Source organism: Halichoeres trimaculatus, unplaced genomic scaffold (genome assembly GCF_033239565.1).
Source record: "Halichoeres trimaculatus isolate MK-OKI-2021-1 unplaced genomic scaffold, fHalTri1.1 fHalTri1_scaffold_21, whole genome shotgun sequence".
In the NCBI taxonomy this organism is placed as follows: Eukaryota; Metazoa; Chordata; class Actinopteri; order Labriformes; family Labridae; genus Halichoeres; species Halichoeres trimaculatus.
Window position 1 is genome coordinate 6,220,570 of NW_027437199.1, and position 138,237 is coordinate 6,358,806.

Sequence of the window (138,237 nt, forward strand, 5' to 3'; positions counted from 1 at the left end):
ACCCATGTTCGGGCTCCCCTGCACGTTTATTTTCTGCATGATTCTGTTCCTGAGGTTGCACGCTAAGCTCCCGGAGCAGAGAGGGGTTTAAAGTTGGTCTAAATTCAGCTCAGAGAAAGCAGACGGACTGCGGTATGATCTGAGCGCAGAGCAGGATGTTGATATTAACGTGTGCATCGAGCTTCAGCCCGTGACCTGCAGAGTCTACTTATATTTACAGCATCACTGTGGTTTGCTGAGACTCCGGTTCTGCAGATCTGGACTCAGACACACATCGGATAAATCCCAGAAAAATACTTTCCAGAGCATCTTTCAGTCATCACGTTCTTCCCTTCACGTGAAGAGACACTTAATCTTTCTTAAAAATTAAAAATGTTAAAAGTCTGTCTTTGCACAAACAACTAAAACTACGGTGGCCCTAAGGGCGCACAGTACTTCAAGTTAAGAAAACACAAGCAAAAAGACAAAGAAAGCGTGCTGCAAAGACCACAACAGAAGTGTTTCCAGAGGACACTTAAAAGTGATGCACATGTCCCAACACGCTTGTTATTGATGTGGATTTTCAGTCATCGCTATAGGCTAATGTCTGAATCATGCAATCATGTTAAAGGTCCCATATTCTGCTCCTTCTCTGCAGTTTAATATGGATCATTGATGTCTTCATGAAATGGTAGCAACATGTTTTGGTCCAAAAAGCCAATAAATCAAGCACAGCAGCATTGTTTCCAGGCTCTCATAGCCCCTCTGTTCAGAACGCTCTGATTTAGTGGGCGTGGCCTTCATATGTAAATGAGCCACCGCTGATACCGCCCCGCTCTTCCACGTCACTGAGAGCGGCGCCACGAGCTCCGAGTGCACAATGTTTAGAAAACAGCGAAGCTCGTTTACCGTCAAATTACAGGCTAAAACAACAGGCTAACCTAGCTAAAGTTAGCATCCTGAAGCTAACACTGAGACAGGGGGGGACACTGAGGAAAAGCTCTTCCATCTGCTCCACAGCACACAGCTTTTAAAATACTCACATTTCCAGGGTCCCAGGTTTGTTGGAGGATGGTTGGTAATGCGCCCGGATTCAGGACCAGTCTATTCGCTAGCCCTCTGTTGGACTGCCCAAAGTTGGAAAAGCAGTCGGCCGTGAAGTGATTAGCACACACATGCACAGTTTTACTGAGTATAGCTGGAACATTTCACTCATTAATGAACTCAAGCCACTTAGTCTTGTCTTCTTCTGAAGTGGGAAGCTTGTGCATGGAACTATGTGGCTGTTCACAGCCAAAAACAAAGCAGTGATGGCTCTTCAACTTTGGCATTTTCCTCTCAGGGAGGGGAATTGGCGGGGAGGATGTGCGGGGTATCTGCTTCGGTGGACCATTCAGGTCAGACTTGCTCCTGATTGGTCAAAAAAGGGAATTGCTGACGTCAGCAAATCCCCAAAATCCAAACAGCTCGTTTTAGGTCAGGATTTTACATTCACAAGCCCCTCCTAAGTACAGATTTGTCGTTGAATATCAAATTTTGTGGGCTGGGAGGAAAGACAAAGACCCACAAATTTCACTAAAAGACTTAATAAAGTGATTTTTGCATAATATGGGACCTTTAAAAAACATGTAGCAACAGAGAACTGCAAGGACACCAAGGGGCCACCCACAAGCCCACATCACAAGCATCAAAGTGAGGTTTTATGACCGATTTTTATCTCCTTATCAAACTATGAAAATGTTCAAACTTGAAAAGTGTTTAAAATAAATGAACTGAAGATAAAACATGTATCTTCTGGACGTTGAGCCCCTCAAACAGAGCTGCGTCTGTGCAGGGCCCTGGTGCCCTGGTGCAGGCTGTGCTGCTGTTGTGCAAGAGAAAAGCATTTGTTGGCTCCAAACCCTCGACATACTGACATGAACTCATCAGAATGACATCCAGAGCGCTGCTGTTTATAGTTCTGCATCAGATTTTATTCAAGGTGTTCTGAGTGAAAGTGCTCGATTAGGGAGAGGAGGAGGAGAGAGTCTGGACTGTAGACAAACTGACTGCTGCATAATGAATGAGGAGCAGCTCCAGCTCACTCACACACACACACACACACACACACACACACACACACACACACACACACACACACACACACACACACACACACACACACTCACTCACTCAGCTCTCCCTCCCAGCGTCACATCATTGGTTTGGGAGCAGAAGATAAAGTGACAAACTGGTCTGTTATCTGGACATCTAACTGACAAACAGAGCTGGACTCAGAGTGAAGGTGTGACTCACCTGAAACCTGAGGATGCTGGTTGATCTCACTCTGAGGAAAAAACGCCAGAGGTGGAAAAAACACTGTTAGCCCTTTAGTTTGAGTTTTATTTTGCACACAGGCTCCATCATGGGATAGAAAGGGAGACACTTCCTCGTTCCTGAGGTCATGTGACTGAATTGACCAATCAGAGGTACAGGTGAGTAGATACAGCTGCTTTGATGATAAAATCATTTAAAGAGAAATAGTTTGTTACACGTCATTAGTTTTTCAATCAGCTGTGAAGGTGTATGATACATATTTTTTTTTTTAAATTATACCAAAACTGACAACCAGTGTTAATAACAGGTAAGGATTTTCTGATGCTCAAATAAACTAATTATTAAATTAAGGTGTTTTTTTTTTTTTTAATAAATTTGAAAGGCCCCTTTCATTACTGTTGAAAATAAATTGTTTACAAATTTAATCAAGTTTTATAAAAATGTTAAGCAAAACAAACCTATCTTAATTTCAACATGTCTTGAATTGTTTGTTTTGTCTTGCTCTGCTTTTGTACAACAGAGGATTAGGGCCACTTCAAGAAAAATAGGTCCAATTTTTTTTATTTCATTTTCATTTTTTTATGATTTTTTCAGAGGAAAAAATCAAGATACTGAGGAAAAATCAGAATTTTGATTTTAATTACAGAATTCTGACTATTCCTATTTTTATTCATTTTATTTTTATTTATTTATTTATTTATTTATTTATTTATTTATTTATTTATTTATTTATTTTTATAAGTATTATTTTATTTATTTTTTTATTTTTTTATTTATCTATTTTTCAGAAAAAAGGCAAAAAAAAATACTTTTTTCCAGAGGCCCTAATCATATTCTTTAGCTTTGTGTATTTTCTTCCTTTCTTTTTCCTTAAAAACTATTGAATTAAAAGTAATGTTTAAAAAAAATCAACTTGATCATTATCTTTTATTTACAATTTTGATTTTTTTTTTTTTTTTTTCAAATCTTATTCCTGTACCTGGCTGCAGTTCCACACTCCCACCACACGGGGGCTGAAAAGTAGAGCTGTCCAAAGGATGCTGTTCCCCATCAGGGGGCGATATTGGCGAAATATATCAGGAGTTTTTTTTGTCAGGAACAGGATCTGGATTTAATCAGGATTGTTTTTCATATTCAGACCACTTTGACCTCAAACAACATTTTTAGACTCAAAAGTTATGATTTCTTCCTCTTCTTATCTACTGTTTTTCGTGTTTTTGGGTCCATTTCATATCTGTAATCCAGTCTTGTGTCCTCTGATTTGTTTTATGAACGCTCACATTTTCACATCATGATAAACTCATTCATTCAAAGACGCCATGCATGCAGTGAACAGATATGTTTCTGTGTATAATATGAACATTGACATAGTGAAATGGTCACCCTTGATTAAATCCATGTTAAGCATGCAGCGTCTGGATGCAGATCTGTTTACTCCAACACCCCAGCTTCTTTCTAAGGTCAGAGCTCCTGGCTGAACACTGTAACCTCTTTTCTCTCTTCTGTTAAAGCGCTCACTGAAACTCAGCCTTCATGTTGGAGTTTTTCTCGTTATTGCACAATGTTGAGCAACCAAAGCATGGCACAGGGACAGCTGATGGTCTGGATATGTGCTCCAAACTCTGCTGCAGCCGCCGCAGCGCTCTGAGGTTTCACTGATCCACTTGGAAGTGAGTCAAAAAACGGGATGTGTGTGTTTGACCCAGAGCTTGCAGCACAGAGTCGGGATGACAGCGATGAATGAGACCTTTGTTTAACAGACATGGCCAGCAGGGAGTGTGTGAGAGTGCGTGAGCCATGTCAGACATTAGTGAGGGCTGAAAGGTCAGAGCTGTTTCAGTGTCAGCGTGTCAGGATGTGAAAACATAATTTTATGTTTCCGGAAAACAATTCCTGAAAGATTAAATCGACAAATCCAGCATGTGAAAAAAAGTTCATTCCTCTGTGATTGTTCAGAGTTGTGTGTTTGTGTGAGTGTGTGTGAGTGTGTGAGTGTGTGTTGATGACTGTATAAAGAGATCCTCGTGATCATTAATCGATCCGGCTTCGGCCTCTGAGGCCTCGGAGGTGTTTTTGTGTCTCTGCTGAAGTCAGCAGGAAGTTCCCACAGACCCACGGATTGTAAACACAGCTGTCTGGATCTGTGTGAGTGTGTGTGTGTGTGTGTGTGTGTGTGTGTGTGTGTGTGTGTGTGTGTGTGTGTGTGTGTGTGTGTGTGTGTGTGTGTGTGTGTGTGCAGAGGTAATTAAAGGATTGTGGGGGGGGGGGGTTGTAAACTGAAGGGTGGTGAGGTCAGAGGTGGAGTTTAGATTCAGAGGCTGAAGGAGCTCTGAGGTGTGACTCTGCTTCCCAAGAACCAAACTGTGTTACTGTTACACCAAGATCTGCTCAACCAAACTCTCCCTCCTCCACTTTTTTAATATCTAACTTACCTCACAGGTAGATGTTCTTTTCTGCCATTTTTCCCCTTGTGATGAGCTTGGCTTTTGTTTTCCTCCACTTTTCAAAAAACTCCCAAAACGGTGACGTATGACTGAGCATCCTGCAAACATCAACAGAGCTTTGAATTTACACAATATAGTTATGTTGGTTTAATATAAAGTTGATATATGTACCTGAGATTAAAGAAACATTTTAAATTAAAATGAAAAAGTCATGTATTTTAAACAGTAAATACACAATTTTTAATACGTGAAACCAGTGTACACATGGTTTTGTTTGTAATACAAACTGACTTTTTTTCAATGTAGACTGTTTTATGTAAATTACTTAAAGAGACAGAGCGTATTAATGGATATTTCAGCGTCGATATGAATAGCCATCGAGCTAACTTGATCTTGAGTCTCTATCATGAAATTAGAAAAAAATAAAGACAAATAGAAACAAAATATCTCAACAGGATGAAAATAAAGTTTCCCAGTTTCAATTTGTGAGACTTTCTTCTCAGACGGACTCTCTGAGCACTGCAGGGTCTAACAGAAACCCTCGGTGGGAACCTCAGAGGGAGTCAGGGGTTAATGCTCAGAGCCGGGCGTAAACAGCAGGGCTGGGCCCAGCCTGGGGTTCAGGATCAGATAAGAGACAGATTAGAGGAGCGGACCAACCTACAGACAATACAGGAGCTCACAAACACACTAGTGGAGGAGGAGGAGGAGGAGGAGGAGGAGGAGGAGGAGGAGGAGGAGGAGGAGGAGGAGGGGCTTTACTGGAAACTTTAATGGAGACAAACAAACTAAACCAGAGGAGAGATTTCTGAGGATAAAGTCTTTACTGACAAAAACTAAAACAGAGTTTAAATCAGCTGGAAATGATCAAAATGACCAGGCAGATGTTGCAAACAGAAAGTGGGATCTGTAATGAGTGAGAGAATGTGCTTGGATTAAACTAAAAAGCTGCACAATGTATCGGAAAAAAAGCAATTTAAGAAGATATTAAGTCACACAATCATAAAAAGATTAGAATAATGCACCACAGTATGAAAAATAAGCAGATACAGGCCTGTTACCATGTATTATAACCACAATTTCGTACATTTTTCTCTCCAACCCCCTGATTCTTGATGCTCTGTTGCAGAAATGTCTGCAGATACTCTAAAATCATAAAAGCATGATGTAAAAACTGCATCTAATGAGCTAAATATGCAGATTTCACCTTTACAGTCTGTGCAATTAAAGCAAGAAAGCTGCAAGGTTTACGCTTCAGGAAGCAACTCAGTGCTGCCACCACTGGTCAAAGAGGGGTACTGCAAAAACACTCTGAAGGGCCCGGCCTGAGGATTACTACAGAATCCTGAAGATGAAATATTAGGGGGCAGGGACGGACTGGGGGAGGGTCTGGGTTCAGAGAAAGAACATGAGGCAGGTGTGTCAAAGGAATGTGTGTGTGTGTGTGTGTGTGTGTGTGTAGGTCAGCTGATTTCTTCATAGTCACCTCTGTGTGATCACGAGGTGAACGTCAGCAGGAAGGGAGGAGGAGCAGAGGAGGTCTGAAGCTTGTTTTGGTGCAAACAGAAGCTAAAGAGTCAGAGGGGGAGAGGTCAGAGGTCAGGGGTCAGAGGTCACACAGAATGAGGCTCTGTTGGAGGAGAGCAGCTTTTGTTCAGAGGGCAGATTTATTTTGGGAAGCAGAGAGGAGAGCTCGTCGTTTACAGAAAGAAAACACGGATCAAACCGACCCTCTGCTCCTGCTCCGTGAGAGACGTTATCCTTAAAGTCCTGGTGTGTTTGTGCAGCTCTGCCCCTCGGCTCCCACGTCTCCCACGTCTCATCATCCCAGGGTTAAGGGATGGAAGATCTCCTGCTTCATCCATAATGCATCATATAGCGTGTCTTATATAAGTGGAGCTGGAGACGATTCCCTCCCACACCTCAGCAGAACACACGACAGCTCACACCAACACACACCAACAGATCTGAAAACCCAGGCCCACACGCAGCAGGGTTGAACACAGACGTTATATACAGCAGCCAAACAAAGGCTTGCATAAACACGCGGGGGGTGAAGAGTCAGAGGATGTGGTGCATGAAGCTCAGATGAGATCAGAGCAAGAACACCACAACGGTGTTTCATTAAAGCGAAGAATAAGAAGAAGAGCTTTGTGAGGGTCGCTCTGCAGGTGAAGAGGAGGGTTCGATGCCTGCAGCCTGTAAGCATGCAGAGAAACACAGACTCAAAACTGAAGGATTAATAATTCAAATGACACCAGGAGGATAAAAACATCCATGATTGCATGTCAGGCTGACAGATTTAGATTGCTACACTGCAGCAAAACACACGAGAGGAACATTATGTGCACATGCAAAGTGTTTGCATGCAGGAGTTGAAGCAAATGCACACAAACACATATTTTATGCAAAACCTCCAAATCCCAAAGTGAGCACGTTGCAGTTTAGATTCACCAGATTTTAATCTCCTGATTGGGTTTAAATGTTGCACTAACTCCATCTGCATGCTCTGAACAGGTGGTTTATGATTCTGACTGCATTAACAGGTTTACACCTGAGATATCTGCATCACCACAGCAGAGCTCCAAACATGGCACACACTGTACATACTGTAAAACAAACCACAAGAAGGTTTGTGTGGGGCGATGGCGCCCTCTGCCTGTCGACTTAAGAACAGCAGATGCCACAAAAATCTCCTGCACTGAAGCAACTTTCTGCAAGATCTTAATTTTTCTCTCCTGCGGGTCAGTTTCATGTTTCCTGAGCTCCAGATGTTTCAGTCTTGCGCTCTTTGAAGATCAGAAACAGACTGAAACTTCTGGTTTTACATCTCTGCTTCCACAGAAAGTAGAGATTCTACTTTACACTGAGTTTCTGTTCCAGGTTCAGAAGCTGCTAACATCTGCTCATAAAACCTGATGAGGTATTTTAAACTCCAATGACTCTTACTGGAAACTCTTACATCCTGTGAGACTTGAGCACAAACCAACATGAGAGTCTAATCCAGCTGCATGAAACAAGGTCTGTTCATTCATGCAAAACCCCAAAAACCAGCACAGAAAGAATCAGAGGTAGTCCTCCTTTGCAAAAATCCACTCAGAATCTCCCATCCAAGACAAATACTGACCGAAAACATGCTGCACAAGATGCCCAAAAGATAGATCCCACAGAGTCTTCCTTTCACTTCTGGAGGAGGAAACATCTTAAAAAACAGCAAAATAAACTTTCCTTTTCCTCTTTTTACCCAGCATGCAGTTCACCAAACATTTCACCTGGAAGCTCCTCCCACAGCTGCACACACCAAAGAGGTTATGGGAGAGTTTGTCTGTGAACAACATAACTCAAAAAGTTACAAACAGATTTTGATGAAATTTTCAGGAAATGTTCAAAATGGAAAAAGGAAGAAGTGATTAAATTTTGGAGGTGAACCGGATCATTGACTGGGCCGTTTTCACCATATGTGAATATAACTTCACCATAAATGGTTGGATTGCTTTGCATAACAATACCAGACAAGGTCACCATCAATTCTGATAGATGTAAAATTACGATCCAGATCCTGGCTATATTCTGGATACTAAGATCCAGAATATAAAATATGTACTGGGTCATCATAATTTTCAACACTGTCAGGAAACAAATTATCGTACAAACCTGCAACTAACACCAAATTGTAGCAGACAGTCTGCTGAAAGGGAGTATAACATTAAAGTAGGACTAAAGTGTTGGTGACAATCTCTGAGTGCTTTTCTAGTTTCCATTACCTTTCCTCGCTACCCCTAAAGTGATGTCCCTAAGGAATGGGTACCTTTAACATTCGAAACGATACTGCACAATGTCCAGTACCTGGCAACTGGTGCTGGTACTCAACGGTATCCATTTTTGGTTTGGTGTGCTTATGGGGTAATAAATTAATAAATATTAATTTGTTTCATAATAAAATCTTAACGTTTTTCAATTACACATATTTATTTCGCCTTCTTTTCCACTCTCACACAATCGCAAGAATACATTTGGGCACCTAAACATGGTACCTTTTAATTTTCCATGACAGAATTTGATCGGCACCTAGCGGCAACCTCTGGTCTAAGAATGAGACAATGCGGAAGTGCTAAAATCTGCTGTTTCTCGAGTGTCTGCTTGAGGCTGGCTCCTGAAGTACAGAAAGTCACAAACACACCAAGCCCAAAAAAAAATAAAAAATAAAAAAAAAGTTTTCAAAGCAGAAATGAACCTATTTACAGCCTGGTTCAAAAAAGTCTCATGTCTGAATTGCTAATTTTACTCTTTTTTTTTTTTTTTTACCCGGCGGTTAAGAGGATATTTAGATCGCGAGCTTGCCCAATCAGAGGCACAGCTCAGGTCACGTGACCAACAGGCGTCCTATAGCTGAGCGCGAAACCCGTACCAATATGGCCGCTACAGCCGATTTATTTCATTATCCGTTACAGAAACAGACGGGTGACGTTAGGGAGACTACGTCCCTATTTTAGTCAGATTTTGGTCGGTACCTGTAAAAGTACCTAATTCTGTACGCGTTACTAATGTCAAACCAGACAGCATCAGCCTTTGGAGACCAGAGTGGCACTGATCCAGCTTTTTAGCTACTGATTCTGACACCTAGCTTTAGGATCTGCAAGTATCAATCTGACTCTGATTCACTATTACCCGGGACCAGGATCAGATCCATAAATAGAGACCACATCCTGGTGTCCTCTCTGACTTCAAACACCTGGCACCTGTAAAGAGCCAACAACCTGTTGGAGTTAAAGACTTTTCCACACACTCTAGATCCTGCTGAGTCATGTTAACAGATTTATACTCCTGATATTTCAACAAAGGGAAAAATTTCTGTAGATCTGAGACTCTCACTGCTGAAGCTCTTGCTCCACAAACTCGCATTATCAAGGAGGAAGTTGCAGTCTGATGCTTTCAAGGCCACGTTATGTTTGACTATTAAGATATTCAAGCACTTTACTGTGCTAAACATGAACCACACCTGATCAAATACTTAACAGTGGGTGTTTCATGGTGAATAACATGTTAAAGTTTAACTCTGGTGCAGCTCGTCAAAGAAATACAAACCTACACACACGACACTAGATCCATGTTTTTAGACATAAATAACTACACACACTTCATGTGATGTAACAAAACTCTTTTAATCCAGACACTCACACACACACATACACACTAAACACTAACATCTGTTTTTATTTTAAGAAATTATATTATTATCATTAATATGTTCATTAAATTAGGGTTTGTCTTTATTTGGACCCTCCTCTAAACAAGTATTTACAAATTTCACAGTGAATTTGGTTCTTTTGGTTATAATATCATGAAGATGTGCATATTCAGAATTCTTAAGCTGTTAATTTCTTAAAATAAACTCTGACAGGAGGAAACTGAATCACCACGCCTAAATATGACGACAGTTAATGAGATTAAGGCAGGGAGGAAGATATGGACGCTTGAGACGTCCATTTCAGCAACAAGTGCAGCGATCAGAGCGTGACAGCATGCGATAACCCAACACGAGTCCTTTCATCAGTGTGATCGACTCCTTTCAGTGACAGCACTGATAACACCATCGTCTGCTCGTGTCCCACAGAGAGAGACGTGTGAGAAAAGTCCCAGCTTCACAGTAACTGTCACACCAGCTCCTCTGTCCTTCTCTTCTCCTGGGGGACGATGTTCTGGAGGGTAAATGAAGATAAAAGGCCTACGGTTCAGAGCTGTAAGAGGTGCTGAAGAAGAAGAAGAAGAAAGTCTCACGGGGACGGGAATGTCAGAGGACAGGGACCAGGATCTGATCAGTCCTGCCTCTGAGGCACGCAGCCCTCCATCTCCAAAACCTCAGGCCAGCCCTCGAATTTGTTGGTGTCCGCGCTGTTCTTAATGTGCTGCAGACAGAAACAGAAAACACACTTAATGTTAGAAATCTGACGTCCTGCAGAGCCACGGGGATCAGAGTCAGACCAGATAGAGAAGAACATATACATGAAGGGATATATTTGTAGGTAGGCAATTATATATATAAAAAATGATACAATTCTTTCACCTTTTTCTCTTTTTTAAATTATTTTTTACACATTTATATAAGTATATGTATTAACATGCAACAAAGTGTATCTATAAAAAGATGTTTGTGTATATGTGGATGTATATACATATTTGTATGTGTGTGGGCAGGTGCGCGTGTGTATAAAAAAAATGTAGGTGTAAACAAAAATATAAATGTTAGTGTGAAAATACGTGTGTATGTACATATAAATATGTAGATACAAAATATTGATCATAATAATAATAAGTATTATTACCATTATTATTACTATTATTTTAATCATAATAATAACAATAATAAAACTATAATAATGATTCAAATAATAATAATAATTACTATTATTTGTATCTTTTTAGTTTGTTTTGCTTATCGCACTGATGTCAAAAATACAGGAGAGGAAAAAAGAAGAAGAAAACCCAAAATATTTAATAGTGATATATAACACATATTTACTGTATTGTATAATTGAATTTATGTATTGTAAACTTGCAACACTCAAAAAAAAAATGTAAAAAGAAAAAGTAACAGGAAGGAAAGGTGTGTGTGAGCTGACACTGGTAGTGCCGACTATTTTGGCTGAATTTCAGTCAGTAGTAGGTCGTACTCGAAAAACTTACAAAAAGCTGCAGTATACTAAAAATCCCTCAGTATATAGCAGACCAGTCTGCCTGGCATACTGTTTCCCACAATGCACAGCACTAACGCTGTTTGTCAATGCGGGTGGCAAGTTTTGGTGAATTACCGCCATCTACTGGAATGTGTCAACATTACAACTACAATACAACAACACTAAAGTTAGACAGTCTGTGAGATAGAAGTGAAGTGATGCAAAAGAAACACCAGTAAATCTTGTTACTTCCAGTTATAAAAGAGGCGTTTACTTCTACAAATTCATTAAGGTGCATATCAACCACTAGTTCACTCCTTAAACCATACACGGATTATTTAGAAGTGATTTTTCCATCAGCTGTGAAAATAAAAATCCCACTCAGATTTATTTTCAGTAAAGGATATATATCAAATATGATGATTCTGCTGTGATATGATTAACAGAACAACTAAAATGCAGAGATCTACCCAAAGTTTGTGTTGTAAATTTAAAGGCACCAAACAAAAAGCTCTAATATAGACCTCAATATTACACATCCATGAGGACGCCTCCACAGACTAAACCTAACATTTCCCGTTTTTGATAATGACACAAATTTCTGAGTGAGCAAAAACCCTGAACACCTCACATCAACATCGACCTGCTGCTGGAAGAAGAGGAAATATGCAAATCTAGGTTTCAGGAGAGGTTCAGGATGACTGCTTCAAACAAATACAGTTGTTGGAGCAGAAACAGAGAGCAGCGTAAGAGAACAGGAGTAACACAAGAAGTGTTTCTCCAATAAAGTGGGAAAACTGTAGGAATACTGTGGTAAAGTGGTGCCCAATAATAATCAATAGTTAATGATTAACTCCCTGTGTTTGGATCACCCTGCTGACTTCCTGTTCAACTCAGATTTAGTTCAATGATCCTATTTCCTGTTGGGAATAAGGAGCCATTCAGGATGTAAAAATTAGAAATAAAAATTAAAGGTATCAGAAATGTTTGATTCACACACGTGTGACCTGGAGGTGAAGGAGACGGGACTGTGAGACATGAAACTGAGATTCTGAAACTCCTGAAACTCCCCCTGGCCCTCCCAGCTCTAAAGGAGACCCAGGAAATGTTTGACCTGCAGCTCTCTAATGCTCCCTAAGACCCAAACACCTTTACTGAATCCTTTCTCTCTGGAGGTCCCCCACAGCAGCTCATGTGTCACATTTACACACAGCTTTCTATAGACTGAGCCCACTCACACACGCTGTCTTTGTTTGGACTCGCCAAACCGGTCTGGTGTAGAGGAAGCTGAGAAACACCTGGTATAAAGAAAACCACCCTCTGTAAATAAGACAGAGCTCTAAACTGGATTTATTTTCTTGACAGTGTGACATTTAATCCTTTCTCAACAACAGTGTGTGAAAGTTATCACCTGCTCAAACGGACTCTTGGTCTTGATTCCTTTCCCTCCCACAAAGATCCAGTTGTCCCTGAAGCCCAGGTTATTGATGGCCGAGCTGCCCAGGTCAGAGATCAGCTTCCTGGCTTCATCGTTGAGTCTGTGGAGCAGAGGACACAGGTGTTACTCGCAGACAGAGCCGACCTCGAGGTAACCAGAGTTCGGACTAAGTCGGAGCGTGAACAGACTTTGTAGCAGGATCATCAAACGAGGCCATCATCACCACCGTCCCGTCTTCGATTTCCTTCAGGAGCTTGATGAACGGCGCCACGTCTGCACAGAAAACACTCCATCAGCACGCACACACACACACACACAGCTCACGTTCTTAACGTGTGGGCACAAACACACACTCACCTCCAGCCCACATGTCATGATAGTCTGTCTTTATAACGTCTCCGGTTCTCCCTGCAGAGACACAAAGAAAGGTTAAACCCACTTCCTGTTCAGCCTCAGACACAGGTTTTGATTGGCTAACGGATAGTAGATACAAAAACCCTCTCAGAAGTCAGAGCACTTGGAGTGTGACAGCTATAATCTCACATCATAACTTTAAGTAGCAGCTCATTTATCCAATAAGTAGACTTAAAGTGGGGGTATTGTGCATCTTTTAGTCTTCATTTTGTCCCTCTGCTGCCTCTGTAGTATCTTTTCATGATTTATAGCTCATTAAAGTCTCAGTTTTTCTCTCCCTGGTGTTTAAAAAACCCTTATTTCAGCCTCTGCCTGAAACACTTAGCTTTAGCGGCTGTCACTTTAAGGCTCCCCACTCCACAAACCCCGTCACTCTGATTGGTCAGCCCTCTGGAGGCCTGTTTAAGGCAGACCTTGGTGTTTGAGGCCTCACCCTTGTTAGGTATCGTGAGCCAGTTAAGTCTGGCACACATTACAGGAGTCTTCGAGCCTTCACACATTTAGAGAGCACACACTTGATGATAACAAAAGACAGATTGCACAAGATCTCTCTCGATCTCTCAAAAAAAGAAAAACCGGTCCGGTGACAAAAATTATAATTATTATTTTCTTTCTGGAGTCTAATCACTTCTTGACTCTACCTACATTTCCACCAGGTGTATTAATTTTTCAAAGTTTGACCACAGCCCATCTGGAATGACTGGGGAGATGGATTTTTTGACCTACACTGCAGCCAGCCACCAGGGGGAGCAGTTTTTGTGGCAACCTCACTTTGAGCCGAGCAAAATGGCATCCGTTATTTTTGTTTTAAACTCTGGTTGAAGGTGAGTAAAGTCCTCACAAGTATTACAGATAGAGTTCTTACTTCCTATCTACAATCTGCCTTCCGAGCAGCACCAACCAAACAAAATCACACTTAACACACCCCACACCACTAGAAAATCACACACAATCTCATTTGTCGACTTCAGACATTCAGGCCTTTGCTGGCTTTGATCGTAAAAGGAGATCAGGACAAGAATAACATAGAATAGAAATTATTTGTATTTTTTTTTCTAATCAAATAAATCATATATTCAAAATAACTATAATAATAAAAATAATGATAATATTAAATTAAATCAAATCAAATTAAATCAATTAAATTATTAAATCAAATTTAATTTAATTTAATTTAATTTTTAAATTAAATTAAATTAAATTATTAAAATAAATTAAAATATTAAATTAAATTAAATTAAATTAAATTAAATTAAATTAAATTAAATTAAATTAAATTAAATATTAATACTTTATTTTAAATCAACTCAATTATCCTGTAGTGAGTACCTGCCTTTGAGAGATCCTCATTTCATGACCTAATTATCTCAGCAAGTCTGGAGAAGACCTTGTGCAAATATGTTTTAATGAGTTTACAGACAGATTCAGGGATTTCTACAACATGTGAATACGTAGCGATTTAAGATAAGGGAAGGCAGAACACACAGTCTTGAATACGATTCAATAAATTTACCGTTGATCAGTGCGATGTTGATCCCTCGGCCTACGTTGTTCTTCACACCACTCATCAACCTAAAAAACACAGAGGACAGAAAACGTTGAAGTATTTCCACACTTAGTTTGTGACATTTCCTCCAAAGCTTACAGAGAGAATTGAATAAACAGAAACTAAAACAGGGCAGGTGTTCAAATATAATCCAACACGCTGCAGACAAACAGCCTTTAATGACCGAGGAGATTAAACACACAGGAACATGTTGACAGCGCTCAATCCTGCTCTCATTAAGTCGCTTGGTTATATTTGCTGAGCTGTAACACACACATGGTTAACATTTCTGTGGAGCAATATTTGCTTCTGTGTCTCTGACAGATTGAAGTTTGACTTCACTCACAGCTTGTCCTCCAGGCACATCCTGGGCCCCACCACGCTCGCCGCTCCACTCGCCATCTTAAAGGCAAAGTGGCCAACTGGACACGCTTTGGACAGCCCGCATTTGTACCGGACCGGCTTTGATGCTGTGAGGAGACAGAGAGGAGCGTATGAGGGAGTATGTGATACCTTCATGGACTCCTGAAACAGCAAAGATCCGCTAACACTCCATCAGAGGGACTCAGTTTGTGCTCTAAATCACACGTCTACACAGACACTTTTTACTCTTTCTACACAGGTAGAAGATTACCGTTCTTGCGTTCACTGATGGATGTAAAAAAAAAAAAAAAAGGAGGATGAAAATAGATCAGCTGCTGAGAATTAAATAAAAGTTGAAAAGATTATAATTTAAGAATACTCACAGCCTTCGTTCATGGGCATACTTTTCGCTGAAACACAAAAAACATGTGTGTTAAAGGTCAGATAAGCGTTAAAATGAACTGAACACTATCAGTATCAAACATTACTGATGATGATTTCCTCTACAACACTCTGAAGCAACAGCTCCAGCTCTGTAACAGAGACTTCACAGAAAACATGTATGCTCACAGATGACACTGCTCAGCTTAAAATCCAAGTTGATCTCCAGGAGCTGAAAAGCCAGAAAGACTGCGAGGAGGAATGCAAAGATAAGCGCTGCCAACTTCAGAATACCTGCAGGAAAGAAAACAGACAAAAAAAGAGAGACATGTCAAGAAAATTACAGGCTGCAGGAGGAGTAACTTCTTTTTTTTTTCCATTACAGTTCACACTTAGACAGGGACAGGAAGTAAAGACACGTTCAGAGACTGAGTCGCAGAGTGAAGACTGGAGCTTCCAGCAATTTTTAAACGTTGAAATTACACAACTCAAAGGGAAGCAGGTTACAAACCAACTTTTAAATAAGAAAATATTGGTGAGTTTGACAACAGGTGAACACAAATTACAGTATTTAGGCTGATTTTTATTATACGAAATTCTTTGTGTATTTAAATGTATATAATGCTGCATTCACGTTGTGTTTGGATAATCGTAAAGATCAGTTTTGTGTTAAATTAGCATCCAAATTTGTTTCCTGTTTTATTTTTCATTTTAAGTTAGATAAATTATAATTAATAATTAATAATTACTCTTTTAATTGCAACAATATTGTCTATACATTAAGTTTTTTTACACACTGAAGTCTCTTTGAAAAGAAAATAAAAAAATAATACATAGTATAGAACAGTTCATTGAGTGTAATGGGAGTTTAGACAATCTCAGTATACCACTCTATAAAAAAGAGGCTGAATATCATTTATCAATTAATAAAAAGAAAGGATGGGATTTACTATGACTTTATTTCTTTAAATGTTATTCTTAAAATGAGTGAAATCTACGTTTTAACTTTTTTTTCAGACTTGTGTCTTTTTGTGTCGTTTGTAAAACTGTAGAGTTGTCCCTGTTTTGACTTACTGATGTCTGCAGGTTATTTTAGTCTATCATTTTTATTTATTTATTTATTTATTTATTTATTTAGTTAGTTAGTTAGTTAGTTAGTTAGTTAGTTAGTTAGTTAGTTAGTTTGAAATATGCAATATCATTTCACTTCAAAGACTTGAAACTCCGGAAACGCGACCACCGAGGATCCCCTGAATGCACCATCAGAGCAGCTAAAGAGGGGTTCACTTACCGCCAGCCCGGACCATCTCTGCTACCCTCCTGCCTCTTTTCCAGAGAGAAAAACCTGCGAGAGTAAAAACAGATGCTATTATCAGGTTGAACAAGTACAACGGGTCTCCTCCTCATTGGGTTTGTTGAGCCAAACAAGGTCCACAGCGGACAGACACCTCTCAGTGGGGTTACCTTCACGTTAGCAGACGTTGCATTAAGACCACCAGGGTGTTAAAATTAAGGTCTCTGTCTCTTTAAGAAGTGTGTTATCTCGAGGCAGTAGGCCGTTAAAATGTATCCCCCGTGTGTGTGTTAGGACAGGTAACAACACACACACATGTAAGCACGTTTTTAAGAAGCTAACGAGCCGCAGCTGCATTCTGTCGGTAACTTCCTCCTCTCTGAGCTAACGGACTCAGCCTTAGCGAGAACTCACCGATAGTTAAATAACACCAACGATCCTTTACAGGTGAAGTATGACCGCATTAGAAACACGTTACTTACCTGTACAATCGCCCCAGGAGCCTGTCCACCTGGAGAGGTTCAGATCTCACGCACAGGTAGGACTGATCCTGTAATGACAGCTGAGCTGGGCGGAGGAAGAATGTAAGAGTAAGATGACTCACTCTGATGGGAAAACCGGAGACGAAAATTCCTGAAAGTAGTTTTGAATTCAGATGTTTGTGTTTCAACCAAAAGAAATTATTAAAAGTCTTGTTAGCAGTTCTGTCATCCTAGTATTATAGGAAGGAATGCGACTCATAAAGTCAACTAAGGTAAGTTTTTTAAACATATTTAAATGTTAGTTAAATTTTTTATTTGCATGTTAGTTTAAATGTTGATTTAAATGTTGCAGCCCCAGTTCAGGGACGCTGGGACAAGGTTTATCCAGGACATGTTTAAGATACAAACACCTTTGGATACTTAATTTTTCTTACATTTTTTTCTCAGAAGATTAAAATGTCAGATAAAAGATAAACATAAATACTAGCATCATCATTGTTTTTATTACAGTTACTAATGATAGTACTACCACCCATATTATCCCTGTTTCAATATCAATTTTAAATGTAACTTTTTATTTTTTTAATAGTCCATTTGTGTGTAGATTCAGGATGAGTTTATTCCTGTATGTCTCTAATTATTGCATTTGAGATTTTGTTTGTGTATCTGTCTCTGCACATGGATGTGATAATGTGTATTAATGCGAATGTTTAATATTAATAATAATAAAGCAAAATATGTTGGACAAATATTTCGGCGCTGAGTCAATTCTGTATGAGATCTTTGATCTTGAATGTGTGGTTAAAAGTATAAATAAGCAGATGATGGTTTCAGGTTTCAGTGCGGAGTGAGATATCTGTTAATAAAACATCTTTGTTTCTGTTTCTTTGAACGTCAGGGTTTTTTCTTCTTCTCTGCTCGTTTTGTGACAGAGGAAACTCGCCGCAGCGCCCCCTGGTGGTCTGTGGCAGCAGCTGTAAGAACTTTATTGTGTATTTAAAAGTATAAAATCTTATTTTAACTTACAATAATCACACTTTGCAGGAGCAGGCTGTTTTTTAAAATGAAATGCATGTTTTCTGGTACAACACAGACAAGAGTTAGAATAAAAAAACACTGTACAAATCACAGAGCAAAGTAAAGCAATGACAAAAAGTTAGCTCAATAAATTAAAGTGATCTGTTGATTCAAAGTCTCAAGAAGACAGTTCCCAGAAAATATCTGGGTTCAGCTTAACAAATGTTTTGATCACTGCCGGTGTTGAATGATGATATTTGTCATGGGAGAAGATCCTGTGTAGACAAAAAGAGAGAAATTAAAAGAAAAAGTCAAACAGGCTGAAATATTTTGTAAACTCAAAGGAAAAATGTTTTAAAAACCTCTCACGTCATCTGAGTCAGGCTGGCAGGTGGTGCCGTTGCTGCTGGCGGCGCTTTGAAGATCTGTAGTGACGCTGTTTTCATCGTCCTGAATCTGCAGGTTGGAGAAACGGTACACAGGAGCCCTGCAGGTGGAGACATCACACCATAACTATCAGATATCTTCAGAGTGACTGTGTGAGCGTGCAGCAGCGTGGAGCTCACCCGTGTCTGTACACCACTCTCCTCACAGCGATGACAGCGGAGGCGATGGCGAGCAGGACGATGGCGCCTGCTCCTGAACACACCAGAATCAACACCAGCCGCTCACGCTAGGAAATAAATCAGATAAATTTTAAAAGTTGAACATTTAAGGTTCAAGAAAAAGCACAGGTCAGGTCGTTGATCTACCCACTGGTGTGTCAAAGTGTGAGACTGGAGACGAAGACCTTGCAGGTGGACCTGGGCTTGGTTTGACTCCACATGGTCTGATGACAGTCTGCACAGCGAGCTGAGGAGAAAACCCCCCCTCACACCTGTCACTGGGCACCTTTCGATACCTACAAACAGAAGACAGGTGTGAGTTTGACGTGCAGAAGCATTTTTCCTGTGGTTTTGAATAATTGTGCAGTTTTTCACCCCGCTGTGAGCAGCTCGTCCTCCTCCCCGTTCAGACACAGCTCCAGGGTTTTGTTGGGGTTGCTGGACTGTCTCACACACTCTGAGGTGTTCTCATGTTGGTAGTAGCCGTAGTCGCTGTAGGACAGGACAGGTAAGTGATGGCGTACGTGTCTCAGAGCGCCATCAGGTGAATGATAAAGACACGTACCATAAGAAATCCTCTCTGGTGCACAAACAGGAGCTCTGCGTTTTCCTCACCGTGAAGCTTTTCCCGTTTCTGCACACGGACTCTTTCTTCAACCTCCTGTATGTCTCTTTCACTCCCAGCACGCAGCCGTTCCTCTCCTCGTCTCCGCCGGCTGTGGAGTGAGCCAGCCACTCCTCGTAGTCCTGTTTGTCACCTGAAGACGAGACCGTCATCAGACCAAACAGAGACAGGTGTTTGAGGGTTGAAGATTCAGAGTCCTGTCTTACACTCTCTGGTGATGAGGCTCTGGAAGTCGATGGTCACGGCGACCCACATGGGCTGGTCGTCCTCCTCAGGTCTGAAGCCCCACACGCTCACGTTCATGGCTTTGGTTCCCGGCTCAGACGCCAGCCCCGCAAAGAAGAACGCCTGCTCGGTGAAGTTATACGACTTCCAGCACTGACCCTCGTCTGTGGAAAACCTGAAGAGAAGAAGTGTGTGATTGTTCAGATCAGGGAGGCCCCAAACCTGTGTGTGTGTGTGTGTGTGTGAGTGTGAGTGTGAGTGTGAGTGTGAGTGTGTGTTGAAGTGTCCCTCAGTACTTGATGGTCTTGACTTGTCCTCCATGCTGGGCTTCCACAGCCACAATCAGACCTCCAGAGTCCAGGATGCTGTAGTGATGCGTCCCCCTCAGAGTCCCCCTCCAGGTGTAACCTCCGTCTGAGGACACGAACACGTCCGGATGCTGTGACGAGGACAGAGAATCACCGACTGTTCCTGTGGAGCAAAAATCCATCAGATTAACGACGAAGGAGGTAAAACCTGAGGTTCAGACTCAGAGAGTGTTAGCGTAAGAATCAGAGACGAGTTACCGTGTGCGATCACCAAACCCACCGCCGTGGGCTCAGACAGAGCCAGCATGGGGACGATTCGGTTGTTGCGGCTGTGCTCTCCGTGAATGTGAAGGTTACACTGACAGAGAAAAACTGATTAAAAGTGGAGAATTAACTTTATTAAACACAGAAATACACTCACCGTCCACTTTATCAGGCACACCTGTCCAACTGCTCGTTAATGCACATTTCTAATCAGCCAATCACAAGGCAGCATATAGACATGGTCAAGGCGATCTGCTGCAGTTCAAAGCGAGCATCAGAATGGGGAAGAAAGGTGATTTAAGAGACTTTGAACGTGGCATGGTTGTTGGTCTGAGTATTTCAGAAATATCCAAAAAGAGAAAATATCCAGTGAGCAGCAGTTCTGTGGGAGAAAATGCCTTGTTGATGCCAGAGGTCAGAGGAGAATGGACAGACTGGTTGGAGCTGATAGAGAGGCAACAGTAACTCAAATAACCACTGGTTACAACCGAGGTCTGCAGAAGAGCATCTCTGAACACACAACACGTCCAACCTTGAGGCAGATGGGCTACAGCAGCAGAAGACCACACCGGGTGACCCTCCTGTCAGCTAAGACCAGGAAACTGAGGCTACAATTCACACAGCAACACCAAAACTGGACAATAGAAGATTGGAAAAACGTTGCCTGGTCTGATGAGTCTGGATTTCTGCTCCACATTCAGATGGTAGGGTCAGAATTTGGCCTCAACAACATGAAAGCATGGATCCATCCTGCCTTGTATCAACGGTTCAGGCTGCTGCTGCTGGTGTAACGGTGTGGGGGATATTTTCTTGGCTCACTTTGGGCCCTTAGTACCAACTGAGCATGGTTTAAAGTCCACAGCCTACCTGAGTATTGTTGCTGACCATGTCCATCCCTTTATGAGCACAGTGTACCCATCTTCTGATGGCTACTTCCAGCAGGATAACGCTCCATGTCATAAAGCTGGAATCATCTCAGACTGCTTTCTTCAACATGACAATGAGTTCCCTGTACTCAAATGTCCTCCACAGTCCCCAGATCTCAATCCAATAGAGCACCTTTGGGATGTGGTGGAACGGGAGATTCTCATCATGGATGTTCAGCCGACAAATCTGCAGCAACTGTGTGATGCTATCATGTCAATATGGACCAAACTCTCTGAGGAATGTTTCCAGGACCTTGTTGAATCTATGCCACCAAGGATTAAGGCAGTTCTGAAGGCAAAAGGGGGTCCAACCTGGTACTAGCAAGGTGTACCTAATAAAGTGGCCGGTGAGTGTATCTGTAACATGAAACCTACCTTCTTAACCTGCTTCCCACACTCCACATTGTCCGGTTTACTGAGCTGCCTCCACGTTCCTCCTCTGTTAAAGGAAATCACTGATCTGATCCGACCGTCTGGAGCAAACACAGAGGAAACCCTGATGAGTGATTTATTCATCATTTCAACACTCAGAGGTGTAAAGAACTCACCTTCATCCAGCCTGTTGGTGAGGTAGACTCCTCTCAGAGAGGTGATGTTGGTGAAGTCGCTCTTTCTCTGCCCGTCAAACAGGTGGCGCTCCAGGGACTTAGAGAACAGGATGCCGCGGTCGTCTGATGTATACATGGTCCCGAAGTAAGTGTCTGAGCAGAGATGGAGCAGGATTCATTTTTTTTTACCTGAGATTTTTTAAGAGACTCTGGCGTCATTTTTTGTCTTTGAGCGTTTTAATAGTGCACCCCATGTACAGAAGTTAGCTACTCTCGCCTTTATTTCCTGTTTTGAGGTTATGTTTTTGGGAGAGTTTGTCTGTTTGTCTGTGAACAACATAACTCAAAAAGTAACAAACAGATCTTGATGAAATTTTCAGAAAATGTTCAAAATGGGATAAGGAAGAAGTGGTTCAATTTTGGAAGTGATCCGAATCACCGTCTGGATCCAGGACTTTTTTAAAGGATTCTTTATCATTGTGAGATAGGGCCGTTTTCACCATATGTGTATATAACTCCACCATAAATGGTCAGATTGCTTTGCAAAACAACACAAGACAAGGTCACCATAATTTCTGAAAGATGTTAAAGTACGATCCAGATCCTGGCAATATTCTGGATACTAAGATCTGGAATATGAAATATGTACTGGGTCGTCATAATTTTCAACACCGTCAGGAAACAATTTATCATACAAACCTGCAACTAACACCAAATTGTAGCAGACAGTCTGCTGAAAGGGAGTATAACATTAAAGTAGGACTAAAGTCTCTGATTGCTTTTCTAGTTCTTGTAATAGACATTAAGTGACTGTGGAGGATTATTGCTGTTAACACAAACACACATGAGCTGCAGACAGAGTCAGCGATACCTGGAACAGGTAGCATCAGCATTAAACCACAACAAGACGTCCATCAATCATATTTAAACTGTGGAGCTCACACAAACAGAGCCATGAGGGGCAGGCAGAGGAGCTCTGTGATGGACAGGGTTACAGTTCAGTGTGTGTGTGTGTGTGTGTGTGTGCTCTCGTTACACCCTGATCTTCAGATATGTTTGTCAGATTTTGCAGAGTAAACTAAATCTCCTCTCTCCTCCCAGCAGCAGATAAAGCCTCCGTATCTGCTCCGCTCATCGAAGGAGCTGAAACGTCCACCAGAGAAATATTAGACAGAGGTGAAGGAGAGAAAAGAGGACAAGAAGGGGGGAGAGAAGGAGAGAAACCTCCCCGATAGGGGGAGAGGAGGGACAGAGAAGAAAAGGAGTGTGTGCACAAACACACACTCACCACGATGGAACGATTCGTCAGCAGCAGAGAACTCGTGAAACCAGTCGAGCCTTCAGCGTCCAGCTTTCCATCACAACAAAAGAGCTGAGAGTTGATCGTGTGTGTGTATATGTGTGTGTGTGTGGTTAGGTGTGTGTTACCTCCAGGGTTGTCCACATGCATGAAGAGCATTTCTACATCTCCGTCCAGGATGGAGTAAAACTGCAGACACACACACACGCAAACACACACACACATAGGAGGGTGATGTGGGTGAGAAAAACTGCCGGTGAAATGAAAAACTTTGTGATGACTAATTTAATCTTTGAAATAATCCTCATCTAATCGCCGTGAGAGAGAAAGTGTGTGTTTGTGCTGTCAACAACAAACAGAGGGTGTGTGAAACAGATGTGTGTGTGTTTTATCAGAAATGTGAGTGTGTTGGAAAAGTCTCCATCAGTGTTTTTAATTCTAAAAAATTCAACCATAAGGAAATACTGCCCCAGTTTGTGTGTTTATGTCCTGTCTACAAGACAACAAGTCTGCCAGAGGCGGGTCTGTAAGAAAAGAGTCTGATAAAGAAGAATCTGTTAGAGAAGAGTCAATAAGGAAAGAGTCAGTAAGAGAAGAGTATGCCAAAGAAGAGTCTGTTATAGACAAATCTTTAAAAGAAGGGTCAGTGAGAGAGGAGTCTGTAAAAGAAGAGTCTGATAGAGAAGAGTCAGGACGAAAAAAGTCTGTAGGAGAAAAATCTGTTAGAGAAGACTCAATAAGAGAAGAGTCAGTAAGAGAAGAATATGCCAAAGAAGAGTCTGTTATAGAAGAGTCTTTAAAAGAAGAGTCAGTGAGAGAGGAGTCTGCAAAAGAAGAGTTTGTTAGAGAAGAGTCAGTAAGAGAAGAGTCAGGAAGAAAAAAGTCTGTAAGAGAAAAGTCTGTTGGAGAAGAGTCATTAAGAGAAGAGTCTGCGAAAGAAAAGTCTGCCATTGAAGACTCTGTAAGAGAAGAGTCTGTAAGAATAGAGTCTGTTAGAAAAGAGTCTGCAAAGGAGAATCTGTTGGAGAAGAGTCAATAAGAGAAAAACTATAAGAGAAGAGTCACTAAGAGAAGAGTCTGTAACAGAAGAGTTTGTTAGAGAAGAGTGGGTAAGAGAAGAATCCGGCGAAGGAGAATTTGTTAGAGAAGAGTCAATAAGAGAAGAGTCAGTAAGAGAAGAGTCAGTAAGAGAAGAGTCAGTAAGAGAAGAGTCTGCCAAAGAAGAGTTTGTAAGAAAAGAGTCTGTTAGAGAAGAGTCTGCCAAAGGAAAATCTGTTGGAGAAGAGTCAATAAGAGAAGAGTCAGTACAAGAGGAGTCAGTAAGAGAAGAGTCTGCCAAAGAAGAGTCTGCCAAAGAAGAGTCTGTAAGAAAAGAGTCAGTGAGAGATGGGTCTGCAAGAGAAGAGTTTGTTAGAGAAGAGTCTGTAAGAGAAGAGTTTGTAAGAGAAGATTCGGTGAGCGAAGTGTCTGCCACTGAAGAGTCTGTTAGAGAAGAGTCAGTGAGAGAAGAGTCTGTTGGAGAAGAATCGGCAAGAGCGAGTCTGTAAAAAAAGAATCTGTTAGAAAAAAGTCAGTAAGAGAAGAGTCTATGAGAAAAGAATCAATTAAGGAAGAGTCAGTCAGAGAAGAGTCTATGAGAAAAGAGTCGGCAAAAGACAACTCTGTTAGTGAAGAGTTGGTCGGACAAGAGCCCGTAGGAGAAGAGTCTGTAAGAGAAGAGTGTGTGTGAGAAAAGTCTGTTTGAGAAGAGTCAGGAAGAAAAGAGCCTGCCATAAAAGAGTCTGCCTGATAAGACTCTGAGAACGAGGAGTCTGCCGGAGAATAGTCTATAAGAGAGGATGTCTAAAAAAGAAAAGTCCGCCTGAGAAGATTTTATCAGGGAAGAGTCCGAGAAAGAAAAGTTTGCCAAAGAAGAATCTGCCAGAGAAGAGTCTTAAGAAGAATAGTCTGCCTGAGACGAGTCTGTCAGAGAAGAGTGTACAGAAGTAGGGAGTAGGTTTGTAAAGCTTTGGATTATCAAACTGCTGGATGTTGCAGTGAGTGTCTGAATGTTGGTCACCTGCTCGGTGGAGGCAGACGGCAGCAGTGCTTGGCTGAAGGTGTCTCCCTGATCTGATGAGAAGTACATGACACGAGGAGATCTCTGAGGGAGGGAAAGCATCACTGTTCAAACCTTAAACACCTCCACTGAGTCATCCTGAGTGATTCAGTCCTTCATCTCACCGGGTCCTCCATCACAGAGAAGAAGAGGAACGCCCCGATGTACCCGAAGCTGAAGATGTCTTCATGGATGATGGTGAAGGTTTTACCCAGATCTGTCGTCCTCTTCAGAACTAGGTCTCCACGCTCCTCAGCATCAACTGTTCCCACAGGGAGAAGAGGTACTGTAAGATTTCTAAACAACACAATTCATATCTCAACCAGCAGTGTGTCTCCTGCGTTTCAGCTTCCTACCTGCTTCTGTATGGCTAAAGCTGAAGAAGAGATTATTTCCAGCTCCCCTGGTGGAAAGTGGAAGAAAGAATTCACATAAACTTTTTCCATTAGCACTTAGCATGTGCTTTCTGTTAGCTTCAGTGTGTGTTTCAGCTTCCTGTTGATCCTCACCACGAGAAAGAATGCACTCCATCATGAACCTTTGTCCACCTGGCACCAAAGTCCAGAGAGAGCCACAGACCGCCCTGCAGCCAGGAGGGAACAGAGCAAGTGTTTACCTTCACTTTAAGGTGTGTGTGGCTCTGTGTGTGTGTGAGCTCAGGTGATCACACCCAGCACAGCAAGAAATGTTCAAACTGAGGATAAAAAGGTGAAAAAACTCAGACTGTGACGCACATCGATGCTAAGGGCCACGAGGTAGTCGGGGTTCAGGTCATGGTACGTGATTGGCTGAACCAAGTGGAAGGGGAGCTGGATGAACCTGAAGGTGGCGCCGGCGTCAGTGGAGGTGAAGATGATCCCGCCTTGGTGGTCCACGACAGGAATGTCTGCTGTCAGGATCACCTGAAGGGAGGAAGATCAAAACATGTTAAAGCTACTGTGAGGAACTCTCAGCCTGTGACAGCTTTGGCGCCCCCTGTGGACAGAACAATACCTCATCTATTTTAATGATTTTACCCTGTGTGTGTGTGTGTGTGTGTGTGTGTGTGTGTGTGTGTGTGTGTGTGTGTGTGTGTGTGTGTGTGTTTCAGTCTTTACAAGTCAGGACTCTTAGTCATCAAGAATCTTTGCTGTAGAAATTATGAAGAATTTTTTTTTTTGAGTCCTTACAGGAGCTTTACAGTCAAGTTCATGTCCGTTTTTCTGTTTCCTGTTCACCATCTTCGCACATTGGCCACAGTGCAGAGTGAAAACAGTTTATGAAGAGTGAGATGACCTCACACTTCTTTAAGAAACAACACCTCACACATTCTAACACCTCAAACAGCAAACACTCGGACACACTGGTACTTACCGAGCTCCCCGGGCCAACGCTGACCCCAAACTCCTCCTTGATGAAGGTGTGGTTGATCCGGTCGGAGATGTCATGGAAGGATTTTGCATAATCAGTACTGAGTCAGAAAAAAAGTAAGAATTAACCGCAGATTAGAGGTATGTAATCATTTTTCATGCCTGTGCAGGGGTGTGTCCAAAGGGGGGAACAGGGGTGGTGCCACCCCCAGAAGAATCTTCAAACTGACCTGCGGTAAAGCCGTGAGGAGCCTCCCTCAATGAAGGAGTCTATGGGAGCGCTGAATGTGGACAGAACCAGGACGACCTGAGAACCGAAGAAATTAGGTCGAAACACAAGTAGAAATTAAATATATTCACATCTGTTTGTCTGAGCTGTGAGGAGGCTGTTTTTAGGATACTCACTCCTGTACCATCGCCCACCCAGGTGAGGATGACGTAAGAGCCGTCATCACCGTTGAAGCCTGTCTGAGAGAGGAGTTCACAACAGTTAGACTTTCACTGAATGAGCCTGTTACACTGCAAAAAATGAAATCTTACCAGGTGTTTTTGTCTTATTTTCAGTAAAAATGTCTTTTTAGACTTAATATGACCCACATTCATTTGACCACTCCCGAAAAGTGTCTTATTTCAAGCGAGTTAAAGACAAATAATGAGGTCTGAATTGCTTGAAAGTAGGGATGTCTCAATCCTGATCCGGAGTATCAGATCAAGCTGATTTTGACAATTTTCAAAGTATCAGTGATTGGGACTTCTTAGCCGATCCACTCAACCGATCATTCATGTTAGCCGTCATAAAATAGCTGCAGACACAAACGCGTCAGTAAAACCAAGAAAGAAATTAGCGAGCAAACCTGTCGTTTTCTGCAAATGTTCTGAGAAGACATGAAATTGAAAGGATGTTGATTAAATTCCCCCATCTTCTGTGTCATGTTGACACGTTTCGAGCTTTTTATGTGATACATTCAGGTACCCTCGGAAATTTGAGAATCTGTCATTACCCCAGTGTTTTCAGTTTTTGGATTGGACAAATGGCTTGTAAATGCCAGTCATTTAAAAATAACTGGCATTTTGATCCCGCCGACGGGTTTGGGATCCAGAGGGTTTTAATTTCAAAACTAGTTAGACTAAGACTAAATAAGCTTTAACTTTTTATTTTTTAATATTAATTATTGTTAAAACACAAAACAATAAAACAGTGCTGCTTCACTTTCTCACTCCTTCTGCAAAGTTTATCTCCAATACCCCCCCCAAAAAAACAGACCAGGACCTGGGATTGGTCAAAACTCAATATTAAATAATAGGGATCAGGGGCCAAAAAATGCTGATCGAGACATCTCTACTTGAAACATTTTTCTGGACTGGTCAGTTGAATGTGGCTCAAATTAAGACTAAAAAGAAACTTTCTACTGAAAATAAGACAAAAACACTTCGTAAGATTACAGTGTTGAGCTGTTAACAAAGGTGTTAAACACAAACATGAGCGTAACTCCACCTTCAGGTGTGCACAGGTGTTTGAATGTGGCTGTAATAAAAATTTAAGTCCCAGTCTTGAATCTGAAGCCCCCCTCCACCATCTCCCCCTGAAATGACTCTTGGTGTTCAGGTGTTCTTTGTTTCCTGAACAAAACTCCACCTGATCCCAAACACACCTCACCTCGTGCGTGTTGTCATCCAGGACTTTGTGCTCAGCTGGGGTCAAGGGGGTCTTGCAGGAAGAGAAGGGGGGTCCCTGCGATGGTTTGGGGGTTCCTGAGGAGCTGCTGGTCTCTCTTCTTGGACGCGCACGCGCTCCTCCCTGATTCCCATCCTGCTGAGTCCGATGGAAAGTCAGCGTCCTCCCCCCGCGGCTCCTGTTGCCTTCAGCACCGTGAAGGAGGACGCAGAGTCCACCCAAGACCACCACCAACAACCTCCAGATCATAGTCCGACACAGTACGGAGACTCTCCCTGAGAATCTGAGCGCAGAGCTCGAGGTTTCCGCCGATACTGCCTCGGTTGTTGGAGTGAAGTGGGGGTGGGACGCGCTCGGACGGGTCATTAACATGAAAAGTGCTGCGTCCTCCAGCTGCAGGTGTTTCTGCCCGCATGCAGGTGGCCCGAGCTGCTGGGAGGATTTAGATTTCACCTGGATTTGATGGAAACGCAGGTTGTCATCAGAGACAGAGGCGGAAAAAAGGATCCAGTATCAGAGAGGTCAGCGCATGAGACGTTTCTGATCAGAGAAAGAAAAATATAGAAGGGAAGTTCTAACTGTTCCTCCTTTCAGTCAGAGGTGGAACAACAAGGCGCGGGAGGGCGTCATCTGAGCCACAACACCGCTTCTGAGTGAATAAACTGTGCGCTTTTACGCATGACAAAATCAAGTTGAACAGCATCTTGTCTTCTTTATAAAATGTTGTGGGGGAAAAATTAAATCATCTCTTTTCTTTTTCAATTCCATCTCTGAAAAAAATCGACTCTTTTTCGGAGGGTTTCCAAATGGATCTGAGTAAGATTTGCGCTTTTACGCACGACATGAATCTGAAAAACACCTGTGGAGCTGCCCGTCAACTTAATATGAGAGTGTCGAGTTTGAGACGTGTCACTCTTGAAGAAAAAGTCAAAGTGAGTTTGGATCGCACGTCAGAAACTTTTTTTCTCCTATAACACAGTTTCAAAATGATGCGTATGAGCTTGTAGTTGGTTCAGCTGAGCGCAAGAGGGCGACACATAATCGTGTTTTATTCTTTCATCTTGTTTCTTTTTGGGACAGGTGCCAAAAGAAGTGTCTGTGAACGCTTTTACGCACAACATAAGTCTGTTTTCTGCTCTACAGACCTAAATAAAACATGTTGTTGCCATAGCTTAACACAAGAGGGCGACACATCCTCATGTACAATGTTTCTGCTTCACTGAAGTACTGTCTTTACGGGAAGCTCCTGGATGGGTTTGGAGTTTTTACGCAGGACGAAAATACATTTATTATTCCCAAAGGAGAGACTGTTTCAGGCACAAAACGATCAGGTTTTTGGCGCTGGAGTGTGGGAACTCCATTTTACAGAAACATCCATTCTGCACAAGCTTTTGTTTTGAGATGAAGGAATGATGCAGGAGAGTAAATAAACTTTTATTTGTTTAATCAGAGTTGAGAAGAAGGTTGAGGTGGACACTGGATTTAAGAAGCCACCTCTGTCCCTCCAAACTGGAACACAGCTCCACTTTAATCTCATCCAGATGTTTTTCTTCTGGAGGGTCACAGGGATCAAATCAGGAGACATCAGCATGTCATTACATCTCTGTGGTTGTTGTAGTTTATCCCTGAGGTGAACACAAACCACACTATGAGAAACCAGGTCAGAGGGAACGAGTCAGAACTCAGCGAGAACATCAAGTCTCATCTCTTGTCATGACTCACTCCAGTGGCTCAGCCCTCTTTGTGTGTGTAGGTGTGTGGACATGCTTTAACTCTCTGATGTGCTGAATATTTTGGAAACATGCTGGCCAAACTTCCCCACAATCTCAGCCAAAGAAACATGTCCAACAGAAAGAAGGTAACGAGGGATTAAATGTTTCTCCGCTGAATGTTTGGCAGCAGGAGATCAGGTCTCAGACACAGCAGCCTCTGTGGGAATGTCCCGACTGCTCAGAGAAAGCTGCTTCATGGTTTGGAAAGCTGAAAAGAAAAGCTTTGTTTGGATAATTGAAGTCTGTGCAGCAGGCCAAAGAGACGGAACAGAAACAGACCAGTGGGCCAGGATCTGGAAGAAAAGACTGAAGCGGGTCTGAAAGCTCAAGTCCACAGCAGATCAGTTTCCTGTGTGGGTCTGAAGCAGATTCTCTCAGTTTTGGAGAGTTCAGTGACCTGTGTGTTAGTGTTCGATACGTTTCCTCCCCTACTCTCATAATACACAGCATACACACCCTTTTTTAAAACATCAAATAACTGATTCAGATGAAACTTTTTTAAATGAACACTAACCTAAATCTACATGAAAATAGCAAACTCTAGATTTATGACCTATACTGAAGCCAGCCTGGAGGGGGAGCTCTATATGTTTTGGCGTCACTGGAGTCTAAAGAGGACAATCATGAGTAGATATGCCACTGACGTCCTCTCCCAAGTTTCTCGTCATTCGATTTAAGGAGGAAATTCACAGACTGTTGTGCACACAAACAGTCAGCTCTTCAACTCATGACTGATCAGCCTCAGAAGTTTGAAATTGCACAATCATGTTTCACAAAGTGAGAGAAGCGAGTTCAGGTCCTGGACACGTTCAGTACAAAGCACTTCCTGTTTCTTTGTGTGGCTTTCAGCGTCTTGAAACCGTTGGATTAAAGAGTTGTAACCTCAGAGAACAATGACGCTTCAGTCAGTGCTGAACCTGCTGAGCAGGTCGACACAATGAGGATTAAGATAATCAGCTCGAATTTTCAGATGATTGGTTTGTTCATCTGAAAACCTCTGAGGAGTGGCAGAGCAGAATATTTATTATCATAAATATAAATCTATTTTTTTATTTTTGAATCTTGTCTTCTTTTACTGTATTAATATGTTATTTCACTGTTTAAATAGTCTGTATTTAACCAGTTTTCTAAAGTTAGAACTATAAAGACCAATTAAACTTTGACAAATAACACAAACTAATGCTTAATATGACCAAATCTTACTTTAATTTGAAAGTATGCTTAAGTTTTACCATCTCAAAGTTGAAGGAGTCTTTTAATGCAGGAAAGTCTCCCATTCGTTTTAAATGGACTTTTTTTTTTTTCGTTTGGAAAGCCGAATAAATCACATAGTTTAATGATTATAGAGGAGAAAAGTCATTATAGAAGAACTATGTGTTTAAATGCTGAGTCACTTTAACATAATAACTCCTGCTGGATAACATTTCTGGTTGTTATGTTAGAAAAACAAATGATTTTAACTTGATTGAAGGTGTTTTAATCACTGCTAAAGTACAAACCTATGCAAAGAAGTCGTGTAGAGTAACAGTTTAGGCTAAAACTAAGCAGCAACCTCCGGTCTAAGAATATGAGACAATGCGGAAGTGCTAAAATCTGCTGCTTCTCGAGTGTCTGCTTGAGGTTGGCTTTAGAAGTACAGGAAGTCACATACACACCAAGCCAAAAAAGCCATTTTCAAAGCAGAAATTAACCTATTTACAGCCTGGTTCAAAATACGTCTCCTGTCTGAGTCGCTAATTTTACTACCGGCACCCACTGTACAGGGTTTTTTTTTTTTTCTAAATCGGCCGTTCAGAAGATATTAAGACCGCAAGCTCCCCCAATAAGAGGCACAGCTGAGGGTCACGTGACCGACAGGCGCCCTATGGCTGCAGGCGAAGCCCTTGCCACTACCAGTATGGCAGCTAAAGCCGATCTGCTTCATTTTCTGTTTCAGAAACAGACGGGTGACGTCTGCGAGACTACGTCCATGTTTTATACAGTCTATGGCTAAAAACCTGTGTTATTATTCAGAAATACCAATTTTTAAAGGACACTTTCACAATTTGCCGTTAAATTAACAACTCTAATACCTTGGACTGTATCAAGAACTTAAGGGGACAGGCAAATATTACAAAACAAAACCTATAAGAAATAATCCCATTCATTTTTTTAATATAAAATTGACTAAATTATAACTTTAAAGCCTAAATTTACATTTCTATTTCTATAAACGGTTTGCTTTCAGCTGTTTCCGTGCAATCTCGCTGTGAAACACCTTAACCAAATAGTTTCTTGTAATGATTATTACTATTCCAAACAGTTTATTTTTACCAGAGAAGCCATAGATGCGGAGCTCTGATTCATATGAGACTTCCTCTGTGACGCATTGCAAGATGTGGCCGCCATTCTGGTGTTTTTTTGTGAATTTTTGGGTTGAAGTACCCTATGAGTGACAAACGCTCATGAACCCAAGTTTAAAACCTTCCTGAATGTGTTTTCCTCCTTTCTGTTTTGACATTTTGAAGAGTGTTATCAGTTTTTGAGGCTCATTAGGGAGGAGGGGGTTTCCTCAGGTCTTTGATCTGGAAGTGAGTGAGCTCTCCGTAGAACAATAGAGATGACTTTCTTTAGTTTCTGTTTCTAAAAAGAGGCCCCAGTGAATATATTTCTAATATCTCACACCATTTATTCTAATAAAACTAAAAACATACAAAAATATGAAAAAGTGAAAAACACATCCTGACTTTAGTGCAAATATTTGTTCAGTGGAGCTGCAATGTGTTGTAGCTGCTTCAGTGTCTGCCAGCAGGAATCACAGCTGATCAAAACAGGTCTGAGGCTCAAGTCCAGCACTTTCTCAGCACCTGCTCATCCTGTCTCTATAAAGTCCCACAGCGTGTCCATGTCTGTGCCCCTCATGAGTCGATGTCTTTGGTCACAGTGGATCCTCTCCGCTGCTCACCTGAGGGGACCGGTCCCTGAGCGTGCTGCTCCAGCCCCAGAACGTAGTGACGGTCCTGGACGTACATCAGGCCACCAAAAGAGTCTATGATCCCGTAGAAGACGGCGAGGACACTGAGCGCCGTCCCAATGAAGTAGATCTTGAGGACTGCTGCAACCATGGCTCCCAGAGCAGAGGGGGGGACGTCTCTACAGAGAGGAAAAAATTTGTTGGTTGAGTTTAGACAATTTTTAGTTATAATTTACAGTGTTTTAATTTATGCCAGGGCTACTTCAGAGTAAGAGCTGAACAGAAAATATTTCACTTTCAGTCAAACAGATTTTTCTTTCCCTCTAACTTTTTCTTCAATACACAAAAATAAATCTCTGTGTATATAAAAGCTTCTTAATATCCCATCTGTTCATTGTTCATGCTTTCTTGTAAACCTGCCTCCATGTGTCTGTATTTTAGGGAAAACTGACTTTAACTGCAGTGGAGAGGAACCTGAACGCAGCACCAGAGCCGTGATAGGCCACATGGTTTTTGAGGAAGCAAAATATGACAAGACACCACATTAAATCTTCACTTTTTCTGTTTTTCACTCAGTAAAAGAACGAACCAGGAAATAGTCATCGTGGGTAAATCTTACCTGGAGCTCGTAAGATCCGTGGGGAGTCTGTTAGAAGTCCGTGGGGTGTTCTGGAGGAGTCCGTGGGAGTCTGTCCTCCTTGAAGTTGAATCCGATCAGCTGACACAAATCCTCAGATCTGACTCTTAGAGAAACCTTCAGCCAGTTTCTCCTCCTTTAACGTTAAAAAGTCTTCATGTGCACAGACTTACAGTCCCACAGCTGCTCTGTCTGCTGACTGAGCTGCGCATCAAGCTGTTCCTCATTATAATGCGTGATGACGTCAGCACGCAGGCCACTTCCTGACGCTGTAAAGCAGCTTTGCAGCCCGTGGAAGGCGGGATCTTGTTTCTTATTAATTATGCTAGCAAATTTTTCATTCACAAATGCAAATTTAGCAACAAAAAACCCAACGTTTTTTTTTTTTGAAGATGTGGAACAATAAATATAATTATTGAAGAAAATCTGGCGACAAGAAAGCTATCATTGCTTTTCTCAGATTGTTTTTATTTAATGATTTATAATTACAGACCCAACCCCTGGCTTTATTCTGGGTTATTTATGTTTTTTGTATTCTGTTCCTGTAAACTGCACTGTTTACAAAGCGTTTATAACGTTTAAAGAAAAAAAAAAAGCAGGGAAGGTTGTGTTCATTTAACAGAGACTCTACGGTGGCCCTGAGCTGACATGCTTCCACACATGTGACTTATTTTCTCTTACTCTCAGAAAAACAAAGCTGTTTCACAACAATGTGTTTTCAGTTATCTGGCTTATCTTAACAGCTGCCACTTCCTGAATCCAGCTCTGATGAGCTCATCTCCACCGTCTGAAGGAGAACAGCTGTGACGTCTGACTGAGTCACAGAAAAACCCAGACGTCACTTTCGAGGAAGAACTTTCAATGAGTTTTACCACACACACTTTCACACTCCTTTCTAAGTACATGCTGAGACACGCTCTCTGCAAACAGCACGAAACCTGGAGGCTCAGAAAGGAGGAGGCCTGGATCCACGGCCTGGGTGGAAACTTCAGACTCTCACTGTAAAAATCACCATCAGGGGGCTTCTTATCATTCAGTGATTTGACTTTGTTAAAGACTGGAATGAGCTGATGAGAACCAGACCAATGACTGAGTCTGAAAACCACAGACATTTGGCTCAGAGTGTGAAATAATAAAATTACTCACTTGATGTTTTTCCAACAGATGAGATAAAACTGTCGGTTTTGATTCAAGATTAGAAAGAATTTTACAACACAGATGAAGCTTCACTCTGCTGAATTTCCACAGAATTTAATCGTTTTTTTTCTTCAGGGTTTGTCAAGGGGGCAACCTGAGACCTCGAGTCCCTCTCCACTGTCTTTTCTCCTGATCTGTCCACCAGATAAACTCAGATCAAACTCAATCTAGAAGAAATCAAAGAGCTGCTGAGAGACAGGAACTGGAGTAAAGGTGCACAATGAAGAACAGTCAAAGCATGAAGGAGTTTTCTTCATCTTTCGTTAAAGTTATAAGCTGAGGTGATAAAACATGCCTGAAACTTCTATACCTGATCAGGATCAGGAATAACTCTCATGTTTTTGACAGTTTAATACTCTGTTAACAATTTTTAGGATCAGGACTCTTTGAAATAATCTCAGTAGTTGTCTGTTGTGCAGGATAAATTCTGAAGCAGAGTGTAGAAGCTATGAATTAAATAGGGATGCTCGATATTGGATTTTTGCCGAAATCCGATATGCCGATATATCGAAACCCCTTTTGGCCGATACCGATACCAATAATCATAAGTTTGTTTGTTTTTTTCACTGTAAAGAAAGCTAAGTCTACCCTGTACTGGAATTTATATGTTACTCTTATTGTGACGGTCTTATTTGTTTAAGAAACACACATAAAACAAGACCAAAAACATTTGATTTTACCATAAATAAGAAATGTATTATTTTTTCAAACTCAAGACATTCAGTATTGAAATACAGAAAAATAATTTCTTTAGATCACATGAACTTTAAATTAGGGATGCACGATATTATCGGCACAATATCGGTATCGGCTGATAAAAGCCTAAAAACACGTTTATCAGTATCTGCAGATATGACAATTTCTGTTTTATGTGTGTTTCTTAAACAAATAAGACCGTCACAATAAGAGTAACATATAAATTCCAGTACAGGATAGACTTAGCTTTCTTTACAGTGAAAAAAACAAACAAACTTGTGATTATCGGTATCGGCCAAAAGGGGTTTCAATATATCGGCATATCGGATATCGGCAAAAATCCAATACCGTGCATCCCTACTTTAAATGTACAATGCATTTTTAAACATAACCAAGTTGCATTTGATTATTTTAGAGCTACTGTAACAACCTGGTGACAGACACAGAGCTCTGCAGTGCAAATAAATGAAGTGCTACATTTTATTTAAGGAGCTTATTTTTCAGATGGTAAATAATAATAATCCTAACTGAATAGCTCCTTATCGGCTGTGCATATCAGCAGAAATTTTCATATCTGCCGATACCGATAAACGTGTTTTTAAGCTTTTATCAGCCGATACCGATATTGTGCCGATAATATCGTGCATCCCTCGAATTAGATTATAGTTTATTTTTGTATTTCTGGGTTTTTTGGGGTGCGAGGTTGTTTTGTGGTTAATTGCTGGTTTGTGGTTAATTCTTGGAGAGGGGTTGGTTTGGGTGGTGTGGATGAGAAAGAAGGGGTGAGCTGGTTGTTTCCTTTAAATCACCTTTATAATCCTTTTTCTCATGTTACAATCAGTTTGTTATAATTTGATTATCTTTAGCAAGAAAAGATCAATAATTTATCTTCAGATTTGAGTGATTTTTTTTTTTGTATTGAGTCAGACAATGTACCAGAGAACGGAGAAAGTAAAGACACAACAAATGATCCGTTTTTGTGTTATCACGGTAGTTTAATAGAAAACTACACATCATGACAGTCAATCAAAGACTGCACTTAGACTCCACATAGACCTAAAGTTATAAATCTCTTTTCTGACCAATTAAAGCTCTTTACTCACGCAGACAAACACAGGCATTAGTTCATCACATTCATTCAGCTTCACACTTAGGGTTCATGTGTTGCTTAAGGACACTTCAGCATGACACTGTGAGATCTGGAATTGGACGACGACCGTACCACTAAGTCACAGCGGCTGTTGCTTCACAGTAAGAAGGTTTGTGGTTCGATTTCTCGGCTGGTCAGGAAGTGAGAAGTCCAGGAACATGCTCATCAGTCTGATGGGGCTGGAGACCCTGTAAGCTCCGCCTCTCGTCCAGTGCGAAACACATAAAGATAGCTATAATATTCATCAAATCACATCTTTGCTACATCCTCAGCACGGTTTCAAACCGTCATTCCCAAAGCACAAAATCCCAACAGATTGAAATAAAAACCCACAAAAATCAAACACAAGGGAGTCAAAATTATCTATGGAGTTATAAAACTAACCCATTTCTTCCAGCAAGCAGTGAACCACAAAGATTCCTGGTTAATCTGCGATGCAGCGTGCAAACTCTACTTTAAACATCTCTATTCAACCGATTAACAGCTTTTTCATTCATCTAAATTAGCAAAAATCCAGGTAACATTGTTTTTATGAAGGTACCTGTTGGACAGTCTGTGCAACATTTTTCCTGCTCAGTTCCTGCAGAATGTTTTGAATCGTGTCTTTTCTTCACTGCTCCAGAAGTTTCTAACACAGCTGCTGCACAGAGCTGAGCTTCAGGGATCCTGTTAGCTTATAGCGTGTAGTGTATTTCTCAGTGAAGCTTTATGCAGAAGCTAGTGTCCACTTAGAATCAGTCTGTAGAGAAACATTAAGACTTTAAGCGTACGGTCACATCTCGCAGAAAACAGCAAATAGCTGGAAATGTGTGAGTTTCAGGAATGACGATCGATGTGTATCGAACCATCACAGGAGACAGAACCAGAGTCTAATAGTTTGATTCTTCAGAGTCCTCTGCTCTGGGCCTTGTAGTAAGGAGCGAACATGGCCCTCCACACGCCTCTGAGCAGCTGAAGGAGTTTGGAGATCCACATGAAGGAAGAGGGGAGAGCTGCAGGGACACAAGAGGGAGACTCATGTAAAAACTCCTGTTTCGTACCCCAACAGACGTCATGATGACTCTAACCAACCTGGATCCAGACGAAGGGCCAGCATGTAGAGAAGGACAGCAGCCAGGAAGAGTCTCTGCAGAGAGGAGGATCTGGAGCAGGTCAAACACAGCTTCCTGTACAAAGACCGGAGCATGGACTCCAGTTTATGGAGCACACATCCTGTAAAGAGACACACAGGGTTATTTTTCTGATCTGTCTGAGTTAAAATGATTTCAAGAAGCTGAGTGAGACCTCCAGAGGAGACAGGCTCAAGGCTGGTTACGGGACTCAGTGGCGACTCTTCACTCAGTGGCTCCTTCTCCTCTAAGAGCTCCAGCGCTGCTCGTCTCTGATCCTCTGTGAACACTGAACTCCCAACGTCCCCGTGGATCAGCTCCAGAGCAGAGTGTTTCTGTCCCAGAGGGAGGAGGATGTGCAGGAGGTACAGCTCTGCCACCGTCCCGAACCCGTTCAGACTCCGGTTAGATGGGCTGAGTAACCACAGTCTGGCTGCATCCTGCATCCGCGCCGGCTGACCCACCTTAGAGTGAAGAACGATGCTGCCAGAGGAAGAGACAGGAGACAGTTATTCCCACACCAGGATTGAGAAGGAGTTACTTGTGCTTTTGAATGTTTTTATTAATGTTCCTGTCCAAATTTCTTTTGAGTCTGGTTCACAAAATTCAGCTGTTAGAGAAGCTGGTCCTGAACCAAAGCCACCACGCTTTCACTGTTCAGATCTGGACTGGATCATCTCAGGGAGTCTTCAGACTTTTGAAAACCCATGTTCAGTTTCAGGAAACTTTTATTCTACTCTAGAAATGGAACAAAAAAATAATTTTACAGTTTTTTCTCTGTCCTAATTATACATTTCAAAATAACTTGTTTCCTCATTCTCAAACTGAAACTTAAACTCTGACTAACTGGCCAGTAAAACAGTCAAATCGAGCCAACACAGCTAACCACAGAATCTCAGTTTGCAGGAAAACAGTCCAACTAGATTCTTGAAGTGCATACAGTCATTTTTAACCTATTGTGGGTGTTAAGGCTAGAAAATAATGAGCGTTTCAACAAACAGTTTCACCATCCTCCAGCTCCTACTGTCTCATCTGATCATCTTTAAACCTGGAACAACATTATAAAATGAGAACTAAAGCATATCAATAAATTAAATCGCAGTCATACTGGTGTGTAAATGTATATATGGCTTAACTTGTATCTGTATTATATTATTCCTTTTTAAGAATCAGTTAGAAATGGTTTGATCTATTGACATCATTAGCCTTTATGCTCAACAAATCCCTTAACAGTTCTTTACATTTCGCACGCTGTGTGAAAGTATATTTACACTGTTTTTTATTATATGTGCAGAGGTATTGAGATCCAGATTCCATACTCGTTTACTTATAAACCCAATTACATATTATTGACCCAGAAACCTGTAAAGCTTACTTTTTGTACACAGAAAGTTCACAGGAGGAATCAGTTTAGGTATCAACAAAGGAGCAGAATTGATGACGACACCTGTATCAATAAAACTGTATCAATACCCATCCCTTATTGTTTCTTATCCTCCCTAATCCCATATTTACAATAAGGAATTAAAGAAATGTAGCTAGCTAGCTAGCTAGCTAGATGGATACCAAGGCAAATTCAATATGATGGAAGAAGCTGAAACATCAATGATATATTCTTCTTTATTTTAAATTCTGCTCACCTCATCTTCATGATCTCGGCAGGTATCCGGTCTGGGTCCTGATACTGCTGCAGGATCCAGGTGAGGACCTTTTGCCACTGGTTCATCTCAGCCAGAGCTTGAATCCCCAGGATACAGAAACCAGCCTTAAACTCTACAAACCTGACAAGTCAAACACAGATATAGTGAGATAATTGTTAATTACTATTAGTTATTTTGAAGTTTCCTGCAGGCTGTAGGTGAGCACACAGGTGCATAGCACGGTGCGTTTCGCCTCACCTGCTGTCCTCTGGCCCCGTGTTTGACAGACTCCTCAGGCCGCTGTCACACGTCTCCAAAGCAGCCTGGAAATCCTTAAACACCATCATCTGTTCCGCAGCTGAGTCCAACATGCTGCTGCACAGCTGAGCGGAAGGACAGCTGAGTCCAGATGAGCTAGCTGAGCTAGCAAAACTGAAGTGACGATCTGAAGCCATGCTGCGGGGGCAGCCGTTCAGGACTAAACCTGAGACCAGCATGAGGTCTTTACAGACCACGGAGCTCAGAGCTGGCAAGGCTGACAATGGCGAACCGTGGAGGACAAATTCATCTTCACTTTTCTCTGTTCGTCCTTCATCTCCTTCCTAATGCTAATCTGTGCTGCTGCCAGCGCCTCACTTCTTCTCTCTTGTTTTTCAGCACACCCTCTTTTTACTGCCATCTTCTGGTCATTCCCTAGACTCGTCCTTCTCTTTAAACAAATTTAAAAATTAAACAAACAAAAAAAATATTCATTATATAAGTAGTAAATGTTTGATTAAAGCCTTATTATTAAACAGTCAGCTCCATATCTATTTACTGGAGAGATTTTTCGTCATCTACTCTCCTTTGCTTCCGCTTTCGTGTTCCAGCCAACCAGAGACCACGGTCTTCACAGAGGTTGACAGGAGCAGCCAATCAGATTACTGCTTCATTCCATGTCTACATACGTCATTCATTTCTCCAACTGTAAACACGTGTGAGGAGTAGTGTGTGAACGGAGGAGTTTTCAGCACTTTAACTGATTTTCTGTAAGTCAGACCTTATTTCTTCCATACTTAGTATTTTTTTAACACTTTAATCCAAGTATCCTCGGGTATTAATTCGCTTTTTTGTGTCTTTACGGCGGAGTAATCCACAGCATAGAGCTAATAGCTTACATGCTAACGAAATACGAAGCATCTAAATGTGAACGCTTCGGGTTATTAAATTCAAAAGGTTTTTGTCACTTATCCTGAACCAACAGCTTCTTCCACACAGAGATGACGTTATTAATTATTCTGTATTTTGGTTACAAATATGTATATAACTCGATAGTAGTTATTTAAAAGTTGAAATGGTTATTCAATTCAGTTTTTTAAGGCTAACGGGAATTTAAAGCGTACATTTTTTTTCAAAGGAGACTTTTCGAAACCATAAATATAAAAAAATGATGTGAGTTAAGATGTGGAAACAGGCCAACAGGCCTGTTGATGTCTTACTAAGCGGTCTTGAGATAACGTTTGTTGTGACTTGGTGCTGTATACATAAAGACTAGTTGGTTTTGATCAGATGTACAGTAGGACACAAAGTGTTGGCTACTTCACTGTTTGATGTCAGACTGGGATGATCATTTAAAGGTAATGTTGGTGTCTTTTTGTTTGTTTCCAGATCATCTCACAATGGCTAAAAGCCTCCGCAGCAAATGGAAGAGGAAGATGCGCGCAGAGAAGAGGAAGAAAAATGCCCCCAAGGAGTTGGCTCGTCTGAAAAAGGCTCTGAGTCTGGATAAGCAAGGAGAAGCCGTCATGGCTGACGTGGAGGAGATTGCCACTGTGGTACAAGCAGCTCAGATAAAGAAGAAGACGGACGTAGAGATGGCGGAAGCCGAGGGGGATGGTAAGAGAGAAAGAGATGCTGCTGGATCAGAGTTTATACTCACTCTCGTACTTCTTATTTCTAATTCTGTTTTACTGTGTTACAGAGGGGAGGATGGATACTGACAGCAAGCGCAGCAAGAAAACTCTGCTGAATGAAAACGGTCAGTACCCTGTGTGGATGAACCAGCGACAGGCCAAGAAGCTAAAAGGCAAAAGGATGGCAAAGAAGAGCGGACAAGGAAAGAAGAAGAAAGGAATTTCCTGGTGAAACAAAGAAATGGACTTAAAGACTTCTGTAATTGCTTCATGTATCCTTCTATACATGATTCCTGTTCATCCTGCTTGTGTTTTTAAGTCAGAGTCTGAAGTGAACATAGTCACTTTGGATCAACTGTTGGACAAGTTTCAAGACTCACAGACCTTTGTGTGTCAAATACTTTCAACCTCAAATGAAAAAAAAAACACAGATCAGTGCTTTGTGTTGCTTGTTGGGTCTTTGTTTTGAGTCAAATTGGTACAGCTCACCCCCCACCCTCTTGTTTTCATGGGAATATGTGTCACCCATGTCAGTGTTTGTATGCTGATATAGAAATGTATGAAAAGAGATGAATTAAACAGACATCACATATCAGAAAAGACTTCATTTGTGGTTTTGAAACATTGGTTTTATGAGCAGAGTCATGTCAAACAGACACATGATGACAGATATAACAGAGCTCCATAGACAGATGCTAAACATTAAAAATTCGAACTTTTGATACAGCTTAACTGGAGGGGTTCACTTTTTATTCAGTTCATGTTAAATACAATGTTAGTTTGTGTTTTTACTTATAAAAGTCTAGAAATTTTTGTATTGAAGCCATCTAGGTGCAAACATTCAGTGGTTCTCCTTCACATAGAGCTTTAAGATGAAGACAGTGAAAGTTGAGATCGTGCAGGAACCATTCTGAGCACGCTCAGTCTATTAACCGAACATAAGCAGCGGGGAACAGGCCCATGCGTCCGTGGCACTGACCCTTCCACCAGCCCTCGTCGATCATCTCAATGTTGGTGATGATGTCCTCGGGGTTGAAGGAGATCTCGTCGTCAGCCTCTGCAGAGAGAGCGGTTACAGTCAGTCTGTGTTAAAGAGGAGAGCTGCTCAACAAAGGTTTGTTTAGAGTCTCACCTCCTTCGTAGTCGTAAAGAGCGACAGCCTGCTGGCCACATGATAGGTCCTCGTAGTCGTTGTCAGCTGCTGCAAACAGTGACGTTGAAATGAGTCAGATTTATAATTCCAGGGTTTCAGATTTCACGGGGAGTCAGACACAAACCTGCAGGTGGAGGAGGAGGGGGTCCAGCCACGTCCTCGTACTCTGCCTCTTCCTCCATGTCTACTGAGCGTCTGGGCAGTGGCGGAGCCTCCATTTCATCCAGGTAGTCTTCAGAGCGAGGAGGCAGAGCGGGCGGCTCCTCATACTCTGGCTCCTTTTAGAGCAACACAGAACAAAAATATCAAACACAGTTACACTGAGTACAACAACTTTAAACCAGCTGAGAAGTCTGTCCTTCATTTTTCAGCTGTCTGGAGCTTCAGCCAACAAGAAAAGATCTAGATTTTGACACGTGGGTGGATGGTCGAACAGCTTCAGTGTGTGAAATGTATTTAATTGGAGACTGGTACCTCTGGCTCTGGTTCTGGTTCTGGTTCAGGTGTTTCTGGTCTCTTTGGCTTGTCATGATGTGTTTGCCCGTAGGGCTCTGAGGGAACATCAGGAAGAGGTGGAGGAGGTTCATCCTGCTCTCTTCTTCTCTCCTCCTTCAGGAGACAAAAACGTATTTACTATGAGCTGAATATGACTTGTGTGTGTGTCAGTGTGTGTGTGTTTGTGTGTGTCACCTCCTGTCTCTGTCGGGCCGCCTCCCTCTCTCGGCTCTCTCTGGCTTGTCTCCTCGCCCTCTCCTCCTCAGCTTTCTTCCTGTTCTCCTCCTCTGAGGCTTTGGCCATGTTCTCGAAGCGAGCCTTCAGTTTTCCTGCTCCTGCAGTGGCTGGAGACAAACACGGGGCTTTAGCAGAGACTGAGGTCTGGTTTAAGAGGTAACAGCTTTGATTGTTCCCATTAAAGACAGTTTGGTACGGCTGATCCTGTCAGCATGAACTTACATGCCTCTATGGGTTGTGTCTTTTCATAGGCTGAGGTTGGAGATTCTATGTCTGCGAAACCAGCTGCACTCTAAACAACAGAGACAGGTTTGCTCAAAAGGTCAACATCAGGCAAGAAAACACTGGGGAACAATTTGAAAAAAAAATCAGCTGAGTGGATTTTTTCTGCTGATTAAAACTAAAATTGGCATGCTGCTTCCATACTGCAGTCAGTTTTTTTCTAGCACATCAAGTTTTTTCTCCACAGCTTACCCTCCAGATTAGCTATAGTAAGACTAGGGATGGGTACTGAATTAGGTACTTTTATGGGTATTGATTCAGGTAAAATCAAAAGGTGACTGTGAAATAATAAGATATGATATAACAATAAGAAATAATCCCAATAATGCATAATTCATCTTTTCCCGTTGCTAGGCGCTACCCAAGTAGCTGCGTGTTGCAGCAGCTCTCTCGTCTTTGTCCGTTTCTTGTAATTTCTTCGTCTCTTTTTCGTAATCTTTGTATTTGGAGTGGATCATTACTTTGTATGGTTCATTGTTGGTCACGGACACCAAACTTTTTGCGGCTTCTGCGGTATTTTTTACTACTTTTCTCCTGTGTTTGTCTGGAGATCCTACATGTAACCATGGCTGCATTGTTTACATGCGAAATTAGCTGTTAGCAGCCTGTAGCATGTCAATGCTAACTAGTGTAGGGCTTGATGATTTCCCTCGAGCTGAGGAGGAGGAGGTGAGGACGACGTGCTGGTTCTCGGATGTGAGCTGGGAGGTGACGATGTGGACCTGTCCTTCCATCCATCGTTGTTGGGAACGTGGGATCTCGCTCCGGGGGATGGATGAGCTAGCTGTGCTAACCCAGCGGCATCGTGCTGTTCATGGACATGGCTGACGGAGCTGACATCGGACGCCGCGACACATCGGAGGAGCTTCGCCTGCTGTGAGCAGACAGGATCCAGGAGACAGAGACTGAACAGACTGCTGGGGAGGCTCAGTCCTGGACTCTGTGGAGGTGGAGACTGGCTGGGCTGGAGAGTGGTGGACGAGTGGTGGACGGGATGTCGTCATCTAATTTCTTATGGACATTTTTGCACTTTCTATACTCTTTCTTACTTTTGTTTTCTTAAATGCTGCGGTGACTCCTGAATTTCCCCTCGGGGATAAATAAAGTATTTTCTATTCTATTCTATTCTATTCTATTTAATACATCACAGAAGTCAAGAGACGATCAGAAAGTTGCCACACTCTGTTTCGTTTTTTGTCTTTCTAAACAAACCACTTATTGTTCCTGACCTTTGACCTCTGTCAACAACACACCTATAAGGAGACAAGAGACCAGAAACTCCACACCGTTATTTTCCGTGCTGGACATTGACACAGAATTACAAGGTTCTGTACTGAAGGATGAATATGTTAAATTGAAAAACTTTAGGTTTTATTAGTGAAAAAATTACTATTTATTACCACATAAACAAACACAAAAGTACCAGAAATTGGTACCATTGAGAACTGATACCGACTGTCATGCACCAGGTATTGGTGCCTTAAAAGTAAATAAAGTTTAATAAACACAATAGTGTTTAATATATGTATATATGTATATATATGTATATGTATGTCAATATTTGAAAATTTTTAAAGAACAAGCACATATCTGTTAAGTAAAGTATTTTTCATATTTTTTAGAAAACAGGATCCTATGGTTCCAAAACTGAGATCAGTTTTGGATTCTGCACCAAACATTAGTCAAAACAGCTGTCAGACCTAACTCAACAAAAATTGTGCTCCCCAGTGAAATTTACTTTCATATCATTAACTGACAGTTAAAGCCGAGGAGTGAGTGTTTTCACCCTCCACGTGTCCTTAATCCTCCGTCCTATCAAAGCACCGCTCTGGAAACAGAGCTTGTATCTTAAATCTTTAACAGGCAGAGGATGCGGTTTCCAGTTTACTGTGCATAATGTGTGAAAAAGCCCTTTAGTTCTTAGTTTTCATGTGATTCAGAGTGAAACCTGAACAAATGGTTTTACAGAAAACTTCATCAGTGAATGAGGATCTAGAGCTGGGACAGACCTTATCCATGCGGTCTGCCTGGACTCCATAGCGTCCTCCAAACCCGGCCGAATAATCTGGAACAGAGGATCTGATCAGGCTGATGTTTGAGGATCTGTGTGTTGGCATTAAACCCTCTCAGTGTGTGTGTGTGTCCTCACCTTTCTGTGACTGGTGTTTCTCTGTCTCTCCTTTATAGTCGTAGCCTAGCGCAGCTTTGTCCTTCTTCTCCTTCTCCACGCCGTACTTCCCTCCAAAGCCCTTTGAGTAATCTGGGAAAATCAAAACTCAAATGAAGATTTTTTCACGCGTATGCTGAATAACAGACTCTAAACTCTCTCAGGTGTGTGCGCTCACCTTTCTGTGACTGGTGCTTCTCTGTCTCTCCTTTATAGTCATAACCCAGCGCAGCTTTGTCCTTCTTCTCCTTCTCCACGCCGTACTTCCCTCCAAAGCCCTTAGAGTAATCTGGGTTATTGATGATAAAACAAAAAGTCAAACAGTGTTTTAGGTGATCTCTCCTAACGTGGAGGAATCAACCAGTGACTGAAGAGTCTCACCTTTCTGAGAGGCGTGCTGCTGAACTTCTCCTTTGTACTCAAAACCCACAGCAGACTGCACAGACACAGACCAGATTAAAGAGATCATTCAGTGTTTTTAAAAGCACACTTACTGAGGATTATTAAGTGTTGGACAGGCCCTCGTGCTGGTTTCACCTGCACTGTCAAAGTTTCATCCCTTCATGACCCTTTTAGAGGTTTCACAGTTGAAATCATGTAGTATTTCTGCTCGGTCACATGACCAGCTGCACGGAACTCTTTATGAGTGTGTGACATCATCACACAACTGCTGCTCTGAGAAGAGTTAAACTCACAAAAGTTTTGGAAACAACTCCTGATAAGTGCCACAATTTTACCCAAATTGCTGTAAGACTATAAGATTATTGTAGTAAATTTTGTCAGGAATCCATTAAAGGAATTTTCAAAGCTGTATGACTTTTACTTTTTTGTCTAGAGGCCCAAATGCGGCAGCTTGCGTGGGGGCTGATCCATTTACTCCCATTCATTTTAAAGGTGAGGTGAGCTTCCTTAGGGTTCAGCGACTTTGAGAGCTTGTAAATTGAAAACTGGATCCGAAATAACAACTTTTAGTTAAACAGGGTTCACTTTGTCATCCGTGCAAATTTCAAGTCGATACCACTTACGGTTTGGAGGAGATAATTTTTGTAGAAAGGGCAAAAATGTGGAAAAGTCTTATTTTGAAAGGCAAATTGATGGGTCACTTCTGCGTCTCAATGGGACAAACATTTTGACATTGGTTTGATCTCTCTACGACATTCTTAGTGCCCTTTAGAGCCGTTTTAGTGCTTTTTTTAAGTGCCTAGGTGGCGCTAGAGAGAAAATTACGGGATGTAGGGGGTCAAGTTTGATATTTCATAAAAAAAATTGGTGAGTTTTTGAGCACATTTAAGGGTCAAATTAGGGTTTTCATGTAGGAGTGATTACAAAAAAAGTGACAAACCAAAAAACCATAGGCTCCTTAATTATCAGAGTGTCACAGTCCAAAAACTGATTTATATGTTCAGTCTGTTTCTTTAATCTCAGGTGTAAACATCTCTCATATCAGGGTTTTTAAAAGTTCTCATGAGGTTTTTTTTGTTGGATTCAGCGGTCTGGAAAGCGTCTTACCTGATCCACTCTGTCTCTCTGGACTCCATACTTCCCTCCAAATCCTTTTGCAGCATCTTTCTGGGAGGAGTGCTGTTCCACCTCGGCCACGTAGTCGTGACCCAGCGCCACCTGGAGCAAAGGAACGGTCACCAACAGATCCAGATGACCGCAGCAGAGGGTTTATTAACCATATCACTGACCTTATCCATCCTGTCCTTCTCCACTCCGAACTTCCCTCCATATCCGTAAGAAGCTTTGGGGGTCTCATCCTTCTGCTTCACCTTCTTGTGCTCCTCTGTCACTTTGTTCCTGAGCTCTGCAACACTAACGGTTATTCACATCATGTTACTGAGGGTGTTAGATCTTTAAAACACACAGATCTGTTCTTTAAACCAGCCTGCTAACACTGAAATACGGGATTTTTAAGCTTTTGGATCAAGCCTCTTGTGGACATTTAAGGAACTGCAGTTCATAGGAGAGGAGGAGCTCTTTGCATCGTGATTTTAAGGATGTTTTGTGAAGCTGCTGGCTCATGTTTTCTGGATATTGTGTGTGTTTGAGTATCTCAAAAAGGTCAGTGAGGTGTTCCTCCAGCTGAGAGTCTACCAAGCTTAATTTCTCTCAGAAAGCTGAGCTGTATAAATCTGTCTCTGTGTCATGGTAGTGTATTACCCATATTAGGACAGACTCACAGCCTGAGCTCTGTTCACACTTCCTCTTCCTGTTTCTGCACAGCACCCACTCTGACCTGCCTTCCTCTGCACAGTCTTAAAGAATCACTCAGTCACAGATTCAAAGGTGAGCAGCTCACCTGATGTGCTCTTTACGGCCCGAGCCCTCGATGGTCTTTGCCCCCCACCTCTGCTCCTGCTCTGAGACGTCGTTCTGCAAACAGGGAGTGACAAGAGGAGGAGAAGGTGTGAGGAGTCTCTGCACACACACACATTTCACCCCCTCCTCCATGGAGAAAACCCAGCAGGTGAGCAGACTACCTCAAAGTCCGGGTCCGTTTCCCAGTCGTCCCCCTCTGCCACCTTCATGCTCACATTGTGGCCCACGACTGACTTCCACATCTGAGGAGGAGAAGAGGCCCACACATCCCTCTGATCATTAATAAAACCTGTTTATGAGCCACAGGTCTCAAACTGTGTCATTGTTCCACAGTCTAAATTTACTGAAACCACAAACTCTGACCAGCATCTACAGAGAGGCCAAAAAGGAAGTCAGCTTATTTTCAACATGAAGCTTCATTTCCTCTTAATGAGACGACTGTGAGGCTTTAAAGAGAACACGTTTAAAATGCACTAAAATACAGAAACAAAACAATTTTAACTCTTTAAACCATTTAAACAGGATAAAAAAATCAAACCAGCTGAAAATAACTTCATTAGTTCCTTTAAAGAGGAGTTAAACGTCCCTTTACATTTGACAGCCTGCTGTGTCAAGCTGTGCCACTTGTATCACCCACCTTTAGTTACAGTTACACCACAAATATTAACTATTATCTATGATTTCTAAAGATGAACACATCACTAAAAGCACTTAAAGTTTTTGTTTAATCCCTTATAAACCGTTATCAAAACCAGGCAGCACGTTAACCATTAAATGATCAGTTTCTGAAGTTCAAAGTGTATTTCTGTTGCTTACTTCCGTCTTTACTTTAAATATTAAACAGAAAAAATAATTAAATCCATGTCAAAGAGACGCTAAGAAGAATAAATTAATTTACCTCGAAGATGTTTGTTTTATATATCCGTGTTTTTGGAGGAGTGACACACACAGTGTCTTTTTTCTCTCTTTCGGTGTTCACTGAAGCTGACAGGTCGATGGACGAGTGAACGCGCATGGAGCGCGCGGGAACGCGCGGTTAAGAAGAAATAAAGATGGCGCCAGTCCAGCAAAAACAATACAAAAAAAGTGGATAAATAGAAAATTTAAATGAATAGATAACAAATGAAAATTTTAAATATTTTGAGAATAAAATCCAAATGCGAGTTAGGTTTACTTTATATTTTTATACTTTTATGGAAACTTATACTCTATCCTGTTCTTCATGATCTTTGTAAGCTATATTTCTATACTCTAATATTAATACACATTGTCTTACATATATATATATATTTTTTTATCTTTATTTATGTTAATCTATGGAGGGAAAAAAAATGCCAAAATTAAAAATAAAAAACGTGAAAAAGTGAAAATAAAATTTGAAAATAAAAAATATTTTAAAAATAGCTAAATAAATAAAAGTAAAAATAAATATAGAAATAAATATGAAAATAAAAATAAACATCAGTAAGTAATAAAAGCACTTTGCTGTCAAAATTGCCAAAGTTGAAAATAAAAAGTGAAAATAAAATTTAAATAAAAAATATTTACATAAATAAAAATAAAATAAAAGTAAAAATGAATATAGAAATAATTTTGAAAATAAAAACGAATATTAAAAAAAACAAGTAAATAAATGCACTTTGCTGTCAAAATTGCTTTATTTTATGTTGCAGACACTGCCAGCTATAATCCTTTTTTAGATAATTAATTAAATAGATAAATAAATAAAAATGCTTCTATTAAATGAATATTTAGTGGCCTGTAATTATGACAGTTTTAACATGAACAAGCAGTTAAAAAAAGTTTTTACCATTTTTATGAACTGATCGTAAAATGTTCAACATAATCTAATATTTTTGTAACTGTAACTTTATATATTTCCCCTTTTAAACTGAGTAAATGGTAAAAACGTGACCATATAGATCCCAAAGATGTTACATTCCAGAGTTTTACCTTTATCATTTGAGTTTGCCATCAGAAGAAACCCCATAGTGAACAGCTGTAACCTCTCTTGCGGTCATAGCTTTAAACAGCAGGGGGCAGACTGACACAGATTAAAAGCAGGAGACGGGTGTCTCATTAAAAGCTTGTTAATTCTGTTTTAAACTTTTGTATTTTGTCGGTTTTACCTCCACAGTGCTGAAGCTTATTCAGCAGTTTAACACATAATATGACTGATTTTTATTTTAGAGTAGTTATATCCAAATTCCCCTTCATTTAAAGCTGATCTTTCAAACACATTCAAACAGAGCGACCACAGATCGATGGAAGTTCTGATATAGAAAGTACTTTAACCATGCATAAATCCAGTTTAATCAGAACACACCAGATCAGAATTAAAAGTCCTTTTATTCAAAGTTGGAAATATTGACAGTGAGACCAAGGGCGCAACAGAAAGTCAGACTTTGGGTCATTTTTAGTCAGAAACAAAAAGATGAAAGTGTTTTTAGACCAGTGTTAAAAGAGAAAACATTGTCACAGTAGTATGAAGAGAGAGCTCCTAACATTGAGTTTAACTAACGAACACACTGCTTTAACTGAAAAAACTGACTAATTATCCATTAATTATTCATTGAGTAAAAGGACAGAGAAGATTTAACTCTGATTAGATGATTAAAAAAAGGAATCTGAGCCCAAACAGTAAAAAAAAGACCTGAAAGAAATTAAAAGAGTTCCACGTCTGTTTTTCCAACAGAAATAATTCAGCGTATTAATTTCTGAACATTTCAGCTCCTCCGCTAAACCACAACCACTTTATTATTCTTCTATACAGCCCTTTTTAACAGTTATTTACAGTAAAAGTGTATTTCAGTGGGTAAATAATAAAGCAGATCATGATTAGAGAGGAAAGTTAAATCACCAACAGTCAGATATTGAACAGAGATTATAAATGTAAGCAGACTGCTGGATAATAAATTATGCTACATCAGGAGAGTTTATGATGATAAATGAAAACAGCATTTCACCTGAAGGATCACTTCACCTCTAATCTCAAAGTGTGCAACTGAAGCAAACAGACAGACAGACTGAATGTTGAAGACGAAGCCCCACAGCAAACACACGGCGTGTGCAGCTCTTATGTATGTACATGATTTAATATAATGCTTTTCACCAACAGCTGGTTTAAAAGAAGAGGAATGTGTAGGAACAGAGATTGCACTGTGCTCGTTTTTGTGCATTAAATGGGAACGAGAGGAAGAGAGCGGACTAGGACAGCACAACCTGAACCCTGAAGCCATTCAAAGCAAGTGATCGAACATTTAAGGACTTCAGTTTGAAGCTTTTTGGAGAGGGTTAGATTAATATCACAACCTATCTGTTAGTTTCTTTCAGTAAAGATGAAGGTGATGATGGAAAAGAGTAAACAACCTGGCTCGGATAAGACATCAGAAACTCTTAACTCAACACTGAAACTTAACTTTTATATGACGTTGGAGGAGATCGGACGGAAATTAAACATTTTCAGCTTTTGCTTGAGACTATCTTTAGTCCGGTCACAGAATACTGCACAACACCATGACCCAATAACTCAACATATTATTTTTTCCTCCAATTAAGAAACAAACGTTTATTCATCCATTCATTTTTTGTTAACCCCTCTGGCTATGTTTATTTTTCTCAATCTCAACTTAAAGTTTGGTGACAATCTTGTATCTGAAATATCTCATTTTAAAGAGGCTGAAACGACCTGGTTAGTGTTGGTAATCGCTTTGAAACCAACCTAAAGTAAACTATCTGTGTTATCAAGAGATGATGAGATAAATTTATCTGCTTAAATAGATTGAAAAGTTTAGTTATTGCAATAGAAATCAGCCAAGAACTTGGGGAAACCCCTAAAATGAAGCTTTTTTTAAAGTATTTGTATTACTTTTATTCTTTGTTTTTCTTTCTTTTCTTTACTTCTTTTTAATTTGACTCTTCTTGTCTTTACCTCATGTCTTACCTTGTTTCAATTTATTTAACTAATTTTTCTTGTTTGTCTTTAAGATATCAAAAACTTGACACTGATCCATGATACTTCAATTTTACTCAGTTATTTTGAACAGCTGTAATACATGTATCTTTGTATTCTGTATCTTAAATGTCTTTTTTTTTATCTCTTCCTCTTTGTTGTTGTTGCTGCTGCCTTTCTAAAATTATTTACTTATTTATGTATCAATCTATCTATTGTCACATAGCTGGGGGACACATTTTTCTGAGACTATATCAATTACAAAAATGAAAACTATTGTCATCCTTATGTTGAATTTAAAAAGGTTTGAATTGAATGTGAAAACATGATGACAATAAAAAGAATTGACAAAAAAAAAGTTGCAAGCCAGGCCTTTCCAACACCACCACCTGATTAAAGACTTCACTCTGAATTTACTTAGACTTTAGATAAAATCAAGAACTGTCCCTTTAAACCATCCTTCTCTGGGTTTTAAAAAAGCCTCTAGTCACACAACAGAACATGTCTGAATGAAGATGCTCAAAGTGAAGCCCTGTAAAGTGCAAAGTTTGTCTCTCTTCCCGTTAAAACGCGTTGATGGCTTGGGTTAGGTCTGTCCACCTCCATCCAGGTGTGAGGAGCTGCTCTCAGAGGTATCCGCCCAGACACATCAGCAGCAGGACGTGCACGGTGAGCAGGTAGAGACCCAGCAGCAGAGGAGTCCGCTGACGGGAACAGAAGGCCGCTCGCAGCATCCGTGTCACGCCGGGGCCGCCTCTTCGAGTCTGAGGAAGAGGAAGTTAGAGCAAAAACTCAGCATGTTTGTCTTTATCATCACAGGTATCAGGAGGACAGAAAAGGCGGGGCTTACTCGAGTAACAGCTCCGTCTGATGGCTCAATGAACACAGCCGTCTCTGAGCTCTCCCCGTCCTGTCCTGAGTGCCATTTAGCCTGGCTGTGTCTGGGTTGAATGAAAAACAGACATCATACTGAGTTAATCCTGCAGATTTATCTTATCATCATTCACTGAAACATGAAACTCTGTCCTCATCTCCTACCGTCTGAGTCGATCCTCCATGGCCATCAGCTGCTCCTCTGCAGACACTCGCTGCTGCATCTCTTCATTCAGCCTGAAGCACAGGAAGCAGAAAACCTCTTCACCACTGAAAATTCATCACAGAACTCTGAAACATGCTTTCTAAACTACATTTTTTTACCGTCTCTGCAGCTCTTTGACTTCAGCCATGTATGCGTGGCTGTCCAGCTGGCTGCTGCGCTCCTGAGGGGCTCCAGGGGCGCTGTCCACCTCCTCTGTGCCCTGCAGGAAGAGACAGGAATCAGTAAATCATGCGATAATGAGACAAAAGAGGAAGCGACTCAGCGACTTTGAGCATCAGATCGAAACCCTCCTTCCTGACAGTCCCCTGTACCTCTCTCTGGTATTGCTCCTGCTGGAGTTTGGGTTTGTGAGCCCGGGCCTCTTCCAGCATGGCGCTGAGCTGCCGTACTTGTTGGTCCCTCTCTGAGAGCGTGGCGAGCGTCTGCTGCTTCAGCTGCTCAGCCTGAGCCATCCAGTCGATCCGCTCCAGCCTGAGAAACACACAAAGAGCAAACATCAATATAGATCAAAAGTCAGCAATCTGCAGCTCTTTGACTCCTTTGCAGTGGCTCCAAGTTTTTGAAATTTTGGCAACTTTTTAAAATTTTGTTTTAATTTTTTTTTTTGCAAATTTGTAAAATGAGAAAATTTTGCAACTTTTTTGTTTCAATGTTATTCTTGTTTGATTTTTGATCATCTTTGAATTTTCAAAATTTCTTGAAGCTTTTTGCTAATTTTTGAAATGTCAACAACTAAAAAAAAATTAAAATTAAGTGAATTTTAAGTAAATTTAGTACTAAGTTCTAAGTAAATAAGTATAAGTAAATTAAGTAAATTTTTGAATTAAATCTTTTTGCATTCAATAAAATTTTGCATTTTTTTTCAATTTAGTTTGATACTTTAGCTTTGAATTTTTTCAAAAATTTTTGAAATTTTTTCCAAACTTCTGAAAAGTCAAATCTGTTTGATTTTTGCTCTTCTTTGAGTTCTCAAAACTGTAACTGCAAAATTGCTGCAAAACTGCAAATTTTTAAAATGTCAACTGAAAAAAAATAAACCTAAGTAAATTTTTTAAATTTAATTTCTTTTTTTTTGCAAATTTTTGCAATTAAATTTTTTTTTTGAAAATTTGCATTTGTTTTAAATGTCAAAATGTTAAAACAAACTCAAAACTTGTGCAAATTTATCAAAAATGTTTAATTTAGATAGCTAGTTCTCAGATTTTACTGTGTATAGAATGTCATAGACCTTATAGGTATGTGAAGACAAAGTAGATTTTGCGGCTCCAGAATGGCTTAAATCCAGGTGAGCTGAAACAAATGCCTCCTATGAAAGTAAAGGTTGCAGACCCCTGGTCCAGATAAACTGGCGCTCTCCCTGACAACAGACTAAACGCTCGCTCTGTGCCTCACCTCAGAGTCTCCACTTCCTGTTTGCCCATCTCCACCACGCGCTCTAGCTGCATTAAGACGCTCAGCATGTCCTCGTTCTTCTTCTTCTCCTCAAATAGCTCCTGGCCCACTTTGATCAGCTCCCCGGCTCCGAGCCGAGCCAGCTCTGACTTCTGCTTCTTCAGCTCAGACGTCTGGTTCTGGAGCTGCTCCAGCTGCTCAGAGAGGAAATCAAACCATGAGCTCAGAGTGACACAAAGTTAAAGGAGAGTCAGCCCCAGTTACTCACCAGTCGGTCGCGGTCGTTCTGCAGAGCCTGCAGAGCGTTCTTTAGACCCCACACCTCTCCTGTGGACCCTCCTGTGGACCCTCCTGAGCCGCTCTGAGCCACGTGGCCTCCGGCTTTGCTCATCTCCTCCAGCCTCAGGCTCAGCTCTCGGGCCTTGTTCACGGCCTCGTCCCTGCTGTCCTGGAGCGAGGCCATGGACTTGGAGAAGGACTGGTTCTCTGCTTTCAGCTGCGTGGTCACCTCCTTCTCCTCCAGGAGCTTCTGCTCCACAGCCAGCAGGTCTCGTGCCAGCTCTGCAACCCTCTCCTGAGCGCTCTCTGACTCCGTCCTCATCACGCCTCCCTCCCAGCGCAGCTCGGCCAGTTCTTTGCTCTGCCCCTCCTGCTCCTGTCTCTCCCTCTGCAGAGTTTCCTCTAAGGCCTCCGCTCGCTCCCTGGCGGCCTGCAGCTGCTCCCTCAGCTTCTCCACCTCTGCTCCGGGGGCATCGATGACCTGTGATGATGTAACCTCAGCAGCCTGGCTGAGCGTCTCCTGCTCCACGACGGCTGACTCCTCCTCCCTCCCTCTGGCTTCACTCAGCATCTGAAGCTGGCTCTCTAACTCCTTCCTCTCCCTCTCCAAGGAGGCGATCTTCTCCTTCTGGGCTCCGAGGAGCTTCTTCTGCTGAGACTCCTTCATGCTCAGGACTTGGTTGAGCTCCTCTCTGTAGCCGTGGAGCTGAGCGGACAGGTGAGCCTTCTCTGCGTACAGGTCATCTCTCTGGACCAGCAGAGAGCGCAGCTCCTCCTTCAGGCTGTTGTTTTCTCCTGCAGCCTCCTGGATCAGCCCGTCCTTCTCCATCATCACCTGAAACACACCACCAAGGTTACAAACCTCTGACTGAAGCAGCTCTGACTTCAATTGTCAGGTTTCTGTGTCTGACCTGCAGGTGTTTCTCCTCCAGCTGTTTGTAGGTGTTGAGGACTCTGTCCCTGTCGTCCTGTAGCGACCCCATGGCCTTAGTGAAGGAGTCCAGTTTGGTTTTCCTGCTGTTGCTCTCCTCCTCAGCCTTGCGTAGTTTCTCCTCCAGGTCCCTCAGCTCTCCTCTCCTCTGCTCCAGATCCTCCTCTGCTGCTCGCGCTCTGCTGTCGGCTTCTTTTCGAGCCTCTTCTGCAGCCTGGAGATGAAAGAAATCCACATTTCACACTAATTTCTAGGAGTGGTAGAAAAAAAAATCAACAATTGGCATATCGAGATTTTTTGTTTGACAATATCTTGTCCGTTTCTTGTAGTTTTTTCATCTCTTTTTCGTCATCTTTGTATTTGGAGTGGATCATTACTTTGTGTGGCTCATTTATCGGTTATGGACACCAAACTGGTTTTGTCTTCAGTGATATTTTTACTATTTTAGCTCCTGTGTTTGTCTGGAGATCTTACATGTAACCATGGCTGCATTGTTTACATGTGAAATCAGCTGTTAGCAGCCTGTAGCATGTCAATGCTAACTGGTGCTAGGCCTGATGTTTCCCCACAAGGTGAGGAGAAGGAGGTGAGGATGATGTGCTGGTTCTCAGGTGTGAGCTAAGAAGTGACGACATCGACCTTTCCTTCCATCCATCGTTATTGGGAACGTAAGATCTATCTCCAATAAGACAGACAAGCGAACCGTGCTAACCCAGCAACAGAGGGAATACCAGAAGGAAGAGTAGCATCCTGCTATTCACAGACATGGCTTACGGAGCTAACATCAGACACCAACGCCACATTGAAAGAATAGCGTTTCGTCCTAGCCGTACTAGTTTCATGTGTTAATCTCACTCAGTTTGTGCTGCAGATGAAAAAACCCTCCTCATACCTCTGCTACAGCGTGCTCCTTCTCCCCCAGCAGCTCCACCTCCCTCTTCTCCTTCTCGTGCAGCTCGGTCTGCAGACTCTCCGTCAGAGCCTTGGAGCTCCTCAGGTCTGTCTCCAGTTGTTCCACATTCAAACACAGCCTCCTCTCTTCAGCCTCTCTGTCCCTCAGCTCCGTCCTGGTCTGGTCCACGTCTCCCTGCAGGCGACCCACGGCCTCCTCCAGAGCTCTGCTCCTCTGGGTCGCAGCCTCCAGCTCACTCTTCAGGGCTCTGGTCTCTTTCTGAGCCGACTCCAGCTCGGCTGTGGTCGTCTGAAGCTTGCTAGTCTCCTCCTCTAGGGCGGTCTGGATCCTGATGACTTTCTGCTCCTCTGCTTGGAGTTTGAGCTGCCATTCTTTCTCTGCTTTCTCCAACCTGGAGGGAAAAGACGGTGAGTTTTGGGGCTTGAACGAGAACACATTGGCCCTCATTTATCAATCTTGCGTGAGAATTGGCGCAGATCTGGGAGTAAAAATTAGCTTACGGTAATATTTATGTGTGATTTATGAATCACTAAGGTGATGAAGTTGTTACCTGTCCACTGCGAGCTGCAGCTCCTCTTTCAGGGCGGTTTCTTTCTGAAGCTGTTCGGTCAGGTCTCGGACTCGTGTTTCCGCCCCCCGTACCTCAGCCTCTTTGCTCTGCAGGGAGCTGTTGAAGCGCGTCTCCCACTGCTTGGCCTCGTCTAACACTCGGTCTCTGTCGTCCTGCAGCGAGGACATGCAGCGGGAGAAGGCGGCCAACCTGGCCAGAGACTCATCTAAGCGGGCCTGCGTCTCCTGCGCCCGTCTCTCCGCCCCCTCCGCTGCCTCTCTGGCCTCCAGCGTGGCTTCCTCCTCCCGCTCCCTCTCGGTGTACGCCTCCTCCAGCCTCAGCTCCATCTCCTTCAGCTCGGCTCCCAGCCTGAACCTCACAGAGTCCAGGGTCTGCTCTGCTTCGGCTCTCAGAGCGGCTTCTCTCTGCTCGGCTCTCTGTTCAGCCGAGGTTTTCTCCGCCAAGGCTTCGCTGGCTCTTGTCTGAGCCTGGTCCAGCTCGGCCCTGCAGAGGGTCAGGTCTGCTTCAGTCCTCTTCAGGTCCTCTGCAGTCTTTAAAGTCTCTGATTGGGATTGTTCCAGCTTCTTGGTGAGCTCCTGGTGGCCCAGCTGCAGAGCTTTAGCCTCCCTCCCCAGCTCGCTGATCCTCTCCTGGTAGTTGATGGAGTCTTTCTGCAGCTGCCGGACCTCCAGCTGTTTCTCCCTCAGCAGCTCCTCCAGCTGCCGGACTCGGCTCTGGCTCCCTTCCTTCACCCTCTGAGCGGACTTCAGCTGCTGCTCCAGCTCTCTCTGCTTCCCAGACTCGGCCTCAGCTTCAGCTCTTTCTCTCTGAGCCTGTCTCAGATCCTCCTCTAGCCGGGCTGCTCGGTTCCTCAGGGTCTGAACCTCGGCCTCCAGCTCCTCCCGCTCCCTCTCTGACCTCTCCACCTCCTGTCGTAGATCTGCTAGGCTGTCCCGGTTGTCTGCGGCCTCCTGCTGGTACCCGGCGATGCTCCCGTTGAGCTGAGCGAGCTGGTTCATGAGCCGCTCCTCCAGGTTATCCTTCTCCACCTCCAGGCTCTTCAGGAGCTCTTTGAACTGAGCCTCCCTCTTCGTCCCCTCCTCCATCAGACTCCTCTCCCGCTCTTTGCTCTCCTGGACGCAGGTTTCCAGAGAGCTGAGCAGACTCTCCTTCTCTTTGCTCTCCTGAAGCTCCTGCTGCAGAGCCTCCAGCTCAGCTCTGAGTTCAGCTTCCTGTTGGCGCCACAGATCCCTCTCCGTCTTCACTGCAGCCTCCATCTCCTTCAGCGTCTCCTGCAGCGCAGCCTGAGCGTCTTCTTTCTCCTCAGGAGGTTGAGGAGGAGTTTCTGGAGCTTCTGCTGCAGCTGATGGTTCCTCTGCGACGTCCTCGCTCTGACCCTCTTCAGGCGGCGCTGTGGTCATGATCCCGTCTGCCTGTTGAGCCATCACCTCCTCCTCTCTGACCTCCTCTCCCCTGATGGGATCACTCTGAGCGGTCTCTCCTCCTCTCTGTGTGAGCTCTTCCTTCAGCTCCTCAACCTGTCGTCCTAACTGATCTCTCTCTGTCATGGTGGCGTTTAACTCGGCTCTCAGCGCCTCCAGCTCCTCCTGTAGACCGTCTACCTCCACCTTCAGCGTGCGGCTCTCCCTCTTGGTCCCGCTCCTCTCCTGGCTTTCTCTCAGCCGCTCATTCTCCTCCTCTAACTCGTGGATTTTCTGCTGCTTCGTCTTAGCAAACTTCCTCATCTTGTCCTTCACGGTGTCCACCTCCTTCTGCGCCTCCTCAGCTTTACTCTCAGCTTCCTGCCTCGCCGCTTCATGCGTCCTCACCTTGGCCGCGAGCTCCTGTCTCTCCTGCCTGGCGGCCTCCAGGACTCGTCTGACCCGCTCGGCCTCGTCGCTCACGTTCTCGTAAGACTTAAGGAGGGTTTCGTACTCCTCCTTCATGCCTTGGACTTTCTCCTCCCACTCCTTAGACGCTCTGGCGGCCTCCTCTCTGGCGAACTCCACGTCTCTCTTGCAGGCGTCTTTCTCGCTCAGCACGCCCTCCATGGCCAGTTTGAGGCTCTCACAAGAGGAGCCCAGACTCTGGTTTTCCAGTAAGGTTCGGTCAACCTCCTCGATCAGTCGAGCCCTCTCTGCTCTCAGCTTCTCCAGCTCCTCCTCGGCTGACTCCACCTTCTGCTGCAGCTCCGCCAGCTGCTCCTTCTGGGTTTTGTTCTCCTTTAGAGCGTCTTTACGAGAGATCAGAGCCGCCTGGAGCTTCCTTTGGAGCTGCTGGATCTTCTCCTCGCTGTCTTTCTCCTCCTCCTGTTTCTGGGGGAGCTCGAGCTCTAACCTCTGAGTCTTCTCCTGCTCGGCTCTCAGCTCCTCCTGCAGAGAGGAGATGATCTGATCCTTCTCAGACACCGTCTCCTGCGTGGAGCTGATGAGGGCGCTCTGCTCGCTGAGCTGCTGGCTCAGCTCTGAGATCTGGAGGTTTTTGTCGTCCAGGAACTGTTTGAAGTCTTGAACTTCAGCCTGAAGCGCCGCGATCGATGCCGAGGAGTCTTCAGACGCTGCTTTGGACGCCGTCTCCATCTCAGCCTTCAGGGTCTCGGCGTAGGACTCAGCGAGGTGGAACTTCTCCCTGAGGTGGTGTATCTCCTCTGAGAGGGCGTCGATCTGTTGCTCCTTCTCTTTCAGCGCCTGCAGCTCCTTGCTCAGCTCCGTCAGCTCCGCCTCCTTCAGGGACAAACTCTCCTGAGCTTCCTGCAGCTTCACGTTGAGCTCTGTGTTCGCCGTCTTCACCGTCTGGATCTGTGTTTCCAGGTCTCTCACAGCTTCCTGCATCTGTGCCTCGGACTGGAGCTGGACTAGATCAGAGGACGGAGGTGGCGCTGAGTACGTCTCAGAGGAGGTGAAATCCACCCAGTCCTCCTGAACCCAGTCCCCAGCTTTGGGCTCTTTAGGAGTCTGATCCTGTTTCTCAGAGCTCAGTTTCTCCTCCAGCTCTTTGAGTTTCGTCTGCAGGGCGTCCTGCTCTCCGGTCTTCTCCTCCAGTCGCTCCATCAGCTCCGTGTACTCCTCCTTCTGCTGCTTCAGCTGCTCTCGGTGGTGCCGATCTTTCTCCTTGGCCTTGCGGATGGTTTCTTTGCGAGCCTCTTGTGCCTCCTGGACTTTCTTCTGCAGGGCTTCGCACTCGGCTTCCAGAGAGGAGACCTGGGACTGTAAGGCAGCCGTTTCAGAGGATCTCTCAGCTTCGTCTTTGAGCGTTTGATTCAGAGCCAGATCCTGCTGGTCCAGTTTCTGCTGCAGACTCTCCAGCTCCTCGTCTTTGGATCTCAGAGCTTCTTGAAGCTCCAGGAGTTTAGCCTCCATCTCCTGGACCTGGTGTCCTCGCTCTGACTCCTCAACATTTGCAGGACTCTCCTCCTCTTCTGCCTCCTCCTTCTCTTTGCGTTTCTCCGCCTCGGCCTCGAACTCAGCGACCTTCTTCAGGAGCTCTTTCCGTTGCAGCAGAGCCGCCTGCAGCTTCCTCTTGGTGGTGGTCAGCTGGGTTTCCATCGCTCCTTTCTCCTTTCGCAGGCGGACCAGCTCCTCCTCTTCCCCAGAGACCGTCTCTTCAGGACTGACTCTCTGCAGCTCCTCTATCCTCTCCTTCAGTCTCTGGACCTCTCCGTCTGTTTGTAGCTTCTCCTCCTCAGCTTGGAGGAGTTTAGCCGTCACGCTGTCGTTGAGCTGCGTCACCTCCTGCTCCTTCATGCTCAGTCGGAGGTGTAAGTCGCTGATCTCAGAGTCTTTCTCCTTCAGCGTGTCGTTGTGCGTCTCTGAGCTCTGGCTGAACTCCAACACGCTGCTCTCCATGTCCTGGAGCTTCCTCTCCAGCTCCGTGGTGAGGAGCTCTCTGTCCTCCAGCTGAGCGTTCAGCATCCTCACCTGTCCCTCCTGCTCGCTGAAAGCCTGACGCGCCGTCTCCAGGTTGTTCTGCAGAGCTCTGATCTGCTCCTCCTTGGTTTCTTTGTCAGAGGTTAAGATTTCAACCTGCTCCTCCAGAAGCTGCATCTCCACGCTGCGCCTCTCCGTCCCTGAGCTGCTCTCCAGCTCCTCTCGAGCTAACGTCAGTTTCTCTGCAAAGCTTCTGCTCTGAGACTCTGCTTCTTCTTTTTCCTGAGCTAGACATCGGGTTTCCTCCTCCAGGTGTTTGATTTTCTCCTCTGACTCTGCCGCTGAGTCTCTGAGCCGCTGCAGCTCAGCCAGGAGCTCACTGTACCTCTTCTGGAGCTCGTCAGCGAGGACCTGAGCGAACACTTGTCCAGAGGAGCCGTCTGCAGACGCAGAGCTCTGCTGGGACAGATTAATCTGGACCGTCTCTCTGATCACCACAGAAGAAGACTCCACCTGCACCGTGGAGGTCTCTGACTCCATGCTGGTCGCCTCCCACGACTGCAGCTGCAGGACGGAGGGCCAGTCCTGAGCTCCATCCTGGTTCACAGCTTCCAGGAGGGTCCAGCTGCTGTGAGCCACCTCTGAGTCGCTGCTGGCGACCATCTCGTCTGAAGACGCTCCTTTGGACTCCTCTGGAGATTCAGACTGGTGTCCAATCAGCTCTGGGCTGCTTTCTGTGTCCACAGAGAGGACGGAGGTGTCCTCAGCCACTAAGGTGGTCTCCTCCTCCACCTGAGGCTCCTCTGTGGGGTCAGCAGGACTGTGAGGGGGGTCATCCTGCGCTGGAGCTGGAGTCTGGTCCACCTGAGAGGAGACGCGCTCCTCAGAGAGTCGGAGGGACTCCTGCAGAGCTGCCAGCTCGCCGTCTTTCTCCAGAAGCTGCTGCTGCAGCTCCTGAAGACGCTCTGAAGGAGAAACAGAGAGACAGACAGTGAGACGACGAATGAAAGTGCACTGCAAAAAACTGAAATCATATCAAGTGTTTTTGTCTTATTTCCAGTAAAAAATGCCTTTTTGGGCTTAAAGGTCCCATATTATGCAAAAATCACTTTATGAAGTCTTTTAGTGATACTTGTGGGTCTTTGGCTTTCCTCCCAGCCCACAAAATGTGATATTTAACGACAAAACCTGTACTTAGTAGTGCTTGTGAATGTAAAATCCTGACCTAAAACGAGCTGTTTGGATTTTTGGGAGTTGCCGACGCCAGCGATTCCCACAGCAGGGAGGAGAATGCTGAAGTTGAAGAGCCATCGCTGCTCTGTTTTTGGCTGTAAACAGCCACATAATTCAATGAACAAACTTCCCATCTCGAAAGAAGACACGAGTAAGTGTCTAGACATCATTTATCCAGGAAATGTGCCAGCTACACTCAGTAAAACTGAGCATGTGTGTGCTAGTCACTTCACGGCCGACTGCTTTTCCAACTTTGGACAGTCCAACAGAGGGCTAGCGAAAAGACTGGTCCTGAATCCAGGGGCATTACCAACCATCCACCAACAAACCTGAGACCCTGGAAATGTGAGTATTTTAAATGCTGTGTGCTGTGGAGCAGATGGAAGAACTTTCCTCAGTGTCCCCCCTGTCTCTGTGTTAGCTTCAGGATGCTAACTTAAGCTGTGGTTAGCCTGTTGTTTTAGCCTGTAATGTTACGGTAAACGAGCTTCGCTGTTTTCTAAACATTGTGCACTCGGAGCTCGTGGCGCCGCTCTCAGTGACGCTGAAGAGCGGGGCGGTATCAGCGGTGGCTCATTTACATATGAAGGCCACGCCCACTAAATCAGAGCGTTCTGAACAGAGGGGCTATGAGAGCCTGGAAACAATGCTGCTGTGCTTGATTTATTGGCTTTTTGGACCAAAACATGTTACTACCATGTCATGAAGACATCAATGATCCATATTAAACTGAAGAAAAGGAGCAGAATATGGGACCTTCAAGTAAAAATTGTCTTTTGATACTTGATATGAGCCACATTCAACTTATTAGTCCAGAAAAATGTCTTGTTTCAAGTTATTTAAAGACAGAAATGAGGTCTGAATTGCTTGTAACAGGTAAAAAAAATCTGCAAATGGAACAAGAAAAATGTGCTAAAAAATTTTCTTCAAACTAGAATAATGTCTTAATACAAGTAACTTTTCTGTTGTCTTTAAATAACTTGAAATAAGGAATTTTTCTGTAGTAGTCAGGTGAATGTGGCTTCTCACTGATCAGGAATAACCCATGTTTTAGTTTTTAGTACCTTTATAAGCTTCAGATAAATCCTCTGATGGTGGTTCAGCCTCCTCCGTCTTCTCTGACATCTAAAACACACAGAAAAAAAAGATAAACATCGTACAGAGGACACATCATGTGAAGAAAGAAGAGGAGGAGGTCATTGTGTCTCCTGCTCTGTGTGACCTCCCTCTGACCCTGCAGGTGTTTCTGCTCAGACGCTCGATCATAACTGAGGATCAGAGCAATGCTGGATTAGACACACTGAGTGTCGTCTGTCTCTGACCCCGTCTGGGCCAAAGAGCAGCGCGTCCCTGGACCAGGTGAGGAGGATGACACCAGCCTCTCTGCTCTGAGCTCTAAAACTTTCATCCAGAGGGGAAAAGTGTAGTGACACGCCTGTCTCCATCTGTAGACTTCATCTTTAGACAGAACTACATGAACCTCATGCACCAAAGCTTACACTAAGCTCCCTAAACGTGAACACCTTTTAATCATGTAAACGGAGACACGGCAGAACAGGCAGTCTTTACAAAGGCAGCAGAAACTTTGAAGTTAAAGCTTCAGAGAGGCGACGAAACTATCAAAGTATCTCTCAGCTCAACTCAGACTCTTTTGAAGTTTATATCTGAAGGAAAACAAGCTGCTAACATCTGATATATAGCTGAAAATGTCCCAGAATGAGCTACAAACTCTTCTCTGTTTCAGAGTTACACTTTAAATCAACGCTGTGAGCTCCTAAAATAGAGGATTGAAAAGAAGAGCTGAGGTAATTCCAGGCTCAAACATTTGATTATGTAAATATCTGTCGGCATAGCTCAGTCTAACCAGCGTGGACTAGGCTGGAGAGGTGCTGCTCTGCAAAAGTAAAATCTAAAAAAGTTATTTTCAGTCAAATACGTCTTCTTAAACTCAAACTGAGCCACATTTACCCGACAAGCCCAGGAAAATATCTGATTTAGTGCTGTCAGGGGATTTAAAAAAATTAATCTTATTAATTACAGGATTTGTAATTAATTAATCTAATTAATCACATTTTAATCTCATATCTGCTAAAGGTCCCCAAATAAAGAATTCGGCCAAAATTAAAAACGCTAAATATGCTACCATTGACGTCTATAGAGGTGGGTTCTGGTGGAGCTTGTCAATCAAATTCCTGCTCGTTAACTACTGTGGGTGAGAGCGGTGTGCTCTTTGGATGAGAGCTCAGCATGGATATGAGGAGAAGATGTGAGATGACTGAGACATAGAGAGACGCTGCAAGTCAGAAAAGTTCAGGCAGCTCACGCTCCAACTGAGGATGTGTTGCAGTAGTTCAGAGAGAAAAAGCGGTGCCATCGTGAGGAAAGACGGCAGAGATCATGGAGACGATCGAAAGATGGAGTGCCCGAGATTAATGTGATCATAAAAAGTATGTTTTGTCTGTTTTTTGGATCAAAAACAGGAAGAGTAATTTAAAGTGTGTTTAATTAATCCAATTAAGGAGTTAAAGTGACAGCCCTACTTTCAATATAATATTTCTGGTCTTTCCAGGTGACTGTGGCTCAGATAAAGTTTAATACGACAAACTACACTAAAGATAAGACACAAACATGTGATTAGAGTCTTGTTTTTGAACTGTAGTTCATCACTTAAATTCTTCTTCTCTTGAGATTAAAACTCTGAGTCAATGCTTCCTTTATTTTCCTAAACTCCTGAATTGTCAGCGGACAAAAATGAATAAACTATTTTTATGTACTTATAGGAGTGTGTATACATGGGTATATAGGTGTATATGTATATGAGTATGTATGTATGTTTTTTTAACATAATCATTTATTTATTTTTACCACTTATAGTTACAAACATATGTTTGTGTATGTGTAGATATATAGAAATAAATGCCTGTGTGGGGATGTGAATGTATGAGTGAGTGTAGGTAAAACATATGTGGGTTTACATTATTTGGGTATATATATATATATATATATATATATATATATGTTTGTGTGTGTGTGTGTGTGTGTGTGTGTGTGTGTGTGTTTGTGTGTGTAGATATACAATAATTATTTTTTAATAATTCCTATTATTATTTTAACTATTATTAATTATTATTAATTTTACTATTAGATTTTTTTATTTTAATTATTACTATTATCATTATTATTATTTTTATTATTATTATTATTATCATTATCATACTGATGGAAAAGATAATAATGTTGTTTGGTCAAGTTAGGTTCTGTTATGTGCCGGGGAGTTGCTAGGGGAAATAAAGGGGGAAAAAAAATAAAATAAAAAATAAAATAAAGGAAAAAGGAGTGGTGTTTTATTTGAAGCAGTAATATGTTTTGGTGATTTGCAACAGATGCTTAATGTAATGAATGATTGATTGTATTGTAAACTTTCTACACTCTGAAAATTTAAAAAAAAAAAATGAATGAACTACGCTGGCTGAAAGTCGAAGATTCAGGTGAGGAAAATGAAGCAGCAGGGGACGTTCGAAACATCCTCTGAGAAACAAAAACCTCGTGACTCAGATTTTATCAAAGCAAAACCAAAACCACATTAAGCTGAAAGAGCCTGATACACAACCAAACACTCCAGGCCTGTGGGGGGCGCTCTTAAATTTGCAGAAACTTTCTTTCTGTCTCTCCTCAGCTGAACCAACAACAAACTGACTGACCTGATGAGCCTCTTTCACTGTGTTCAGTCTCTTTTCTTCTCCCTGGATGTTTAAGCATCTTACATTTCTGTGACTGAGGCGTTTCTCCAAACTCACCGTTTGGACCTGCTGCTCCAACTCTTGAACCCTGGCCGTGGTTTCCTCCTGCTCCGTGGTTTTTCTGTCCAGTTGTTCTGAGAATCAGACATTACTCTTTAAATATCTAATGAAATGTTTCTGAATAAAAACACAGAAGATAACAGAAACACATCATCTCACCCTGAAGGGTTTCCAGGGCGTGGGTGAGCTCGGCGCACTGAGCCTCTCTGTCGCTGTGTTCCTCTCTCAGCCTCGTCAGCTGTGTCTCCACGGAGCGCGTCGCGTCCAGGAGCAGAGAGAGGTCAGTGGGGACGGAGGCGTCCTCTGCTGCCTGGACGTCCTCCTCAGCCAGAGACCGGAGGTGTTTCCAGATCCCAGCCAAGACTTCACTCTTCTTCAGAGCGTCGTCATGTTCGTCTCTGAGTGACGCCAGCTCCCGCTCCAGTTCCTCCACCTCAGCCCGCTCCTCGCCCGCTCTGACCCCGGCCTCTCTCGTGGCAGTGAGCTCACTTTGAAGCCGAGCTGTTTCTGCTCTGTCCCTCTCCTCAGCCTCCTTCATCACCGTCAGCTCTCCCTCCAACCGGGCAACTTCCATCTTCTCCTTCTCCAGAGCCTCCTGACTCACGAGCGCCGCCTCCCTCAGTGAAGCCAGCTCGCCGTGCTGCCTCACCACCTCCATGTTTGTGCTCTCCAAGGTCTCCAGGCTGCTTCTGAGGGACGTGAGCTCCGCGTCGGTCCTGCTCGCCTGCTCGACCCATTGCTGCCTCTCCTCCTCTCTGCGCTTCAAGGCCTCAGAAAGCTCCTGCTCCATCTGCCGGAACTGAGCGGTCAGGATCTGAGAGGAGAGAGGAGGACGTGAGTGTGTGTGTGTGTGTGGAGCTGTGGGTGTGTCTGTTTGAGGAGCTTTGTTTTCATCCGGCAGCAATTAGTAATCATTAGATCATCTGGTGTTGTCTCTGCATACACAGACTGTCCATCTCTTCACAAACAGCCTCCAGAGCAGCAGGATCTGTACCTGTTTCTGCTGATCAGCGCTGCTCACTTCCTGCTGCAGCATCTCCAGAACCTGAGCTCGAGAGTTCAGCGCCTCCTCCAGCTCCTCACATCGCCGCTGTGCTGTTTGCAGAGCCTGAGAGGAGGAGAGACGGATGATGAGTCTTTAAGGTGTAAACATGATGCTGGTTTAACCCACAGAGAGGAAACACTGTTCAGTGTACATTGTTGTTGTTTTTAACACCCCAGATTACCATATACCTTAATAATCCACCATAAATAGATTGTTTTTAATCTATTCTGTCATGTAAAGTCATGAAAAACCTGACAGAATGAGGCTGTTTCCCATTGAAACATCATTAAAGCTGAGTGAAACATTGCTAGTTTCAACATGCTAACTCTTCAGTAAGGAAAGTCACTATCTGCTGTCCCAGAAGTCACTAAAAGCCACTGAATGATGCTGCTGACTAATTTGTATAATAATCCGTTTGCATGTAAATGTCATGGACTCTGTAGGAGAGAGAAATAACGTGGGAGAGACAGAAAGCAGGAAAAACACAACATCATAAATATGTTTAGAGCTACAAATTAACTTTCTTCTGTCCATTCTTGTTTTATTTATGTCTAAATATCAACTTTCTTCCTTTATTTGGGCTGGAGACTGGCAGAAGACTGTCTGTGATTTGGATAGAGGAGGGGCTCACACACGCTGACCATTGAGGAGCTCAAAACGTGTTTTAACCTCAGATTCTCCAAACTCCAGAAAAGTCGCAAGAGTTGTCGTATTTTAAAAAATCAACAGAGAGGTTTGAAAAGTCATTAAATGTAGTGAAAAAGTCTCTAAGTTCGCAACACTCAGTCACGGTTTTATCCTCCACTTTCTGACCACCGTCATCAGAGCTCACACTGAATCTAAAGAGCTCCCAGACAGCAGAAAAACACAACGCCACAGGTACTTCCTCTAAATCTGTCTTCTCTGCTTGTCATGGAAACAACACACGATTCCCCACAGTGTCCTGCTGTACTTCTTGCCTAGCGTTGCGGATGCGTACGATTGAAGCTACATACTTACTTCAAACTCACCCAAGTGGCCGCATATCCGGTAGCTCCGTCCCTGTCGTACTCGTTTTTAACTTTTTGTTGGTGTTTGCACTGACTGTGTTTAATAATCTTGCACTATCTACTTTCAATAACATCAGAACAGATTTTTCCCTGTTTAAAGGTGTTTTTAAATTACAGACCTTCTTACTCTCATTTGCATGGGTTGTGAACATCTCATTTCATTTTTATCTCTAATGAACATATTTTTTCTTTGATGACGGGCATGTGGGAGGGAGGCATCAGTACTTGGGGTTAACTGTAACTATGTTTCATGTCATGTCAAGTTTGCCTTGTAAATGCTACTGGATGCCTAGAATTTCCCTCAGGATAAATAAAGTATCCATCTATCAAGTTAAATGACGAAAAAACAAAACACAAACTGAACGAAAACATGCAAAATCGAACAGTCCAGATTTTTTTCATAAACTGTTCCATCTCTAAACCTCAAACATGAAAGTTGAACTCTGTGCAGCAGTTAGACCTGGGTGTAACTTATCAAATCAGTCCCTCTTGCGTAAAGCTAGTCAAAACCTCCTTCATTGATGTACAAATGTCTTTGTTTATGTTTAGAAGACTCTGAATCCTATAATTAGGTGCTTGCAGAGTGGACGAGCCATTCACAGCATAAACTCCAAATGTGTCACTTCAGCTGAGAAGATGTGGAGTGTTTGTGGATCCTCTACCTGTTGCAGCTCGCCCTCGTTGCTCTGCTGTGATGACGCCCTCAGCAGCTCCTCTTCGTGTTTCTGGATCTGTTCCTGAAAACGTACGTCCTTTTCACACACCACAGCCTGCAGCTTCCTCAGCTGACACACACAGACAGCAGATGATTACACAAACAGTCAGTGTCTGTGAGCAGAGCGGGACTGTGTGAGTTTATAACAGCTCACCTGCTCAGCATGAGTGGACTCTTTCTCCTGGAGGATCTGCTCTGTGGTCTGCAGTCGCTCCTGAAGCTCTCTGCTTCGTGTTTCCTCCTCGATCAGCTTCTTCTTCAGCTCCTGGAGCTCCTCCTCGCCTGCAGCAGGAGCTCCTGTGAACGAGCTGTCTGGACTCTGAGGGGACAAACGGATGATCCGTGACCTTAAAGCACACCTCAGCTTTTTAGACACAGACTGATCTGCATCTTCACAACTCACCGTGGGGTCTCCTCCCTGCCCTTTCAGCTCTGTGATCTGTTTGTTGAGTGAAGCCATCTTAGCTTTGGCCTGCAGTTTGAGTTTCGTGAAGCGAGCGTCAGCCTCGTCCTTCTCGCTCTGTGCAGAAACATCAAACACTTGTTGATCTGTGTCACCACAGTCACTGAATCTTCATCATGTAAAACACACAAACAGGTTTTTACCTTGAGCTGAGCATCTTTGTTTGACAGCTCTGAGTCTTTCTGGATCAGCTGTGCGTCTTTGTCTCTGATGAGCTCCTTCAGCTGGACCACCAGCTGCTCCAGGTGAGCCAGCCTCTCCAGGGCCTCTTCAGGGACCTCAGTCTCTGCGGAGACCAGATCCTCTCCAGCTGGAGGCTGAGGCACCAACATGCTCTGTATCAAGAAACAGGACATTTACTCAACAGGCAAAAATCGACAGGGCTAATAAAAAGTTTTTCTTTGTGAGAAACTTGAGTTATAGGTTTGTTTTAAATCAGATTCAAGGTTCAAAAGTTATCCAGTGAGATATTTTAAATCAGTAAACTCATACTTTTTTGATATCTTGTCTGGCACTCGAGCAGAACACAGCTCTCTTTGACCCATTTCTGAGCAGAGGATCCTTTTAGAAGTTATCTTTAGTCTAAAAACATGAAACAGAAAACCCTTCCTATCCCTCTGCTCTCATCGAATCCAACAGAGGATACAAACCTCTGCAGACTTTGCAACCACACCGTGCACAACATCGATTTTTCAAAGTTAGGTTTTGAGCGCAGTAAGAAATAACCTTTCTTACAAAGGAATAAATATCTGTGCTGCTCACCTCTGGGTCTCCATCTGCGCCCTCCTCTCCAGAGAGCTCCTGGAGGACGTTAGCCAGACGGCTGAACATCAGGCCGGCACTATGAGGAGGGCAGAGTCAAAATTTAGAAAAAAGTCCATTTTTTATTTTACACCATCATTCTTCCCCATGTAAAAATGCATGCATGCAATCCTTGAATAAATCTGTCTTTGTGTGATATGTACACATGTCCTTTGACTGTATGTTTGCAGAGAGCTCCTTAACTCTGACACTGACTGACATGTCCTCTGAAGCTGTGAATACAGGTGTAGTTGAAGCCCAGTCTCCGTATTAAAGTGGAGGGACCTGAATTTCACAATAGAGCTGAAACTTTTAGTTATTTGTAGAAAATAAAGGAGAGAAACATAGCTTTTAATGAGACGGTTTAGTTTAAACTGCTTCACAATTTGTGTCATGTGATAAAACAGGATGCAGTGTGACCTCCTTCTACCTACTCTTGATTTCCTGCATTTTATGGGCCGAGCTATAACCGGTTATTCAGGTATATAACTCAAAGGTTAGCCATCGTTTAGCATAATTGTTGCTTTCAGTCCAGCAGCATTTTTTTTTACCACGCTATAGCCCTTTAAGTTCAAGTAAGGTTCAATAAAAAGTTTTAAAAAAACTTACGAATTCTGTTCATACTCAAATTTCTCTAAACTTCCTGAAAAAAAGCATTTAAATGTCTATTTTCCTTCTCTTCCTAGAAAACCCATTGTCAGACGCTCTCCAGCCCCTCTGCACCGATGTCATCCGAGCAGAACCGACTCCCCCCGAACCTTCCAAACTCTCCACTGCGGCTGCGTCACTCTGTCTGTGAACAGCAAAGATTAAAGCTAGCTAAAGCGAATATGGACCGAAACCTCGTCCCGCCGTCAAACAGAGAGCTGTCCACAGAGCAGCGGCCTCGTTAGAGGAGTGAGACTCGGTGTCATGAACAGGAACCTCCGTGGAAAGCTCCGTTTGTTTACCCTGAGTGTAGTTTCCACGATACAGTAAGTGAGCTAAAGCTAATAAGCTAACTAACGCTAAATAAGATCAGATTGAGGCAAAGCTGCTCCGCTCGGCTCTTCTTCTCATTCAGAGGCTTTATGCAGCTTAAGGGCAGGTGTGTGTTGAAAAAGAAAGGAGTCCTGACTCACCTGTGAGAGTGTCTCCAGGTGAAGCTGTTATTTGGTTTATTTCCTCGGATGGATGTCAGAGCAGAGCCACATCACCAAACTCTCCTCTGCGCTGATTGGACGGCAGGGATCGGCGTATCCAAGGGGGTGTCTACAAATTTCAAGGCGTCTACTCATCTCCAGGGAGCATCTGTGTAAAGATTTACACCCCAAAAAACGAAAAATGATCCCTTGAGCTACTTTTGTGATTCCACATCTGCAAGAAACCCAAAGACTGTAAGAATGGCTGGTCCTGACCAAAGAGTCAACCTGATCCTGAACCAGGGCAGGCAGCTGGGCAGGAGTCTGCTGCAGCTGGTTCACTACACCGCCATGTTTGTGGCGTTTGTTGGACGCTCTGCACAGTGGATTGTGGAGGCCGTAAAGTGGACCAGCCTGTTTGCACGTTACACTGTGTCGGTGTTTGACTCCATCTGCAGACACCTGCACTGGGGGAAGAGGAAAAGCGTGGCTGTCGGCGCCTGAGACCTGCCAGAGCGTCCTTCTTACTCTGACTGACTGCTCTCCAAACAGGAAGCCGAGAACATTCGGAAATGTGAAGTTTTAAAGGTGCTGGATGAAGAAGAAAAATGAGGCCTTACTGACGTCAGAAGAAATATAACTTTCTACATTTGTACGCTGTTAAAGTCATATCTGTTATTTTTGTACATGTGGTTATACAACGCTTTCATTCCATGTTTTATTTGTCGAAGGAGACGCTCTCCAGGTGTTTGGGAGCTTTTTTAAGGCCAGTCATCAAACACAAAGAAGAAACAGGGTTATGCAAACTAATGTAAAATATGAAGCAGGGTTCAAACCGTGTGACTTTATTCTGTTGTTGCACTGCAGCGGACTGAACACTACATGATGAATTTTACATCAACAGCCGAAACATGTTAAAGCTACATCTGTGCCTACTGAACACTACTCATCTGCTGTGGATAGAAACACTTCTTACCTGTGGAGATGCTGCTTCCTGTGACAGTCTTTGACCACTCTGCACTGTATACTCCAGAGGAACCACTTTGTTTGTTTTCTGCTTCGTGAGAAACGTCTAAATGAAGAGTGTAATTTTACTTTATATTAACAGCAGCAGCATTTTAAGTGACATTTTTATTTTTTAATTATGGACTAACACTTTTTTTTAATCTGTGAGCATGTTAACACTTTAGTTAAGCATCAACATATAAAACCGTGTTACTTATGAAGTTATAAGAATGCATTTTCAGAACAGTTATTACACTTATTACTCAAACATGCAGTCAGAGGTGATTTTATGGTGATGTAGTTCAGGCAAAGACAACTGTCTCCATATGTAAGCACTACTTATTAAGAGTATTGTATTATTTCTGTTTCTGTTGAAGGAAAAGCTTTCTCCTGTGTTAATTTTTAGCTTGAATGTTGGCTCGCTGAGTGTCACGGTCGTCCACGGTTTATGGCGTCTTGGCTTTAATCTGTGGTATCAAGTCTCTGCTGAGTACTGTTGTGTAATCCTGTTAATTTGTACAAGTATTAAACACAAGTAGAGCAACAACCCAGGAGTGTTTTGATTGATGATTAATCCAATCTGTTTCCTCCCCCGTCTTCATCAGAGCAGAAAATGAAGCAAAGTTATCACGAAATGTTTTAATGGACACAAACTGACGACAGAATTTATATTTTATCATGCGACCGCCTAAGGAAACAGCACACGTCATTTTAATTTTATTCTCTGAGTAGATTAAGTAGAAGGAATTTATGATTCAGAACTTTAAATGTTACTTCAGTCATTTTAAAAGTGACTTAAAGCTCCTGTAAGAAGCAAAGTTAAGCATCAACAAGAGAAGTTACTGTTCACAATTAGTTATGTTTAAGTCTGACAGGAGAGTGGAAGTCAGACTAGTTACTGCTGTTATAGACTTTCTTATACTGATTTGTTTTGTCCACAAGGGGGCACCAAACAAAACTCAAAGTGGAAACTCCCTCACAGGAGCTTTAATAGAAGTTTAGCATTTAAAAAGGAGATTTTTTTTTTCAGAAAATTCAAGAAAAAAATTAAATAATTCAGCTTTAAAAAATCTCCTTACAAAATAATTACTAAAGAAGATAAAAAGTAATTTAGAAAATAATAGAATAAAATAGAATATAACTTGATTTGTAATTGTAACAAGTACAACGAAATTGCTAAAATTGAAAATTTCATAAATTAATTAATAAATAAAATAAATAAATATATACATAAATTAAATAAATTCAATAAAATTGCATTTTAAATATTAAAAAAGAGAAGAGTTAATGGAATATTTTAGGCATATTTTTAAGCAGATATTTGTATTTTAATTATGGAGGCAAACTTAAAGATGTGTTTGAAAAGTGATTTTAGCCTCTTAAGACCCGAGCTTTTGTCTTGTGTGCATTTTTTAAATTCACATTGCAATTTGGGATAAGTAAGACCTCATAAGTAAAATAACTCAATTTGGTCGTGGTATGGGAAGTTTGATAATTCGTGTTATGAATTCTTAATTAGTTGTTTGTTAGTAGCGTTATTGTACTTAAATGTGTTGTTTTTTTTACTAAAATGGGTGTAATTTTGCTGATTTTACCAAAAGATGATGTGGGAAGTGTCCCCAAATGTGGCTAATTGCTCAAAGTTTAAAAAACTGAAGCATCATGGGTCTGGAGGCAGAAATGTAATGTCCACATATGCGGACACTGGGTCTTAAAAGGAACAAATCTCCAGGATAATTTCAAACCTAAGGACCTCGACTCGTGCAGGGCCTGGTGCAGAGGTGGTGCCCCGTGTCTCTGTATGAGGATGAGCTCTGTTTTCTGTTTGTCAGCACCTCTCAGGTTATCATGGATGGAAACGGAACAATCGGGCTGCCCTTTTAATTGGCCAATTAAGCTGCTTATCGTCCTGTTCGCCTGGATTACAGGCTGTGATTAGAGCCATGGAGGACACGTAGGAGACAAACAGATACAAAAAGGCCCCTGCCAGCTGCTATCCTCACCCTAAGTCCCATTGTTGTGTGACAGAGAGGAAGGATTTCCTGCACTTCACAGCAGACCAATTGGACTGAGAGGATCCCGCTCAGGCTGCTTAAAGGCTCCAGCTTCAGCTCGCAGGCTCACTCAGCTGGAGGACAGACATGGGGAACGCTACAGGGAGCACCGTGGACGACCTGCAGGCCGTGGAGATGCACCTGTGGTACAAGAAATTCATGACGGAGTGTCCTTCAGGACAGCTCACTCTGCACGAGTTCAAGCTGTTCTTTGGGCTCAGGGGTCTGGATCCTGAGGCCAACGCGTACATCGAGCAGATGTTTCGGACCTTCGACATGAACAAGGTGAGACAGATCTGCTGTTTGAAGAGGGGATATAAAGATGAACATGTGCTCAGAGGAAAGTGTGTTTAAAACTTGATTCATAAACTACTTCTGAGCTGGAAACACACCTGGAGCGTCCTCTGATCTTCCTCTGTCTTTATCACAGCCTGTGGTGTTTACAGGTCAACAGATTAAAGAGGGATTGTTTCCTCTACCTGCTGCCTTCATTTACACACATTTAACCATGAGAATAAAAACTGAAGCACAGATAAGGAGCTGGAAGATCTTTATCTTTATAACTTTATAAAGCTGCAGATGTGTTTTGTCAGCGTTTGAGGGTCAGGAAGCATCAGTATCAGGTCCAAGAGGAGCCAAAGTGTTTGATTCACAGGTTTTGGATTGTTGTTTTTTAATTTATTTGACTTTTTCTCACTCAGATTGATCATAAAGTCACAAGTTATTCGTTTAAAATGCTGAAAAATGTCCAGAAGGCTCTGGAACAAAGAGTCAACCTGCTCACGTGAGGAGATACAGTTGTGTAGTTTCTTTAAGCGGAGCTGTTCTGCAAAAAACTGAAATCTTATCAAGTGTTTTTGCCTTATTTTAAGTCAAATTTGTCTCCTTATACTTGATATGAGCTACATTTAGCTGCTTAGTTTGGAAAAATGTCTTGTTTTAAGTTATTTAAAGACTATTTTTGTGTTTAAATAACTTGTAATAAGACATTTTTCTGGACTTATCAGGTAAATGTGGCTCATATTGAGCCTAAAAAAGACAATTTCTACTGAAAAAAAGACAAAAACACTTGATTAGATTTTAGTTTTTGCAGTGTGCAAAGTAAAATATAACTGTTATATGTCAAAGTTTGAGCTATGACAGCACAGCAGCATGGCGTACCATCCTGCAGAGGCCATATTTTGGAAACAGGTTGGGGTTAGCGACTATTTCTGTAGGTCAGGTAATTGTTTAACGAGCGGTGACTGGGTCTTCCAAAGGCAGAGCGAACACAGCAGCCAATCAGAGCTCAAGGTGACATCTTCAACCTGAGTTTTAGACTCAATCTGCAACTAAAGATCCAAAAACTGTGAAGCATTTATAACTTTCTGAGCCACAGAGCAACATTTAAAAAGCCTCTGATCTGGAAAACACCTCGAAGGTTAACTCTAGAGCCACATTTGGCAATTTAAATAAGGTTAATTGATTGATTAATTGATAAACTGTCACAGGTAAAGCTGATAAAAGAAGTTGAGTAATGTGGTCTGCAGCTGGGTTTCTTTGCATAACATGGAAGAAACAGAGTTTTAAGGTTTTAGAACATAAGGAAACACATCTGTAAAGTAAAAAAAAAAAAAAGGAGTACAGGAGGTTTAGTGGAGTCCTGGAAACCGTCTCCATCCTGCGAGGCTTAATCAGAGTCCTGCAGCGTCCAACAGGGTCAGCGGAGGATGTGGCCTCCTGGAAAGCAGGACGGCTAAACTTAGGCTCCCGTCAGCCTACAAAAGGCAGCGGTAATCTTTCTGCATGATTAAAACTATGAGATTATCAGGGAGACAATGACACGGGGCTGAGATGGAGCAGGTACTCCCCTGAAATAATCCTCCACCCCGGTTTTCCTCAGGTCACACACGGAGGGTTTCACACACGGCAGAAAACTGAAGTCTGATCAAGTGTTTTTGTCTTATTCTAAGTCCTATTAGTCACGTTATACTTGATATGAGCCACATTCAACTGGTTGGTCTAGAAAAAATGTCTTCTTTCAAGTTATTTCAAGACAAAAATGAGCTCTGAATTGCTTGTTACAAGTAACTTTTCTCTTGATCCATTGGCAGATTTTTTAAACTTGTTAAAAGCAATTCAGACCTCATTTTTCTCTTCAAATAACTTGAAATGAGACATTTTTCTGGACTGGTCAGGTGAATGTGGCTCATATTAAGTCTAAAAAGACATTTTCTACTGAAAATAAGACAAAGCACTTGATAAGATTTCAGTTTTTTTGGAGTTACTGACTTCACAGAGTCTGATCTGTGTCTGCAGGACGGGTACATTGACTTCATGGAGTACGTGGCTGCTCTCAGCCTGGTGATGAGAGGAAAGATGGAGCACAAGCTGCGCTGGTATTTCAAACTCTACGACGTGGATGGAAACGGCTGCATCGACCGACACGAGCTCCTCAACATCATAAAGGTACGGATCATGTTTCTCCTTCAGCTCAGACTCTGGGTCCTCCTGACAGGTCCACACACTGATCCGGTTCTGTCCCCGCAGGCCATTCGTGCCATCAACGGAAGCGACAACGCAGAACAGACCGCCGAGGATTTCACCAACCGAGTGTTTGAGAGGATTGATATCAACGGAGATGGTGAGATGGTTTTCTGTCAGCTGAACACACACACACACAGAAATCGGATGTGGGTGGATGGTTTTCAGGCATTCATCAGCCTCAGAGCTGTCCTTAGCTTAGGATGGAGACTGTGGGTGGCTGAGGAACAAAATAAAACCCTGAAGCTTTTCACCAAAGATGTTGAAATTTAACAGCCAGGTCTGTGGCTTCTGCTGACACTTTTCAGAGGCCTTCAAGCTGTCTTAAAGTCTGACCAAAGTATAGAAGATTTGTCCGCAGTTTGTCCACAATTTTGGCTGGTGACCTCAAGTTGAAAAATGTAAAACAGCAGCATCACATTGCAAAAACAGGAATCATATTAAGTGTTTTTTTTTGTCCCTTTTTAAGAAGAAAATTTCTTTTTAGATTCAGTATGAGCCACATTCACCTGACCAGTCCAGAAAACAAAAAAAAAAAATTCGCCAAAGGAACAAGAAAAATTTGTTAGCTTGAAACTAGAATAATGTCGTAATACAAGTAACTTTTCTCTTTTCATTGACAATTTTTTTTAACTTGTTCCAAGCAATTCAGACCTCCTGCCTACCTGGGGTACCTCATCCAGGTCTACACACATTCTCACCCACTACACTCTGCTTGTGAAAGACGCCTGGTGCTCCCAGCCTAGCGTGGCTCCAAATCTCTAGCCAGACTCTTCTCCTCTGTTGTTCCCAAATGGTGAATGAATTACCTAACTCTATACGATCCATAGAGTCCCTTTCTACTTTAAGAGATGTCTGAAAACTCATCTGTTCAGGGGACACTTAGGTCCTTAATCTGACCCTTCTCCTCTTTGTCCTCAGGGGGAGAATGAGTCAGAAAGTCTCAGACCCAGCTTAGTGAATTCTTGTATCACTGTTGTCGCACTACCTAGGTTTTCCTTCTGACTAAATTCTTGCTTGTGTTGAACATCACTTTGGACAAAAGTGTCTTCTAAAGGAAACTGTAGAGCTGTAGACCTCATTTTTGTCTTGAAATAACTTAAAATGAGACATTTTTCTGGACTGGTCAGGTGAATGTGGCTCATATTAAGTAAAAAAAGACACTTTCTACTGAAAATAAGACAAAAACACTTGACAAGATTTCAGTTTTTTGCAGTGTCTGTTGCTTATATCTCGACCTCATTATTCTTGTCAATGTGTTTTAAGAGCATCCTCTTTAAAACATCACAGCCTCATCTTCCCTCTCAGAGGTTTAGAGACAAACTTGGGAGCGTTCTGGTGATTTGTTTTCCAGAAATGCTGCCAAACATTCTCCTGGTGTGTAACTCGAACAGGGGACCAAAGCTCGGCCTCTATTGTGTGATCTCATCAAGTGATTATGACTGAAGACTTTATGTCATTTCAAACGATGGAAACTGGAGACTAAATCCAGACCTCTTCCCCTGACAGGTGAGCTCTCCCTGGAGGAGTTTGTGGCCGGCGCCCGCAGTGACGAGGACTTCATGGAAGTGATGATAAAGAGTCTGGACCTCACCCACATCGTGGCTATGATCCACAACCGGAGGCACAGCATTTAGGATCTGCCCAATCTGTCTGCCTCACCCCCACTCCTAATCGAAGCCTGACCCTCAGAGCATCGCCTCTGCTGACCAAAACCACGACCTGTTGCAGGCTCTGAGGTTAAAAGTGCGGCGTTTATCACCGGTGAACCTCAAACAGAGACATCTGCTCCCTCTGAATCCCCACAGAGCGACACGCATGCACCGTAACTGCATTTGGACGACTCCGCCAACCTCTGCCAACTGCTGATTGTCCTTGTTAAAGCTGCTGAGCTCTTCCAAGGCCACCGCGGCCTGAGGGATGATCCCTCAGACTTTCCACTAACCCAGACACCGGCACGGTTCAAGGAGCCCGATAGTGGAGAAGAGCTGCAATTACAGGCTCGCCGGGCTTTCCAAATCCTTTATTTTTCCAGGACTGAGTCTCTCTGCATCAAATTCCCTCATTCAGAGGTTCCTGTCTGTGAAGTTTGCAGGTGGAAGACGCTCTGACGAAGATTAACATCCCTAATGTGATTAAGTCAAAGGCTCAAGGGTCAAAGTTTCCAAAAACTCTGTGCAGGATCTCAAATGTTTGGCCTTTTAGAAACGTTTCCTGAGATATCATGCTGGCCCTTGGTTCTGTAGCTGTCTGCGTCTGCGTGTGTGTGTGTGTGTGTGTGTGTGTGACTGGTGCCTTCTGTTGGAAGACGGCAGAAAAGTGATGGGTGTAAATCTGTCACAGCAGGGGATTTATTGGATGTTTAAAGATATTTATCATCTACTTTAGTTTGGTATCTGCAGTAGTTACATGATGACTTTCAGCGTCTGACTCAGTTATGGGTAAAACTGATCAATAAATATTATAAAACATTTATTAAAACACATTAAGATCCGTAAATTAGGTAAAGCCTGACAGAAATGGGATTAATAAACCTGAATATATTCAGATTTAAGGAGGAGAGTTTGCCAATCCCTGATTTGTTGCCCGGACATGAAGAGTCTCTGAATGAAACTTTCGGAGTCGGAGCCCGCATTGCAGGACAAATGACCCAATGACACCGTTTCTAGCCAGCCTGAGCGCGGTCTTTCTGGGTAGAAAGCGTTGATACGGGCACACATGAGGAACCTAAAGGCCAATAATAATTTATCTGTGCTATGCCAATACTGATGCTTTAATATCAGCTGACTGCTTTATCGCTCAGGCTCAGTTCAAGTAGCTTAGAGCAGCTACGAGGACGTGTGATATTTTTTCATGTGAAGCCATATTTTATATTAGTAGACCCTTTTAACTTTATCATCATTATTAACGACCTGTCTGTATCCAGCCTCTGCTTCCAGGCTCCATAAAGAGCACCTTATAGTTTGTTACTGACTCTCTATTAAACTGTTTCTACATTAAACTCTCTCCAGTGTTTCTTTGTGAGTTTGAGGAAAGGTTTTTGGGCTTCCTTTCTTTTTTTAGACAGGACAACTACAGAAAATCAGGAAATGTGGGGAGTGGAGAGAAGGAAAGACAACTGTCTTGAGGACGGTAGCCTCTATGTATGTGGTGCAGGGTTTAACGTCAAAGCCAACAGCAACTAAATTGAAAAAATAAAAATAAATAATAAAATAAAAAAAATAATAATAATAATATAAAATTAAAATATAATAAAAAATTAAATGAAAATAAAATGACATAATAATAATAATAATAATGTTGAAAATTAAATAATAATAAAACAGTAAAATAAAATAAAATAATTATGATGATAATAATAATATAAAATGAAATAATAAAAATAATATATAATAAAATAATTGTTATGATACAATATCAATAATAATAATAATAAAAATACTTAAAATAAAAATTAAAAATAAAATAATTATGATGGTATAAAACAATAATAATAATAATAATAATAATAGTAATAACTTTTATTCGAAAACAAATATTTTTTTAAAACCTGATGGGAGCACTGCAAAAAACTGATTTTGTCTTACTTTCTTTAGAAACGTCTTCTCAGAACCCAAATTGAGCCACATTTAGCTGTCCTGTGCAGAAAAATGTCTTATTCAAAGTTATTTGAAGACAAAAATGTTGTCTGAATTGCTTGTAACAAGTTTATTTTAAAAAGACTAAGCAGCTAATGCTAAGAAAAAAAAAGATTTTTTTTTTTTTAAATGCTTAATTAAACAAAAAAAAATCAAAACAAAACAAAACAAATATTAATTTGCAGGGTAAATATGTTTTTTTTATTTTATACAATGTAAACATTTAACACAGTTAAGTCTCTCTCATTCTGTAGCACAGAGACTTCTGTCCACAAGGGGGCAGCGACATAACTGGATGAGTTCTCCTCCACACCTCCACACCGAGCACCTCAGTTTGTCTGATCCCTGTGGGTCTTACTGTTACAGCGTCTCATCATTCTTTTCCACTGCAGTGTCACAGGAAGTCGTACAGATACTTAACAATCTCAAAGTTCACCGTCCTGCAGAGACAACAAAACAAACATCCTGAACGGGTGAGTAACGCACGGAAAGAGGATCCTCTTAAAGAGTCCATGAGTATTAAGACGGATGGACACACACCTGGATATGGCACAGATGAAGTCCATGGACACGGCACATTTATATTTGGGGACGTCGAGCTGGTCATCGTGGCTGACCTTCGCCAGCAGCTGTAAGGTCACCAGAGAGGAGATCTAAAGAGAAAGAGACGCTTTAATGATTAAGGTTCAGCTTTTCAGCTCTGCTGCAGAGACACTAAAGGATCAGAGGCAGAAGTGTCCAATATGGTGGCCTGTGAGTGATTTTTTTTTGGCCCACTGCCCATGTTTGAATTTTTATTCTATTTTATTTATTTACATATATATATGTTTTATCAACTATCACTGTTATTTTCCCACTGTAAGCAGCCTGAATTTCTCATCCATCACTTATTGACTGTTGCACTTCCTCTCCTGGCCATAAATTAACATAGTGTTACATTTGGAGTAGGGTGGCGCTAGTCTCGTCAGCTCAAATCTGGAAGCCCACGACCAGAGAGTGAGAGGATACAGGGTCACGCTTGGGATGGAGCATATGAGACAAAAGGAAGTTAAAAAATAGTTGAGAACTTTTTTACAGAAATTGATTACACGGCAGTGTGCCTAATTTGTAGGAAGAAAGCCGCTGCTTTAAAAAAGTTTAATCTTCATAAATTAATGTAAATACAGAGGTCATTTATAGGGGAAAAGGTCCAAAGCAGGTGTCCAGTTTTATCACTATTCCTTATTTTAAAAGGATGGAAAATACACTATTTTGGTTTCACAGGGGCATGCTGTGTCCCATTTTGTTCAGGTTATATTGCGCTAAATGCCTCTGAAGACATAGGTCTAGTATTTGTACCATATGGATGTTCAGTAACTTAATGCTTTGAAACACAGCAAAGAAAAGTGTTTTCATTTTCAACATTACTTGCTTGAGTTTTTATTTTGCGCAACTATGCTATATATTTGGGATCATGCCCTGCCACATGAATGTTAAGTTTTGGCCCGTGACCCTCCACCCTGATTCGTTTTTGGCCCTTCACTGAGAGGAATTTTGGCATGGATCTTGAAGTTGATTTTCTCCTTCCTTCTTTTTCCACTCTGAGTTCAGCTCTCTGTCAGCTGTGAGGAGAAGCAGAGACGACAAGAGGAGCGACAGCTTACTTCATTATCTTTAGTAATAAACACGACTCACTCACACACAGATCCTCTGTAACTTGGGATGATGTTTAAACCTTTGTCTAATCTCTCTAACAAACCTGTGATAGCGACTACATCTGAAGGAAACCCTGCCCTGTGGGGACGCTGCAGCTGCAGAGACCTGTGATCCTGTTAGTGATCCATATGTTTGCCCACAGAGCTGCAGAGCCTCAGGATGAGGGCAAACACACATCTCTAAATCCATCTTAGAGATCTGCAGGTGAGCCTGTGACAGCAGGATGTTTACATGTTTACATGTAACGGTCATGTGACACAGACACAGATTGTGACACCAGACCTGGGAGAAGATGCTGGCAGTGGGGGCGACTCTGCTGTCCACCACGCTGTAGAAAATGGCGAGCAAACGATCCAAAGGGAACGGCTTCGGTCCAAGGAGATGGTTACTGGTCTAAAAAAGAGACATAGAGTGTTTTAAAGTGCTCAGTCCACTGATAGAGATCAAAGTCAGTGCGTGTGAGGATCCTTACCTTCTCATTCTTCTTCAGAAAGTTGGTTTTCTTGATTTTCCCGTGGTGCTGTCAGAGGAAACAGAGACATCCAACAGATTATTTCACTCATCCTCAGATCAAAGACTTCCTAAAGGCTTAAAAATCTGTCCAATGCATGATACTCTCCTTCTCTACACCTTTAATCTGGATTAAAATAAAAACTTCAGAAGCAGATTTCACCGCTGTTGAATCTTTCAAAACTTAATCCGTCTACCTTTAGAAAGAAGCGTTTATCCGTGCGGGCCGGGTTGTAGGACGCTAGGTAGGCAGCGATGAGCAGGAACTTGGAGTAGTACGGCAGTTCAACATGAGTGTGAGCTGATAAACCTGAGAGAACACACACACACACAGTGAGATGATCCACACACACCAGAAGAATAAAAGCAGACACACTCAGAGCTCGTGTGTGTGTGTTGGTACCTCTCACAGCTCCTGTCTCCTTCTCCTCCATCTGCTGCATCTGCTCCCACTGCAGACTGATGGAGAGACACAGAAAGGTGAACATGAGCAAACAACATGACACCTGTTTTTTCACAGCCTGACGCGAGGAACACACACCTGGACACCTCCCTCAGGTAAACCGTCTGCATGGCTTTCTTCAAATGAGGCTCAATGTTCCTCCACAGCTTGTGTGTGTCCGTTTCTTTTACTGCAGAGATAAAACAGAAACACAGCTGAAGACGCCTCAGGTTACATCAGCGAGGTGAGGGAACAAGAAAAATGACATAGAGTGGTGCCCCAAATGATTCGGACACTTAACAGCTCTTAAAGTGATACTCCGGGATGGAACAAGTTGGGTCCTATCACAAGGTTTAGGGCAGAAATTACCCCTACAGCAGTGATTTTGTGCAGCAGAAGTCCCGGGCGCACGCACCAAATACCCCCTCCCTGCTCCTCTGCCGGTTTCCTCTGCACTCAGACGGGGCCATATTTTACTTGACCAAAAACACAAATAAACAGACTCCCACCAAAAAAATCTGATATTGGTCTGCATTCATGCTTTATTCAGAGAATTTTCAGCGCGTTACTTTCACACAAAAACACCGCTAAATAAGGCTCTAGTTCTCATCGTGTCTCTTCGTCCTGGCAGACTACCTGCGTTTGTTTATATCTGGCACGCCACGCGCCACTGATACACTAAGCGGCGAGCGCCTCGTAGCCAGCTGTGGCTCTGCAGCGGAGGTAGCGTTGTTTTACGACACGATGAGAATAGAGCCTAGAAACTCTCTAAATAAAGTGTGAATTCAGACCCATATCAGATTTTTTCAGTGGGAGTCCGTTTATTTGTGTTTTTGGTCAAGTAAAATATGGCCCCGTCTGAGTGCAGAGGAAACCTGCAGAGGAGCAGGGAGGGGGTGTTTGGTGCGAGCGCCCTGGGCTTCTGCTGCACAAAAACACTGCTGTAGGGGTAATTTCTGCCCTAAACCTTGTGACAGGACCCAACTTGTTCCATCCCGGAGTATCACTTTGAAGAATCAATACATGCAGCTTTGAGGAAATCAAAACACTCTGTTAGCTTTACCTTTTCCCTCGGCCAGCGGCTCACAGAACTTTGAGAAGTTGAGAGCAGCCTGTTTCAAAAAGAGAGATCAACGATGAAGGCTGAAAACATTAAACAATAGACAGTTTGATTCACGACAAGGTGTGTTTTAGAGGGTCTGACCAGGTGACGCAGCTCCCTCAGGTCCCGGCAGACGGAGTAAAAAACGCCCAGCAGGATGTTGATGTAGGACGAGTAAAACTCGGCTGAATATGAAGGATGTCTGTCCTGAGACAGGATCTGCAGCAGCTCTCCTACAAAGACACAGAAGACTGCGTCACCACCCTCTGATTCATATAAATGAGAGTGTGTTTCTAAACCAGCCACAGATTTAACACAGGAAGCTCAGTGATCCACATCCTCTAACAGAAGGATGTGTTTAATGATCTGAACATGCTGCTTGAGGTGTTAGAATGAGATCACAGGTACACTCCCCTGTCTCACACAGCATCTGTCATGTGTGACATCATTTTTCACTGTTACGGGTTACTGTCAAAGGCTTTATGTAACCTTTGAGTGTGTGTTTGTGTGTGTTTTAACCTTTACTGTAGTCGGGGAAGTGGAGCAGAAGCGGCTCCAAGCAGCCCGTGTTCGGTCTGAACTTGTCCCAGACAATTTCACTGAGCAGGATGACAGTGACGTTGTCCTCCACCTGAAAATGACACGGATAGGTCACTCAGGGTTCATCTCCATGGAAACGGATGATGCTTCCTCCTGAGATTCATCTGTTTCATGTCATTTACTCTCAGATTGTGTGTTTTGTGACAGAATGAATCTCTAAATTGGTGTCTGGTGTCCTTAATTAAAACTCTCATCCCTCCTTCTGAACAGTTACCAATCAGCCTCATCCACTCACCCCAAGCCCATTCATCTCTCTTTATCATACTTACAGAGCAGGAGGATATAAAAACACTCTCAGGACAGATATCACAGTGAAGAGGAGGCTGAACTTTCTCACCAGTTCTTGAAGGCGCAGGAGAGCAGGGAGGAGATTTGCATCTGTGTCTCTCAAGAGGTCGGCTTTCTCCATCACCTGAGAAAATCACATTCATTCATTCACTGTTAATCCTGGCACATCATAGTGTGCACTGGCTAAAAATCAGACTTGATGTCTTCACTAAAATGCACCTGCAGCTTCGTTTAGCATGTGCTAGCATGTGTTATCACTGCTGATCATACGGTGAAACAAACAACAGAGGAGCTGATCCAGAGAATAATGCATCTGATGAGTCATGGATTAAAAGATTTCTGGTGTTTAAGGAGGGATTTTACGGTTGAGTGTGAAAGTTTCACGGCACTCACGATGTATCTGGTTTGCTCGGCAGGAGACAGGGAGCGCTGCTGTCTGTAGATGCGAACAAAGTCAGACAGGGAGGGACTGCGGGGGAGCAGCGAGGCGGCGTCGGAGCCAAAAAATGAGAGCAGGACTTCTTCAAAGAGCAATGCCACAGAAACACATTCAACACAGCTGATGGTGGCGTGAGGCAGCTGCAGAGACAAGAGTGAAAGACAATCAGTGAGACATGAAGACATCTTCATTAAATTACAGAATCCCATTCAACGACTTGTTTTGTTAGAGGCTGGACTTATGTTAAAGTCAAGTTGACGCACAGTACGGCTTATTTCATCCCATCATTAAGTAGGAGGAAAGTCTTTTGCCTTCACCTCGAGTTCCTGCATCAAAACTTGTATCACATGACTCTTCCCTGAAGCTCTGTGACCGTAGATGAAGATGGATGGGTAGCTGTACTGATGCGGCTGTAAGAACAAAACAAAACAACAGTCAATATAACTGTGAAATATATAAATATGACATCTGAAGAAAGGCCTAAAGAAACTAAACTGATATTTTTTTGTAGTTTTCAGGTGGTTATCAACACATTGATATTTATGGTGACACCTTAATGTGACTTACCAGAGTATATGCTAAAATCCTGAGGTTGTTTTCGATACTTTTTTAAGACTTTTTAAAAACCTTTCAAAAAGTTTAAAGACTTTATCGCGACTTTGAGTTGTTGTTGGCAACCCATCTTTAAAGGTTGTAGTTTACATTTTTACAGACATTATGTAGGCTGAGAAGGAATAAAGCTTGAAAGAATTTAATTTATAGCTGGTGAATATACCCTCAAAATCTTTATTGTTGTATCTTATTGTAACTACAGTCTTTATGTATATATTTCTTTTTTTTTGTATTTTTGTATTTTTCTACTGACTCCATCGTTTTCTGCTGTTAACACAACAAATTCCCAGTTTGGGATCAATAAAGTAATTCTATTCTATTCTATTCTACTCTATTTTAAAACTTTATTGGCCAAATGTTTAGCATCCCAATCAGGGGACAGTTGCAAGAAGGAAATAAATATTTATGGATATTTTTGGAGTCAAAGCTTGAATATCTACAAAATTTAATACATCATAAAACCACAATTAAGACTTTTTAATACTTTTTTAGGGCCTTAATTTCCCAAATCTGATTTATCAACTTTTAATACTTTTTAAGACCCCGTGGACACCCTGCTTACAGTCACATGTGAGCAGAAAGGAAACATGTTTCCCTGTACAATGAAACATTTCCTTTGCTATACACAATGTATAAAAGACAAAAAAATTGACTAAAAAGGAAGAAAATGAAATACATAAAATAAGAAATATAAATGTCTTCTAAAAGTTTTAACTTGGGTTACATTTACAGATACTGACAGGGATGACAACACATCTACAGGAGTTTATTATTGATTAAAGACTGACGCTTTAAGATGTCTATGGTGTATATTATGACGCCAGCAGGGTAAAAGAAAAATTGAGTGTTTTTTTTTTGTCATAAAATTAGCCAAAAAAGCACAATATAAAATGTTGGGCTACTTTTAAGGATGTGTTTTCTTCAGGTAACACTGAACCATAATAGTTAATTGTAAGAAAAGACAGTTACTGTGTCATTATTTAGCACAATTTATTCAAAAACACATGGAGAATACTTGCTAGTCCCAACATGTTACAGAGTATGCTACACAGAGGGTTACAGGATAAAGCGTGCTAAATGTTACTTAAATGCTAATTTCTGTTTCTATGTAACACCGGGACACATGCGTAATCACAAATAGCATGCTAACTGAAGCTAACCTCCTCGAAGTGAGGTTTCCTGCGGCACGTGACTCACCTGTCCCATGAGTGACAGCAGCATACCTGCCTGGACCTCCCTGCAGGTCAGCTTCTCAGAGACCCTCTGCAGCTTCTCCTCCTCATACCCAGGATGCTCCAACATCTCCAACGGCTCAAAGTTCCCCTCTCATAAACTGAGAAATGTGTCCCTTAGCTAAGAGCTAAAAACAGTTAGCCTAAAGTTTAGTTTCAGAACATCCACACGACAGAAAACAAGCTCCGCTACCCGAATGAGGAAAGCTGTTAAAAGGATCCTTTATACATATTCAAATCCATGATTTAACGGTCGAAAATCCTTTGAAATCAGCGCGATAATGAGTTAAATCCCCGATCACACGGAGTGCAGTTTCCCGCGCGCCACAGTCTATGATTCGATCACGTCAAATGACAGACCTCGGTCAACAGCCAATCAGACATCGCTCATGGAACTATGGGTAATGTAGTCTTTGGATCCCAACGTTGTTTTATCGTGAAATAGACCATTTACAAAAAAATGATTATATTTAGAGCTTTATTCTGATAAAATTAACAACTTGGAAATTAATTTAAAGTTTTTATTCATTCAAATTTCGCTGACAATCAAAATTAACAGATTTAACCCGAGTTAACTAAATTTTACCTCTGGAAGGCAGTATAAAGGCTCGATTACCAAAACGTTAAAATAGTTTCAAAGAAAAAAAAAACATTTTTTGTTTTCAGAACAAGCTCAAAACAGAAAAAGATGGAAGATTTTTTTTTTTTGAAAATATTAATAGTTTTACGATGACGTCATATGAAGTAAAAGCTATGGGAGTATAATAACATCGCACCTGAATTTTTTATTAAATTTATTTCTGTTAGGGGTATGTAGTTATCCCTGTTAAATACGTCTTCTAACAGTGCCTGTTTAATATTTCGCGCGTTATCCCAGAATAACACGTCAGCCTGGGATTAAGGATTGTGGGCTGGGCCTGTGCTGCTCAAGGCTTTCCTCTTACTCTGATTCAGAAGGATCTCAGCTGCGGTTTGTGGGTCTTCAGGCGTCGAGCACAGACGGAACCTTTCAGGGAGATCTCACAGAGACAGAAGAGGACGACGAGGAGGCTGTTTGGCGGCATAACACAGTCCTCCTTTGGACAGTGGTCGGTTAGGGACATTTTAAAGAGATGTGGATGTGGAGGACTAAATCGGGGATTTGAGGAGAGGGTGGATTTCTGAAGCTTGTTTTTCCGGAGCGCACGGCTTCTTGCTTTGCAAAGGGATGATAGCCGAATAGAAACCGTAAAATCCGACCTCGCCGTGGATGCCAGCGTGCAGTGATGCTGCAGGTGCACCGTGATTGAGTGAAGTCAGTGATTATAAAGAGAAATTCGCCCATACTGACAGAACAGGCGATCAGAGCAAGTTCTCCATCAGGCTGAGAGTGAGTCTGTTTCCGGATCAGGTGCTGCAGATGTTCTGAGGCTGGGAAGACCCTCTTCACACACACAGACCAGAGGATGGTCCCCGGGGCCCCCATCACCACCACCATGCTCCCTGCCTCCGAGGCTGCCAAGATCTACCAGACCAACTACGTGCGCAACTCGCGCGCCATCGGCGTCCTGTGGGCCATCTTCACCATCCTCTTCGCCATCGTCAACGTGGTGTGCTTCATCCAGCCCTACTGGATCGGGGACGGCGCGGACACCCCGCAGGCGGGCTACTTCGGTCTGTTCCACTACTGCATCGGGAACGGGCTGTCCCGGGACCTGACCTGCCAGGGCAGCTTCACCGAGTTCAGCGCCATCCCCTCTGGAGCCTTCAAGGCCGCCTCCTTCTTCATCGGCATGTCCACGGTGCTGGTGCTCACCTGCATCGGCTGCTTCGCGCTCTTCTTCTTCTGCAGCACCGGTACCGTGTACAAGATCTGCGGCTGGATGCAGCTGGCTGCAGGTAAGACCCTCTAACTTCAGGTGTGGGTGTGGGCTCAGGGACCAGGTCAGGAGAGTCAGACTTTATCCAAACCTATGCAGAGTTCAAGTCTGCACCTGCTTCTGTTGACCAGACCCTCTCTGAGATCTGACCAGAGAACTCAGAGCTCATGGAAGCAGCTCCATCCTATTTTGATGCATGGTGGTAACCTCTACCTTTATTACTATTCTTCTTTTGTTGCAGCCTGAGTGAGACATGATGTAACCCTGTGAAGCCTGAAACAGGGTAGAGACTGTTGTAGGCTTAAAACAAAAGAAGCCACAGAGGCATCTTCTATATCTGCAGGAATAACGTGCATGCATGTGTTTTTGCAGATGTGCATGATTAAATTGAACAAAAAAGCTCTACATGCCATATTTTATGCTAATTTGTGCAGCTGGAGTTTTGTCAAATCAGCCAAACACTCAACTCAGTGTGTTAGTAAAACAGAAACAGCTCAGTCATCAGTGTTTTCCTGTGTTTACACACCTTTCTTTTTACTTAGAGCAGAATAAATTAGATTTATGCACATTTTTCTCTTCACAACAGAGTTGCTAAGATTTTCATGCACCTTAAACAAGAGAAATTGCAAAAAACAAAGACTCAAAGGTGCAAAAACATGCCCAACATGCGACTGAATTCTTCTATCTGCGACTAACTCGTCGCCGAACTTCCCGTCCATCTTCTCGTCTCTGAAGCACATAGATTTATTTATTTACTGATCTTGATTTTCCTCCGTCAAATAAGTGGAGCAGCTCAGCTTTACGTCTCCGCCAACTGTTTCAGCACACGAGGGGAAAGGACTCAAAGTGTCAGACTGAATCACTCTGTTTCTCATCTGCTTTTTCAGTTTTTGTGGGTTACATTTTAGGGCAACAGAAGCAGAGATGAAGTCCTGAACTCATCCTGCAGATTGAACATATCTGAACACATCTTTAAGGTTTATATTGTTGTAAAAGTCACAGGCAAGAATAGGAAAGTTGATGTTGTTGTGGACCTCCTCTCTGTGAAAGGAACAGATTATAAACAATTTAGAAATCCTTTTTCTTAATGTCAGGTTTTAAAATCTCTACCTAAAATAACTTACCCCGAGGACTATTTTAAATTTAATCAAAGTTTGTCAAACTTAACTCAAGTTTCTGCTGATTAAAATAATCATCACTTCTGTTTTTAATGAATATCTTTGACCTTTCATAAATTCCCACGGCTTCTGTCAACATTTGTGCTTCAATATTTCCCAATCAGCTGATTAATTTATGCTGATCACTGATTCTCTGTGCGCTTCATTCAGTAATGAGATAATTAACATTTAGCTCAGATCTTTTATTTGATCATCTTTGGCCTGGAGGCTGAATACAAAACATGACGCTCTCTGTCTTATTGCTTTTTATTTTAAATCCCCACGGCACCTCCCAGACTGACTCCTCTCGGTTCTGTTTTTCATTTGAATGATTAACGTCTTACATTTTGTGCTTTTCATTTGTTGCTTTATTTTTACTCTTAGCTCCAAACTGTTGGCTTCTCTCCCGTCTACCAGAGATGAAACCTCATTTCTGTGAGTTGTGATCAAAGTTTAACACCTCAGAGTGACATGACGTACAGGATTTAAAGATGCAGTAAGGAACTTTCATGTTGTGTTGATTCTGGCGCCCCCTCTGGTTGAAGCAGCACAGCTTTGACTTTCATGCACAGTGATGAGGTTATGTTTTGGTTTATTATTAACTGACATAACAAATGAACTCTGATTTATCACTGTTAGCTTAAGACTGTGACCAGAAGTAGTTTAACGTTAGCAGGTGTCATGGTGTGATTTCTTAACAGATTTAGGGCGTATTCAGACCTGGACTGTTTGGTCCACTTTAAACGGACCAGGGTTCGTTTCCTACGCTAGTGCGGACTTTCCATGCAGGTGTGAATAGACACAAATGAACCCTGGTGCAGACCAAACAACCAGACAGAGACCCACTTTTTGAGGTGGTCTCAGTCCGCTTCCAAACCTCTGGTGCGGTTCGTGGTTCTCCGGTGCAGGTCTGAATACAAACCAAGGTCCATCTGAACTAACTAAAGGATACATGCACCTTTTGGGCCTATAGAGCCACCGTAACCTGACCGTCTTTGGTTCATACCTGATCCTCCGTCTTCTGTTTAGCCACGCTGTTGTTAGCATGTTGTGGGTCAGGACACGCAGAGCATAGCGTCTCCTTGCTGTGCGCATTCGTCTTCGCTGTTCCAAAATTGTAAACTGTTGTTAAGCTGCTTTGAAGGAGCTGCTCTTGAAACTGAAAATGATTTTGCAGCTCTAATAAAAGCACAAACACATGTTTACCTCCATTTCTGGGTCTGTATTCTGTGTGCCGCCATTTGTCAGTGCTGTCCAATGAGAGCACTGATCGTCACACACGTGGATGTGTTTACAGAATATAGTCCACTTGCAAAAAGTACAATCTGAATACAAACCGCACCAAACGAAAAAAAATAAATCTGCTTTTGGTCCGGACCAAACAAGTGGACCAAAGGACTTTTCTGGTCTGAATACAGCCTCAGACTCTAACAGGAGCCGAACCAGAACAGGCTCTTCATGTCACTATAAAGACTTCAGCTCTCAAACACTCCCAGCTTCAGCTCTCATTATCTCATCTCCCTGTCTCTGCTCCGTGTGATATCGTCTCCGCGTATCTCCCTCACACACCAACAACACCTGACATCTTTCTGAAGAGGCGTGAAATTGAATACGAGACGAGACGCAGAGGCGGCGTGCAGTAATCACATCAGACAGTCTCAGGCTTTTTATCAGAGGGTGTTATCACGCTGCAGACGTGATGAAACCTCAGCCGCTGTGTTCACTAACACACCAGGAAACATGTGGATCAGTGAAACAAGAAACAAATACAGGTTTTGTTTTTGGTGTCAGACTTTCAGCTGGTCAGACGGATTGAGTGCAGAGAAAAACGCTTCGATATTTCTATGGATTTACAGCCTGGGTTAAGAGGCAGCTTCACGTGTCCCAGTGTGTGTGTGTGTGTGTGTGTGTGTGTGTGTGTGTGTGTGTGTGTGTGTGTGTGTGTGATCCAGATGGTGGTCAGAGCTCTGGAGGCCGCTCAGGTTATTGAGCAGCAGCATGCAGCCTCACGTCAGCGCTGTCTCTGCACTGAGCGCGCTCAGATCATCCTGTTTCCATTATCGGTCACGCCTTCCAATCAGCTACGCTTTTAGAGGTTTATTAGTTGTGACTAATGGATTCTCTAATGGCAAATAAAGATTTTCTTATGGCTGAGTATAAATGATTAGTCATTAATAACCTCTGAGGTCACCAGGTTATGAATATCTCCAAAGATGCAGAGAGAAACTATCATGAAATATCTCCGTCCTGTGATGGATTGGGTCGGTGCAGCTTGATTAAGATTTCAGAAGTCTCCGTGAGATCAGACGGCATTCCTTAAGATGTTTTGATGATGAAATCTCTAAGAAACATGCACTTAGACATGAGATTTAGAGGATGCATAAAGCTGAAACATGACTGATTCTGTCTGAAGTTGCTAGTGTCACTGCTTTGAGAGTTTTTCCACTGTCATTCAGTTAATCGGACAAAAATATGGAGTTAGAAGCTTGGGAGAGGATGACATGCAGCAGAAAGCTTAACGTTTGGAAAGCAGAAACTGAGTCGTTCAAGAAAATATATTAAAGTTGTGGGTGTTCATTCAATAAAACAGAAAACAAACATAAAAAATCAGTTATTAAAAGACACTTAAAAAAAAAAAGACTTCAACCATCAGCATGAAAAAAGACTTTGCAGCGCAGGAAGTTTCTTCAGACACATAAAGCTAGCTTCCACTGCCATCGCGTTGTTTTTGTTTATAGCTTCCTTGAACACATCCTGTTGTGATTGCAGTTTGCATTTTAAATCTTTCACTATTTGTTGTTTTTCTTGAAGGCTCTCTTTGGCAAACTTAGCTCCATGTTTGGTGTCAAAATGTCAATGCATATTTTTCTCTTAGACAACCGCCACGGCCTCATAACACAAAAGACGTACCTGTTTCTCTCCTTGAAGCACAAACATGTATTCTTCCCATCTTTCATGAAACAGCCTTCACTCTACATCAACTTTTCTCTTCCTGACATTTTACGAGTTTAATTTCTCAATTCCACTAGTTTCAGAAAATGTTGTGATGTCAAAACACTGCGATCCATATTTCGTAGGTATTATGGGAAACGTAGTTCATGGTCAATGCCCCCTTTTGATTTATCAATTATAAGACAATCAAACCTTTAAGCTCTTGCAGGCTACATAAAATGGCATGGCAGGGTAAGGATGGGAACTGAATTAGGTACTTTTATAGGTACTGACCAATTCAGTCAAAAGTACCTGGTACCGATTCACGTAAAATCAAAAGGTACCATGTTTAGGTACCTAACTGCATCCTTGTGACTCTGAGGGAGTGGAAGAGTAGGTGATTTTCCATGCTGGACATGAACACAGCATTGCAAGGTTTTATATTGAAGAATAAATATATTCAATTAGAAAATGAGATTTTTTGCCACATAAAAACAAAAAAGTACCAAAAATTGCAACTGTTGGGTACCGTATCGTTTCACATGTTAAAGGTATCCATCCCTAATGACAGGCCACATTTGGTCCCTGGGCCTTGAGTTTGACATAGGGCTGAACAATTAATTGATTTTAAACCGACATCGCAATGTAATAAAATGCAATTTTCAAATTGCAAAGGCTGCAATTAGAAAAAAAAAGTTTTATGTACACAGACCTCGAGGAAATATAGTAACTTGTACTTGTTCTCCCTTTAAACCAACAAAAGTCAAAATGTTGTTTTTTTCTGGCAAAAAAACAACCTGTGGGCTGCAAAGATCCATCCAGTAGATCGCAGAGCCATTCCCCTCGTCTCTTTTTTCTGTATGGTTTGTTACCCTTACTGACAACTGGGAATCAGTAAAATTTCACAGTGTTCCTTTGGATATAGTAATACATCCCAGTAGTTTGAGAAGACAGACAGAAAGCTCTGACACTTGTAGAAAGATTCACTCTATAAACTGAACTAACTGAGGATGAAGGGGATTATGAGTCAAAGTTCAGGATTTAATATTAACTTCAGGTCAATGGTGACTAGAGATGGGTGCCTTTCACATTTGAAACAATATGGCTCCCATTGCCTGGTACCTGGCAATCAACAGTACCAGTTTTCGGTACTTCTGTTAATTTGTTTAATAATCAATTTTCAAAGTTTTTCAATTCAACATATTTATTTTTCAATGTATAAACTTCCAATGCTGTGTTCAAGTCCAGCATGGAAAATCGCCTACTCTCCCACTCCATCACAGTCACAAAAGTAACAAACGGATCTTGAAGAAATTTTAAGGAAATGTTCAAAATGGGACAAAGAAGAAGTGGTTAAATTTTAGAGGTGATCTGGATCACCGTCTGGATCCAGGATTTTTTTAAAAGGATTCTTTACCATTGTGAGATAAAACCGTTTTCACCATATGTGTATATAACTCCACCATAAATGGTCGGATTGCTTTGCAAAACAATACAAGACAAGGTCACCATAATTTCTGACAGATGTAAAAGTACGATCCAGATCCTGGAAATATTCTGGATACTAAGCACCAGATTATGAAATATGTACTGGGTCATTTTCAACACTGTCAGGAAACAAATTATCGTTCAAACCTGCAACATACACCAAATTGTAGCAGACAGTCTGCTGAAAGGGAGTATAACATTAAAGTAGGACTAAAGTGTTCTGTTCAGGTCATTTAGTGTTTTTTCAAAATTGAAACCTGTCAACAGGGATCAGATAGAGAAATGAAGAGAAGAAGAAGTGAAGGAATGAAGGGCAGTATGTTGACAGTAATTGGCTGCTGGCTGCTGAGCGTCTCTAATTTTGACCACTCCAGTTGCAGAGCTGTGGACTTAAAGCAGAGCAGCTAATGACATCAGTCTGGTCATTATCCTCTCACACATATAATGGAGGACAGGAAGAAGCTTTGAAGTGATGTAACACGACCACACATGAGCTGAGACGAGACGGAGGGAGAGGAGAGGAAGAAGAGGCTTTCATCAGGAGAGAGGACGGAGACTTACCTGAAGCTGTCTTTAAGTGAAACCCTCTTCTCAGCTGCTCCTCCTGCAGGCTCTGCATTAAGAGGGCTCCTCTCAGCTGGAGGCGTTTCTGTGGATGGATGGAGTCTGAAAACACCACAGCAGCACAGACAGAAATAAAGACGTGACCTCAGCAGTGAATCAGCCAAATTAAGAGGAGGCCGAGTCAGCTCAGGCTTACAGATCTCAACCACAGATTCAATCTGAGCCCCGGATTAGGAAAGTGGATCACCTCCTATAGCTGACCGGGATTTTAAAGGAACCTATAAGAGGCCTGTGAGGCAAAACAAAAACATTAGACACATGAAGGAAGAAACCAGTCTCAGTTGGACTCTTAAATCATTTTTAATGCTCAGTCAGTTTTTATTGGCTTCATTTTTTCATGAGACGATGCCTTGCTGCATTAATCACAAACTTTGGAATTAAAAGATGTCCTTCAAAATAAAAGCAAAGAGTTATTTTTTTTTATATATTTTTGGCACATTATGAGTTAATGGAGTTCAGTATCAAATATTTGGCTCAGAGATGATCGTATAAGTTTAGAAACAATTTATTTTACAATATTACATCGAAAACATTAGGGGTGGGAGAAAAATTTTATGTGATATATTGAGATTTTTTGTCTAAATAATGTTTTTATTTTTTTTTAATTCAACTTCTTCATTTCAGTCTTTCCTTATAAACTTGATTAGAAAAGAGTTACCACTTTTCTCCAGCAGAGGGCAAAATGTTTCTCTCTGACCCACGTGATTTGCATTTTATGGGAAAATATGGCTCCTGATACAGTTTGTAGACATTATCGTCATCATTTAGTGTTGAAGGTGCCATATTCTGCTCCTTTTCTGCAGTTTAATCTGGATCATTGATGTCTGCATGAAATGGTAGTAACATGTTTTGGTCCAAAAAGCCAATAAATCAAGCACAGCAGCATTGTTTCCAGGCTCTCATAGCCCCTCTGTTCAGAACGCTCTGATTTAGTGGGCGTGGCCTTCATATGTAAATGAGCCACCGCTGATACCGCCCCACTCTTCAGCGTCACTGAGAGCGGTGCCACGAGCTCAGAGTGCACAATGTTTAGAAAACAGCGAAGCTCGTTTACCGTAACATTACAGGCTAAAACAACAGGCTAACTGCTGCTAAAGTTAGCATCCTGAAGCTAACATAGAGACAGGGGGGACACTGAGGAAAAGCTCTTACATCTGCTCCACAGCACACAGCATTTAAAATACTCACATTTCCAGGGTCCCAGGTTTGTTGGAGGATGGTTGGTAATGCGCCTGGATTCAGGACCAGTCTATTGGCTAGCCCTCTGTTGGACTGTCCAAAGTTTGAAAAGCAGTCGGCCGTGAAGTGACTGGCACACACATTACAGTTTTACTGAGTGTAGCTGGCACATTTCCTTCATAAATGAACTCTAGACACTTAGTCTTATCTTCTTTCGAGATGGGAAGCTTGTGCTTGGGGGTTCGGGGGTATTTGCTCCGGTGGACCAATCAGGTCAGACTTGCTCCTGATTGGTCAAAAAAGGGAATCGCTGACATTGGCAAGTCCCTGAAATTCCAAACAGCTCGTTTTAGGTCAGGATTTTACATTCACAAGCTCTACTAAGTACAGGTTTTTTAAAATAAATATCATATTTTGTGGGCTGGGAGGAAAGCCAAAGACCCACAAATTTTACTAAAAGACTTAATAAAGTGATTTTTGCATAATATTGGACCTTTAAAGAAAGCAAACTAAGAAAAAACAAATTTTTAACTATAGAAGAAAATCATCACAGAATTGAATCTTGAGAATAGCACCTTTTCCCAGCCTTGGTGGACTAATGATGGACTGATGATGGACTAACAGGGCTGTAGCTGAAGGAGTGTAGAGGTAGAGATTGAGCAGCGTCTCTGAGCAGGGAGTCTTGAGTGTGACTGACAGGTTTGATTGCAGAGCAGTCAGGACGTGAAACAAGCAGATAGATGAGATTATGTGAGACGAAGGAGACGTAGAGGAGTCTCAACTCTTCAGACGGCTCTGAGGAGGTGATGATACTCTTAAAAATCTGTGATCAGGTCGCATACTGCAGGGTGATCTGCAGGGACAGTGTTGGAGCTCTACAGGGTTTGTTTTGTTTTAAAATTAGGGATGCACAATGTTGGATTTTTTTTGCCTGATATCAGATATGCTGATGTTTAACAACTCATTTAGCTGATACCGATACTTTCCTGTGCACATAACTGTAAAGATCATCTACTGTCTTCTGTATTGGAAGTAGCATATTGTATTATGATGCATACTCTTATCACATTTGTTAACGCAAATTTCCAATCAGCCATCTGTGTGTATCTGTGCCAGGAAACATTTTCCTGACCCGTCAGCTGTGTCATGTTCAGTGATCAGTGGTGACACACACTTCATCTTAACTTCTCCAAAGTTTGTTGAGATGATCTCAGGGAGGAATCTGTGACAGGAGCTGCTCCCTCAAACTCCTGTAGACGTCTTGACGTCCTTCCCGAACAAATCATGTAAATGCACACTTCTCCCCGTGGTGTGTTAAATGTAAATGTGCGTAGGTGTTACAGCAGACGTTTTAGATCTGTCACGTCAGAGAGCAGACTCAGATTACTGACTACAGAATATTCTCTGTGAACATATGCTCCCTCTGATTGCTCTGTGTTTCTTGCAGATGCTTTCTGAAGCATAAAATCACTTTTTAACCGCAGACATCTGGACAGCTGCTGAAGGAGGACAAACATCAGAGACGCAGTGTTCAGAGTTTGAAGGAGAATTCTTCAGCTCAAGAAAAGACATGCACGCCTCAGCTGTCTCCTGGTTTTGCAGCGCTGCAGTTATCCTCCTGCTCCTGCTGGGTGAAGTTAGTGTCAGGTGAAAACACGGTGCAGCCTTGAAGCTCTGCTCTGTCGCCCTCTTTAAGGTGTGAAGTTGACAGGAGAGTGTCCAGTGTCCAGACGGAGAGACGGAGCGGTAATGAGGTCTCTGCAGGAGCCTCTGCAGGATGAGGACGAGCTGAACTCACACGGTTTAATAACGCTTTAATCAGGTGCTGGTTTTGGAGCAGCAGGGGGGGCTAACGGCAGGGGGTTCAGAGGGAAATGAGCTGTGAATGAGACGGGATGAGGAAGAGGAGCAGCTGACAGCCGGGAGAATAATTCATGTCTAAGACCAGCTGAGCGGGAGTGTTGATATCTTCCTCCGAGAGAGACAGAGCTCTGTCTGTTTGTCTGTTTGTCTGCCTGTCTGTCTGTCTCCGTCTGCCTGTCTGTCTGTCTGTGTCTGCCCGTCTGTCTGTCTGTCTGTCTCTGCCTGTCTTTCTGTTTGTCTGTCTCTGCCTGTCTCTGTCTGTCTGTCTGTCTCTACCTTTCTTTCTGTTTGTCTGTTTCTGTCTGTTCGTCTGCCATTTGGACCGTCTCTGTCTGTCTATTTGTCTGCCTGTTTGTCTCTGTCTGTCTGTCTGTCTGACAGTCTCTGTTTGTCTGCCTGTCTGTCTGTCAGTCAGTCTGCCTGCCTGCCTGTCTCTGTCTGTCTGGTTGTCTGTCTGTCTGTCTGTCTCTGTCTGTCTGTCTGTCCGACTCTGTTTGTCTGCCTGTCTTTTTGTCTGTCTGCCTGTCTGTCTGTCTGTCTGTTTGTCTGTTTCTGTCTGTCTGTCTGTCTGTCTGTCTGTGTTGTATTAGGAGTCCCTTAGGGAGCGTCACTAAATAGCCCGCTGCCTTCTACACGAGGGATCAGTGACAAATCTCTCAGCAGGGGAAAGTGATAATCTTAAGGAGCATAATCTGGTCCCAGAGGAGATTCCTCCTCCCCCTCCCCCTCCTCCTTTAGGGTCTGAAGGAAGCTGCAGAACCACAGACTGACCCAGTCTGGACAAGGCGGGGAACCAGTCTTTTAAAAAAAAATCAAAATAAGATGTATCTGGATTTTTTGTCAAAAAACCTTTGTCATCAAATTCTTCATTTCAGTCTTTGTTTATAAACTGGATTGGAAAAATGTACCTCTTTTCTCCAGCAGAGGGGGAAATGTTTTTCTCGGACTTTTATGACTTTGACTTTAAAAAGGAAAATAGGACACTAAAAATCGCAAAATTTGTAAATATTGAAGTACCGCAATTTAAATCAAATTGGCACCCAAAAAAGAAGAAAGAAAGAATGGAATCATGAAAATAACATATCGTCCCAACCCTACTCTGAATCAGTCTTTGAGTCTGACTCTCCTACTCTGTGAATGTGTTTTTTAATATTCCTCCCTCCAATCCTTTGAACAGTCTCTCTCAGCTGGACTGGTTCCTGATTGATTCTGTCCGTTAAGTGATTGCTGAACCTCTTCCAGTCAGACCAGTTTACTAAATATGAGCGGGAAGTCGTCAGTCCGTCTGCTGCCAAAGTCTCACAGAGGTCTGTGAAAGCTTTTCTGAGTCATGAGTACGGTGGCTGGAGGGTGTCAGACAGTTTGCAAAAGCTATAACACAAATGCAATCCAAAAAAGAGACTAAACATACTTTTTCTGCTTGCGTGCTCCATCTTTTGATCCTCTCTGTCGTCTTTTCTCACGATGGCGCCGCTCTTTCTCTCTGAACCACCGCAACACATCCTCAGTTGGAGCAGGAGCTGCCTAAACTTTTCTGACTGGCAGTGTCTCTCTATGTCTCTGTCATCTCATATCTTCTCCTCATATCCATGCTGAGCTCTCATCCAAAGAGTGCACCGCTCTCACCCACAGTAGTTTACGTGCAGGATTTTGATTGGCAGGCTCCACCCGACTCCGCCTCCCCCTGCTGGCCCAAAATTCAAATTCTTTATTTGGGAACCTTAAGCAGATGTGAGATTAAAATGTGATTAATTAGATTAATTAATTTCAAATCGTGTAATTAATTAGATTTTTTTTTAATCGCCTGACAGAACTAGTTTGTTTATTTACTGGTAGACTATGTCATCTTTTCTTTAGCTTTATGAATCAACAATGCTAATTGGCTGACACCTACCAGCCACCGTACATTAACCTGTTTGAGTTCAGTCTCAGGCTGTTGAAGGCTGTGGGTCAAAGCTCGACTGAAGAATAGTTGAGTTCCTCATCCTCAGATGATCTGACTCCCTCCGTCCCTGGCTGCTCTGTCGCCCTGCTCCACAAACACACAGCGTCTCCTCCTGACCTCCAACAACTTTTGCAAAGTTTCTCACTCCTGCTTTAGAAAGACGACGGCGCTCTAAGGCTCTGCTCGCTCGCGATGTGATGTGACAGGCTGAATGCGAGAAAACGACACCCCCAACCATCCGCCTGCCAAACAAACTGAGCAAGCGAGCGGCTGATGACTTTGTTTCCTCTGGATCCTTCAGGCCTCTTCAGGTCGAGGTCACAGATGAGATGTTTTGGACAGGGCGGCTGTTTGAGACGACCTTCGACATTAACACTGTCACTGTTGCTCAGGTCACTAAATATAAGAGTGAATCACAACCACACTGCTGAATGAATGAACTCTGCCACCTGCTCCTCTACCACCTGGATGTAAACAGTCACAGAATCTGAGTAAAATCAGACAAAGGTTTCGCCTCAACATGTTAAAAACATGACTCCTTTCCTCCTGCTCACATGAGGAGCTGTCTCTCCTCCATCACCCACAGACCATCATCTGTCAGCGGCTGCTTCATGCTTCATTCAGATCCATCAGTCTGCAGGCGAGGAGGAGGAGGAGGAGGAGGAGGAGGAGGAGGAGGAGGAGGAGGAGGAGGAGACTTTATAGATTTCCCATGGAGTTTATCTTCTTGATCAGTAGTGCCAGGATGGAGGAGACAACTGTTTGATTTATTCTCCTCCCTCTGAATCAGGCAGCAGGACAAGGACACAGGGACCCGTCTAAACCTGAGTGTGTGTGTGTGAGTGTGTGTGTGTGTGTGTGTGTGAGTGTGAGACATGCAGCTGTGTGACATAAAGAGTGATGCTTCTGTCTGCTGATTTCATCACCTGCAGGTTTTTGGTCATACATCAGGCTCTGTTATGACACCTGTCTTTCTGTGTGTGTGTGTGTGTGTGTGTGTGTGTGTGTGTGTGTGTGTGTGTGTGTGTGTGTGTGTGTCTGGAGGTGAGTGATGCTCAGGTGCGCCCTGATTCATGGAGCAGAAACTTCTCTGAAGGTTACCACACGGCTCACATTTAAAGTCTGAGTGTTGTCTGAAATGTTTTTAATGACTGAAGGACGACGTTAAAGAAGTGTCAGTGTCTCCCCTGTCAATCAAATCAGTCATGTCCTTATATGGACAAAACTCATCAGTTTAATAACTTCATTAATAACTAGTCCTGATAAAAGAGTGTGTGTTGATAGAGAAACACTTAAATTGATACTTAAACTGTGTGTTGAACCAGGCTTTAGACAAGTTTATTTCTGGACACTTTATGAACCTTTAGTTTAAGGTTAAAATGAAATAAGTACAAGGTTAGTTTGAGGTAAGTTTGTGATTAATGCAACGTTAGGTTGAGATAAGTTTAAGATTAGTTTGAGAAAGGTTTGTGGTTCATATGAGGTTAGTTTGAGGTAGGTTGAAGGTTTGAATTTGTGATTGATATGAGGTTTACTTTGAGGTAAGTTTGTGGTTACAACAAGATTAGTTTGAGGAAAGTTGAAGGTAAGTTTGTGGTTTGTTCAAGGTTAGGTTGAGATAAGTTTAAGATTAGTTTGAGAAAAGTTTGTGATTAATATGGGGTAAGTTTAAGGTAAGGTGAAGGTAAGTTTGAGGTAAATTTGTTTGTATATATGGTTACTTCAAGGTAAAGTGAAAGTAAGTTTGAGGTAAGTTTGTGGTTACTTTAAGGTTAGTTTAAGATAAATTTGAGATTAGTTTAAGACAATTTTTGGTTAAAATGAGGTTAGTTTGAGCTAAATTAAAGGTTAGTTTGAGGTAAGTTTAAGATTAGTATGAGGTTAATTCATTTTAATTCTGGGTAAGTTTGTGATTACTACAAGGATGGTTTGAGCTTATTCAATGTTTAGACTGAGGTTATTTTTATATTAGTTCAATTTAAGTTTCTGGTTAATTTAACATTAGTTGGAGATAAATTATGTGTTATTCTGAGGTTAGTTTCATGTTAATTTGAGGTAAGTACAATGTTAGTCCAATGTAAGTTCTTTGTTAGTCTGAGGTTAGTTTATATTTAGTTTGAGATAAATACTTGGTTAGTTCGTGGTCAGTTTGAGGTCAGTTAAAGTTTAGTCTGGTGTCTGGTGATGTTATCTTAGGCCTAGTTTGAGGTTAGGTTGGGGTAGGGATGGGTACCAAACTAGGTACTTTTATAGGTACCGACCGTATTCTGTCAAAAGTACCGCGTACCAATTCACAAAAAATCAAAAGGTACCACGTTTAGGTACCTAAATGCATCCTTGTGACGGAATGGAAGAGTAGGAGATTTTCCATGCTGGACATGAACATAGCATTATAAGGTTATATACTGAAGAATAACTATGTTAAATTAAAAAAAAAGCATTTTTTACTACATAAACAAAAAAAAGTACCAAAAATTGTTACTGTAAGTCCCGTTACCGATTGCCAGCACTGAGCATTGTTACCGTATCGTTTCAAATGTGAAAGGTACCCATCCCCAGGTTTGGGTTAGTTTGATGTTCATCTGTAGACACTTCGTTCCCCTCTGTGATAAATGACCAGGCGTTAATCAAACCCTGTCTCTCACTCTCCAGTTTGGCCTGTCTTCAGTTACACTTCAGCTTTTTGTTTCTCCTCTGGCTCAGAGATGATGAGATCGTAAATTTGATGCTCAATCAGTTTTATACGTCCCCCAGGGACCGCTTCACACCAGCTTATGTTTGACACAGCGTAAACTTCAGGTTTGCTTTCAGCTAATTAAACTTAGACACTGTCACTGCCTCAGTCGTTTGAAGATAAGAGTGTATTCACCTTTGTTAGTCTCTCTGAGTCTCTGAGGTGTGTGTTCCTTTACTGTTTCTCTACCTCTCACATATCTTGTCGAACTTGTTCCAACCTTTCTTTCAACTCCAACCATTCCTGAAATCACCACACACACATTTGAAGTTGTTGAAAATGTTGTATTTTAATTCGAAATTCATTAAGATAAAAAAAACAAAGGCTAGCCCATTAAACAGTTTTAGATTTCACCCTGAATGCTGTGCTCTCTGTGATCCTGTAGGTGTTGTTTTTTCTTGTTCATGTCGTTTATTGTTCGTCTCTCATCACGCTTTCGGTTGTTTTCCTCCTCTGTCAGTCTGTTCTTTCCTGACGAGCCGACGCCTGAAGCTGCCGACGTTATTTTGAGCTGCATTAATCAGGCACCTCTCCGCTGTTTCCTTTGCTGTCGTCTTTGTTCTTCTCCTCTTCACTCCTCAACCCCTCATTCCCCCTCTCCTCTCTGCTCCAGCTCTGTGTCTGTGAGAGGAAACAAGGCGTGAAGATGATGTTGATTTTTGAGCGTACAGAGCTGCTCAGACTGAGTGAAACCTGTTTCAGATTTCAGCACCGCACACTGCGGACAGCTCCTTTATGGGATTAGGGCGTTAGCAGGAAGTTAGCGCTGCGCTAAATGAAATGACGTCTCAGACTCATTCATCTTAAACTGTGCGACTGATCACGATACATATTTTAAAGATTCAGTAAAAGTTAGATAAATATGGTGCAGTATGTAGTGTGGTCCAGTAGGGGGAGACTCTGGGTCAGGGTTTAAAATAATGAAGTGACAGAAGAGAGATGACTTCATATGACGCTGCAGATACCTGCAGGTCAGACAGGTGTGTTTGGAATCACTGCATGACTCCAGGTGTGGTGTGTAGTTTCTGTGTCTCCAAGCTACACACACAAACAGAAAAACACACACACTAATATGCACACCTGCAAATTCACACACTCCAATAACCATGGCGTCTAAAAGAACATCAATTACTGAAGCAGACGGCTGCAGCTGGGCCTGTGTGTGTGAGTGTGTGTGTGGCAGCATGCAGCGATTGGACACAGAGGTCCAGATTTTTACACTTCCTGCTCCAAATGTCGGCACGCCTCTGCCAACAGCTGTCAGCTGGGAGCTCTCAGGGTGTGTGTGTGTGTGTGTGTGTGAATCAAGGACATTCATTAAGAGGATGTTAGAGAAACTTTTCAGTGTCAAACTTTCAGCCCTGTTTATAAGCTGTGTGTGTGTGTGTGTTTCTGTGTCTTGCAGTGAGTGTGTGGAGTTGTAGGGTGAAAGTTTGGACCTATTTCCTGTTTGAACACTGGGACTCTGGTTAACCACACTCTCTGTGTACAATTATTATAAATACACACTAAATTTTACAACAAAAAGAAAAAAACTAGAGTTAAATAGTGATAAAATAAATAATAATAATAATAATAATAGTAATGATAATAATTAATGTAAAGAAAAAATAATAAAATGATAATAAATAATAATAACATTAATAAATAATAATTAAAACAATAATAATAAATAAATAAAATAAATAATGATAATAAATAATAGTTAAAAAATTAATAAAAAATATAATTATCATTAAAATAATAATAATAATAAATAAAATAAATAATAATAAATAATAATAATAAAAGTAATAATAATAATTATAATAAATAAATAATAATAAATAAATAATAATTAATATAATAAATAGAACTTAATAAACTAAATAACAATAATAATAATCTTTTTACTGAGAAGATTAAAAAATATATACACATAAGTTAAAATAAAATCAAAAGTATAGAGAAAAATAGCGCAACACATGATGAGACGTTCACTGACTCTTCCTCAGACTGACAGTCCATTCCTGACCCCTCTCTCTGTGTCCCTGTGTCCCAGGTACGTGTCTCATCCTGGGCTGCATGATCTACCCGGACGGCTGGGACAGCGACGAGGTGAAGCGGATGTGTGGCGAGCAGACGGATAAGTACACGCTGGGGGCGTGCTCCGTGCGCTGGGCCTACATCCTCGCCATCATGGGCATCATGGACGCCCTCATCCTGTCCTTCTTGGCCTTCGTCCTGGGGAACCGCCAAGACAGCCTGATGTCTGAGGAGCTGCTGGGAGACAGTAAGACCAGAGAGGATGTGCTTTTCAGGAACACTGTAGATATTCAGAGAGAGGAGGAGGAAGAGGAGGAGAGAGAAGCTGAGAGGATGGTGAAAGGATGAAGGCTCAGTCGGTCAGTTTGATTTTTATAGAGCTGGAAAAATCAGATTCAAGCGCATTCTGGGACAAGTAACTTTTCTCTTCTTCCATTGGCAGATTTTTTTTTACTTGTTACAGGCAATTTAGACCTAATTTTTGTCTTTAAATGACTTGAAATAAGACATTTTTCTGGACTGGTCAGGTGAATGTAGCTCATATTAAGTCTAAAAAGACATTGTCTACTCAAAATAGGAGAAAAACGCTTGATAAGATTTCAGTTTTTGGTAGTGAAGGATATAGGTTTCAGTCAGGATCCTGAAAAACATCTCAGGTCAGAAATCTGAAGTTTTTTAATGATGAGTTTATCCTCTGACGTGTGGAGTCTGATTTCATGTTTCCATGTCTCTGCTGGACGTTTAAGTCTGGGCTTCTGGAAACAAAATCAATCTACTTTCTCCTTATTTAATTTCCAACGCCCGACAGAATCCTCTGCTCAAATCAGACGATGTTTTCACCGTTGGTTGAGATGACAGCAGTGGCTTAAGGAAGAGGAGGATGAGCAGAATACAGATGAAGGAGGATGAGGGTCAGAAAGAGAGACAGGGATGCAGACCAGGAGAAAGAGGAGGAAAAGGAGGAGGGGTGGAGCAGTATCAGGGGTTAATTGAAGCCTGGAGGAGCTGAATGGAGGCATGAATTTCCTAAAAGCTGTTTACACGCCGCGCTGCAGCTCAGACACATGAATCACAGACACACGATCAGGCCGGACACAGAGGGAGGAAGACAGACTGCTATCAGACAGGGAGGTGGGGGAGTGGGGGGTAATGAGCTGAGGATGAAGAGGAGGATGAGAGCAGAATAGGAATCAGGCCGATCCATCAGAGCTCAGATGAAGTCCAGACGATGTTTTCCTCTCTGTCACTCAGGAGGATGGACACAGACATCTGTCCGTGATACACACACACACACACACACACACACACACACACACACACACACACACACACACACACACACACACACACACACACACACACACACTCACTCACTCAGCTGCTCCTGAAGTCTGGTGTCACACTGCCCTCTGCTGGTTAAAAGATGTCACTGTTATTCACCTTCTCTGCTCTGATCGCTGCTTTCTCTCTTTTCTCTCCACAGAGGCTGGAAACAACGCCATATAACACACACACTCACACACACACTCGTATACAGGTAAGAGTGTCTGTAAGAGGATGTCTTCAACAGAAAATGATGACGTCAGTCTTTAAATTTGTGTGTTAATCGTTTTAAATCAGGAGCTTAAAATTTGTCTTTGATGTATTTTCTTTTCATCTTCATCCTGAAAATCTTTAAAACTGAATCTGTTCAAACTTTATAAAACACATCTTTAATTTTGTTTCTGACCCTACATTTTATGGGTATGTTTGATTTATTGGTTTGATGTTTTTAGAAATCAGGAGAGACTCTGATCTGAAATAATCTGAAACCTTTCTGCAGGTCTGATCTGATCCGTCTCGTCCTCAGGTGTTACAGCCTGTGGATATGACATTGTTGAGGATCCAGAGTCCAAGTCGTGGTCCAACCTGAGGCTGGGATGAGGATCTGAAGAGAGGGAAGAACAGATCAGAGGAACGGAGGTCTGACAGGGACCTGATCTGTAACATAGCCGTCTTTTTCTTAAAGTGGAAAAAAAAAAACTTCTTAGAGTCTACCTGTGCCACTGTGTCGTCTGGAGACGTTTCCTGTCGATGTGAGGACGGTTCAACTGTGAGATGGACTCTTTGCGATGAGGTTTAGCTCCAAGACGCCCAGTGAACCACAGCGCTGAGCGACGGCAGCTAAAACGAGCCAGACTGAGTGACACAAACCAGACTAACAGACTCAACACGTCACTTCTTCTCTAAGCAGGAGTTTCTCTCTGACGACCTTTGACCTTTGGTTTGAAGGACGATGAATAAAAAAACAAACCCTGGACGTTCAGAGAATAAACCTCTGATCATGTTATGATTAAATGTTTGATGTTTTAGAGTCAGTTTAGTGATCAGGACTTTGCAGAGCAGATATAAATATGAGAATCTGTCATGAAGTGTGTGATCTGTGAGTGTGTGCAGCTTTATTTACGTCTTTGTGGTTTGTCTCTGACTTTGAAATGTAAACAGTGAAACATCAGGCTCTTTGTCCTCACAGCATTTGGAAACTTAAAGGTGGAGCTGAAAGGAGCCTGAACATATCTGGACTCTTTGTTGTATCTCTGTGTCCCGTCTCTGAGTTTAAAGCTAAAAAAAAAAGGATTAAAGAGGAAAAACTCATAAATAAAGGGTTAACTGATAAATGTGCTCAGTTTGTCTCCAGTAAAAATAAATACCACTTTTATCTCATGCAGCAGCTGAGGCTGAAGGAGGGGGTTAAATTATTGATGTTCCTGTTAACTGCTTTAAACCATCTCTGCTTCTTTCAGGGTTAACCAGAGTTCATGTTTTCAAAGGTCTCTTGAATGGTGGCGTATTGCAACCACTGAAAAAAAATCCTCCTGTTTTTATGGCATAACTATCTCATAAAAAAATAATTTATTTATTTTAGAATTTTCTGTTTTTATTGGAAACTATCTTGTGTGAACAGGAATTTATTTTTTATTTTCCTGATTTTTTAAAATACTATCTCTCTTTAATAACAGAATATATTCATTTTTTAGTCTCGTTTTTATGACACACTATCTCGTAAAAACAAGAATTTAGTTATTTTTAAATTTCCTATTTCAATAAGATACTATGTAAAAAAAAAGAAAATATTTTTTTCATTTTCCTGTTGTTATGAGATACTTTTTCATTAAACAGGATTTTTTTTATTATCATTTCTGATTTTTGTGTTTTTGTGAAACACAACCTTATAAAAACATAAATTATGTATTTTTTATTTTCTTGTTTTTTGAGATTTTGTCTTGTGGAAACAGAAATTTATTTGTTATTTTCCTAATTTTATGAGATACTATCTCATAAAACAAGAATTAAGATAATTTAGAATTTCCAATTTCAATGAGATAATATATAAAAAAACAAACAGAAAATGTTTTTTAATTTTCCTGTTTATATTAGATACTTTTTCGTAAAACAGTTTTTTTTCCCTAATTTCCGATTTTCCTGTTTTTGTGAGATACTACATAAAATAATAATAATATTTTTTATTCTCCTGTTTTTTTGGGATTTTATCTCATGAAAACAGAAATTTATTTATTTTTGATTTCATGTTTTTCTGAGGAAAATATTAATTTTTTATATTCCAGTTTTAAGAGATTATATTTCGTAAAAAAAAAATATATATATTTTTTTTTAAAGTTTCATTAGATATTATCTTAAAAAAAAGGAGATATTTATTTTTTAAGGTTTTTCTAATGAGCTACTATCTCTTAAAGATAGGATTTCCCATGATGCTCTTCTGCACGACTCGTTGCTGCATGCTGCAATCAGGGATGCAAGGTCAAAACAGGTAAGGTAGACTTTTTAATGTGTTTTAGTGAACATTTACATGTTTCCTTATTGAGATGACGATAAAAGATTTTCAGGAATTCCTTTACTTTTAGATTCTGCTGGAAATTCTAAAATAAGTAAATAAATTTCTGTTTTACTATATAGTATCATAAAAACAGGAAGGTCAAAAATAAATAAAAAAATCCTGTTTTTATGAGACAGTGAAGTTGTGAAAACAGGAGGATTTAAATTTTTTTCGTGTGAATGCTGTACACCCCTGTACTCTTCTTATCACAGGTGATTTTTTTATTTATATATTTGACACAAACATGTGTCCAGAATCAGAGTGATGATAAAGTTTACCAGCATGAACACCTGTTGGAGCTTCTGGATCAGACTCTGCCATATAATTTGGTAAGTTAATGTGCTCTCCTCTCTGAGGAGATCTTAAGTGATCTGCTGCTGATGAGGAAACATAGACTGGGACATGAAGCGTTGTTCATGAGCGAGTATCAGAAATAAAGTCGGAGCAGCGCCGGCCAAGAAGGAGATCTCAGATTTGACACACAGGCAGGATTCGGGATGAGAGGCGGAGGTGTGCTGGGCCATCTGCTCGCATGAATCCTCACAGGCCTGCAGGGGGTGAACGGGTCCGAGAGCTGAAAAAATCACAGCCTCTCTGTTAGAGACACATTTAATTAATTATTATCACACATTATTCTGTGTGAGCGAGCTGGAGAGGTTTAAAGTCATTTCACAGCCAATAAAAGTTGAGACACGTTCAAAAAACAAGAGAAGGCTTCTGTTTTAGGGTTTAACACAGCGAGGAGAGCGGAGACGGTTTGATCCAAAGAGTCTGAGAAAGTGAAGACAAATCTGAACGATGCTGTTTGGTGCAGAGGGTCCAGGGCCTGGCTCCTGATGTTTGAGCTGCATGAATGTCAGCATGAACTCACTCTGAGCTGAATATTTGTAGGATTAATAAGAGTGCTTTGGTAACTATCAGGGTATAATTTGTTCATTCCATATCCGTTTTAGAATCCAAAATCGGAAAACGGAAACGACTTCTTATTCAATTTATCGTTTTAAAATCAAAAATCAGAAACAAATAAAGGTCTATTTTTGGCTGTTTTGATTTTGTTTTGAAATTAAAATTAGAATATGAGAGAATGGAATTATAATGGGATTTTTAATCCGTGTGTGATTCGTTCTTTCGTTATTCTGTGTCAATACAAAATTTAAAAAAAAAAAGAAAAAGAAAAAATTGGACTTGTTTTTTTGTTTTTCTGTTTTAAAACCAATGGAATTAAAAGGAATTAAATTAAATTTAAACGGAATTACAGAAAAAACAGAAAAAGGCGGCTTTTCTGTTCTGGTTTTAAAAATGAAAAAGCAAAAAATAATAAAAGATTGTGTCAAAATTGTTTGTGTGATATTTTGATATTAAATGTGAACGTCTCTATATAAAAATTAGACAAATAACTCACATAGAAGGTTTATACAGACATGTTCCTGAGCTTTTTTTTTTTTATAAGTAACAGATCGCTTACGATCCACTACGTCGTATCCGCGCGCATTTGCGCACTTCCATGTGTTTCCATGAGTTTTGTTTTGTCCACTTTCCTTTTCTTAGGTCCATTCATCTTTACAGAAGGGCTGATGGGTCAGAGGGTAAAGTGCAAACGTGGAGTAATAGGCCTACGCTTCACCTCAACAAAGCCAATGTATCTACAGTGCGCCATCTAGTGGGAAAACATCAGAATTGCAGGGAAAATGAAACATTAACGAGATTTATTCATTTAATTTTTTCCAAGTTCGGCGGGCCGGATTAAAACGTTTAAAGGGCCGCATGTGGCCCCCGGGCCGTAGTTTGCCCATACCTGGGCTAAACTGTTTATGCTAATGTTTATTCCAACCCACAGTCAGCAGTTATTCTGCAGTGGTCTGTTCTAACTTGAGAGCCTATCAATAAAATGAAGAGTGAGGTTACGTTAGCTCTGATTGGTAGATGACTGGCAGGACATAGCTAACCAGGGTTTACTAACGTTTCACATTAAAAACATGTTTTAGAGCACTGGGCTGCCAGCTGTGCTAAATACTAACGGCTACTAAACTACATACAAACTGACGGTGTTCACTTGTTGTCATATTAGCCTACAGAAACGTCGGAGCACCGGGCTGACGTTGATGCTAACATTTAGCCGGCTGCTACAACGTTTGCTTGATGTCACGTTTCAAACCGTAGAGCTACGTAACTGTACTGATAAATACCTTACCTCAGCGCGTTGTATCCAGTAAAAAGTTGTCTTGAACAAAGAAAATTTGTTTCGATATGATCTACATTTAATTCCAAAACAAACACACGTCTCACTAAAAGTAATTTATAATAGTGTGCAGAGACTCCAGGCCACAAGGTGGCGATGGAGTGCAGTTAAAACAGATCCTCCTCATAGCATCTTTAATATTTTTTATTTTTGTTAAATAAAGTTTCTTATTTTAGGTGAGTTGGGAGTACAATACGTCTTCCATGGCGCTGAAGAGCGACTTTGCTGTATGTTGCCCATAAACTATAAACTAAATATAATATATTATAGTATATTTAAAATACTTTATTCCTTAACTTGGTGATGTGGGTTTTGATGCCGTAAACATCAATGTGTTCTCTCTGTTTTTTGGGTCAGTTAGTGGGAAATCATATTAAGTTTATTTTTTTGTGTAGTAGACTGATTGAATAAAAATTATAAACATGTTTTCTGCAATACTAATTTTTTTGAATAACATCAAGCAGCGACCTCCGGTCTGAGAATATGAGACAATGCGGAAGTGCTAAAATCTGCTGTTTCTCGAGTGTTCGCTTGAGGCTGGCTCCGGTAGTAGCGGAAGTCACAAACACACCAAGCCAAAAAAAGCTGTTTTCAAAGCAGAAATTAACCGATTTACAGCCTGGTTCAAAAAACGTCTCCTGTCTGAGTTGCTAATTTTACTATGGGCACTCACTGTAAGGGGGGTGATTTTTTTTTCTAATGGGGCCGTTCAGATGATACTAAGATCACGAGCTCCCCCAATAAGAGGCACAGCTGAGGGTCACGTGACAGCCGGCGCCCTATGGCTGTAAGTGAAGCCCTTGCCACTACCAATATGGCTGCTATAGCCGATCTGCTTCATTGTCCGTTTCAGAAACAGACGGGTGAAATCGGCTAGATTACATCTATGTTTTATACAGTCTACGAATAACATCTGTTACATCAAGTGACATTTAGCAGTTTCACCAACCATGTCTTAAGAAACTTGACACACTTTAGTGTATGTATGAAACCCTGCATCTTTCTTTATCTCAAATTATGTGTAGAATATTGTTTCGTATCACAATATTGTGATATCATGGTGTTATCGTATCGTGAGGATCTAAACCAGAAACACACGTCACCACCAGTTGTATAAAACTGTCATTACAGTGATTTATTATAATGAACCATGAAAATAGCCAACCAGTGCAGTGTCTGTGAGTCTCTCCCCTCCACACAAACATACACTCACACACAAATATTAAAAAAAGACGAGAATCCAGAGAGAGAGAAAGAGAGAAAGGGGGTAAAATAAAAATAATGCTACAGTCACAGAAACATTCAGCTTTGCCAAGAAGAGCGTTCATATGTACAACCATATTTCAAAATGGGATGGGAGCGAATTGTACAAGCATAGAAAAGAAAAGAAGCCAGTATTTACATCCTGTTCTTGGTGAAAGCTGGAGGAACCACCTATACATTAAATTACACTTTCTACAAAGAACCATTGATATTCAAAAATAAACCGCTGACACGTCCCACCTGCAGGCGAGACCGCTCCACCTGCCTCGGAGGCCTGCAGCACTCCACACTCTGCCAGTCACACCCTACGCCCTGCAAGCAGCCGCTTTCCTCCTCACCCTGACACACACACACACACATTCACACACTCAGACACACGAGTGCAGCCTCCGGGCCGGTAGGGCAGGCTCCTAGAAACAGGCTCTTTTCTGGCTGATCTGCAGCGGTGAACAGATCTTTGTTGTTAGACAGAGGAATAAAAAAAATAATTGTGTTTTTTTTTCTCTATACAAAAAGCTTTCTTCTTTCTAAATGAGCCACTAATGAACGAATAAAAAGGTGACGACAGACCAGGGAGGGACAGAAAGGAGGAGGAGGAGGAGGTAAAGGAATAACTGACAGAGGAGGAGAAATAAGGAGCAGGGGGAGGGGGTTTATAGGCTGGAATGTCCACTGATAAACAAAGTGCGGGCCTTACATTGGGGGGTGGGGGTCCAAAGGAGACACAGACAGAGCCCTGTCTCCATCAGAGGGGGTTATATAAAAACAAACAGAGGCCAGAGGGGGAGGAGCTATGAGCACCGCGGGGAGCGTCCGTCTGTGTTCAGTTTATCGATTGTTTGAAGTCTTTTCTAAAATTTTTCTCTCCTCGTTTTCTGGTTTTCTTAAAAAGCCTCCATTACCCACAATCCACTGTTTTTCCACTGGCCGTGTGTTCAGGTACATAGAAAACATATCTACAGCGTATGGTACACGCCCCCCCTCAGTCAGAGTTCTCAGGGGCGGTCTGGAAGGGGGTCAGTGCCACCCCGTGCTCAGGTACCCCGAGCTGTGGAAAGGGGTCGAGGACGCCGGAGCTCCACGAGTCCCAGAAGGCATCTGGGAGGCAGCGGCCTGAGCCTGGCCTTGTTGAGTCTGTTGAGGGGGAGGAGGGGGAGGTGGAGGCAGTCCGGTCTGCTGGAGGGGCGGCGGGTACGAGGACGGGGGCACTGAGGGGTTGGCGGCGGCGCCTGGGTGCAGCAGCGCTGGCTGGAAACCCCCTAAGTTCTGAAAGTGGTGCGGCTGCATCGGGGCGCTGGACGAGGGCGCAGGGGGAGGAGGAGGCGGAGGGGGAGGAGGGGTGAGGGACAGCAGGGTGCTGCCCCCTGGAGGAGCCTGCTGGGACTGCGTCTGGGCGGCCTGGCCCTGTGGAGGCGGCGGCGGTGGAGGAGCCGTTGTCAGCATGAGTTGGTGCTGCTGGATGGGAGGAGGCTGCAGGTGGAGGAGGGCAGGGCCAGGCATTGGGTGAGGGGGCGGCGGAGGAGGAGGGGGAGGAGCAGCAGAGCTCTGATAGTGCACGCTGTGAGGGAGAGTCTGCATCATGGGCTGAGACCCAGGAGGGTACGGAGGGGTGACGGAGGGTTTGAACCCGGCGAAAGGACCTGCAGGCGATGCACTCTGAGCCGGAAAATACGCAGAGGAGGCTGGAGGCGCCGGGGGAGGAGGGGGAGGCGGAGGAGGAGCACTCTGGGTGTTGTACTGAGGAAACGGAGCGGGGCCGGCCTGCGCCTGAGGCTGAGGTTGGTTTGGAGGCTGGGTGGAGAACAGCGCCCTCTGGCTGCGGTACGGGGAGCCCTGAGGCTGAGGTTTAGGGGAGTGCATGAGGGGAGGGCCGGGGTAGTGGACAGGGGAGGAGGGTAAGGGGGTAGGGTGCAGCTTGGTGGGGGTCAGAGGGGTGGGTTTGGGGCCTGCAGGCTTGCTGGAGGGCTGGGTGCTGGGGTTCGGAGTCCTCGGCTGACTGTCAGCGTCGTCCTCCTTTGTGGGCCGGCTCGGAGGCTGAGGGGGAGGCCCGGGGGAGCACGGCTGAGAGGAGAGAGAAAAAGAGGAGTCAGATTGATGCTCATCACTGACAGACCAACACCACAGTCCCAGAGTCAGACTTGAGTCTACTTACTGTGTGGGTCGGGGTCTTCTGAAGACTGGGAGATGGACAGTCTCTAAGTGCAGGAGGATCTCCACCCTCGGCTTCAGGATCTGAAAACCACAACACAGAGTCAGGAGGAGGAAGAGTTTTGGTGACAGTAAAGCCAAAGCCTAAAAACAGGAGATCAGGGTCTGTTCCTAACCCGTCCTCTAAGGGTCTGTGTTGAACAGCTCTTACCTGCATCCTTGTCTTTGCTGAGCAGCAGAGCTCTGTGGTAGCTTCGCTCTCGGGCCTGCTCTACGGATGTGGACGACGTCCTGGAGGAGAAAGAAGAAAGGAGCTGTAGAAACCTGATCCTAACTCAGAGGTCCTACAGTCTGAGGTCAGCTGCAGACTCTTAAATCACAACATGAATATTTTTAAAATGTCTAAGACCAGACTGGACTTCTCTTACCACTGTCCCTCTCCTCCTTCTCTCTCCCCGGACGCCTCGGCCTCTTCGCTGGCCTGCGGCTCTCTAGCGGGGGCGGTGGGGTTGTTGGTGGGGGTGTTGCAGAGCACAGTAGGAGCAGGGGGAGGAGGAGGCTCACTGACGGTCTCTGGGGGACAGGGGAAGGCGTCCACGCTCAGAGGGGCCACGGTGGCTACAGGAGAGCTGCATTCAGTTTTGGAGCCGCTGCGTCGAGCCTCTCTCTGACGCTTCCTGTACTCCAGCAGAGACACCTGGAAGAGAGAGCAGCTCAATGTCATCAGAGAGCAGAGAGCAGCTCTGTGCTTACACCAGCAGGGGGCAGCATTCAGTCAGAGGAGGAGAAAGCTCATCCTACGTGTTTGAGCAGCTTCATAATAGACCCTGTGATTTACCTTTTTCTTCTGTGGGGGGTTCTGAGCCGACCCTCCTCCGTCTCCGCCGCCGTCCCCGCTTAGTGAGCGGGAGAAGGCCAGAGCGCCCCCCTCCTCAGAGCAGGGATAAAACAGCTGACCCTGTCCTTCACTGAAGGGGGCCTGAGAGCCGACCAGAGACCCTGTCCCTGCTGTGGACCCCGCAGCAGCTCCAGCTGCAGCTTCAGGCCTGAACGGAGCCACCAGAGGCTCCAGGGTGTGTGAGGGGGTGAGGTCCCGAAGATTGGAGTTGACTGGAGAGAAGTTCAGGCCAGCTGGTCCAGTCAGGCCTCGGTCCGGGCTTTTTATCCATCCAGGGAAAGAGGAAGCACAAGTTTCTACGGCTGAGGAAGCCTCGCTGCCGCCCTCTACAACCCCAGCGTCTGCACGCTCCTCTCCTGAGTCCACGGGCTCGGCAGCAGGAGGCTGTGGACTCTCAGGAACACACAGCTTGGCTTCTGTCAGAAGTCCGTCTGAAGTGGGGGCTCGGACGCAGGGAGAGGAGACCAACGACGGAGGACGATCCGCCTAAAAACAGAGGAATGATGTCAACCGTTACTCTATTTCACACGAGAGCCATTCGAAATGAAGAAGTCAGCAGATCTGGGTTTGAAACTTGACTTCTCTTAAAGTTAAATTAAAGGATGAAGGTAGACGGACTCCTGCTGGGTCTTGGACTCACCTCTTGTACGCTGGGTTTCCGGCTGACCTCTGGGGAGCTCTCAGCTGATGATTCACTCTGGAAACAAGAACAAAGCTCGTCTCTGCAGCTCTTTACCTCTGCTTCATGAATATGTGTGTGTGTGTGTGTGTGTGTGTGTGTGTGTGTGTGTGTGGAGACGGGGCTGGACTTACCTCCTGAGGGGTGTTAAGTGTGTGTGTTGGGGTGCTGGGCAGGGTCTCTGTACTTGGCTCCTCTATTCGAGGTCTAGGTGGGGTAGCCAGTAAGACGGGGGTCACGGGTGCCTCTGATTGGTCGGCCCTGGTGGGTGTGGCACAGGGGGAACCGTAGGGCGTCGAGCTCTCAGAGATACAGGCATCTAACGGGCTTAACCGTCGCTTTTTCAGAGGTGTGGGCAGCTCTGAGGGGAGGAGTCACCACAGGTCACGTGTTAGTGTTTGAGGATGAGGATCTGAGGTCTCAGCGTACTCAGAGGACTCAGGAAGACCTACCTGGTAAAGAGCAGGTGCCGTTGTAAGGTAGAGGGCTGTCAGAGTCTCCGTTGATAGACGGGCTGAGAGGACCCTCACAGGGCATGAAGAGGCTCGGTCTGCGGGCCGGGCTGGTGGATCCCTCCTCCTCCAGAGCCTGCTTCAACCATCGCTGTGGAACAACACAAAGGAGAACATTTCAGTCTGGAAACAGATCCACGAAACGGATCTACAAGGCTTCAAATCAGACCCTTTCTCTACCTTTTTGCAGGAGCCCGTGGTCGGTGGTGTTTCCGGCAGCTCTCTAGAACGCCGCCTCCCAGTGGGGACTCCAGGAGCCGTCGGGCTGCGGTTCGCCAGGAAAGGCGATGAGAAGCGGACGTAGTGTTTGGGCGTGCTATAGACCTGTGGAGAGCACGCCATGCCGGGAAGGGCGTTCAGCTGCGTGGCGAGTACTTCAGGATCGCTGCTTATTCTCAGCGGTCTCTCTGGGGCCGGCTCGGGGGTTCGTACAGCGCCGCGGTCCTGCTGCTTCTCTCCCACCCACTCACTGACAAAGTGCTGCAGAGAGAGGTCAGTAATTGTTAGCGTGTTTCCTGACAGGTGAGGTATGTTCACCTCTGTTTTGTCTCACTACCTTTTTCGTTTTGAAGCTCTTGCTCCCGGTGCGGATCCTGTCAGGAGCAGGTGAGCAGCTGTGAGGGGGGCTGGTCTCAGGGGCTTGGACAGAGTCCACCTCAGGCTCAGGGGGAGCTGGCGGCTCTCCCTCAGGTGCCTCGTTGGTCAGAGGCTCCACAGACTCGATCGGAGAGCCAGGGGGTAAGTCGGAACAGGTGCTGATGGTGCGAGCTCGCCGGCGCTGTTGGCCGATGTGCGTGCGATTCCTGGAGAAACTCTTCCTGTTCCTGGAGCCTTTGACCTTCGCTGGCTTTAACCCTGGTTCCTCTTTCACCTCCAGGAGAGGCTGAGACACAAACAGCACACGTCAGGTCAAAGAGGATGAAAAGTTAAACATGTTTCCGAGCATGTTCACTGGTGACTGTGACAGAAATCACTCACCTGCATCACCGTCGGAGAATCAGCCGTCTCTGGAGTGGCTGGAGGCTCCTCCTTGATGTCACTGCGACCCCCGACCTCCGTCTTCACGCTCCCGATCCTCTCCAAGGCCTGCTCCCTGCGTTTCTCCCTCTTCTCCATGCGGGCGAAGGCCTGCAGGATGGCCTCCATCTTCCTCTCCTCTCGTGTCTGTGGGGAGGAAGAGACATAAGGTTTAGATGTGGCGTCCCACTTTGCCCCTGGAGCAGCAGGTACAGAGGGTTAATGTGTGCTACGAGGCCAAAGCAGGTCTAGCTGAGTGCGGAGTAAAAAGGCAAAGAAGCAACGTCTCACTTCCAGCGTCAAACAAACACAGAAAGGGGAGGAGGTCATAGAGGAACAACAGGACGAACTCTGTGTGTGTGTATGTGTGTGTGTGTGTGTGTGTAGCTTTGCTATGATCAAACCCTGACCTGGTGAGAGCATGCTGTTTCTGTTTCTGTATGTCCCAGCTCTACCTCCACCATTAACAACCAACACCCAGCACCTTTAGTCCTCAAACCCCCTGAACAGACTGATTCCTGAGCAGTTTTGCAGACATGACAGTTAGTACTGGTTCAGTCACCCTGGGAGGGTTTTGGGCGGGTGGAGTCTGGGAAACAGGTGCAGTAGGGCTGCCTATGGTACGGGTCAGGATTACCTCCTTGTGTTTCAGTCCCTTCCAGCTGGAGGCCGCCCACACAGGGGGATGGGACTGCTCCGCTGGGCTGGCCTGAGTGTTTAATAAAGAGACAGCCCAGTTTAGAAGAGACGTGCCCCCATCGAACAAGGCTATTCAATGGCACCAATTGTTGTTCCTTCTTTGTGTTGATGTGGAAAAAATATCAATTTGTTTAACAATAATATATTCCGTATTTTCCGCACCATAAAGCGCACCTAAAAGCCTTCAATTTTCTCAAAAGCCGATGGTGCGCCTTGTAATCCGATGCGCCTTATATATGGATCGATATTGATTAATCATGGCTACCATAGTTAGGGGGCGTCGCTGGAGTAACAGCAGTAAGCAGTAAGAAGACAGGAAGTAGGAAAAGAGGAATTCTGCTAAGAGCTAGCGTTAGCTCACAGGCTGGCCCAGGCTTCTTCTCTTGTTTATTGTTAGAGCAATACAGCGCCCCCCAAAGGTCTGGCATGTGAACTGATCTCTGGAAACGGCTTTTGTTGATGGCAGAAACTGCTTCATCTTTACAGCACACTTTTATAGAAAACAACACAGAAAATAGTTGGATAGGAAAATGTGCGGCTCCGTGTGGATGTAGCCTGAGTTTGACTGACTTATCTGACTGTTTTGTTGACATTCCCTTTAGCGCAGCTCCATCTAGTGGATGCATAACGCAACCCCAGCCACTACTATAGCTTCTACTCTATGCGCCTTATAATGCGGTGTGCCTTATATATGAAAACAGTTTTCAAATAGGCCAGTCATTGAAGGTGTGCCTTATACTCCGAAGCGCCTTGTAGTGCAGAAAATACGGTACCAATTTTTCACTTTAACAATTTATTCTTCAATATATAACCTTGAAATGCTGTGTTCATGTTCAGCATGGGCAACTTCTCTGCGTTTAGGTACCTACACATGGTACCTTTTGATTTTCAATTAGAGATGCACCAATGGATTGGTCAGCTGATCGATCGGTGCCGATATCCTAAATTTTGGGGGATTTGTGATCGGCCCATCCTTACATATGAAACTGATCTTATATACCTCTGGGAAGGTTTGACAGCCAGCCATTGTCGCTTTTTGCTGTCTAAAGATTTTATTGTTTCACAGGTATTGTTCAATGATTTTCAATAAAATAAGATTGGAACATTGAGGGTATATGCCGTCAGTTATATGAAATAAAAATCGGTATCGGCCCAAATCCATATCAGCAGGTCAGGCTTCTTTAAGACTGGTGATCAGCTGATCGCCCTACATTTGACCTTTAGTTTACTCATAACTATATAACCACTATTTAAAGTGGTTTAGTCTTCATCCTCTCTTAGAGCTGACTGATCTGTCTGACTGCTTCTGGCTGTAGAGGCAGACTTCAGGTTAATGTGGTTTGTTTGGGAGGGATGTAGAAAATAACAAACATCGTCTCCCTCATCAGTTCGCATCAGGATAATCAGTGTTAACTGTGGTTAATGTCTGCTGTAATGCTGCTTAAAGATCTACTACCTGGATCTAAACAGTCACAGCTGACAGCCAAAGAGGACTGAGGGCTGCTGGAGCTTTGATCTAACACGATCTCTTTCTATTTCCTCTTCTGTAATCATTTCTAAAGCCTGTTCCTCTCACTGATGTCTCTGAACATTAGACAGCTAACAGCTAACAGGAACCGTTGGCTGCTCTGTAAAACGCGCACTGATAGATGTCTTTGGGGACAGTTTCAAAAGTTTAGGGACATGTTCCCAGATCTGGCTGGTGTTTCAAACAGGTTGAATAAAGTGAAGCTACCTGGAGGGAGAACGTAGGATTAAACCAAACAGGCTGATCAGCTGCAGGACAAACAGCCAGGTTGCTTTTTCAAACAATACGGGCTCTTTTGTAAGTGGGTGAGATATCGTGCCAGCACACGCTGATGTTATCTCCTCCGCAGCGTTGTCTCGGCCTGGATTTACTGAACACCCACACACATCCACCCAGCGTCAGTTTGTGAATGCACACTTCTTTTTTGCTCCCTCCTGGGCCACAATCCATAGAAAGCAGCCTATTGGAGCTCCCAAAGTCAATATGGCCCTGGCAACAAGCGCCCCCCTCCCTACCCCCTCTTCAACCATCTATCTCTCTCTGGCCGATTAGCAGAACTGTATGTTGGCCAAAGATGAGTCAGCACTTTGCACCTTAGGTCGAGCGTGTGAAATGAAGCTGACTGCAGGGTAATTTCCAAAGAGAAAAAGGGAGAGTGTGTGTGTGTGTGAGTGTGTGTGTATCGCGCTCATCTTTGTGTGTTTGATCCCATCTCTGTGGGACATACGGCCGTTTGGCAGGAAAGAGCTGTTGAACCAGTAATTGGCTGTTTGAAACTCCTCTCTGCAGTGAAGGTGAGAGGAGTGCTTTGTGCTCCAGGTGAAACACACACTACGGGACATTTCCAGCTTCATGACACCACAACATACTGGTTTTCTCCCACTAATGGGAGATGGTTTTTGCGCTGGAGGACGGTTAATGGCCTCCAACGCTGAAGGAGAAAAAAAGGGTGATAAATGAGGAGAAATAAACTGATAAAAGGAGAGAAGTGGAGAGGGAGAGGAGCATGAAACAACAAGGCTGTAAGAAGTGACAGGGAGCAGCAGCGGCAGCACATGAGTGATGAAGAGGAGGGGAGGTAGAGGGAAGGGAGCTGAAGGATCCGAGCACTCAGCCCCTTTAGCAGACAGTCCGCTCCCAGAGGAACAGGGACAGTTTGGTTTCTCTGCTGGGAAGCTGCGTGGCAAGAAGGAAAAGCTGTAGCCCCTAGCTTGGCACACTTACCATCTTCCTCTTCCTCTCTGCAATCTGCTCCTCTGACTCCATCTCTACTTCATTGCTAACGGAGGTTTTGTCTTCTAGATCCTCATATAACTCAGGATCCTGTAAGAGGAGGGAGAGCGGGGTATGGCGCTTTATCATGGCTGATCAGTCAGTCTGACTACAGACTAGAGGAGACAGGTAAGAGTGGGGGAGAGGAGTGGGAAGGGGGTGAGAGAAGGGATCCAAAGAGGCGACTGTCTTCAGGGGTCGGCCTGCACAACAGAAAACCAGCTCAGAGCTGATCTGATCCTAAGAGCTGCCCTGTTCCTCCTGGACCTAATCAGTCTCTACTTCAGCTTGTTTCACCTGTATCCTCTCACACACACTGTGCTCTGACTCTCTGAAGCTGTGACTGTAATGTCAAACACTTTAAAGGCCTTTGCACACTGAGTCCATCATTTTTTCGGAACAGGTTCCATTTTTTTGTGTTTTTTCGCATCTGCCCAGCTCATTTTCCTGGGTAGTTTGACTATTCAGAGACACCGTAGGCTACTTGCATTTTCACATTTTCTGCAATATTTTCTCTACACATTTTGGGCAACGTTTACATGATGAATGAAGACTTGGGAAAGCACAAAAAAAATATTACTTGTGGTTGCTGCTTGTGAATAACAGCATTTTTATTACGCACACAGTATGGAAGCCCAATCGTTTACGACGCAAGCTTTAAATGTAAACACAGTAAGAAGGTCAGATCCAGAGGAAACCTGACGTTTTGGAGGAGGAAAACTTCATAATTCTATACGACACAACACATTCTTTCTATAAGGACACCAACAGAAAGGAGAAGGACTGAAGGAGCTGAAGTTTTGGGAGGGCCAGACGAGCTTTAAGTGATACTCCGTGATGGAACAAGTTGGGTCCTATCACAAGGTTTAGGGCAGAAATTACCCCTACAGCAGTGTTTTTGTGCAGCAGAAGCCCAGAGCGCTCGCACCAAACACCCCCTCCCTGCTCCTCTGCCGGTTTCCTGTGCACTCAGACGGGGCCATATTTTACTTGACCAAAAACACAAATAAACGAACTCCCACCAAAAAAATCTGATATCGGTCTGCATTCACGCTTTATTTAGAGAATTTTCAGCGTGTTACTTTCACACAAAAACACCGCTAAATAAGGCTCTAGTTCTCATCGTGTCGTAAAACGGCGCTACCTCCGCTGCAGAGCCACAGCTGGCTACGAGGCGCTCGCCACTAAGTGTATCAGTCTGCGCGCGTGTGCCAGATATAAACAAACGCAGGTAGTCTGCCAGGACGAAGAGAGCTTTCAAGTCCTCCTCATGTGTCTTCATCGCCTGGTTGTATTCAGTTTCGGTTGTATCTTGTTTGTGGTGTTGTCACCCTTAGCGGTTTAGTTCTCCTGCATATTTTGCATTTAATGTGTTTTACTGCATGTCTGATCTTTGTTCAGCCAAACCACCTCCACATCACTGAGGTAGCTCCTCTTTTAGGCTTTAAATCCTCATGTGAGGACGAAGATGATGCTGCCGTGCTACTTTCACTCTTGGCCTTTTTTTCATTTGCACACAGCATGAAGCGTCATACGTCATTGCGTTTCTACACTGTAAATATCGCGAAATGACAAATTTTTTATTGTCAAAAAAATTATACACAGATTATCGTAGATGTTTTGTTGAAAAATGCATCCGGAAAAGACGGACTCAGTGTGCAAAGACCTTGAGACTCCTGCCTTCTTTTTGGGGACAGCTCTCTCATCTTCCTACTCTTCAAAACCATCCTACAACTCTGAAACACACCTGCTCTCTGCTTCTGCTCAAAATGAGGCCTGAAAGGTCAAATACCTCATTAAAAAGGTAAAAACACCTCGTCACCAACAACTCCTCTGGATTCCAAAGATTTGTCGTTTCTAGTCGAGAATCTTTTTTAAAACAAGCACAGTCTTTTCCATCTTCCAATGCCTGTTCATCCCCTGATTTTTCCTGCATACAGCAGTCTGTAACATGTGAAACAGGGAGCTAAAGAGTCTTACAGGGACGGTAAACCTGTTCTCAGGAGTCCAAGTTATAAGCTGAGGGGGCAAAAGTGAATGCATAAAGGGATGATGGGAAACAGAGGGAACTAAAAAGGATGTATAGTAACAAACAATGGAAAACATGCATAAACATTTCACAGAGATCAAACATAAACTGCATGCATGGATCACAGAGTGAGTGTGTGTAAAATGAGCTGCAGTGGACGTCACGTGAGTGTGATCTGACCTGGTTGTTTGAGATGGAGAGGCGAAGGGGAGACAGCTTCCTCTGCTTGCCGTCGCCTACGCTCTTGCCCTTCCCCTCGCCATCCAGGCCCACGTTCTGGTTCTGGCCCAGGTCGTCCCGCACCACATCCTTGTCCTTGCGGCTTCCTCTGCGTCGGCCTCCTGAGACCAGGTTCTCCGTGGGCTCCAGGTTGTGCTTGAGCACGGGGCACTCTGGGTTTCCCTTCACGCAGGCACAGTCCACCTTGTATTTACTATGAGAGTGAAGAAAAGAGGAGACGTGAAGTCAGACAGAAGTCCAACCTGCTGCTGGGGCCCCACATTTAGAGCGGACTCATCATACTCACCAGCTGCCGTAGTCAAAATCAAACCCGATGGTGATCTCTGTGCCCTTCGTGATCGGCCTCAGGGAGTAGATGTATAAATGCAGCATGCCATCCTCGATGACGTGCCGCACCTGAGGAGGAAATCAGAAAGTTAAAGAAGACTAACAGACGACTACACAGATTCATGAAACCGTTAAGTTTTTACCAGACCCACCTCTGAGTTTGGGGTGCAGGAGCGACGGATGAAACGGGCCTCGTTCCCAAAACTGCGAGCGTCCACACACATCTCCAGGCCGTCGAATTTGGAATAAAATAGCACAAAAGGGTACGGCCTTCAGACGGAGACAAAAAGGGTAAGTGTTAAAACTCACATCCATCCTGGGAGCTCAGAGACATTCACACTACTTAATTTGTTCGGCTTAAATCATAAGAATGAAGCTGTATCTGACACATATCCTGTGAAGAGAAAAGAACTCCAAGGAGGAATCCTCCTTAACAGCCTGTGGCCTGCTGACCTCTTGAAAAAGTAACCGTTGGCCTCAAACTGCTGTCGAAGCATGAACTTTCCCCTGTACTCAATGATGAGGGAGTCTGGGGCCAAGTCTCGCACCGCCTTGAGGATCTTCTTGTTTTTCTGGACTTGACTCTGACAGAGAGAGAGAAACAGAGTGAGAACAGATCCTCTGAAACCCTGAAGCTGGAGCTGCTCATGTATTTGAATAACCTGTGATGCAGGTGCTGGTTTTACCTCCACAGGGGGTTTGAAGGAAGCAGGGTGTGTGTTGTAAGCCAGGCTCTTCCCGTCGCCTTGCTCTTTAACACGTAACAGGACTTGGACGTCCTCGCTGTACTGATTGCTGTTGGCCTCTTCGTAACGCTCCATCCACGTCTTGATCTTGTTCTCCCAGAGAGTCGGGTGCTCTGTGGGCTCCTGCTCTGGAGCTGCACCCTGAGAGACAGAGTTGGAAGAGGTGAGTTTGTGGAAACTTTTAGGGATGCATGATATTATCGGCACAATATCGGTATCGGCTGATAAAAGCTTAAAAACACGTTTATCGGTATCGGCAGCCGATAAGGTGCTATTCAGTTAGGATTATTATTATTTTCCATCTGAAAAATAAGCTCCTTAAATAAAATGTAGCACTTCATTTATTTGCACTGCAGAGCTCTGTGACTGTCACCAGGTTGTTACAGTAGCTCTAAAATAATCAAATGCAACTTGGTTATGTTTAAAAATGCATTGTACATTTAAAGTTCATGTGATCTAAAGAAATTATTTTTCTGTATTTCAATACTGAATGTCTTGAGTTTGAAAAAATAATACATTTCTTATTTATGGTAAAATCAAATGTTTTTTGTCTTGTTTTATGTGTGTTTCTTAAACAAATAAGACCGTCACAATAAGAGTAACATATAAATTCCAGTACAGGATAGACTAAGCTTTCTTTACGGTGAAAAAAACAAACAAACTTGTGATTATCAGAATCGGCCAAAAGGGGTTTCGATATATCGGCACATCGGATATCGGCAAAAAATCCAATATCGTGCATCCCTAGAAACTTTAGTTTTAGTTTTTTAAAAAGTAAAACTGCACAATCTTTTCTAGCACTTACCTTTACTCTGGAGGACTTTCTGGATCCCTCTCTGAAGGCCTGCCACAGAAATTAGACACTGAATGTTAACTGGAGTCCAGGCATGTATGATATAGCGCATGTATTGACTGTAAACGATAATTAGAGACACAGACCTTCTTGGCTCGAGCAGAGGCTGCTGGAGGCTCTTTATCACCGCTCTTTTTTCTTTTCTTGTCGGCCTGCTTGTTGCCGAGGCGGCCAGTGGTCAGGGTGATGGTAGTAGGCGTGTGTTGGAAGGTGGAGTACAGCTCTAATGGCACTTCATCTCCACTCTCTGTAGCACTGGTGTCCCCATCTGAAGGAGCAAACAAACATGTTTGGTTATCTAAAAGGATAAAGGTCTTTGGTGCTGAAGCTGAGCTGCTGTAAAGGAAACTGAGGCTTGTTTCAGCTCAGATCAGGAAGTGATTTTGCCGTCCAGCAGGTGTCAGTGTGTCCCAGGCTCTGACAGGGTGAGATGTGTCTGGTCTGCAGAGGGGAGGGGGCTGCACCCTGACACAGCCTACAACCTGCTCTGATCACTAACAAGCTGGCCGTTTACTGCAGCAAGGAAACCTGTGAAAACAGAACTGAAAGCTCTGTGTACGAGTTCTCTTACTCAACTTCTGATTCCTCATGTGGAGGGAAAGCAGCTCTCTGAGCAACAGCTTCTTTAAAGGTTTTCACTAACAGTTAAAAAAATATCCCTAACTTTAACAGAAACATGGTGTTGAAGAAAACCTCTATCACCTTTATAACTCCTTACCAGACAAACATTCCCGTTTCCTGGTCTGCAGCAGGATGGCCCTCTCTCGGTCCAGGTGTCGTGGTTGGCAGCGTTCACACAGGTAGGTCTCAGGAATGTTCTGCCTGTCGATGCCCATGCAGTCTATATGCTGCCAGGCACTGAAACAGACAAAGAAAAACATTTAAACAAACAGTGTAATCACTTTTCCAAGTTGCACAAATACCAACAACAAGTTGAGGCTGCAGAGGAGCGGAGGAGTGAGTCATCACGCCAAAGATCCAGTAAACAGCGAGACGGTAACGGGCTCTTGCCTGCACTTGTCACAGCAGATCATGTAGCCGTCATCGTGGGTGAAGCCACAGATGCAGCGGGTGATGTCAGCCCCGTAGCTGCCATCCTCTGAGGTGCTGAGCGTGGTGCCCCGGGATGCTTCGTCCTGACCCCCTGGAACAAACAGCCCCCCCTCTCCTTGTCGGATCAACATGGAGGGGGGAGGGGAGGCTGGCGGCGTAGGTGGGGGCCGTGCCCCATAGTTGTGGTCCTGATGGAGGGGAAGAGGAGACGGGTCACGTGGGGAAGCTCATAATCAATATTTACACTTACAGCTGGAACACGAGCTGAGCCTCAGAGATACTCCACGGGTTAAACACTTTGATACAAATCTTTATTAGCTACGACGTACGAGGAGCAAACACTTCAAAAGACGGTGATAAAGTTTACCAAACACTGAAATAAAAGCTGTTTGGATCAATATAGCTGATGATTAATCTTCTGTGGATGAATCATAAAGTTTCCTGTGCCATAAACAGTCTGAGGACACTGGTGCATTAAAGGTCAGTGTTCTCTAAACATAAATCGGATCTCACCGTGAATGATTAACTGAAAAAGAGGGCTGGAGGTATACACTCTGTGTGTGTGTGTGTGTGCGTGTGTGTGAACTCACAGCATAAGGCAGGCCAATGTAACTGTGGGAATGGTGAGAGCTGCTGCTGTAGATCTGGTGTGGGTAGCTGGACTTTTCCACCACCACAGGGCTGGCCTCCACCGATTCTGGTCTGCTGGGCGACAACACAGGAAGAGGACTTTTATTTCTGTGCAGTGAAAACTCAGATAACAAGGTTACACAGAGTGATTGTTTCCCCTCAGCAGTGTGAGGAAGTGTGTAAGTGTGTGTGTGTGCGTCAGCAGGGTTAAAGCAGAGGCTAAAATGAAGTAGGGCTGAGAGGGGCTACTGCACATCGAAATCATTTCATCAACGTTTCATCAAGTTACACCAAACTGTTTTCTCCTTCAGGCTCACAATCTGTGAGGGAAACACTTGGTTTCTTACTTTTCTAATGAGCAATAGCAGCTACATGCTAACTTCTCTCAGAAATGTCTGTTCAGAAATCATTTCACTTTTTATTTTCACATTCTTCGAGTGGTGGAGTTCATGTTCTGTCTCAAAGTTTGGCAGTAAAACTAACAGCTGCTATGGACAGCTTTTCAAATAAACACAATGTAGGAGAGATACAATCTGGATCCAGCATGATTTAAGAGAGAAACTAAAACCAAACTCAAGAGGTTCATCAAAATAAGACAAATCTGCATCTGTATCTACACAGTTTAACAGATTAAGATCTCTGCCTCTCTGAGAGAAGCCTTCATTGGCCCATGATGCCTCAGGAAATAAAACCTGTAGTCTGGGTCACTTGTCCTACTACAATGACCGAGTTAAGAGTCCAAGGTTCAGATCCAAGCAAGGTCAACTCAGCTAATTTACTTTAAAGAAAGCAAACATCATCAAAAGGTTAGCTAGAAAAAGAAATCGAAACTTAAGTTGCACTTTTAATTTTACGATTAAGGGTTGTCTTACTTATCATTCTGCACAAAAAAATACATATATTATTATTATTGTAGTTGTTACTGTTATTTTATTCAATTTTTTGCAAAGCTAAAGGCATGCTGGCCTTTTGGTTGTCTGTTCAACCTTCTATTTGGTTATTGTGTGAGCGAAGGGGCAGATACTAGAAGACTTTTTCTTCTTTCTGCTCCTTTTCATTCATTTGAGACTTATTTTGTTTTGTATTGTACTTCTATTCAAAGACTGAAATAAAGACAAACTAACAAACTAAAGGAATGTCCCCTTTAAGAAATGGATCATAATCCTTTGGAGGAAGTCTAGCCTTAACATTAGAAACATATTGTGATTGTAACAACACTTTAGTCCTACTTTAACGTTATACTCCCTTTCAGCAGACTGTCTGCTACAATTTGGTGTTAGTTGCAAGTTAGTACGATAATTTGTTTCCTGACAGTGTTGAAAATTGTGATGACCCTGTACATATATTATATTCCAGATCTTAGTATCCAGAATATTGCCAGGATCTGGATCGTACTTTTACATCTGTCAGGAATTATGTTGACCTTGTCTTGTATTGTTTTGCAAAACAATGCATTTATCGTGGAGTTATATACACATATGGTGAAAACGGCCCTATCTCACAATGATAAAGAATCCTTTAAAAAAGTCCTAGATCCAGACGGTGGTCCAGATCACCTCCAAAATTTAGTCACTTCTTCCTTATCCCATTTTGAACATTTCCTGAAAATTTAATCAAGATCTGTTAGTTACTTTTTGAGTTATATAGTAAAACTAGCTCCAACCTGAGCAAAGACTGAAGTTAAGGTTTTTCTGCCTCATTTGTCTCTTTCATTTTTATAATTTCTGATCATTTTGCTGTTCAAAGCTGATTTTGAGAAGCTGACTGAGCATGCTGTCATATTATCTTTGCTAGAAAACAAAGACAGACAAACCAACAGGAACATGTCAAAATAACTTATGTTTGTACCCCTGAGCGGACATCTACGACAGAGGCAGACACTCACTACAAACCTGCTGACTCTCACACACACACACACACGAAAACATGCTGCTTTTTAAAAACCCTGTTCATACCAAACCAGTAGATCCACTCCACACAGGATGACAGAGCCTGTTTTGGGAGTCTGAGACCCAACCCACCCTCAGAGAGATTAAACTGCTCTTCAGTTGCTGAGTGGGTGTCACTACAAACAGGGAAGTGGAAAGCGGCCAAACGGATGGCACGAGACGAGATAGTCAGGTGTGAGGAGGGAGAGGGAAGGAGTATGAGGTATTAGTGATACAAAGAGAGAGTTTGAGGTGATTGTTCATGTGATCAGTCATGTTTTATGTTTATCAGAGATTCAATCAGGCAAAAACCTTCCTTTTTTTCTCAAACCACATTCTTAAATTTTCTCCAAGGTCAGAAACTTGAGAGATGGATCAGTCACAGCTTTTTCGTGATTGTACAGGTACATGAGGATCACAGCCAACACGTTTGATTCAACAAAGCAGAAACGTGAAGAGATGCTTGTTTAGCACACCTGGAATCTTTGAGTACAATTGGTACAAAACTCAAGGACCACATGGACTCTGAACACGCTGTGCCGCATTTTTGCCCAAGTGAAACTCTTCAGGTTCGGCTTAATGACACAGGTTTAAGAGTCCTCTGACTGCCACACAGATACAGACTGTCTCTTTAAAGTAGAATCCGAAAGTAGGAGAATGTAATAAAGTCTAAACTTTAGATAAAAAATAAAATAACTTCCCCTCACTTTCTCTTTAACTTCCCATTCCTTCTCTGTAAACTTAGCCATGAGGTAAAGTGTAGATACGGTACCTGTGTGAGCCCTTCTCAGTCTTATTTCTCTTGTTGCACGCTGACAGAGAACTGTGCAACACTTCCTGTGAGTGCTGCTGCTCAAGTGTTCACTGTCAAAGTGAAAACGTAAGTGCATGCATGAGGTCTGGAGGCGGACCCAGGCTAAGGTGTGTGCTCTCTAGATTAACTGCCACACAGACAAATTTGTCAAATCAGCCAAGTGTGCAAGAGGCTTCACGACCAGATAATTTAATACCACACTGGAGGAAGAGCAACCAGACTCAATAACTTTCTCTGTTATTGATTAACCAGATCAAAGTCTGCTCTTTATTGTTCCTGCATTAAGGAACTGGTTGTGGGTTTTTTTTATAGCTTCATAAGTAGGCCTTTAACGATAACAAATTTTGCTAAATGATAATGTTCCAAAATATTATTGCCAATAAAATATATTATTGTCAATATTATTTTGATTTTTTCAATTTTTTCATTGATGTAATTATGATAAATGGGATAATAAAGTGAGTACACCAAATCAAAAGCAAGAAACTTTAATTTCTGAAGAGTATTTAAAAGGTCAGGATCTTTTGAATAAAATAAATTAAATAAAAAATATAATAAATTTAACAAACAAGAAAGAGAAAAAAATACAATAAAAATGAAATGGACTCTTTTTTAGAAAAAAATACATGTCAATGAAAATAATACTAATCAAAAACAATAAAACATAGACCCTGTCTCTAAAGAAAAAACAAAACTGCAAAAAAAAAAAAAAACACAACAACAAAAACTATAGCCTAAATAAAAGGGAGTTTATACAGTTCCTGAATTGTTTGTAACATGTACTTTTTCCCAGTCAATCCGTACTGTCTGTCAAACATTTTTAACATTTCTGACTTTCAACCGTATTGAAGGGCTGCATTTCTTTGGCAATGTAGCTGTCTTTGCGCGCCCACCATTTGGCGCTTTTATTTCTATTTACTTTGCAGACCAAAAGCCTCAGTAAGAGCGGATTGTCAAAGAACAAGGCTCCGCTGCACCTCCTTCTTCTTCGTCGCCACTATTTTCAAACAAATGCGACATATCAGCTCGTTGGAGTTCATGAGCTCACACTTTGTTCATTCTGATAAAAATAACAAAATATTCCCACACTGGGACTGTGGCAGGCGGCTTTCGTGCCATCACTCATATTAGCATGTGTTTCCTCCTTACCCCTCAGGACACTTGCTTCAGCTCTCTCCGTGTGTACGCGCGAGCAGCCCCGTCTTCACCCCAAAGATCGCATTTTTGACAAATGCTCACTCCGCTATAAATCCGCTAAATCCGCTATAGAACCTATGCACCCCGATGTTAGGAAAGATAACATCGGGGTGCATGGGAGTCATCTTCTCATTCAGCCTCTTTGGTCGGAAGAGAGGAAGAAAACAAACATGCATGTACGTGTCAGTTTATCAAGGACGTTTTTATTTATCATTCGGTTAATTGATTATATTGATTATCGTGACAGGCTTATTCATAAGAATTAGCTGGTTGAACTTTCCCTCTCTTTAAGTTTGACCTGAATCAGAGAAAGAGGCGGTGACAGTCAGACGGGAGGCAAACAAGTGAGACAGCCTGTGCGCTGTAAAGAGAGCAAGTGTGTTTGAACGTATGTGTGGATAGCTGGGGGCTGACTTTCATTCATGTCTCCACTCCTGGGAAGAGGAGGGAGGGAGGGAGAGGTGGATCAGGAGAGTCAGAGGAGAGCTGCACACAAACAGTCATGTGCCATGAAAAGGAGAGAAAGTCAGAGGAGACTCTTTCGATTTCAAAATAAGTCAGCAGAAAGGTAATTTCTATTTATAGCTGCTGAATGTCAGGAGTGTTTAGCTTGGAACAGATGTCCTTTAAAATGCAAACACCTGCTGAGAGGCAGAGCGTGCAGAGTGGACGCTCGGAGAATGGACGACCAGCAGCAGGAGAGAGAAACACAGCTCTGAACAGCCAGAGGCAACGCCTTCACTCCTAAAGAGCTCCCTGCTTGCTGCCATGGCAACGCTACGTATGCGGTCAGTGTGTGCGCGCACGCCGAGGATCTGTGTGTCACCCCGGACACGCACGCACGCACGCACACACACAGCCAACAGCTGGTCACGCTGCTGCAGACCACGGGGGGATGTACAAAGGACACGACGCTGGTTTGTCCCACTGTACCAGAATCAGTGTGTGTGTGTGTGTGTGTGAGTGTGTGTGTGTATCCCTCTGGTCCGGCAGCAGGTGGAAGCCCCTTTTCCAGCTTGTTATCTGCTTTGAATAAGTCTGCAGCCAGCGATGGGACGCAGAGCTCTGAAGGACAAAGAGGGAGTCAGGGTTTGCTCCTGCCATCAGGGGCAGCAGAGCGCTGAGGGGGGGGCTGACGCTGTGGGACTGTTGTCTATGCGAGGACCACCTGTCACTCAGGCCAGTGACCATGGCAACAGGCCCTGCGCAGTGCAGAGGAGAGAGAGAGGGGGTTGCGAGGGGCAGATACCATGGCAACACAAGCTGTCAGGGCTCAGATGTGGAGGAGGAGGGCCCTCGCTCTTAAAGAGACAGACTCTCCAGAAGTTGATGACGTGTGTTGTTCTTTAGTCATACCAGAACCTCTTGCTTCATTTATTTGACCAGAAAACGCCGCGGTAACGTCCTTGACGAGACTGTAGGAACTGAGAGGCGGGGCAACTTGAAGCGTGTTGCCATGGCACAATGCACCATTTCTGCTTTATGGCGCTCAGTGCAGTGAACACATGTGAGAGAGGGGGGAACTGACTCAAACCTTGATCCTTGAAAAAGATGACAAATGACTTCCTGAGAGATCACAGAGGGAGAGTGTGGGCACGTACAGATGATAGGGTGACGGAGACATCCTTTCACACAAATATGAGAGATGACACTGAGAGATGAGCAAACAGGTGAGAGAAAGGAGTGAAACTGAGAGGAGCTAAATATGGTGAAGACGAATGCATAAGGGAAGGAAATGAGGGAGTGAGGAGGCACACTAAGGTGTGTTTGGTGTTACTCACTCTGAGCCCGCAGCCATGTCCAGGTATGAGGTGTCTGCTGTGTCCACCCCTACTGGGATGACTATGCTCATGACGTTCTCTGCTGATCAGTTCTTGTCCTACTGAGTCCAGAGAATGGGAGTCCAAAACACTGAGGCATGCCAGCCACAGCAGTCATTGCAGACATCTAAGTGCATCCACAAGGCCTGAACATGTAGAGAGGGAAACAAGGGAAAGAAATCTGTTAGCATGTGAGGAAGGATGAAGTGATTGTCAAACAGTATCAGCGTGTAATTCATTTCAGACACAGAACAAAGCTTTTGGCTGCTGCAGCTTCTGAGGAATTACAAATCATAGTGAAAACAGGGTTTTTCCAGCACACGTTTCAGCATGATTCATTCTTTCAGAGCAGTGTTTGACAGGAATTTCCCCTCTGACAAACACCCTCCAACATGAGGTATTGACTGATAAAAACCGAGAGGGCACGATGTTGTGAGGTGAAGCCTGAGCCGCTGCTGTGAACTGCGCCAAAGCGACCTCTACACACTGTCTGCCGGAAATGCAGAAGGCTGCTGCACTGCGAGGAAGCTCCCACAAAGGGGAGCAAGAGAACACAGAGCAGCCGGCCGCCATGAGAAGAGGGAGGCAAAAAACGCAACAACACACAGACTCAGAGGCCATTTTTCCCCCTTTGGCTGCTCTATTCTGAGCGCTCTCACCCCTGTGCTGCACAAACATACGTTTCATTGATGCTGGAGCGTTTCACTGCAGCTGTGAGGAGCTTAACGTGGAAAAAAGCTCCTCTTACATCAATTATTTACAAAGTGAGGTGTCAGAAAATGAATGTAGAGCCTCTTCAGTGACTGCAGGAGCCTCACACATAAAACACGGCTGATGTGAATCCAGACGGGAGCATATGTGTCAGCGCGGCTGCCCCTGACACAGAGCTCGGTTGATAAGCGGGATTAAAGGGAGGGACAGATGTCGAGACGAAACAGGCTGGAGGTCACACCTCCGCCTGCTCGGGGCACAACAAAGACTCCAACCCTAGCTCAAGGTGTGGACTAGAGAGAGCACCGCTATGTCATGTATGGAGCACAGGGGGCACACATTCAGACAGCAATGACACACCATCACACGGGGACCTGCCTCTGCATGCCTCTGAGGTTTCCAGCCTGGGCATGTCCTCCACAACCCTCGCCTCACTCTCTCCAGGAAAGGTGTATGTCATTAGCTGTCAAAGCGAGGAGAGTCAGGGAGACACGCAGGAGGAGGAGTCATTTCCAACAGCCGTGAGAGTAATTCAGGTACTAATTTACTCCAATTCACTGGGTGAGCCAGCGGGACTAGAGAGAGGCCTAGACATGGCAGCTGTCAGCTCAGGGCCTAATTAATAGGAGGAAGACCCCTCTGAGTCTGTGTGTCAGCCACAGACACTCACAGGATCACGCTCCAAACCCTGTCCTGGTCTGTGTGTAGTGACCAGATTCAACAGAGGGACTAGATCACAGGCAGGGGCATGTTTTCATACTTAGTTTATTTGGATTCTTCTTGTTTTGAATAGGGATGCTCTGGTCCAACTTTTCTGGTCCTGGTACCAATACCTGGGCTTTGGTATTGACTGATACCGATACCGATCTGATACCAGTGTTAAATAATAACCTGCATGCCCTACTGTGGGATAAAACTGGTAATAATTTGGGAAAAGTAAGGAAGCACAGATGTGAAAATTTGAAGGATGCACGATATTGGATTTTTGCCTATATCCGATATGCCGATATATTTTGAAACCCCTCTATCCTGTACTGGAATTTCTATGTTACTCTTATTGTGACGGTCTTATTTGTTTAAGAAACTAACATAAAACAAGGTAAAAAACATTTGATTTTACCATTAATAAGAAATGTATTATTTTTTCAAACTCAAGACATTCAGTATTGAAATACCGAAAAATAATTTCTTTAGATCACATGAACTTTGAATGTACAATACATTTTTAAACATAACCAAGTTGCATTTGATTATTTTAGAGCTACTGTAACAACCTGGAGACAGACACAGAGCTCTGCAGTGCAAATAAATGAAGAGCTACATTTTATTTAAGGAGCTTATTTTCCAGATGGTAAATAATAATAATTGTAACTGAATAGCACCTTATCGGCTGTGCATATAGACGTGTTTTTTAAGCTTTTATCAGCCGATACCCATATTGTGCCGATAATATCGTGCATCCCTAGAAAATTTTGGCTGATACCGATATTGATATTGTTGTTACGGCCGATATTTACTGATATTTACTGATATTGATACTGGTTAAAAAAAAACAAACATCTGAGATGATGTGTCAAGGTAGTTCAGAGAGAAATTGTGGCACAATCTTGAAAAAAAAAAGATGACCATGGAGAGGATCCAAGGATGGAGAGCCCTAGATGTACGTGACCAAAAAAATGTATGTTTTGTCTGTTTTTTTGGATCAAAAACAGGAAGAGAAACATGAAAGAAGATAGTCCACTCTTCTTAGGTAGTTTTGGTGTTTACATAGTCGGAGAAAACAAGATTATTTGGGTCTTGAAAGATTGTTCAAGATGCTCTGGAAATACCGGCAGCCAATGAGCAAATATCGGCCGATACTGATATTGATACCGATATATTGTGCATCCCTAGGTAAAAGGCAAAAAACGAGTATCTGGAATTACTGAAGTTAATATTTATCTAAACTATGAAATATTTAAATGTTAACCATCAAAAATATTCTTAAGTAGCCAAGAGCACTGGTTAAAAAAAACAAACAAAAAAAAATGATACCGATACTACCAATTAGTATCGGAGCATCCTTAGTTTTGAAATGTTTCCCCTCCTTTGTATCACCCACAGTGAACAGGGGCTCCTCCAACAGGTCTGTGTATTCACAGGACTTTGGGATCCATATCAGGACTTAGTTTAATGAGCCTGTGTTATTGTGTTTGTCCCTTTTAAGTGTTATTCCTCTGAGCTGTTACACAGTCTCTGATCATTCATTAGGCATAAATGCTCAGTTTAAGGAGTCCTGGTACAGAATCACAACACATGACGCTACAATATTCAGCGGGGACACTTTTCTTTCCACCCTCCAACTTCAGCGTTCGTCTGTCCCTGCTCCACAACGTTTGTCTCCACTTTACCCGGGGAATCCTGCTGTCACTACTAAGGAATGTGGACACACACACACTCATGTCCACACATAACCCCCCCTTCCACCTCCACACACACACACACACACACACACACACACACACACACACACACACACACACACACACACACACACACACACACACACACACACACACACAGATAACCCCTCGCCCTGTCCTTTCAAACGTTCCTCCCTACAAGGAGAGCAAACATACATGCACGGCAGACACGGTCAGGAACGACAGAGGTGGCTGGAAAAAAAGAAAAACAAGTACAGTACAGCAGCATTCCTGACTAAATCTGAGCTGCTGCGACTGCCTCGCTTGCTCCTCCTACTTCCTCCAGCAGGGCTGTCCGTCAGCCTGCAGAAACGCAGCCAAAGAAAGGAAAAAGAGAGATAGAGAGAGAAAAAACACATCACCCCCCCTTTCCTGTGCCCAGTCACCCTGCCCAGCCGGATTTCTCTCCCTCCTCTGTGCATTTCCTAAATAAACCTGAGACAGTAACGCAGAGCGAAGGGGAAGGGGAGTGCCGAACACACACAGACGCAGTTTAATTACAAGAGAGACCGTTTAAAGCCACCTTTAGCCAAATCCTGTGCTGTTATGGAAACACACGAGGGCCGAGAGCTGGGGAGGGAGGAACGTTTGAGAAGTGGACAGCTGTGAAAAAAGGATGGGAGTGGTTTGGGTTAGGAGTGCATCTTGTTTCACGCGCTCTCTGAACAGATTTCAGGCGCTGAGGGTAGCTTTAGAAACCATCCACAGCCCCCTCCGTATCCGAGGGAGGGCATGGAGGTGGGGGAGGTGTACAGGGGTCTGTCAGACGGTGACGCTACACTGCCGAGACCCTTGGTGGACTCTGGGTGGCAGAGTGGAGCACACAGCAGAGCCCAGTTTCTCCTCCTTCCCTCCCTCAGCAAGGGGACACAGTCACGTCATTGTGTTGGGGAATAACTCTCCTTTTAAGAGCGAACGCAGCTCGAGTCTGAGGGAAAACCCACAGCATATTACACTCAAACCCTGTCGCTGCAGACAACAGCTTTCCGCTCTCTTCGGTTTATCACTGCTGCTCTGTGTGGAAGTGTTTTCTCTTCTTGTGTTCACAGCCAAGTCTCAGCAGATTATGCTTTTCCGATAAGTAGGAGGAGCAAGAGTAAAATGAGGGAATCCGGCTGAATCCCACAGCCTCCCCTCACCGAGCTGATGTGACTTCACACCATCCCTGGAGCTGGCTGCAGTGACTCAGCTCATAAACTACAACAAACTCATTTAAAGTCATACAAACACAGGAAGTGTGACCCACATGGAATGCAGGCCTGGCCTTCTTTATTCCTGTACCCACAGTGGGACACGTTACATCTGTTCTGTTTCTGACCAATCAGGGCGCCCGCAGCACGCCCTCTCTCTGCACAGCAGCTCCGAAGGTAAGGTCACACATCAATACAGCGGGAAATATGGATGTGAGAATCGATGCGGGCAGTTTCTGCGGCCACACTAGGTAGTGTGTTGTCGTGAGAGGAAGCTGATACCTCAGCAGACTGTAAAGCTCAGTCCACTTAGGAGAAGCAGAAATCCTGACATGAATGTAGAAGCCGAAAAGTGGGATCTGTTTTCTCAGAATACCTCTTTACTTATTTATTACATACAGGGAGAAAAGTTCACAAGTTTCTCCGGATATCGGCTCCAAAAACACTAAGCCTGTTCATATCAGTGAAGAAGAGGAGTTCAAGGTAACAAATTGAGCGATAACTGCAAATAACAGAAACTGCTGGATAGGGATGGGTACTAGAGCCCGACCGATATGGGATTTTTGGGGCAGATGCCGATACTGATACTGGAGGCAAAAAAAGCCGATATCCAATATATCAGCTGATATATATGATAAATTCATTGATATACACAGGATATATACTGTATATAATCACAAATTATTATAATACCCATTTGATTCAAGACAGAGACAGAACACTATTAAATTAAAACAAGAAACTTTAATTATAAAACTGTCAACATAAGAACTGTGGCGTAAACCAATGATAAATAAGAACAAGCTGTAAACACAATAAATAAAGAAGTCTAACTGTAAAAACCTTAAATAAATAAGTCAAACTTTAAACACAGTAAGTATAAAAAAAAGTCAAACTGTAAACACACAATAAGCAACTTACACAACGTTACAACTCTGTATTATAGTCTTACATTAGATAATGGTGGACGTGTGAAATAAC

The 138,237-nt window shown here is 43.0% G+C and overlaps 10 protein-coding genes across 19 annotated transcripts in view; 3 read left to right on the plus strand and 7 right to left on the minus strand.

Annotated features, from left to right (window-relative positions):
* Positions 1 to 9,892: 9,892 nt before the first annotated feature.
* Positions 9,893 to 17,429, minus strand: fam3c (FAM3 metabolism regulating signaling molecule C). Its single transcript, XM_074698222.1, has 10 exons — positions 17,332 to 17,429; positions 16,847 to 16,900; positions 15,745 to 15,849; positions 15,558 to 15,584; positions 15,158 to 15,281; positions 14,779 to 14,837; positions 13,209 to 13,259; positions 13,040 to 13,124; positions 12,825 to 12,951; positions 9,893 to 10,645 (listed from the first exon to the last, which is right to left on the minus strand). The coding sequence occupies exons 2-10, from the start codon at positions 16,860 to 16,862 to the stop codon at positions 10,556 to 10,558; spliced, it is 684 nt and encodes a 227-aa protein (XP_074554323.1). The 5' UTR covers positions 16,863 to 16,900; positions 17,332 to 17,429; the 3' UTR covers positions 9,893 to 10,555.
* Positions 17,430 to 18,409: 980 nt separating this feature from the next.
* On the minus strand, positions 18,410 to 28,520 carry LOC141810679 (sortilin). Its single transcript, XM_074698434.1, has 22 exons — positions 28,479 to 28,520; positions 28,254 to 28,409; positions 27,002 to 27,064; positions 26,827 to 26,903; positions 26,601 to 26,697; positions 25,982 to 26,149; positions 25,757 to 25,830; positions 25,604 to 25,650; positions 25,373 to 25,509; positions 25,209 to 25,292; positions 23,278 to 23,338; positions 21,850 to 22,002; positions 21,677 to 21,774; positions 20,370 to 20,469; positions 20,100 to 20,274; positions 19,785 to 19,978; positions 19,519 to 19,711; positions 19,329 to 19,445; positions 19,105 to 19,249; positions 18,915 to 19,021; positions 18,718 to 18,835; positions 18,410 to 18,623 (listed from the first exon to the last, which is right to left on the minus strand). The coding sequence occupies exons 1-22, from the start codon at positions 28,518 to 28,520 to the stop codon at positions 18,609 to 18,611; spliced, it is 2,421 nt and encodes an 806-aa protein (XP_074554535.1). The 3' UTR covers positions 18,410 to 18,608.
* A 7,677-nt stretch (positions 28,521 to 36,197) lies between these two features.
* pex26 (peroxisomal biogenesis factor 26) lies at positions 36,198 to 40,194 on the minus strand. Of its 2 annotated transcripts, XM_074698297.1 has the most exons (5): positions 39,684 to 40,194; positions 39,426 to 39,566; positions 37,961 to 38,268; positions 37,748 to 37,888; positions 36,202 to 37,668 (listed from the first exon to the last, which is right to left on the minus strand). In XM_074698297.1, exons 1-5 carry the CDS (start codon positions 39,920 to 39,922, stop codon positions 37,562 to 37,564), a joined length of 936 nt encoding a protein of 311 aa, XP_074554398.1. In that variant the 5' UTR covers positions 39,923 to 40,194; the 3' UTR covers positions 36,202 to 37,561. The 2 variants fall into 2 exon arrangements, with proteins under 2 accessions (XP_074554399.1, XP_074554398.1); XM_074698298.1 differs by having other exon boundaries at positions 36,198 to 37,668; positions 37,748 to 38,268; positions 39,684 to 40,026.
* Positions 40,195 to 40,329: 135 nt separating this feature from the next.
* On the plus strand, positions 40,330 to 41,876 carry llph (LLP homolog, long-term synaptic facilitation factor). The gene is made up of 3 exons (XM_074698826.1): positions 40,330 to 40,453; positions 41,073 to 41,300; positions 41,386 to 41,876. Exons 2-3 carry the CDS (start codon positions 41,084 to 41,086, stop codon positions 41,547 to 41,549), a joined length of 381 nt encoding a protein of 126 aa, XP_074554927.1. The 5' UTR covers positions 40,330 to 40,453; positions 41,073 to 41,083; the 3' UTR covers positions 41,550 to 41,876.
* A 102-nt stretch (positions 41,877 to 41,978) lies between these two features.
* On the minus strand, positions 41,979 to 48,971 carry hcls1 (hematopoietic cell-specific Lyn substrate 1). 3 transcript variants are annotated; one of them, XM_074698825.1, is made up of 15 exons: positions 48,872 to 48,971; positions 48,135 to 48,215; positions 47,954 to 48,027; positions 47,343 to 47,466; positions 47,161 to 47,271; positions 46,033 to 46,087; positions 45,830 to 45,940; positions 45,634 to 45,744; positions 45,494 to 45,549; positions 43,425 to 43,494; positions 43,161 to 43,309; positions 42,945 to 43,079; positions 42,595 to 42,748; positions 42,450 to 42,515; positions 41,979 to 42,374 (listed from the first exon to the last, which is right to left on the minus strand). In XM_074698825.1, exons 2-15 carry the CDS (start codon positions 48,213 to 48,215, stop codon positions 42,238 to 42,240), a joined length of 1,434 nt encoding a protein of 477 aa, XP_074554926.1. In that variant the 5' UTR covers positions 48,872 to 48,971; the 3' UTR covers positions 41,979 to 42,237. The 3 variants fall into 3 exon arrangements, with proteins under 3 accessions (XP_074554926.1, XP_074554924.1, XP_074554925.1); XM_074698823.1 differs by having other exon boundaries at positions 42,450 to 42,518; XM_074698824.1 differs by lacking the exon at positions 45,634 to 45,744 and having other exon boundaries at positions 42,450 to 42,518.
* A 3,003-nt stretch (positions 48,972 to 51,974) lies between these two features.
* golgb1 (golgin B1) lies at positions 51,975 to 71,262 on the minus strand. The gene is made up of 20 exons (XM_074698735.1): positions 71,183 to 71,262; positions 70,023 to 70,101; positions 69,404 to 69,595; positions 69,201 to 69,317; positions 68,952 to 69,116; positions 68,745 to 68,867; positions 66,983 to 67,096; positions 66,148 to 66,802; positions 65,986 to 66,062; positions 63,253 to 63,313; positions 57,090 to 61,920; positions 56,519 to 56,930; positions 55,607 to 55,840; positions 54,685 to 55,530; positions 54,417 to 54,610; positions 53,336 to 53,495; positions 53,123 to 53,223; positions 52,964 to 53,035; positions 52,776 to 52,866; positions 51,975 to 52,689 (listed from the first exon to the last, which is right to left on the minus strand). The coding sequence occupies exons 2-20, from the start codon at positions 70,089 to 70,091 to the stop codon at positions 52,552 to 52,554; spliced, it is 8,652 nt and encodes a 2,883-aa protein (XP_074554836.1). The 5' UTR covers positions 70,092 to 70,101; positions 71,183 to 71,262; the 3' UTR covers positions 51,975 to 52,551.
* Positions 71,263 to 74,328: 3,066 nt separating this feature from the next.
* On the plus strand, positions 74,329 to 79,670 carry guca1aa (guanylate cyclase activator 1Aa). The gene is made up of 4 exons (XM_074698364.1): positions 74,329 to 74,526; positions 76,540 to 76,689; positions 76,771 to 76,864; positions 78,274 to 79,670. The coding sequence occupies exons 1-4, from the start codon at positions 74,329 to 74,331 to the stop codon at positions 78,399 to 78,401; spliced, it is 570 nt and encodes a 189-aa protein (XP_074554465.1). The 3' UTR covers positions 78,402 to 79,670.
* Positions 79,671 to 80,588: 918 nt separating this feature from the next.
* On the minus strand, positions 80,589 to 87,710 carry orc5 (origin recognition complex, subunit 5). The gene is made up of 14 exons (XM_074698385.1): positions 87,288 to 87,710; positions 85,796 to 85,888; positions 85,433 to 85,618; positions 85,089 to 85,163; positions 84,671 to 84,782; positions 84,254 to 84,384; positions 84,113 to 84,161; positions 83,149 to 83,239; positions 83,011 to 83,066; positions 82,805 to 82,917; positions 82,570 to 82,617; positions 82,380 to 82,490; positions 80,943 to 81,055; positions 80,589 to 80,842 (listed from the first exon to the last, which is right to left on the minus strand). The coding sequence occupies exons 1-14, from the start codon at positions 87,390 to 87,392 to the stop codon at positions 80,797 to 80,799; spliced, it is 1,329 nt and encodes a 442-aa protein (XP_074554486.1). The 5' UTR covers positions 87,393 to 87,710; the 3' UTR covers positions 80,589 to 80,796.
* Positions 87,711 to 88,212: 502 nt separating this feature from the next.
* On the plus strand, positions 88,213 to 107,990 carry lhfpl3 (LHFPL tetraspan subfamily member 3). 2 transcript variants are annotated; one of them, XM_074698769.1, is made up of 4 exons: positions 88,213 to 89,200; positions 105,144 to 105,374; positions 106,611 to 106,664; positions 106,950 to 107,990. In XM_074698769.1, exons 1-3 carry the CDS (start codon positions 88,768 to 88,770, stop codon positions 106,631 to 106,633), a joined length of 687 nt encoding a protein of 228 aa, XP_074554870.1. In that variant the 5' UTR covers positions 88,213 to 88,767; the 3' UTR covers positions 106,634 to 106,664; positions 106,950 to 107,990. The 2 variants fall into 2 exon arrangements, with proteins under 2 accessions (XP_074554870.1, XP_074554869.1); XM_074698768.1 differs by having other exon boundaries at positions 88,214 to 89,200; positions 106,977 to 107,989.
* A 4,359-nt stretch (positions 107,991 to 112,349) lies between these two features.
* Positions 112,350 to 138,237, minus strand: part of kmt2e (lysine (K)-specific methyltransferase 2E) — a 33,201-nt gene continuing 7,313 nt past the window's right edge. Inside the window, exons 2-25 of one of the 6 annotated variants that reach the window (XM_074697966.1) lie at positions 132,855 to 133,039; positions 127,095 to 127,206; positions 126,463 to 126,692; positions 126,170 to 126,309; positions 125,538 to 125,719; positions 125,404 to 125,442; positions 124,539 to 124,739; positions 124,306 to 124,436; positions 124,005 to 124,122; positions 123,812 to 123,921; positions 123,466 to 123,718; positions 121,209 to 121,307; positions 118,395 to 118,466; positions 117,719 to 117,904; positions 117,297 to 117,623; positions 116,921 to 117,220; positions 116,681 to 116,831; positions 116,363 to 116,589; positions 116,190 to 116,246; positions 115,490 to 116,035; positions 115,080 to 115,348; positions 114,863 to 114,942; positions 114,656 to 114,735; positions 112,350 to 114,564 (exon numbers count right to left, since the gene is read on the minus strand). In XM_074697966.1, coding sequence (XP_074554067.1) covers positions 113,521 to 114,564; positions 114,656 to 114,735; positions 114,863 to 114,942; positions 115,080 to 115,348; positions 115,490 to 116,035; positions 116,190 to 116,246; positions 116,363 to 116,589; positions 116,681 to 116,831; positions 116,921 to 117,220; positions 117,297 to 117,623; positions 117,719 to 117,904; positions 118,395 to 118,466; positions 121,209 to 121,307; positions 123,466 to 123,718; positions 123,812 to 123,921; positions 124,005 to 124,122; positions 124,306 to 124,436; positions 124,539 to 124,739; positions 125,404 to 125,442; positions 125,538 to 125,719; positions 126,170 to 126,309; positions 126,463 to 126,692; positions 127,095 to 127,206; positions 132,855 to 132,925 — 5,025 coding nt within the window. In that variant the 5' untranslated portion in view covers positions 132,926 to 133,039 and the 3' untranslated portion in view covers positions 112,350 to 113,520. Of the gene's footprint in view, positions 114,565 to 114,655; positions 114,736 to 114,862; positions 114,943 to 115,079; positions 115,349 to 115,489; positions 116,036 to 116,189; positions 116,247 to 116,362; positions 116,590 to 116,680; positions 116,832 to 116,920; positions 117,221 to 117,296; positions 117,624 to 117,718; positions 117,905 to 118,394; positions 118,467 to 121,208; positions 121,308 to 123,465; positions 123,719 to 123,811; positions 123,922 to 124,004; positions 124,123 to 124,305; positions 124,437 to 124,538; positions 124,740 to 125,403; positions 125,443 to 125,537; positions 125,720 to 126,169; positions 126,310 to 126,462; positions 126,693 to 127,094; positions 127,210 to 132,854; positions 133,040 to 138,237 lie in introns of all 6 variants that reach the window. The other 5 variants (XM_074697965.1, XM_074697969.1, XM_074697968.1 and 2 more) reach the window with 5 other exon arrangements.

Excerpts from the sequence above, each read along its gene's own strand:
- fam3c (XM_074698222.1), bottom strand. Across the intron at positions 14,838-15,157 it reads ATGTGCCTGGAGGACAAGCT|GTTGATGAGTGGTGTGAAGA; the intron begins GTGAGTGAAGTC and ends TGTGTTTTTTAG. Across the intron at positions 12,952-13,039 it reads TTTGATGATCCTGCTACAAA|ACTCAACGATGAAGCCAGGA; the intron begins GTCTGTTCACGC and ends TCTGCTCCACAG.
- LOC141810679 (XM_074698434.1), bottom strand. The coding sequence starts at position 28,520 with ATGATCTGGAGGTTGTTGGTGGTGGTCTTGGGTGGACTCTGC. Across the intron at positions 19,446-19,518 it reads ACCAGAGAGGATTTCTTATG|CGACTACGGCTACTACCAAC; the intron begins GTACGTGTCTTT and ends CCTGTCCTACAG. Across the intron at positions 19,022-19,104 it reads TCTCACACTTTGACACACCA|CGTGAGCGGCTGGTGTTGAT; the intron begins GTGGGTAGATCA and ends TTTATTTCCTAG.
- pex26 (XM_074698298.1), bottom strand. The coding sequence starts at position 39,922 with ATGCTGGTCTCAGGTTTAGTCCTGAACGGCTGCCCCCGCAGCATGGCT. Across the intron at positions 39,567-39,683 it reads ACGGGGCCAGAGGACAGCAG|GTTTGTAGAGTTTAAGGCTG; the intron begins GTGAGGCGAAAC and ends TTGACTTGTCAG. Across the intron at positions 37,669-37,747 it reads GGCCCTTCGTCTGGATCCAG|CTCTCCCCTCTTCCTTCATG; the intron begins GTTGGTTAGAGT and ends GTGTCCCTGCAG.
- llph (XM_074698826.1), top strand. The coding sequence starts at position 41,084 with ATGGCTAAAAGCCTCCGCAGCAAATGGAAGAGGAAGATGCGCGCAGAG. Across the intron at positions 41,301-41,385 it reads GGCGGAAGCCGAGGGGGATG|AGGGGAGGATGGATACTGAC; the intron begins GTAAGAGAGAAA and ends ACTGTGTTACAG.
- hcls1 (XM_074698823.1), bottom strand. The coding sequence starts at position 48,215 with ATGTGGAAGTCAGTCGTGGGCCACAATGTGAGCATGAAGGTGGCAGAG. Across the intron at positions 48,028-48,134 it reads AAACGGACCCGGACTTTGAG|AACGACGTCTCAGAGCAGGA; the intron begins GTAGTCTGCTCA and ends CCCTGTTTGCAG. Across the intron at positions 43,495-45,493 it reads AGGCAGACCGCATGGATAAG|AGTGCAGCTGGTTTCGCAGA; the intron begins GTCTGTCCCAGC and ends TCTGTTGTTTAG.
- golgb1 (XM_074698735.1), bottom strand. The coding sequence starts at position 70,091 with ATGTTCAGCCGTCTGGCTAACGTCCTCCAGGAGCTCTCTGGAGAGGAG. Across the intron at positions 66,063-66,147 it reads CGCCCTGGAAACCCTTCAGG|AACAACTGGACAGAAAAACC; the intron begins GTGAGATGATGT and ends TCTGATTCTCAG. Across the intron at positions 54,611-54,684 it reads AGAACGACCGCGACCGACTG|CTGGAGCAGCTCCAGAACCA; the intron begins GTGAGTAACTGG and ends CTCTCTGAGCAG.
- guca1aa (XM_074698364.1), top strand. The coding sequence starts at position 74,329 with ATGGGGAACGCTACAGGGAGCACCGTGGACGACCTGCAGGCCGTGGAG. Across the intron at positions 74,527-76,539 it reads GGACCTTCGACATGAACAAG|GACGGGTACATTGACTTCAT; the intron begins GTGAGACAGATC and ends CTGTGTCTGCAG. Across the intron at positions 76,865-78,273 it reads GATTGATATCAACGGAGATG|GTGAGCTCTCCCTGGAGGAG; the intron begins GTGAGATGGTTT and ends TTCCCCTGACAG.
- orc5 (XM_074698385.1), bottom strand. The coding sequence starts at position 87,392 with ATGTTGGAGCATCCTGGGTATGAGGAGGAGAAGCTGCAGAGGGTCTCT. Across the intron at positions 82,918-83,010 it reads GGAGACAGGAGCTGTGAGAG|GTTTATCAGCTCACACTCAT; the intron begins GTACCAACACAC and ends GTGTTCTCTCAG. Across the intron at positions 82,618-82,804 it reads ATAAACGCTTCTTTCTAAAG|CACCACGGGAAAATCAAGAA; the intron begins GTAGACGGATTA and ends TTCCTCTGACAG.
- lhfpl3 (XM_074698769.1), top strand. The coding sequence starts at position 88,768 with ATGGTCCCCGGGGCCCCCATCACCACCACCATGCTCCCTGCCTCCGAG. Across the intron at positions 89,201-105,143 it reads CTGGATGCAGCTGGCTGCAG|GTACGTGTCTCATCCTGGGC; the intron begins GTAAGACCCTCT and ends CCTGTGTCCCAG. Across the intron at positions 105,375-106,610 it reads TGAGGAGCTGCTGGGAGACA|AGGCTGGAAACAACGCCATA; the intron begins GTAAGACCAGAG and ends TTCTCTCCACAG.